The sequence below is a fragment of the Loxodonta africana genome, chromosome 17, assembly GCF_030014295.1.
Source record: "Loxodonta africana isolate mLoxAfr1 chromosome 17, mLoxAfr1.hap2, whole genome shotgun sequence".
Classification (NCBI taxonomy): Eukaryota; Metazoa; Chordata; class Mammalia; order Proboscidea; family Elephantidae; genus Loxodonta; species Loxodonta africana.
This window is the reverse complement of record NC_087358.1, coordinates 65,384,211-65,528,389: the sequence shown is the minus strand read 5'-3', so window position 1 is coordinate 65,528,389 and position 144,179 is coordinate 65,384,211. Positions and strand designations below refer to the sequence as shown.

At 42.8% G+C, this 144,179-nt stretch overlaps 1 protein-coding gene across 1 annotated transcript; it reads left to right on the top strand.

Moving 5' to 3' along the window:
* Window positions 1-69,099: 69,099 nt before the first annotated feature.
* On the top strand, window positions 69,100-70,439 carry SIAH3 (siah E3 ubiquitin protein ligase family member 3). The gene is made up of 2 exons (XM_064269912.1): window positions 69,100-69,204; window positions 69,771-70,439. The coding sequence occupies exons 1-2, from the start codon at window positions 69,100-69,102 to the stop codon at window positions 70,437-70,439; spliced, it is 774 nt and encodes a 257-aa protein (XP_064125982.1).
* Window positions 70,440-144,179: the final 73,740 nt, after the last annotated feature.

The following is a 144,179-nucleotide window of genomic DNA, read 5'->3' as shown; positions in this document are numbered from 1 at the left end:
TGGATCTCTTCCAGTCAGTTGGCCAGGAAGCTGTCTTCCATATTTCTTGGCATAGACGAATGAGCACCTCCAGCGCTGCATCTGTTTGTTGAAACATCTCAGTTGATATTCCATCAATTCCTGGAGCCTTGTTTTTCACCAATGCCTTCAGAGCAGCTTGGACTTCTTCCTTCAGTACCATCGGTTCCTGATCATATGCCACCTCTTGAAATGGTTGAATATTGACTAATTCTTTTTGGCTTAATGACTCTGTGTATTTCTTCCAACTTCTTTTGATGCTTCCTGGATCGTTTAATATTTTCCCCATAGAATCCTTCACTATTGCAACTCAAGGCTTGAAGTTTTTCTTCAGTTCTTTCAGCTTGAGAAATGCCGAGTGTGTTCTTCCCTTTTGGTTTTCCATCTCCAGCTCTTTGCACATGTCATTATAATACTTTGTCTTCTCGAGAGGCTGTTAGAAATATTCAGTTCAGTTCTTTTACTTCATCAATTCTTCATTTTTTTTTAGCTGCTCGATGCTGAAGAGCAAATTTCAGAGAGTCCTCTGACATCCATCTTGGTCTTTTCTTTCTTTCCTGTCCTTTCAGTGACCTCTTGCTTTCTTCACGTATGATGTCCTTGATGTCATTCCACAACTCATCTGGTCTGCAGTCACTAGTGTTCAATGCATCAAATCTATTCTTCAGATGGTCTCTGAATTCAGGTGGGATATACTGAAGGTCATATTTTGGCTCTCGTGGACTTGCTCTGATTTTCTTCAGTTTCAGCTTGAACTTGCATATGAGCAATTGATGGTCTGTTCTACAGTTAGCCCCTGGCCTTATTCTGACTGATGATATTGAGCTTTTCCATCGTCTCTTTCCACAGATGTAATTCATTTGATTTCTATGTTCCATCTGGCGTGGTCCATGTGTATGGTCGCCGTTTATGTTGGTGAAAGAAGGTATTTGCAATGAAGAAGTCGTTGGTCTTGCAAAATTCTATCATTTGTTCTCCGGCATTGTTTCTATCACCAAGGCCATATTTTCTAACTATAGATCCTTCTTCTTTGTTTCCAACTTTCGCATTCCAATCGCCAGTAATTATCAATGCATCTTGATTGCATGTTCCATCAATTTCAGACTGTAGCAGCTGATAAAAATTTTCTATTTCTTCATCTTTGGCCCATGTGATTGGTGGGTAAATTTGAATAATAGTCGTATTAACTGATCTTCCTTGTAGGCGTATGGATATTATCCTATCACTGACAGCGTGGTATTCAGGATAGATCTTGAAACATTCTTTTTGACGATGATTGCAGCACCATTCCTCTTCAAGTTGTCATTCCCAGCATAGTAGACTATATGATTGTCAGATTCAAAATGGTCAATACTATCCATTTCAGCTCACTAATGCCTAGGATATCAATGTTTGTGCGTTCCACTTCATTTTTGATTATTTCCAATTTTCCTAGATTCATACTTCGTACATTCCAGGTTCCGATTATCAATGAGTGTTTGCAGCTGTTTCTTCTCATTTTGAGTTGTGCCACATCAGCAAATGAAGGTCCTGAAAGCTGTACTCCATCCACGTCATTAAGGTCGACTCTACTTTGAGGAGGCAGCTCTTTCCCAGTCATGTTTTGAGTGCCTTCCAACCTGGGGTGCTCATCTTCCAGCACTATATCAGACAGTGTTCCGCTGCTATTCATAAGGTTTTCACTGGCTAATGCTTTTCAGAAGTAGACTGCGGGGTCCTTCTTCCTATTCTGTCTTAGTCTGGAAGCTCATCTGAAATCTTTCCTCCATGGGTGACCCTGCTGGTATGTGAATACCGGTGGCATAGCTTCCAGCATCACAGCAACATGCAAGCCCCAACAGTAGGACAAAGTGACAGAATATATATATGTACATACATATATTTATATGTGTGTGTGTGTGTGTAGCCCTGGTGGCATAGTGGTTAAGAGCTACAGCTGCAGTTCAAATCCACCAGGTGCTCCTTGGAAACCCTATGGGACAGTTCTACTCTGTTCTATAGGGTCGGTATGAGTTGGAATCAACTCGATGGCAATGGGTGTGTGTGTGTGTGTGTATGTATATATATATATACATAAATGATTACAATAATTCAGACACTATTTTCAGTGCTTTTAATACATCAACTCATGTAACCTTCAGCCATACTAAAAAAAAAAAAAAAAAAAGCAGATGGTATTATTATTTCTGTCTTACCCATGAGGAAATGAATAACTAGCTAGTAAGTAACAGAGGTGGACTCAGGTTTCAGGTTGCCTAGTGCAAATTTCTAACCATTGCTCTTACCTCCTGTTTTCAATGAAATAATATATCTAATTTCTTCATTGGTACTAAGTACTCGCCCTATTATTATTGTTGTTCTCATTATTGTTAACTGCTGTTTTGTACCAGAAAAGAAAGGCCTGGTGATCTGCCTTTGTGAAGATTACAGCCAAAAAAATCCTATGGAGCACAGTTCTATTCTATAATACATGGGGTTGCCATGAGTCAGAATCAACTTGACAGCAACTGGCTTGGGTTTTTTTGGTGTGCTGTTACCCGTAGGCAGGTGTAGTAAACACTTTCTCCCCATGGTCATCGTATCCTGAGCTATCTTCTGGAGCCACACTGGGTAGGCTGTCCCATAGCAGCGCTTTGGTAAGCAGCCCAAAGTGAAGAGAGCCACATGCCAAAGGCATGAGATGCCCTCCCAGAGGAGCCCCCAGCTAGCATCCACCCCCCTACCCCGCTAGCAGCAGGTGACTGTGAGTGATACACTCTCTTCCGGCTCTCCCTAGAGGAAGCAGGATGCCAGGCCGCCCCGAATCAGTGCTGCTTTTGTGAGGCCATACTGAAATTTGCATTCACAGGAATGCCGTTCGTCAAGGATTCTATAACTTAGGCATTGTGCCACTAGGGCTCCTTCTGCCACCTGTATACATCTGGGAAATGCAGCTCAGTTTCTCTGTGCCTCCGTTTCCTCATCTCTAGAACTGGGTTGATGATAATCCCTAACTCCCAGTTTTGCTGTGAGAATTACATGAGATAACGCATGTTGTTGTTAGTCACCGTCCAGTTGACCTTATGTGTGTAAGAGAACGAAATGTTGCCCGGTCCTGTGCCATTTTTGTGATCATTGGTATGTTTAGGCTTATCTTCTAGCACTATATTGGACAATGTTCTGTTGTGATCCACAAGGTTTTCATTGGTCAGTTTTTGGCAGCAGATGGCCAGGCCTTTCTTCTTAGTCTGTTTTAGTCTGGAAGCACTACTGAAACCTGTCCAGCACCGGCAACCCTGCTGGTATTTAAAATACCGGTGGTACAGCTTCCAGCATTACAGCAACACACAAGCCACCACAATATGACAAACTGACAGATGGGTGGTGGAAGATAATGCATATCAGTGCTTAATGCGGAGCCTGGCTCCTGCAGAGCGTCCCATAAATAGTATCTGCTGTCCTTTTTATTATAAGGCTCCCCCACACTGTCACGTTGCCTTAACAGCCTTTGTCAGTTGTGTGACAGATGAAGAAACCAAGTCCTAGGAAGTGAGTCAATTTGTGTAGACTCTAGAGTCTCATTGCAGGCTGGGGCAAGGATGAAGCTAGGGGTTTTTTTTCCTATCAAGGCCTCTTGGATCACAGTGTGACCACCTCTAATACTCAGGAAAAGCCAGAAAGCACCATCTCACCTGGTGGAGAAGATGTAACTCTCTTAAATGCACCAGGCAGCCTAAAGGTGCCTGGCTTTCTCCAGAAGATGAAATGCCTGAGTACTGCCCCAGCAAGCACGTGGGATTGTTGGTCTCTATCTTGGCTGGATCTTTGGGGGCAGGTAAGCCCATGCCTTGCCTGGTAGCCAGGAGGGAGCTGAGCACTGTGGGGCTGCAGAGAGGCTGAGACTCAGGGCTGGTGATGGAATGGAGCCTGCAGGCTGCAGCATCCCCTTTGCTTGTGCTTCTCTCCGATGCGGGGGAGCCCACCCCACTTGTTGCCCTTTGCTCATCCTCCCAGAGGTCACTTCTGGGAAGCCTTCTCTGGTACCCCGAGATGGTGCTGGTATTCCTGTTGAGAACTCCCTGGGACCCAGTGCCCGTCCTGTGTCATATGCTTCTTCCATGTAATGTGACTGCCTGTTTCTCCTACTAAACCATCAGCTCCTGGGGAATCATGCACCAAAAATACTTCTTGAATGGATAGATGAATGAATGAAAGAATAAACAACCCTATAAGGCTAGGCAGAAGGCTTGTCGTCAAGCTGGCCAAGGGGGCTTCAGGGGCAAGACCCCAGGAACGATGTTCTTTAGGTTCCCCAGAACTAAGCCGTAAGCTTTTCCTCTTGCTCCCCATGCCATGGAAGCCAGACAGCTTCTTTCACTCCCTTCCCATCCCCATGTCAGTTGCATGAGAGCATCCCAGGGTGGAAGACCTGAGGGCCAGCAGGCTGCCAGGATGGGGACTCAGCTCTGCAGCAGGCTCGCCGTGCTCACCCTGGGCTCAGCCAATCTTGTTTCTGTGTGGACAGTGCAGACCAAAAAGGCACCTGCTCACCTCCCAGCAACCCTGGTGGAAGACCGGAAGCCTGAGTGGGCTTCAATATGCCGGCTTCCTGCCCTCACCTTTGTTGCCCAGGAGGAGCTCTGCGCCTGTATTAGCTGCCTGCACATGAGCCGTGAAGACCCCAGAGCTTTCTCTAATCACATTGACCCTCTCCCTGTAGCATCTGTAAAGGGTTGTGTGCCCCTAGTGCATCAGAGGAGGCCTGGTGGTGCAGTGGTTAAGAGCTTGACTGCTAACCAAAAGGTCGGCAGTTCAAATCCACCAGCCACTCCTCAGAAACCCTATGAGGCAGGTCCACTCTGTCCTATAGGGTCGTTATGAGTTGAAATCGACTCAATGGCAATGGGTCCGAATGGGTCAGTACATCAGAATATCCTAGGAAACTCCTGCTGACTCATCCAAGCACCTTGTTCTCAACACTCAGCATGAGCTTCTTCACCTGGTTGCTATTTGGTGTCCCTGTGTGTGTGTGTGTTTGTGTGTGTGTGTGCATATCCCTGAGTTGTGAACACAGTTAATGCTCCTGGCTACTAACAGAAAGGCTGGCAGGTTGAGTCCACCCAGAGGTGTCTCAGAAGAAAGACCTGGCAATCTACATCCAAAAAATCCATCACTAAAAACCCTTGAAGCACTGTTCTACCCTGACACACATGAGGTCACTGGGAGTTGAAATCAACTCCATGGCAACTGTATGTATCTATTCACCCTCGTATGCGTCACATAAAAGCATGGTATTAACAAAGCTCTTCTGCAGACTCTAGTGAGTCTGTGTCACGATGATGGTGATTGTAACATTAGCCACCTGCTGCTCTGGAATGAATGTGGGGGTTGATGGGATGCTGGTAATACAGGGCTTTGACTCGTTGGGGGAAAGCTCTTTAGCAGGCACTATAGTATTTGTAACTTCTTTCAGGTGAGAAACACAAGAGGCTAAACTAGGGTGCAGACTGGATCATGGTCACTGCTCTGCCCTCTCCCAGCCAGGGACCTTGGGCCAGTAATGTAACCTCTCTGACTCCATTTTCTCATCCAAAGAATGTGCTCATAGGACTTGTCGGTCCCTTCTCTTGGGGTTTGCGTGAGGATGAAATGAGACCATGTACGTGAAAGCACTATGAAAACTAGAAAGCTCGGGACATGTTGCCAACCTTGGCCCTGTGTTATCAAGCTTCAGGCCAAATTTCTGCATCAAAAAGCTTGGAGACCCCTGGAGGTTCTTCCTCAGAATAACCTGTGTCCAGATCCAAAAATGTCTCACTTGTGTCTTCTCCATCCCCATCCTTTTGGGCTAAGAGGAGTGCTTTGGTGAGAGTCTGGCTTCTGTTTACTGAATGAGTCCTCAGTACCCATGCGATCTGTTTACTGAATGAGTCCTCAGTACCCATGCGTAAGTCTTATGTCCCTCCCCAATCAATAGCTGAGCAATCTCAGAAAGTCCTGATGGAGCCTTCCCACCAGGAGTCCAACTTCAGGGCCACGCTCAGGTCCTGGGCCCGTTTCATAACAGAACCACGTTAAAGGTTCCCTGGATCCCTGGAGATAGGATCACCTTTCTTTTGGAAGACGCTTTCTCCCAAATGACCTCTGATCTCTAGATCTGTAGAATTTCATGCACACGAGAAGACGTTAAACCTGAGATCAGCAAACTCCAGGAGAGGACCGAGGAACACTTTAGAAGAGAAATTGCAGAACGGCAACGAGAGCAGTCTTCTGTCATTCCATCTGATAGCTTCGTGGCACTTGGATCCTGAAGTGGTATCCTGAGAGGACGGGCAAAGAAAATGTCACAGATAAAGTTTCATTTAGAGGGCATTAAAGGTATTTTTCCAGAACATTGTGTTACCTATCAACAAAGCCTAGTTAGAGAATTTTCAAAATCTAATAAGACTGAAAACATCCATTTGGCCAAAGTACCCACCACCACCCCAGCCTTCTCACCCCCACTCACCCTCAGCCTCACCAGCTAGTCCTGCCTAAGTCCGGGAAGAACCACCATTGTCATCACCAACACCATCACCAATTCACAACTACTGTGGTGCAAACAGTTAACGCATGCTTGGATGCTAACCTAAACGTTGGTGGTTCTGATCTACCCGGAGGTATGTTCCAGTGATCTACTTCCAAAATATCAGCCACTGAAAACCCTATGGCGCACAGTTATACTTCACACACATGGGGTCACCATGAGTCGGAGTCAACTTGATGGCAACTGGAATATGGCAGACAATGTACTAAGGTTTTATATGAATTCTCTCTTTTAATTCTTGAAATCATCCTGTGACATAAATTCTATTATTGCTTAATATTACAGATTAAACTCAGAGAGGTTAAGTAACTTTCTGCAGGTCACAGAGCTAAGTGGCTGAACTAACACTCAAACCTAGGTCTCTCTATCTCTCAAGCTCGTGCTCTTACCCTTGTCCCTATTTTGCATATCAGAACAGCTCCTCAAGCATTATCCCCGTGGAAGCCAACCAGTAGGATATGGATACATGAGCTGTGCATTCTTCTTCTTTTTGACCCTGTGCCTGAATTCTAGAAAGTCCATCCCAGGCCCTTTTGGACACTGTGCTTACACACCCTCACTCTCACTAAAAGGCCTGTGAAGACAGTGAGCCAAGGGCCCGGGGAGGTTTGCTGCTTTAGATCGCCAGAACTTCCTGTAACTGAATCAGCACTGGGAATGCACAGGCTCATTTTAGCGATAGAATTTGTTCGAAATAATCATTCTCGTAAAATATCAATCCTAAACGCATGCCAGTCACACTGCGGCAGCAGCCTATTGTTTCTCTTAGGGTTTGCCCATGACTCCAAGCCCACAAGTGGAGGACCCAACTAGCCCCAGGCAAATGCACTGTGCTAAAAATCCAGACCTGCCTCGGCTCCAGCTGCAGAATTTTTCCATTTCCAAAGGATGATTAGCTCTTGACTCTAGGACTCATCGATACCTCCATGTCGAAGCCACCAAACACCAGCTGCTTGCAGCACATTTTGAAAAATGCCTCCTGGATTTTAAGTATCCAGAGTGGTTTGCAGAAGCACTAAATCAGCCAGACAACACCAGCAAGAATCAAGATATATGTGAGCACCTGGTTCTAGCTATTCCTCACTGAGACTCGGTGTGAAAGCTGACTCTGGTGCTAAGCAGGAGTTCATCCATCCATTCAGGTGACTAGCCATCATGGCACGTCCCCAATGCATGAGGACGGGGCCCACTCATCTCTCACCTCCATTGGAAGAGGGAGGTGAGTTGAGTAACCTGAGGACGCTGGCATCTCTTGGGGTAGACCGAGATTGAAGTTCACCAGAGGGTCTGCAGTGTTGTCTACAAGGCTGCTGCAGTCTAAGCTGAAGGCTTTTCAACCACCCTTGTTGGACTGTGCCTTCAGCCTGCTGCCCAGGACTCTGGGCTGGTTTAGGAGCTTTGGGGACTGTGGGTCAGGCCGAGCTCAAATAGGGGCAAAAAATCACAGTCCTGGGCCTGGGCTGCTGATAGAAGTTCTAAGTGGGAGCGTTTTTCATTTCTGCTTTGACTGGTTTGTGTGTGTTTTGTCCCTCCTTCAGCTACATTATTTTAAAAATAACACTTATTTTTCTAATTATAAAAGTGTATACACTTCGTACCGAACACTTGCAAAATATAGAAACTAAAAACAAACAAACAAACAAAAAACAAACCAGTTGTTGTTGACTTGATTCCAACTCACAGCAACTTCGTGTGTTCCAGAGTAGAGCTGTGCTCCATAGGGTTTTCAATGGCTGTGACCTTTAGGAAGTAGATTGTCGAGGCTTTCTTCCAAGGCGCCTCTTGTGGGGAAGGTTTGAACCATCAACTTTTTGGTTAGTAGCTGAGCACTTAGCCATTCGTACCACCCAGAGACTCCTAAAATATAGAAAAGCACCAAGACAAAAATGACCTGTGATCCCACCCAGAGATAACTGCCATTAACATTCTGATGTTTGTGCTTCCAATATTTTTCCTTAATGCAGTATGTTTGATTGTATTTTTAATAAGAATGGTATTAAATAGTATTATGCATATGCCATTTTACTTTGCTTTAAAAATTTTTTTTTTTTAAGGAATACACTGCAAAGATTTTACAAGATCAGTAAGAAGGTAGTTCCTTCTTGGATAAGCGGTCTGAGGACTTTCCAACCCAGGGTTCCCTGATCTGAGTCTCAGCCAGGCCAGGGGAAGAAGCTTCCTAATTATTGGTACTCTTGGCTGGAGCTCCCCTTGCAGTGAAGAAGCAGATGACTGCCCATCACCAGGGCCCTGCCTGGTTATTTCTCCATGGGGCACAGTCAGCCAGTCCCTAGTGGGCATATATGAATTATCTGGTACATGTGATACAATGCCCAACAATTCTGATTCTGTGGGTCTGTAGGCACAAAAAACATGTCTAGTACTTGTAATGATTTCCAAACTATAGTCTATAAATTTCCAGTGTAGCCTTAAGTGTAGAATGAAAATTATAAAAATGGAGTCCATTTAAAGGTCTCGGTTCTATGGAGTCCCTAACATCCCCATTCTCCCCCACCCTGACACCTAGCGGCTCAGCCAATTACCTGAGGGCTAAAAAGTAAAAGGTCATGCAGGGCGGCCTCAGGATTTATGTCCACTTCAAGACTCATTGACCCATATCGACCTCTTTTATGAATCAGGACAGGCAAGGATCATCAATATTGTTACAACAGGGTGTGAAAGCTGCTCCTTCACCATGTGGGACGTATGCCACTAAACACATAAAAGGCATGCTGGGCTTAGAGGCTTCTAACTCAGTTAGGCTCTTTCAGATGCAAAATGGGTACAAATCTTAAGCATATTCACTATTTTATATTTGGAATAAGTGTCATGTTCTTTTCTCCATACCAAACCTCCAGTTGCCATCAAGTCAGTTCAGACTCACAGTGGCCCTCATGTGTGTCAGAGTAGAACGGTGCTCTGTAGGGTTTCTGATGACTGATTTTTTGAAAGTAGATTGCCAGGCCTTTCTTCTGAGGCACCTCTGGGTTTGCAGCCAAGCACATTAACCATCTGCACCACCCAGGGATTCCTTTTTTCTCCATAACTGAATTTAACTTCTGTTTCGAGTTCCCATTCCATCAAGTGGTGGAAAACTTAATCTTAGCCATCTTGGAGCTTCTGTACCTTGCCTAGAGTTGAGTTCAAGTTTTCAGCGGCCTATAAAGTGATGTTCTGGTAGATGTTTAACAATTGGATCTCAAGGGGAAAGCTTATATATATATGTATATATATGTGTGCACGTGTGTATATAAAGTAGCCCTGGTGGAGCAATGGTTAAGTGCTCAGTTGCTAACTGAAAGGTCAGAGGTTCGACTCCACCAGCCACTCGATGGAAAAAAAGACCTGATGATCTGCTCCTGTAAAGATTATAGCCTAGGAAACCCCATGGAGAAGTTCTATTCTGTCCTATATGGTCACTATAAATCGGAATTAACTTGACAGTACACAACAACAACATATGTATATATATATACATAAGTTTATTATAAATTTTATAAAATTATAAATTTTACTGGTATAAAGAATGTGTAACACATAATTTAAAAGTAATATTAAAATATTAAAAATTATTTATTTTAAATTTCATGTAGTCACACAGATTGCTAACATTGGTTTTATTGAACTCTTATTTGGCAAACTGTGGTTGCAATTTAACCACAATTTAACCAAATCAGATTACCGTGACTATTCAATGAGCAAAGTCATCATGTCATTGATGAATGTGTGGAATTTCAATATGAACATTTGTTGATATTTTCTTTTATGTTAATGAGATAAAAGTAAAACAATAAAGATGAATGTCAGAACATCACTCGATCATCAATGACATGAGTGATTTCTTTGCTGTATCAGATAATAGTTTTAGAATACTGGAAAAATATTTCCTCAATTTTTTGATGTTATTTAGCTCAAAGTAACATGGTACACTTTTAAGCTTTATTTGTCTTATTATCAATTTCTCTATCACTTCTTTCAGTCTACTCTAGACAACCAACGAGATAGGAAATCAAGCCCTGATTTGTAGCATTTGCCAATTTCTGTGGTGTAAATACTCCCACCATGGCTAATTTCAAGCTACCAAAGTAACATTACTGTACATAGAGTTAGGAAGAGACGCTTACCATTATTTAGTATTTCCACCATGTAGATACAATAAATGCAAATAACCTGAAGAGCATACTTAACAGTAAAATGGAGAAAAATAATTAGAAGTGATGAGATTTGAGTATTTATTAACTTTGTGTTTCATATAATTTATTTAACTGTAAGTTTATATAATTCAATTTTACTAATAACCACTGGCTCAAAAAATTTCTGTAAATTTAACAATTAGCTCTCATGAGCTGATACACCACTAGGCCTATGTATTATCAATGGTTGGATTCAGTGGACATTCTTTCTATCCAGTTTTATCTATCTATCTATCCATCCATATGACATCTATTGAGAGTCCTTGCTTCCATCTGGTCTGTGATCATTAGTCCAAGTAGATTACTGTTGTGCCCTGAATTTTTCACACACATTAAGTGTCACCAGGTCCCTAAGTTCTGTCTCAGCTAATTTCTATGCACCTCTGGTTAAATGCAACCATTCTGCTGCCTCTTGACCTGCCGGGAAATACTAAACTCTTATGGGGCTAACTCAGGCCCTCTCTGCCTAGACAGGCCTCAAAGGTACTTGTATATCTATATATATGTATATATATCTTACCCAACTGCCCATCCCATCATGCTAGTCATGAAGAACCCTCATCATAGCACCTCCTCTGCTTCTCCCTGGTTTTACCCAGAGATCAAGAAAAAAAAAAAAATTCCCCTTGAGTCAATTCTAACTCATAGAAACCCTATAGGAGAGAGTATAACTGCCCCATAGAGTTTCCAAGGAGCACCTAGTGGATTTGAACCACTGACATTTTGGTAGCAGCCATAGCTCTTAACCACTGTGCCACTCAAAGACAGAGGTAGAGATTCTTGGTCGACAGCTTTTTTTTGTTTGTATTTTCTTTCACCACTTTGAATATACCATCCCACTGCCTCTGGCCTCTGTTGTTTATGATGACAAGTCAGCTGTTAATCTTGTCAGAGTTCCTTTGCATGTGATGAGTAGTTTTTCTCTTGCTGCTTTCAAGATTTTCTGTTTGTCTTTGGCCTTCAACATATTGACTATGATGTGTCTGGGTGTGAATTGCTTTGTATTTATCCTACCTGGAGTTTGTTGAGCCCTTTGAATGTGTATGTTAACATTTTTCATGAGATTTGGAAATTTTCCGCCATTATTTCTTATAATAATTTTTCTACTCCCTTCTCCTCTTCTGATGTTACTCCCATTATTTATATGTTGGTGTGCTTAATGGTGCTCCACATTTCCTCTAAGGCTCTGTTAATTTTTCTTTGTTCTTCAGATCCCATAATCTTTATCAGTTTGGCTTCAAGTTTTCCAATTTTTTTCTTCTGCCAGCTCAAATCTACTGTTGAGCCCCTCTAGTGAATTTTTCATTTCAATTATTGTATTTTTCAACTCCAGAATTTCTATTTCTTTCATTTTTATAATTTATATGTGTCTTGATTTTCTCTAGTTGATAATGCATTGCTACAACACCTTCCTTAATTATTTAAATACGATTACCTTTCATTCTTTGAATATATTAATAATAGCTGCTTTGAAGTCTTTGTTTGCCAACTCTGACATTTGGACCATCTCACAGGCAGTTTCTATTGCTTCCCTTTTTTCCCTGTGTATGAGTCATGTTTTCCTGATTTTTTTTTAATGTCTTGTAATTTTTTCTTGAAAACTAGCATTTTGGATAATACATTGTAGCAACTCTGGAGACTGATTACCTCCTGCTTCACCAGGCAGTCCTTGGTAACCCTATGGGGAAGTTCTACTCTGTCCTATAGGGTCGCTAAGAGTCAGAATGGACTCGACAGCAATGGTTTTTTTTTCCCCCTTCTCCAGGGCCTACTGTTTTTTGCCTGTTCATTTGTTTAGTGACTTGACTTAAGTAGTTCATTGAAGTCTGCTTCTTTCACAGTGTGTTGGCTCTGATGTTGTTCCTTAGAGAATGCAGACTTGGCATGTGCACAGACACCCTGAGCATCTGCACTGGTCTGCCTCCATTGGTATCACACCCAACTATTGGCCTCCACTTATTGCCATTTCATTACTCCATTGTTTTTGACAAAGCCATGGGGCACAAATTGGTCCACAGTTTTAATTCAATTAAAGTAGGACTCCTTTGCATGAGCAGGATGTCACAAGTATTTGAGGCTACTTTAGCAACAGAGTACTCTTCTTAGCTCTGATTCCTTCTGTTAAACTTTGAGCTGGTTGACTGTTTTGCTTTTTGCTGTATTATGGAGTTACCACACTCCTCTTAATTGCTCACTGCCAAGATCGCGGTTGTTTTCAACATCTTTAGGTATGAATTTCCCTATGCTGTGTTCCAAATAAAGCCAGTTCCCTTACGCCTGCTTCTCCTCCCTGGGCAGAAACTTTTATACCAAAAGTTGTTGCTCTTCTTAACCTTTTGTATGTAGCCTGATTTTCCTCTTTGAAAACATTCAGGATCTTCTCCTTCTCCCACTGTTACGACATTTCATGATGTTTGGCTTTGCTGTGGGTCTGTTTCATCTCTGGTGCTGGGCACTTGATGGACTCTTACAGTCTGGAAAGTAATGTTCTTCAGTCTGAAGAATTCTCTTGAATTAATTCTTTCAAAATTTCTCTTTCCATTTTTTCTATGCTCTCCTCTTAAAATGTCTGTTAGTTTGATGTTAGATCTCCTGAACTAATTCTAAAAAAAGATTTTATCTTTCCTGTTTTTTTCATCTCTGTTATGTTGTTCTAGTTTGGGAGCTATTTCCCAAATTTTATCTCCCAACCCTGCTATGGGATTTTAAAGCTTGCAGTGCAGTGGTTAAAGAGCTTGGCTGTTAACTAGAAGGTTGGCAGTTTGAATCCACCAGCTATTCCTTGGAAACCCTATGCTTCAGTTCTACTCTGTCCAGTAGAATCACTATGAGTCAGAATTGACTCAAAGACAATGGGTTTGGCTTTTTTTTTTTTAAATCATATTTTTAAGTTCCCTGGGCTCTTTCTTATCTCCTAGATATTTAATTTTTGTAGCTCCTTACTATTACTCTTACTAGGACACATGTCCTTAGTTTGTACAACAGAATTTTCCAAATCTTTAAGTAATGTTTCCATTTTGCACAGCTAATTTTAAGTCCATCTCTTTCCTCTCACATTTTACTAAGTGCAGCAAGGAGAAACCACATAGTTGCTTTAAGATAATGCTTAGAAATCTTCTCAGCCAGATATCCAAGTTCATCAATTATAAGTTCTACTTTCCGCCAAACATTTGAACACAATTCCGTTAAGTTCTTTGCCAATGCATAAAAAGCATCACCCTTCCTCATTGTCCAGTCACATATTCGTCATTTTCTTTTAAAGCCTTACCAGAAGCACATTTAACATCCCCATTTCTAGCAAAATTCTGTTGTGTACACCATATGTATTCTCTAAGTCAGTAGAGACTTTCCCTATAGCTTTCCTCACTTCCTTCTGAGCCCTCATCAGAATTGCATTTGATGCCCATTATTCTACCAGCAATCTAGGGTTTTACTATTAAAAAAAAAAAAAATTTTTTTTTAAGGCACCCTAAAACTCTTCCAGCCTCTACTCATTACCTGTCATGGATTGAATTATGTCCCCCCAAAAATGTGTGTATCAATTGGCTTGGGCCATGATTCCTGGTATTGTGTGATTTTCTTCTATGTTGTAAATCCTCCCTCTATGATGTTAATGAGGGAGGATGGGCAGCAGGTGTGTTAGTGAGGCAGGACTCAACCTACAAAATTGGATTGTGTCTTGAGGCAAACTCTTGAGATACAAAAGATAGAAGTGAGCAGGGACACATGGGGACCTCATACACTGAGAAAGAAGCACCAAGAGCAGAACGCATCCTTTAGACCCAGGGTTCCTGCGAAGAGAAGCTCCTAGTCCATGGGAGACTGACAAGAAAGACCTTCCTCCAGAGCTGACAGAGAAAGCCTTTCCCTGGGGCTGACATCCTGAATTTGAACTTTTAGCCTACTTTACTATGAGAAAATAAACTCTTTGTTAAAGCCATCCACTTGTGGTATTTCTGTTATAGCAGCACTAGATGACTAAGACATTGCCCAATTCCAAAACTGCTTCCATGTTTTAGGTATCTATTTGAATAGCACCCCACTTTTCTGGTACCAAATTCAGTTTTACTTATCTAGTGCTGCTGTAACAGAAATACCACCAGTGAGTGGCTTTAACAAACAAGTTTATTTTCTCACAGTTTAGGAGGCTAGAGTACTAATTTAGGGTGCCAGCTCCAGGGGAAAGCTTTCTTTTTTCTGTTGGCTCTGGGGGAAGTTCTTTGTTTGTTCAGCTTGCTTCTTGGTTCCTTGGAGATCTCCATGTGTCTTGGCATCTATCTTTCCTCATCTATCTTACCGAATGTGTGGATCATAAATCACGGATAACATTGCAAAGAATGGGAATTCCAGGACACTTAATTGTGCCCACGTGGAACCTGTACAATAGACTAAGAGGCAGTTGTTTGAACAGAACAAGAGGACACTGCGTGGTTCAAAATCAGGAAATATGTGCATCAGGATTGTGTCCTTTCACCATACTTATTCAATCTGTATGCTGAGCAAATAATCCAAGAAGCTGGATTATGTGAAGAAGTACACAGCATCGGCATTGGAGGAAGACTCATTAACAACCTGCGATATGCAAATGACACAGCCTTGCTTGCTGAAAGTGAAGAGGTTTGAAACACTTACCGATGAAGATCAAAGGCTACAACTTGCAGTATGGATTACACCTCAACATAAAGAAAACAAATATTCTCTCAACTGGACCAACAAGCAACACCATGAAAAATGGAGAAAATGTTGAAGCTGTCAAGGATTTCATTTTACTTGGATCCACAATCAATGCCCATGGAAGCAGCAGGCTAGAAATCAAACCATGTATTGCACTGGACAAATCTGTGCAAAAGACAACTTTAAAGTGTTAAAAAGTAAAGATATCACCTTGAGGACTAAGGTGCTCCTGAGTCAAGCCGTGGTATTTTTAATCACCTCGTAAGCACGCAAAAGCTGCACAAAGAATGTGGAAGGCTGAAGAATTGATGCATTTAAATTATGGTGTTGGTGGAGAATATTGAATATACCATGGAATGTCAGAAGAATGAAGAAATCTATCTTGGAAGAAGCACAGCCAGAATGCTCATTAGAAGCAAGGATGGCGAGAATTTGCCTCACATACATTGGACATATTATCAGGTGGGACCAGTTACTGGAGAAGGACGTCATGCTTGGAAAAGTAGAGGGTCAGCAAAAAATGGGAAGTCCCTCAGTGAGGTGGATTGACACACTGGCTGCAACAGTGGGCTCAAATATAGCAATGATTGTGAGGATGATACAAGACTGGGCAGTGTTTTGTTCTGTTGTACACAGACTCACTATGAGTCAGAGCTGACAGCACCTAAGAACAACAACTCTTAGTTCATGGATACAGCATATTATCATTTCTCTGTGAGGATATTAATTACAGTTTTTTAAAAATTTTATTCTGCTTCCTTCTTTCTTCTTGTTCCTACTGAGTTCCTTTATCCTACTTGGGTTTTTCCTTTGGGCTCTGCCTTTTATGCTAGAGATTTAATCAAATGTGTGCTGATCCTTTACTTGTATTCAGGAGTAAAGCAATAACAAGTGTGTGGAAGCTTTGTGTGCATTGAGCCTCCCCCTAGGAAGATAGGGTGGAGACCCAACCAGCATGTTGGAGGACCCTGAAATATCACATAACTGTGGGTCCTTTATTTTAGGGAAATCTACTGATATTGTACTTGGGGATCAAAGGTTTGGTATCAAATTTCCAGTGGCCGAGAAGAGAAAAAAGATTGAAGGGTCTCATAGCCATAACTTGGTTAATTCCCCTGTTTTCTAATCTGGGTGGGTTAATCTGTGCCTGACTTCATAGCCTTCCCAAGGAAAAAATCTGGAACAGAATTTCCAGAGAATAAATCTGGTTAAACAGGTTTTCAGCCAGTCCTTTTATTTTTAGACACCTGTATCACTGCCTTTAGTGGTACCTGGTGCCTCTAATTCTTGAGCCTCATCTGGGCTGTACAATGTGAATCAACTGGCTTCTTGTTGCGGTACCTCCATCCCACCAAGCCGTTGCAGGTAGTTCCAGCTTTTCCTTTTCCTCTATCTTTTACAACTCAGACATCTCCTTTCCATCTTCCAAAATTTTCTTAAGAAGTAATACAGCATCGTGATGGGCTCATGGGCTTTGAAGCCAGTCTACCTGGGTTTGAAGCCTGGCTTTGCAGCTAACAAGCTGTGTAAACCTTGGTTAAATAACTTAATCTCCCTTGCCCAAGTTACTTCATTTCTAAAACAAGGGTAATAACAGAGGGTTGCTGAACGGTTTCGATGGGTCAGTGCATGTGAAACTCTTAGAATGTTACCCAGCACCTTAGCTCTGTGAATTTTAGCTGCTACTATCTTTCTGCTCACTAATGTTCAATGTGTCAAATGTATTCTTGAGATGGTCTCTAAATTCAGGTGGGCTATGCTCAAGGTCATATTTTGGCTCTCATGGACTTGCTCTGATTTTCTTCAGTTTCAGCTTGAACTTGCATATAAATAATTGATGGTCTGTTCCACAGTTGGCCCCTGGCCTTGTTCTGACTGGTGATACTGAGCTTTTCCATCATCTCTTTCCACAGATGTAGTCAATTTGATTCCTGTGTGTTCTGTTTGGTGAGGTCCATATGTATAGTCGCTGTTTATGTTGGTGAAAGAAGGTATTTGCAATGAAGAAGTCATTGGTCTTGTAAAATTCTATCATTTGATATCTGGCATTGTTCCTGTCACCAAGGCCATATTTTCCAACTACTGATCCTTCTTTGTTTCCAACTATTGCATTCCAATTACCAGTAATTATCAATGCATCCTGATTGCATGTTCGATCAATTTCAGACTGCAGCAGCTGATTAAAATCTTCTATTTATTCGTCTTTGGCCTTAGTGGTTGGTGTGTAAATTTGAATAATAGTCGTATTAACTGGTCTTCCTTGTAGGCATATGGATATTATCCTATCACTGATAGTGTTGTACTTCAGCATAGATCTTGAAACGTTCTTTTTGACGATGAATGCGACACCATTCCTCTTTGAGTTGTCATTCCCAGCATAGTAGACTATATGATAGTCTGATTCAAAATGGCCAATACCAGTCCATTTCAGCTCACTAATGCCTAGGATATCGATGTTTATGCATTCTATTTCATTTTTGATGATTTCCAGTTTTCCTAGATTCATACTTCGAACGTTCCAGGTTCTGATTATTAATGGATGTTTGCAGCTGTTTCTTCTCATTTTGAGTTGTGCCACATCAGCAAATGAAGGTCCTGAAAGCTTTACTCCATCCATGTCATTAAGGTTGACTCTACTTTGAGGAGGCAACTCTTCCCCAGTCATCTTTTGAGTGCCTTACAACCTGGGGGGCTCAGCTTCCGGCACTATATCAGACTGTGTTCTGCTGCTATTCATAAGGTTTTCACTGGCTATTGCTTTTCAGAAGTAGACTGCTCTTTCTTCCTAGTCTCTCTTAATCTGGAAGCTCAGCTGAAACCTGTCCTTCATGGGTGACCCTGCTGGTATCTGAATACCAGTGACATAGGTTCCAGCATCACAGCAACACACATGCCCCCACAGTACAGCAAACTGACAGAATATGCCTATTCTCAAGAAAGATGACCCAACCGAATGTGGAAAATATAGAACAATACCATTAATATCACACACAAACAAAACTTTGCTGAAGATCATTCAAAAATGGCTGCAGCAGTACATCGACAGGGAACTGCCAGAAATTCAGGCTGGTTTCAGAAGAGGATGTGGAACCAGGGATATCATTGCTGATGTCAGATAGATCCTGGCTGAAAGCAGAGAATACCAGAAGGATGTTTACTTGTGTTTTATCAACTTCGCAAAGGCATTCGACTCCGTGGATCATAACAAATTATGCATAACATTGTGAAGAATGGGGACTCCAGAACACTTAATTGTGCTCATGAGGAAACTTTACATAGATTAAGAGGCAATCGTTTGGACAGAACAAGGGGATACTGATTGGTTTAAAGTCAGGAAAGGTGTGTGTCAGAGTTGTATTCTTTCACCATACCTATTCAATCTATATGCTGAGCTAATAATCTGAGAAGCTGGACTATATGAAGAAGAACCGGGCATCAGGATTGGAGGAAGACTCATTAACAACCCATGTTACACAGATGACACAACCTCGCTTGCTGAAAGTGAAGAGGACTTTGAAGCACTTAGTAATGAAGATCAGAGACCACAGCCTTCAGTATGGATTGCACCTCAACATAAAGAAAACAAAAATCCTCACAGCAACATCATGATAATGGAGAAAAAATTGAAATTTTCAAGGATTTCATTTTATTTGGATCCATAATCAACAGCCATGGAAGCAGCAGTCAAAAAATCAAACGACGCATTGCATTGAGTGAATATGCAGCAAAGGGCCTCTTTAAAGTGTACAAAAGGAAAGATGTCACCTTGAAGACTGAGGTGCGCCTGACCCAAGCCATGGTATTTTCAATCGCATCATATGCATGTGAAAGCTGGACAACGAATAAGGAAGACTGAAGAAGAATTGACGCCTTTGAATTGTGGCGTTGGTGAAGGATATTTCTTTAGGATATGTTCCAAGGAGTGGGATTGCTGGATCATATGGTAGTCCTATTTCTAGCTTTTTAAGGAAGTGCCAAATAGATTTCCACAGTGGTTGTACCATTTTACTTTCCCACCAGCAGTGTATAACTGTTCCAGTCTCTCCACAACCTCTCCAGCATTTATTATTTTGTGTTTTCTGGATTAATGCCAGCCTTGTTGGGGTGAGATGGAATCTCATTGTAGTTCTGATTTGCATTTCTCTAATGTGAGCATTTCATCATGTTATCTGTTAGCTACCTGAATGTCTTCTTCAGTGAAGTGCCTGTTCATATCCTTTGTCCATTTTTTAATTGGGTTATTTGTCTTGTTGTTGTTGAGTTTTTGCAGCATCCTGTAGATTTTAGAGATCAGACACTGATGGAAAATGTCATAGCTAAAAACTTTTGCCCAGCCTGTAGGTTACCTTTTTACTCTTTTGGTGAAGTCTTTGGATGAGCAAAGGTGTTTGATTTCTAGGAGCTCCCAGTTACCTAGTTTCTTTTCTGGTGTCTGTGCATTCTTAGTAATGTTTTGTGTACTGTTTATGCCATGTACTAGGGCTTCTGGTGTTGTCCCTATTTTTCTTCCATGATTTTTATCATTTTAGATTTTATATTTAGGTCTTTGATCCATTTTGAGTTTGTTTTTGTGCAGGGTGTGAGGAATGGGTCTTCTTTCACTTTTTTGCGGATGGGTATCCAGTTATGCCAGCACCATTTGTTAAAGAGACTGCCTTTTCCCCCTTGTAACTGACTGTGGGCCTTTGTCAAATATCAGCTGCTCGTATGTGACAGATTTATGTCTGGATTCTCAATCCTGTTCCACTGGCCTATGTATCTGTCGTTGTACCAGCATCAGGCTGTTTTGACTACTGTGGCGGTATAATTGGTTCTAAAATCAGGTAGTGTGAGGCCTTCCACTTTGTTGTTCTTTTTCAGTAATGCTTTACTCATCTGCAGCCTCTTTCCCTTCCATATGAGATTGGTGATTTGTTTCTCCATCTCATTAAAAAATGTCATTGGAATTTGGATCAGAATTGCATTGTGTCTATAGGTTGCTTTTGGTGGAATAGATATTTTTATAATGTTGAGTCTTCCTATTCCATGAGCAAGGTATGTTTTTTCATTTATGTAGATCTCTTTTGGTTTCTTGTAGTAGTGTCTTGTAGTTTTCTTTGTATAGGTCTTTTACGTCTCTGGTTAGATTTATTCCTAAGTATTTTATCTTCTTGGGGGCTACTGCAAATGGTAGTAATTTGGTGATTTTCTCTTCGATGTTCTTTTTGTTGGTGTAGAGGAATGCAACTGATTTTTGTATGTTTCTCATGTATCCTGATACTGTGCTGCATTCTTCTATTATTTTCAGTAGTTTTCTTGAGGATTCTTTCGGGTTTTCTGTGTATAAGATCATGTCATCTGCAAATAGAGATACTTTTACTTCTTCCTTGCCAATCTAAAAAAAAAAAAATTTTTTTTTTTTTTTTTAATCTAGATGCCCTTTATTTCTTTATGTAGCCTAATTGCTCTGGCTAGGACCTCCAGCACAATGTTGAATAAGAGTGATGATAAAAGGCATCCTTGTCTGGTTCCTGTTCTCAAGGGGAACACTTTTAGACCCTCTCCATTTAGGATGATGTTGGCTGTTGCCTTTGTATAAACGCCCTTTTTATGTTGAGGAATTTTCCTTCTATTCCTATTTACCTTAGAGTTTTTATCATGAATGGGTTTTGGAATTTGTCAAATGCCTTTTCTGCATCAATGGATAAGATCATGTGGTTCTTGCCCTTTGTTTTATTTATATAATGGATTACACTAATTATTTTTCTAATGTTGAACCATCCCTGCATACCTGGTATGAATCCCACTTGGTCATGGTGAATTATTTTTTTGATATGTTATTGAATTCTATTGGCTAGAATTTTGTTGAGGATTTTTGCATCTAAGTTCACGTGGGATATAGGTCTGTAATTTTCTTTTTTTGTGGTATCTTTACCTGGTTTTGGTATCAGGGATATGCTGGCTTCATAGAATAAGTTTGGGAGTATTCCTTCCTTTTCTATGCTCTGAAATACATTTAGTGGTAGTGGTGTTAACTCTTCTCTGAAAGTTTGGTAGAACTCTCCAGTGTAGCTGTCTGGTCCGGGAATTGTTTTCGTTGGGTGTTTTTTAATTACCTTTTCAATCTCTTCTTTTGTTATGGGTATATTTAGTTATTCTACCTCTGTTTGTGTTAGTTTAGGTAGGTAGTGTGTTTCTAAAAATTCATCCATATCTTCTAGGTTTTCAAATTTGTTAGAGTACAATTTTTTGCTGTAATCTGATATGATTATTTTAATTTCAGTTGGATCTGTTGTGATATCACCCATCTCATTTCTTATTCTGGTTATTTGCTTCCTCTCCTGTTTTTCTTTCGTCACTTTGGCCAGTGGTTTATCAATTTTGTTAATTTTTTCAAGGAACCAGCTTCTGGTCTTGTTAACTCTTTCAGTTGTTTTTCTGTTCTCTAATTCATTTAATTCCGCTCTAATTTTTATTATTTGTTTTCTTCTGGTGCCTGAGGGTTTCTTTTGTTGCTTTCTTTCTATTTGTTCAAGTTGTAGGGATAATTCTTTGATTTTGGCCCTTTCTTTTGTGTGTGTGTGTGTGTGTGTGTGCATTTATTGATATAAGTTGGCCTCTGAGCACTGCTTTAGCTGTGTCCTAAAGGTTCTGATAGGAAATGTTTTCATTTTAATTGGATCCTATGAATTTCTTTATTCCATCATTAATGTCTTCTATAACCCAGTCATTTTTGAGCAGGGTATTGTTCAGTTTCCAAGTGTTTGATTTCTTTTCCCTGCTTTTTCTGTTATTGATTTCTACTTTTATAGCCTTATGGTCAGAGAAGATGCTTTGTAATATTTCAATATTTTGGATTCTGTTAAGGCTTGCTTTATGACCTAATATGTGGTGTATTCTAGAGAATGTTCCATGTGCATTGGAAAAGAAAGTATACTTGGGTGCTGTTGGATGGAGTGTTCTGCATATGTCTATAAGGTCAAGTTGATTGATTGTGGCATTTAGATCTCCCATGTCTTTATTGAGCTTCTTTCTGGATGTTCTGTCCTTCAGCGAAAGTGGTATATTGAAGCCTCCTACTATTATTGTGGAGCTGTCTATCTCACTTTTCAATGCTGTTAAAGTTTGTTTTATGTATCTTGCAGACCTGTCATTGGGTGCATAAATATTTAATATGGTTACATCCTCCCGGTGTATTGTCCATTTAATCATTTTATAGTTTCCTTCCTTATCTTTTGTGGTAGATTTAACTTTAAAGTCTATTTTGTCAGAAATTAATATTGCTACTCCTGATCTTTTTTGATTGTTGTTTGCTTGATATATTTTTTTCCATCCTTTGAGTTCTAGGTTGTTTGTGCCTCTCAATCTAAGATGTGTCTCTTATAGGCAGCATATAGACAGGTTTTTTTTTTTTTTTTTTTTAACTATTCTGGCACTCTAGCTCTTTATTGGTGCATTTAGTTCATTTACATTCAGCATAATTGTGGATAGGTTTGAGTTTAGTGCTGTCATTTTGATGGCTTTTTTCCCCTCATTCTTTATGTTCGTGTATTTTTTTTTTTTTTTAAAGGATTTTAGTTAGAAAGGAACAAGAGGTGATTGAAGATGTTCAGTTAGGCAACCTGAAACTTAACCTCCAAGATCTTTTTCTGTGTACATACAATCATATAGATCATAGATCGGCAAAGTGTGCCCCAAGGGCCGAATCTGGCCTGTTGTGTATTTTTGTAAAGAAAGTTTTATGGAACATTGTCACACCTATTCATATATATGGTCTATCTATGGTTGTTCTCATCCTAACACAGCAGTTAAGTAGTTTCTATGGAGAACATATGGCCCACAAAGACTAAATATTTACTATCTGGCCTATTAAAATAGGAAAACTTTACAAATGCCTTATATAGATACTTGGAAAGGGAATAAAGTATGAACATATGTTGTTTGGCTAACATTTCTATCTTTTGTGAACCACCTCTCCCCATTCATCTGCTTTCTGTTTCTCATCTTAGAAAAGTCTCTATCCATTATTGTCTTCTCTTTTAGTCCTTTCAGAAACCCTGGTGGAATAGTGGTTAAGCGCTATGGCTGTTAACCAAAAGTTCAGCAGTTCAAATCCACCAGGAAACTCAATGAAGCAGTTCTACTATGTCCTGTAGGGTCACTGTGAGTCTGAATCAACTCAACAGCAAAGGTTTTTTTTTTTTTTTTTCCTAGTCCTTTCATCTTTTTAGGTTTATACGTATTCATTACTTAAGGATCATCTTGTTGAGGCTTGGGAAGGGACAAAGATAAGGCATATATTCAATTCACCACATTTAACGAAAAGTTTTTATTGTTATAATTTTAATTTGCTTTGCTATTTTTATGCAAGGGTGAGGATTTCATTTTTCATTTGTTTGAAACTCATCTGAACTTTCTTCTCTGGGAATTGTCTGTATTTGTCCTTTGCCTATTTTACTGTTAGGATGATATTTTTCATGTGATTTTAAGCTCATCGTGAAATGTGGGGTAAAATTTTTTGTCATATGTCTCTTGACTTTATTTATGAGTATTTTTTCATGAAAGAAAATATTTGTATTTCTATGTAGTCAAATGTATAAATCTCTTCTTTTATATTTTCTGAGTTTTATGCCATAATCTCAAAAGCCTTCTCCATTTAGGGATTATAAAAATTTCTTCCATGTTTGCTTCTAGTAATTTCATGTTTCCATTTTTAACATTTAAACGACTGATCCATCTGGCGTTTACTCTGATATGAGAAATAAGTTCAGGAGTCTGCTTCATTTGGTTTTCTTTTTCCAAGACAGCTGCTCAGTTATCCCAATTCAATTTGTTAAAATAATTCTTTTCTTTACTGATTTGCAATGTGAACTTTCTCCTCTACTAAATTTCCATGTGTATTTGGGTCTATTTTTGGACTTCCTGTGCTGTTCATTGATCTGCCTGCATTTTACGGACCAAAATCACAGTGACTTAAATACTGCAGCTTTATTCTGTGTCTTACAGTTTGATAGGCTAGTCTCCTTTACTACCCTTCTTATTCAGTACATTTGTTATTTCACATAAACATTTAAGTTTAAAAATTTATTAATATATTTATGATCCTGTTAAATTTAGAGAATGCTGAAACATTTAAAATATTGAGCCATCCTACCATGAATAGATTATACTTTTTATTTATCCATTGCCTTCTTTGTGTCCCTCCATAGCATTTTAATCTTTTTTCCTAGGGCTTTTAAATGTTTCTGTAAAGTTTATTCCCAGATATTTTACTTATTTTAGTGGGTGTAACTAGCTCTTGTCTAAATATATGAAAACTGGTGATCTTTGTTTATTAAATTTATGCTCTACTGAATTATTTTAATATTTTTCAGTTGATTCTCTTCTTTCCAAATTTTTATGCCTTTTATTTCTTTCTCCTACTGGATTGCATTGGCTTGTTCCTTGGAATGCTGATAGGAGTCCTGGAATAGTAATAGTAAACTCTCTTGATTTGTTCCAGATTTTGGTAATGCTGCCAGAATTTGCCCATTAAAAATGATGCCAGCCTATTTGTTAAGAAAATGTCCCTCTAAGTCCTATTTTTATAACACCTTTATTGAGGTATAATTCACATACCATAAAATTTACCCTCTAAAAGTGTGTTATTTTGTGGTTTTAGTACATTTGCAGAGTTGTGCAACCATCACCACAATTAACTGTAGAGCATTTTCATCACCCCAAAAAGAAACCCTTTATCAGTGCCCATTTTCCTCCACCCCCCCCACCCCCGCCCCAAGCCTCTGGCAACCACCAATCTACTTTTTGTCTCAAGGGGTTTACCTCTTCTGGACATTTCAGATAAATGGAATCATACAACATGTGGACTTTTATAACTAGATTCTTTCACTTAGCATAATCTTTTCAGTTCATCTGTAGTATTTCATTCCTTTTAATTGTCAAATAATATTCCATTGTACAGATTTACCACAATTTGTTGATCCATTTATCGGTTGATGGACATTTGAGTTGTTTCCACTTTTTGGCTATTATGAATAATACAGCCATGTACAAATTTTTGTGTGGACGTAAGTTTTCATTTCTCTTGGGTAGATACCTAGGAATGGAATTGCTGGCATATATGGTATCTTAGTTATCTAGTGGAAAGCCTGGTGGCATAATGGTTAAGAGTTTGGCTGCTAACCAAAAAGTCAGCAGTTGGAATCCACCAAGGCACTCCTTCGAAACCCTATAAAGCAGTTCTACTCTGTCTTATAGGGTCACTATGAGTTGGAATGAACTCGACAGCAAAGGGCATGGTAACCAGAAATACCACAAGTGGCTGGCTTTAACAAACAGAGATTTGTTCTCTCACAGTCTAAGAGGCTAGAAGTCCAAATTCAGGGTGCCAGCTCCAGTGGAAGGCTTTCTCTGTTAGCTCTGGGGGAAGGACCTGGTCATCAATCTTCCCCTGGTCTAGGAGCTTCTCAGTGCAGGGACCCCAGGTTCAAAGCACATACTCTGCTTCCAGCTCTCTTTCTTGGTGGCAGGAGTTCCCCCCAACTCTCTGCTTGCTTCACCCTCCTTTTATCCCTAGTAAGATAAGAGGTGATGCAGGCCACAGCCCAGGAAAACTCCCCCTACATTGCATCAAAGATTTGACCTGAGTAAGGGTGCTGCATCCCACCCTAACCTTTTTTAACATAACCTAATCTTGCTTCATTAACCACAGGCAGAGATTAGGATTTACAACACAGGAAAATTATATAAGGTCACAGAATGGAGGACAACCACTCAATACTGGGAATCAAGGCCTAGCCAAGTTGACACATATTTTTGGGAGACACAATTCAATCCATAACATATGATGACTCTATGTTTACCTTTTGAGAAACTGCCAGGCTGTCTTACAAAGCAGCTGCAACATTTTACATTCTCCCCGGAAGTATATGAGGATTCCATTTTCTCCACATCCTCTCCAGCACTTGCTTTTGTTGTCTTTTTGATTGTAGCCATTCTACAGTGTGAAGTGGTGTCTCATTGTGGCTGTGATTTGCATTTCTCTAATGACAAATTACTCTGTCCTATAGGGTTGCTATGAGTCCAAATCGACTCGACGGCACTGGGTTTGGTTTTTGGTTTAATGACAAATTATGTTGAGCATCTTTTCATTTGCTTAGTGGCCAATTGTATATCTTTTCTGGAGAAGTGTATACTCAAATCCTTTGCCCATTTTTTTCATTGGGCTGTTTGTTTTTTTTTTGTTGTTGAATTTTAAGAGTTCATATATTCTAGATATAAGTCCTTTATTGGGCACATTACTTGCAAATATTTTTTTTCCCATTCTGTGGCTTGTCTTTTCACTTTCTTGATGGTTTCCTTTCAAGCAGTATTTAGTCTTATTTTCTTAATAATTATGTCAAATTTTATTAAATGTCTTTTCAATATCAAGAAAGACAATTATGTAATTCTTTTTTATTTTCATCTATTTAAATGGTAAATCATATTAACAGCTTTCAAAATACTGAATCATCCTTGCATTCCTGATATAAATATTTCCTACCATTTGCTATTGGGTCAGTTTTGACTTTGGGCAATTCCATGTGTGTCAGAGTAGAATTGTGCTCCATAGGGTTTTTAATGGCTCATTTTTCAGAATCAGGTTGCCGGGCCTTTCTTTTGAGGTGCCTCTGGGTGGACTCAAACCTCCAGCCTTTGGTCAGCAGTCAAGTGCTTTAACTATTTGCACCACCCAGGGATTCTTCTGGGCCGATGGAGCCAGACAAGCATTGACTCCTAATCCCTAAAGTGCTTAACAACCAGTAGTCTTAGTTTTGTCACCAGATATCTGGGAGATGGACGTTATTGGAAGAGTGTTCCCAAATTCAGTGACTGGCTGAAAGGAGATAAGCCTGATCACCCAGGAGCATGAGGTAGCCAAAGGACACTGAAATGCTTCCTGTTATTTTCAGTTGCCATCAGTTGATCCTGACTCATGATGACTCCATATGTGCAGAGTAGAACTGCTCCAAAGGGTTTCATGGCTGTGATCTTTTGGAAGCAGATTGCCAGACTTGTCTTCTGAGGTGCTCCTGGGTGGGTTCGAACTGCCAGCCTTTCAGTTTGTAGTCAAATGCTTAACTGTCTGCCCCAGCCAGGGGCCTAAATGTTTCCTAGCCAAGGAATATCATCCTTTCAATATGTTGCTGCTGCTGTTGTACTCTGTTTGATGCCATTTTATTTAGAATTTTATGTTAATATTTGTAAGGTCACTGGGTGTGGCACAAATGGTTTATGCTTGACTGCTAACCTAATCAATAGCCATTGTTCCTGTTGTTTTTCTCACATTGCCTTTGAAAGATTCCCTAACAAACATACAGTAATCAAGAATTGGTAAGTTACTGAAAAAAGTCTCTAATTAGCTAAAAGTATTGTACCAGTTCCACCATGTGTCTGTCAATTTGTCGTACGGTGGCGATTGCCCTTTGCTGTGATACTGGAAGATTTGCCACTGGTATTTCAAATACCAGCAGGCTCACCCATGAAGGACAGGTTTCCGCCGAGCTGCCAGGATAAGAAAGACTAGGAAGAAGGACCTGGCAGTCTACTTCTGAAAAAACCTTACAAGTAGCAGCAGACCATTGTCTGATATAGTGCTGAAAGATGAGCCCCTCAGGTTGGAAGGCACTTAAAATACAACTGGGAAATTGCTGCCTGCTCAAAGTTGAGTCCATCTTAATGACGTGGATGGAATAAAGCTTTCAGGACCTTCATTTGCTGAGATGCATAACTCAAAATAAGGAGAAATAGCTACAAACATCCATTAATAATTAGAACATGGACTATACAAAGTATGAATCTAGGAATATTGGAAGTTGTCAAAAATGAAATGGAACACATAAACATTGATATCCTAGGCATTAGTGAGCTGAAATGGACTGGTATTGACCATTGTGAATCAGACAATCATATGGCCTACTATGCTGAGAATGACAAGTTTAAGAGAAATGGTGTTGCATTCATTATCAAAACAGAACATTTCAAGATCTATCCTGAAGTACAACACTGTCAGTGATAGGATAATATCCATATGCATATAAGGAAGACCAGTTAATACGACTATTATTCAAATTTACACACCAACCACTAAGGCCAAAGATAAAGCAACTGAAGATTTTTACCAGCTTCTGCAGTATGAAATGGATCAAAAATACAATCAAGATGCATTGAAAATTAATCACTGGCAACTGGAATGTGAAAGTTGGAAACAAAGAAGAAGGAGTCATAGTTAGAAAATATGGCCTTGGTGATAGAAATGATGCTGGAGATTGCATGACAGAATTTTTGCAAGACCAACAACTTCCTCATTGCAAATACATTTTTTCAACAATATGAACAGTGACTACACATGTGGACCTCACCAGATGGAAAGCCCAGGAATAAAATTGACTACATCTGCGGAAAGAGACAATGGAGAAGCTCAATAACATCAGTCAGAACAAGGCCAGGGGCCAACCATGAAACGGACCACCAATTGCTCATATGTAAGTTCAGGTTGAAGCTGAAGAAAATTCGAGTAAGTACATGAGGGTCAAAGTACGACCATGAGTATATCCCATCTGAATTTGCAGACCATCTCAAGAATTGATTTGCTGCACTGAACTCAAATGATTGAAGACAAGATGAATTGTGGAATGACATCAAGGTCATCATACATGAAGAAACAAAAGAGGCCATTAAAAAGGAAAGAAAGAAAAGACCAAAACGGGTGTCAGAAGTGACTCTGAAACTTGCTCTTGAACATAGAGTAGCTAAAGCAAAAGGAAGAAATAATGAAGTAAAAGAGCTGAACAGAAGATTTCAAAGGGAGGCTTGAGAAGACAAAGTAAAGTATTATAATGAAATACGCAAAGACCTGGAGATAGAAAACCAAGTGGGAAGAACGCACTCGTTATTTCTCAAGCTGAAAGAACTGAAGAGAAAATTCAAGTCTTGAGCTGAAATACTAAAGGATTCTATGGGGAAAATCTTAAACAACACAGGAATCATCAAAAGATGATGGAAAGAATACACAGAGTCACTGTACCAGAAAGAATTGGTCGATATTCAACCATATTGAGAGGTAGCATATGCTCAAGAACCGGTGGTGCTGAAGGAAGAGGTCCAAGGTGCACTGAAGACATTGGTGAAAAACAAGGTTCCAGGAATTGATAGAATATCAATTGAGATGTTTCAACAAACAAATGTGGCACTGGGAGCACTCACTCGTCTATGCTAAGAAATTTGGAAGACAGCTACTTGGCCAAGTGACTGGAAGAGATCTATTTTTGTACCCATTCCAAAGAAAGGAGATCCTACAGAAAGTGGAAATTATCAAACAATATCATTAATACCACACACAAGTAAAATTTTGCTGAAGATCATTCAAAAGTGGTACATCCACAGGGAACTACCAAAAGTTCAAGCCGGATTCAGAAGAGGATGTGGAACCAGGGATATTATTGCTGATGTCAGATGGATTCTGGCTGAAAGCAGAGAATACCAGAAAGATGTGTACCTGTGTTTTACTGACTATGCAAAGACATTCTACTGTGTGCATCATAACAAATTAGGGATAACATTGTGAAGAATGGGAATTTCAGAACACTTAGTTGTGCTCATTAGGAAACTGTACTTAGACCAAGAAGCAATCATTCAAACAGAACTGTTGTTGTTGTTATTAGGTGCCGTTGAGTCGGTTCTGACTCATAGTGACCTTATACACAGCAGAACGAAACACTCCCCGGTCTTGCGCCATCCTTACAATCCTTGTTATACTTGAGCTCATTGTTGCAGCCACTGTGTCAATCCACCTCGTTGAGGGTCTTCATCTCTTCCACTGACCCTGTACTCTGCCAAGCATGATGTCCTTCTCCAGGGACTGATCCCTCCTGACAACATGTCCAAAGTATGTAAGATGCAGTCTCGCCATCCTTGCCTCTAAGGAGCATTCTGGTTGTACTTCTTCTAAGACAGATTTGTTCGTTCTTCTGGCAGTCCATGGTATAGTCAATATTCTTCACCAATACCACAATTCAAAGGCGTCAATTCTTCTTCGGTCTTCCTTATTCGTTGTCCAGCTTTCACATGAACATGATGTGATTGAAAATACCATGGCTTGGGTCAGGCGCACCTTAGTCTTCAAGGTGACATCTTTACTCTTCAATACTATAAAGAGGTCCGTTGCAGGAGATTTACCCAGTGCAACGCGTCTTTTGATTTCTTGACTGCTGCTTCCACGGCTGTTGATTGTGGATCCAAGTAAAATGAAATCCTTGACAACTTCAATCTTTTCTCCGTTTATCATGATGTTGCTCATTGGTCCAGTTGTGAGGATTTTTTTTTTTTTTATGTTGAGGTGCAATCCATACTGAAGGCTGTGGTCTTTGATCTTCGTTAGTAAGTACTTCAAGTCCTCTTCACTTTCAGCAAGCAAGGCTGTGTCATCTGCATAATGCAGGTTGTTAATGAATCTTGCTCCAATCCTGATGCTCCATTCTTCTTCATATAGTCCAGCTTCTCGGATTTTTTGCTCAACATATAAATTGAATAGGTGTGGTGAAAGAATACAACTCTGACGCACACCTTTCCTAACTTTAAACCAATCAGTATCCCCTTGTTTTTGTCCAATGAACTGCCTCTTGATCTATGTAAATGTTCCTCATGAGCACAATTAAGTGTTCTGGAATTCCCATTTTTCACAATATTATCCATAATTTGTTATGATCCACACAGTCAAATGCCTTTTCATAGTCAATAAAACAGGTAAACATCCTTCTGGTGTTCTCTGGTTTCAGCCAGGATCCACCTGACATCAGCAATGTTATCCCTGGTTCCACGTCCTCTTCTGAAACCAGCCTGAATTTCTGGCAGTTCCTTGTCAATATACTGCTGTAGCCGTTTTTGAATGATCTTCAGCAAAATTTTGCTTGTGCATGATATTTTTCTATAATTTCTACATTCGGTTGGATCATCTTTTCTTGGGAATAGGCATAAATATGGATCTCTTCTGGTCAGTTGGCCAGGAAGCTGTCTTCCATATTTCTTGGCATAGACAAGTGAGCACCTCCAGCGCTGTGTCTCTTTGTTGGAACATCTCAATTGGTATTCCATCAATTCCTGGAGCCTTGTTTTTCGCCAATGCCTTCAGAGCAGCTTGGACTTCTTCCTTCAGTACCATTGGTTCCTGAACATACGCCATCTCTTGAAATGGTTGAACATCAACTAATTCTTTTTGGTATAATGACTCTGTGTATTCCTTCCATGTTCTTTTGATGCTTCCTGTGTCGTTTAATATTTTCCCCATGGAATCCTTCACTATTGCAACTCGAGGCTTGAATTTTTTCTTCAGTTCTTTCAGCTTGAGAAATGCTGAGCGTGTTTTTCCCTTTTGGTTTTCCATCTCCAGCCCTTTGCACATGTCATTATAATACTTTGTCTTCTCGAGATGCCCTTTGAATCTTCTGTTCAGTTCTCTTACTTCATCAATTCTTCCTTTTGTTTTAGCTGCTCGACGTTCGAGAGCAAGTTTCAGGGTCTCCTCTGACATCCATCTTGGTCTTTTCTTTCTTCCCTCTGTTTTCAAGGACCTCTTGCTTTCTTCACGTATGATGTCCTTACCGTTCCACAGCTCGTCTGGTCTTTGATCACTAGTGTTCAATGCGTCAAATCTATTCTTCAGATGGTCTCTAAATTCAGGTGGGATATACTCAAGGTCATATTTTGGCTCTTGTGGACTTGCCCTGATTTTCTTCAGCTTCAGCTTGAACTTGCATATGAGCAATTGATGGTCTGTTCAACAGTCGGCCCCTGGCCTTGTTCTGACTGTTGATATTGAGCTTTTCCATCGTCTCTTTCCACAGATGTATTCAATTTGATTTCTGTGAGCTTTATCTGATGAGGTTCATGTGTATGGTCACCATTTATGTTGGTGAAAGAAGATATTTGCAACGAAGAAGTCGTTGGTCTTGCAAAATTCTATCATTCGTTCTCCGGCATTGTTTCTATCACCAAGGCCATATTTTCCAACTACCGATCCTTCTTTGTTTTCAACTTTCACGTTCCAATCGCAAGTAATTATCAATGCACCTTGATTGGATGTTTAATCAATTTCAGACTGTAGCAGCTGATAAAAATCTTCTATTTCTTCATCTTTGGTGTGTAAATTTGAATAATAGTCGTGTTAGCTGGTCTTCCTTGTAGGCGTATGGATATTATCCTATCACTGACAGCGTTGTACTTTAGTATAGATCTCGAAACGTTCTTTTTGATGATGAACGCAACACCATTTCTCTTCGAGTTGTCATTCCCAGCATAGTAGGCTATATGATTGTCCGATTCAAACGGGCTAATACCAGTCCATTTCAGCTCAGTAATGCCTAGGATATCGATGTTTATGTGTGCCATTTCATTTTTGATGATTTCCAATTTTCCTTGATTCATACTTCGTACATTCCAGGTTCTGATTATTAATGGATGTTTGCAGCTGTTTCTTCTCATTTTGAGTTGTGCCACATCAGCAAATGAAGGTCCTGAAAACTTCACTCCATCCATGTCATTAAGATCGACTCTACTTGAGGAGGCAGCTCTTTCCCAGTCATCTTTTGAGTGCCTCCCTACCTGGGGGAGGGGGGGCTCATCTTCCAGCACTATATCAGACAGTGTTCTGCTATTCATAAGGTTTTCACTGGCTAATGCTTTTCAGAAGTCGACTGCCAGGTCCTTCTTCCTAGTCTGTCTTAATCTGAAAGCTCAGCTGAAACCTGTCCTCCATGGGTGACCCTGCTGGTATCTGAACACCAGTGGCATAGGTTCCAGTATCACAGCAACATGCAAGCCCCCACAGTATGACAAACTGACAGGTATGTGGGGGAAGGGGATATTACGTGGTTTAAAGTCAGGAAAGCTGTGCATCAGGGTTGTATCATTTTAGCATACTTATTCAATCTGTATGCTGAGCAAATAATCTGAGAAGCTGGACTATATGAAGAAGAACACGGCACCAGGAATGGAGCAAGACTCATTAACAACCTCTGTCATGCAGATGACACAACCTTGCTTGCTGAAAGTGAAGAGGACTTGAAGCACTTACTGATGAAGATCAAAGACCGCAGCCTTCAGTATGAACTACACTTCAACATATAGAAAACAAAAATCCTCACAATGGGACGAATAAGCAACATCATGATAAATGGAGAAAATATTGAAGTTGTCAAGGATTTCCTTTTACTTGGATCCACAATCAATGCCCATGGAAGCAGCAGATACCATTAAGAAATCAAATGATTCATTGCCCTGAACAAATCTGTGCAAAGGATCTCTTTAAAATGTTAAAAAGCAAAGATGTCACGTTAAGGACTAATTTGCACCTGACTCAAGCCATGGTGTTTTCAATCGCCTCATATGAATGTGAAAGCTGGGCAATGAGTAAAGAGGACTGAAGAAGAATCGATGCCTTTGAATTATGGTGTTGATGAAGAATATTTAATATACCATGGACTGCCAGAAGAACGAACAAATCTGTCTTGGAAGAAGTACAGCCAGAAAGTTCATTAGAAGTGAGGATGGTGAGACTTTGTTTCACATACTTAGGACATGTTGTCAGGAGGAACCAGTCCTTGGAGAAGGACATCATGCTTGGTAAAGTAGAGGGTCAGCAAAAAAGAGGAAGACCCTCAACGAGATGGATTGGCACAGTGGTGCAACAATGGGCTCAAACAGTACAAGATTGCGAAGATGGCACAGGACCAGGCAGTTTCTCTGTTGTACACAGAGTTGCTATGGGTCAGAACTGACTCAACGGCACCTAACAACAATAGCAATAAATTGTACCAATATCAGTTTCCTGATTTTGATAATTGCACCGTGGTTATACAAGATGTTAACGTTAGGGGAGGCTGGATTAAGGGTACGCAGAAAATCTCTGTACTATTTTTACAATGCTTTTGTAAGCCTAAAATTAGTTAAAAAAAAAATAGTTTAAAGAATACCTAGTATATGTATACTATACAGCTTGAATGTAAAACTAAATAGCTTAAGAGAGTATTTGCAATGTAAAAGAATTTTTTTGCTTTTTAAAATAGAAACTTTTTTAATATTTATTCACAGCAATATTAGTACATATTAATTGTATTAATATTAGTTGCAATAGCAAATTCACCTGAATAAAAATGAAGTCATTCTATTTTTAAAATGAAACATGAAAATCATTCTATTTGTAGAAGTTTCAACCACAATTTACTTTTTAGGAATCAATCCATTTTACATCTCTACAAAGTGGTCTAAACATGTATTTTGTAACTGCTACTAAAGGTGCAAATGGTTTGCATACTAACCGAAAGGTTGGAGGTTTGAGTCCACCTAGAGGCACCTTAGAAGAAAGGCCTGGTGATCCGCTTTTGAAAAATCAGCCATTAAAAACTCTATGGGACACCAAAGACACAAGGTAATTATAAGCCCAAGAGACAGAAAAGACCACATAAACCAGAGACTACATCGGCCTGAGACCAGAAGAACTAGATGGTGCCCTGCTACAACCAATGACTGCCCTGACAGGGAACACAAGAGAGAACCCCTGAGGGAGCAGGAAAGCAGTGGGATGCAGACCCCAAATTCTCGTAAAAAGACCAGACTTAATGGTCTGGCTGAGACTAGAAGGACCCCAGTGGTCATGGTCCCCAGACCTTCTGTTAGCCCAAGACAGGAACCATTCCCAAAGCCAACTCTTCAGACAGGGATTGGACTGGACAATGGGATAGAAAATGATACTGGTGAAGAATGAGCTTCTTTGATCAAGTAAACACATGAGACTATGATGGCATCTCCTGTCTGGAGGGGAGATGAAAGGGTAGAGGGGGTCAGAAGGTGCCCAAATGGACACGAAAAGAGAAAGTGGAGGCAAGGAGTATGCTATCTCGTTAGGGGGAGAGCAATTAGGAGTATATAATGAAGTGTATATAAATTTTTGTATGATTTGCAAACTTTCACTTAAAGCACAATGAAAAAAAAAAACTCTAGGGAGCACAGTTCTACTCTGACATACATAGGGTCACCATGTGTCAGAATTGACTTGATAGCAACTGTTTTATTATTATTTTTTTTACTAACCATATAACCTTAGATTCCTTTTCAAGGTTGCACCCAGCTGCTTCCTGAAAGGTCGGCAGTTTGAACCCACCAGCCACTCCATGGTAGAAAAGACCTGGAGATCTGCTCCCGTAAAGATTACAGCCTAGGAAACCCTATGGGGCAGTTCTACTCTTTTCTATAGGGTCACTATGAGTTGGAATCAGCTTGACAGCACACAACACCGCCAACAACAACATAATCCTTTTTCACATTCCAACCCACCTACCTGACAATTTTTTATAGGAAAATTTTTCATGTCAATCCCTGACCCCTTAAAATCTTTTAGTGGCCCACCAATACCTTTAGGTCAAGACCTAACCCTTTCAAGACCTCCAGGACCTACCATATCCCACCTACTTTTTATGCCTCTGGAGTTCTTTGGAAAAGGGGTAGCCCAATTTTAACACATTTAGCTCAAGGTGGGAGCCTTTTGAAATGTGTGAAACTCAAAAATTCTGAGTTGGAGCCTCATTTTGTGTAGATTGAGCGTTTCCTTAGGTGATGCCTCTTGGATGTGTGTATTTTCCAAACTTTTGACAGGTTTGCCTTTATTTCTGTGAGATAAGCCTCCTCACTATGTTTCCCAGTTACTATGTTCTTGTGAGGATGTACTTATCATGAGAATAAGCTATTGCCAGTCTTCATGCGGTCACAGTGGCTGTTTTCTCCTTTATGCCATTCATTGTTCCCAGGTGTTACTGGCTCTCTTCTTTCCTAGCTTCAAAAGAGTAAATAACGCCTTTCCAATAAGGAATAATGCATTGCAATGGTACTTTTCGAGAGATTGGAACTCCTATAAGTTATTCTTACCCTGCATTCAATCTTAGGACCCAATCACTGCTTCCACGTGTAGCAGGCAGAATGCACCCCTGTGAGCAGTTCTGCAGTACTCCAGGGCAGCTGTTTCTGCTTCTTAGCTGTTAGTACTGCTTTTGTTACAATGAAGAATACATAGTAGTGGTAATTTTCCTGAGACTCAAATTCCTTTAATTTTATTTGTTTTGCCTTTAAGTACTGCTTTTACAGTAATGAAGAAAGCATTGTAGTGGTAATTTTCTGGAGATAAAAAAATCCCTTGGCTTTATTTGGGCTGTAAGTACTGCTTTTGCAGTAAGGAAGAATGCATCATGCCACATTCTGAAAAGTTTCATGAAAAATAGTAAAAAGGTTAAGAAGAAGGAGACTAGAATAAAATGTACGTGCAGTCATTTCCAGGTACCTTCATGTTTTACCTCATGTTTTCCAATTTTTCAAGAAATAAAATAAAACCTGATTTTATCATTGAGGATTTATGTCATCCAGAGACCACTGGGACATATGGGATCCCTGATAATGGGCATCAGAATCCATAACTCATAATAAAAATTCTAAATTGGTCCTTTAATCAGCATGCTTTCGTTAGTGAAAACGCTTGGTATCAACAAAAAATTCAAAGGAGCAAATAATTGGGTCTTGAAAGGTTTTAACAGGCATCTGTATCCCAGTGGCCTCTTCTGTGTCATTTCTCATCATTCCCACCCACCTCTACCTCCCAGGGTTGCTGAACTATTTGTAGCTTTCAATGCTGGTGACCTCACATCTCCTTGTTTTTAAGCATGCTGCTCCCTTAAGCTACCTGTGTGCCCCTTCTCTTGCCCCACACCTGTGCTTTGCTGGGTAATCCCCACTCATCCTTCAGGGCTCAGCTTAACCGTCACCTCCTCCATGAGACTTCCTCTGGCTGAGTTTCTTTTGTTGTCTCCCCTCCTCTGTGCTCCCAGAGCAAAAAAGAAAAAAAAAATTGCTATTAAGTCAATTCCGACTCATAGTGACCCCATGTGTGCGGAGTAGAACTGTGCTCCACAGGGTTTTCATAGCTGTGACCTTTTAGAAGCAGATTGCCTGGCCTGTCTTCCTAGGTGCCTGTGGGAGGGTTTGAACCATCAACCTTTGGATTAGTAGCTGTGCACCTAACCATTGGCACCACTGGCGCCACTCAGGGCCTCCTGCTCCCACAAAACCCCACACTTATTTCTATCATATCACTTACCGCACATGTTGTTATCAATCTCTCCTCCCCTCCCCCACAATTGGACTACACCTGCTTTAGGGGGCAGGGATTGAGTCTTATTTATTATTATTTTGCCAGCATCTATCACAGTTTCTGGCACATGGAAGATGTTTGACAAAGTTTGATGAATGAATGAATGAAAGAAGTTTGTACAGCCTAGTTTTAGGCATATCAACAGATACTACTTGATCATTTGCCATGTACCTACCAGTGATCTGAGTTCTCTGAGAGAGACAAAAAGCCTTATAAAATGCAGCCCCACTTTCAGACTATTTAGAAGATTAAGTCACTCCTGCCCACGCTCTACTGAGCTGGCTTTATGGTCCGTGTCTGCTTCAATTGAAAACTCCTTGTTTTGCCTTTTTTAGCTTGCTTAAAGCATCTTAATTTGGTATGGCAACCTGCTGAATGTTGATCTGGAGCCAGCTGGATGCTTTCGTGAGGCTCCCAGAACCTCTGATCTCTGTTCTAGAATATTCAATTACCTCAGCATATCCCCATGTCATAATTTCCTAGTGCTGCCACTAAATACCACAAGTGGTGAGTGGCTTTGAAGAACAGGATTTTACTGTCTCACAGTTTTGGAGGCTAGGTGTCTGAATTCGGGGTGTTGGTAGGCCTGGCCTCTTTCTCTCTTTCTTTTTCTCTCTCTCTCGGCCTTAGGGGAAGATCCTTATCTCATTCAGCTTCTAGTTGTTGTTGTTGTTGTTGTTGTTGTTAGATGCCAGTGAGTTGGTTTTGACTCATAGCGACCCCATGTACAACAGAACAAAACACTACCTGGTCCTGCACCATCCTCATAATCATTGTTATGCTTGAGCCCATTATGATAGCCACTGTGTCAATCCATCTTGTTGAGGGTCTTCCTCTTTTTTGCTGACCCTCTACTATACCAAGCATGGTGTCCTTCTGTAGAGACTGGTCCCTTCTTATAACATCTCCAAAGTATGTGAGATGAAGTCTTGCCATCTTTGCTTCTAAGGAGCATTCTGACTATACTTCTTCTAAGACAGATCTGATCTTTCTTCTGGCAGTCCATGATATATTCAATATTCTGTGCCAGCACCATAATTCAAAGACATCAATTCTGCTTCAGTCTTCCTTATTCATTGTCTAGCTTTCACATGCATATAAGGCAACTGAAAATATCATGGCTTGGGTCAGGTGTACCCTAGTCCTCAAAGTGACATCTTTGCTTTTTAACAGCTCTAGTTTTTTTTTTTTTTTTTTTTCAGTTACCTGCAGGCAATCCTTGATGTTCCTGGGCTTGTAGATTGATCTGTCTCCATCATGACATAATGTCTGTCTTCCCCCTGTGTGTGTCTGTCCCTGTGTCTACTCTGCTCTTTTTTATAAAACACCACTCAGAAGTGATTAGGTTTAGAACCCACCCACTCTGGTATGTCCTCATTAACATAACAAAAGAAAACCCCTGTTTCCAAACAGGGTCATATTTACAGGTGCAGGAGTTAGGACTTCCACATTTCTTTTGGGGGACGCGATTCAACCCATAACACCCCAAGGGAAGTGGTGGCTCTCAGTGACAGCAAAGGTAGCTCCCAGGCTAGTGCAAAGAATACCTTTGCTGAGAATTATCCTAATAATCTGGAAGCTTTCCTGGCTCTCCTTTCTGCCCAGGACTGTACCCCAAGACCTGAAATAAGAGCTAATTCAATCGTTCCTTCCCTGTCTCACCCTACCTCACTTCATAGCTTACCACTCCGTCATTAGAAAAGGGCCCAGTGGCTGGAAAAAAATGGACTCCTTTCAACCAGCCGTTTTACTGGATTTTCTTTGTAATGATTTTCGGTTTGATTCTCTTGCATAATGCTGTCTCCTTCCTGCTACTTTCGTGACTCAGCACCAACAGGCGGAATTCCCATCCTCCATCTGTTGCCCTAGACCAATGCCTGGAATGTAGAGAATGTTAGTCAGGAGATGTTATTGACGGGTAACAAATGCACTCTACCTTACCTGTATTCATGATTACTTGAGATACTGGGTATGAAATCACTTAAAAAAATCCTAAAGTGATCGTTCAAGCTAATAGTTCTTGACTAGAGAGATGGCATAAGAATGAATAATGTAACACGTTATTACATATCTGTCAAGCCCCTGCTGTGTGAAAGGTTCTATGTACACACATTGTCCTGTAGATTTTAGTCACTAACGTTGCAGGGCATGTCATCTTCACTAGGGCTCATCCACCACCCATCTGTCAGTTTGTCCTACTGTGGTGGCTTGTGTGTTGCTGTGATGCTGGAAGCTATGCCACCAGTATTTCAAATACCAGCAGGGTTGCCCGTGGTGGACAAGTTTCAGTGGAGTTTCCAGACTAACACAGACTAGGAAAAAAGGCCCGGCAATCTACTGCTAAAAATTAGCCAGTGAAAACCCTACGGAGCACAACAGAACCTTGTCTGATATTGTCTTAGTTATCTAGTGCTGCTGTGACAGAAATACTACAAGCAGGTGGCTTTAAAAAACAAAAATTTATTTTCTCACAGTTAGGAGTCTAAAGTACGAATTCAGGGCACCGGCTCTAGGGGAAGGCTTTCTCTCTCTGTTAGCTCTGGGAGAAGGTCCTTTTTCTTTGATTCCTTGGTGATCTTCAAGTGGCTTAGCACCTATCTTTCCCTATCTCTGCTTGTTTAATCTCCTCCTTTTTCTAAATCTCAAGAGTTTACTCAAGACACACTCTACACTACACCTCATTAACATAACAAAATCTTACCTCATTAACATAACAAAACCCGTTGCCACTGAGTAGAGTCTGATTCATAGTGACCCTATAGGATAGTAGAACTGCCCCACAGGGTTTCCAGGGAGTAGCTGGTGGATTCAAACTGCTGACCTTTTTTTTTGGTCAGCTGACGAGCTTTTAACCATACCACATAACAAAAATAACACATTCCCAAATGAGATTATAACCAAAGGTACAGAGATTAGGATTTACAACACATACTTTTGGGGGATATAATGCAATCCATCACAGATATAATGCTGGAAGATGAGCACCCTGGGTTGAAAGGTGCTCAAGATGCACAGTGGCCGCCACAATGGACTCAAGCATTCCAAGGACAGTGAAGATGGTGCAGGACCAGGCAACGTTTCATTCTGTTGAACAGAAACTGCTGCAAAGGCACCTAATAACAACACTGCCTCCATAGCCATATATCCAGGAAAGAGAACGGCCAAACGTGTTTTAAAATGCCCTTCCACCCCTCCCAGCCTTATCTTGTTTCAAGGCTCTTAGTAACCTGCTTGTACCATTCCTACCCAGCCTTATTTCTTGTTGCTCCGCAGAGGACTCAGTAGTCCATGAGATGACCCCCTCTTGCCTGCACTCAAGATGTACCTGGCCCCTCCTGGACTGCTCCCCTTCTGTCTCCTACCTCCCAGATCTCATTCATTGTTCCTGGCCCCTCCTGGAGTGCTCCTCTTCTGTCCCCCACCTCCCAGATCTCACTCATTGTTCCTGGACCCTCCTGGAGTGCTCCTCTTCTGTCCCCCACCTCCCAGATCTCACTCATTGTTCCTGGCCCCTCCTGGAGTGCTCCCCATCTGTCCCCCACCTCCCAGATCTCATTCATTGTTCCTGGACCCTCCTGGAGTGCTCCTCTTCTGTCCCCCACCTCCCAGATCTCATTCATTGTTCCTGGCCCCTTTCTTGTGTCTCTGCCAGCGCAAGCCTCAGGCCACTTGATACTGAAGGGAGCCTGCACCCTTTGAAGCACTCTATTTCTTTTTTTTTTTCGCAATTCAGTTTTCTTTTTTATTGTGGCAAAGTATATATAATAAAACTTGCCGTTTTAACCGTTTTAAGTGTACAATTCAGTGGCATTTATTATATTCTCAATGTCATGCAACCATCGCCACTATTTGTTTCCAAAACATTTTCATCTCCCCCAAATGGAAACCCAGCACCCCTTTAGCATTGCCCCCCATTCCCGCCTCCCTACAGCACATGGTCACCAATCTACCTCCTTCCTCTATGCATTTGCCTAATCTGGATATTTCATAGACGTGAGACCATAAAGCATTTGTCTTTTTGTGCTTGGCTCGTTTCCCCCAGCGTAACATTTTCAAGGTGCATCCATGTCGATGCGTTCTTACATTGCAGAAACATATGGCTTCACGTACATCAGGTGCTTCCTAACTTAGGCTGGGAGCTGCCTGGTGGCCAAAATAGCAACATCGGTGACCAAGTGCCCCTCAGCACTCAGCACAGTGTCCAGCACATTCTCACTGCCTTACAGGCAGAGGCTGATTGATAAAGACCTGGCGGAAGAATGGTCCTGAGCCCACAGTCAAAAGCGAACGTAGGCAGAGCCCTGGCCTCTCGTGGGATGGCCGTGGAGCTGCAGCCTCCGCCCTCTCTCCCCACACGCGGCCCCAAGAGAGGTCACCCACCAAGATGATGCTCGGTCTTATTGCCAATTCCGTCCCGTGGAAGCCCTTGCAGGGCCTTTAATTTCTTGTGTTAAAACAACAGACGAGGTGACCCCAGCACAATCTCTAATAGGTAGCAGGGGTCAACAATTATTCATTTGTACTAGTGCTTCTTGCATGACGGGCTGAGATGAAAATTTGTCCTCTTCCTGGCAAGAGCTATAAATTAGTTTTATGCTACTGCTAAACCCAGAGGCAAGAAAGGAAGGGACTGGACGTGGGGGAGGGCCAGTGAATGAGGCCTGGACTGCGCCCAGCAACAAAGCAAGCTACTTCTTGGACCACGTAGAAAAGGGGGCTGATGAACAGGAAAATGAGATCAGGCCAAAGAATAAACAGACACAGAGTCTTCCAGAAAAGATAGTGAACTCCTTGAGACTAAGAACTAAATCTTATTTTTCTTTTTATTCCCAATATCTGGCAGTCCTGCTGTATTAGAGTCATAGGTTTGCAGTAACAAAGTTCCACAAAGTGGGTAGATTTAAACAACAGAATACTGTCTCACAGCTCTGGAGGCTAGTAGTCTGGATTCCGGGTGTTATGCTCCCTTTGAAGGCTCTAGGGGAAGATCCTTTCCTGGCTCAGTTTCTGGTAGCCCAGGTGCTCCTTGGCTTGCAGCTGCAGCATAGCTTCCGTTGCCACATGACCATCCCACCTCTGTCTCTCTGTCTCTTCTCCTTTTATAAGGACACCACTCAGTCTGGTTTAGAACCCACCCTACTCCAGTATGACCTCATGCTGACTTAATTGATAACATCTTCATAGAACCCTATTCCCAAACAAGGTCACGTTCACAGTTTCCAGGGGTTAGAATGTCAATGTATCTTTTTGGCCAACACATTTCAATTCGTAACACTTGCTGGATGAATGTATGGATGAATGAATGATTGGCTGCATGCAGCAATCGTGTCTCTCCTAACCAGATGTTGAATGAAACCAGTTATGCCACACCTGTGTAAGTTCTCCTTGAGTTCTCCAAGACCGACGGAGCGAATAAAAATGATGACGTTAGTCTGTATTTTTTTGACACATATTGTTCCACAAGATATTAAGTAGAAAAGACAGCTTACAAGACTATACATAAAATATTTAGGCATTACATAAAACGAATTAAAAAACTACACACCAAAATGTTAACAGTATTACTATTTAGATGGTGGCATTCCCAATGTTTTCTATTCTCTTTTTATACTAGGCGGAATTTGTCATGAAAATATATTATCTTCTAATCAGAAAAAAAAAAAAAAAAAACAACTAAGGATTTGGAAAGAAATATCCATCATCAGCCCGTAGTCATCTGTACCAGGAATAGAGAACAGTAGTGTAGATGATCTAGAAGATGAGAAAAATCACCCATGCTTGACTTTGGGATATGTTACATACATTTTTCCCCCCAGAAGATTTATCTTCCTAATTATGCTTTGCTCTTTACTTAATATTAGGATTAGTCCTAATTCCCTGAGTTCCCCTACCAGCTAATGAGCTAAGCTGTACAGCAGGCAAAGCCAGCCTGGAATGAAACATTTGCTGCAGGCCATCCACTCCTGGCTCACTGGTCTTTGGCTGCGCAGAGAGGGCAGGGTGCACTCAGGCTGCATGCGTGCTCTGCAGCCAGATTCCCCAGGTGCAAATCTCAGCCCAACGACCCTGAACCCTGAGGTCTTGACCAAGCCATTATCATCTTGGGGCTGTGGTTGCCTGTCTGCAAACTGCTGGTGATAATGTTCCCACCTCCTAGGGATGACTTGTGGATTAAATGCATGTGACAGGCTTAGAATGGTCAGGACAGGGCTGGGCACTCAGGAGGAGTCATCCAGGACAAGTATGTGTTTCAGGTGTGCCCTTCCGCGATTTATATTCATATAATATTTTCTTCCAAATGGAGCTCATCATTTAAAGCACATTTTAACAAACCCTTCATATCATCTAAGGTTCCTGGGTGGTGCAGGTGGTTTACGATTGGCTGCTACCCTAAAGGTTGGCAGTTTGAGCCCACCTAGTAGTGCCATGGAACAAAGGCCTGGTGATCTGCTTCCATAAAGATCACAGCCATAATCTGTAATACATGAGGCTGCAATGAGTTGGAATTGACTAGACTGCGATGGGTTTGATTTGGTTTCGGTTAGTTTCATACCATCCTAAAGGGAGGCAGGTATCATCAGCCTCGTTGTACAATCAGGGAAACTTCGGCCTGAAATAGGAAAAGAAGTTGTACTTGGTTATACAAAAGTGGAAGAATGGGGGTCACATCTCAGTTCTCCATGAGTCTTCATTACCATGTGTCTCTGTCCTCCACCTACCAGATACTGTTGGGTTCAGTGCTCTCTGCCTCCGTTTCCTTTCTTAGCCAACACAAGAAAATTTAAGGCTTATCCTGGAGCCTATCCATAAAGACTCTTAAAAATTAATCAGGGAATCACCGTTAAGTGCTTTGCCAAGTTCAATGAAAACCAGTTGTCGTCGGGTCAATTCCAACTCCTGGCAATACCATGTGTGTCAGATGGAACTGTGCTCTGTAGGGTTTTCGATGGCTGATTTTTTAGAAGTAGATCACCAAGCCTTTCTTCCAAGGCACCTCTGAGTGGACTCAAACCTCCAACCTTTCAGTTAACAGCCGAGTGCCGTAGCCATTTGCACCATCCAGGGACTCCCTTGCCAAGATCAAGTTCTATGGAAATACAGAGTTCTAGAAACAGAGAGAAACTGAAGAGCCTCTGGCCCATTTTGACTCCTTGCTGTGAGGCTGGTACATTAGCAGGGCTGGGGTAGAGGACTTGTCATTCCGTGTTTTGTGGAGGAGGGATTTAGTGACATCAGCTTATCTTCCTTTCTGTGCGAGGGGGATTGTTGTGACCCGTAGGGTTTTCGTTGGCTGATTTTCAGAAGTAGATCACCAGGCCTTTCTTCCTAGTCCATCTTAGTCTAGAAGTTCTGCTGAAGCCTGGTTAGCATCATAGCAACACGTAAGCCCCCACTGACAGATGGCTGGTGGCTGTGCACGACGTGCGTTGACCAGGAAACGAACCTGGGTCTCCCACATAGAAGGCAGTAAGTCTACCGCTGAACCACCAGCGCCTCAACACTGTCAGGACTACTTAGAGGAAATTCTGGCTCAAAAAAAAAAAATTTTTTTTTTCTTTTTTCCTCATTTGCCACCCAAGGCAACTGGTCCAAGTTCCACCCTCCCTTCCCCATTTTACTTTCCTCTCCGGATTTGATCTTAAGTGAGGAGAAAACAGAAAAGATGGAGCAATTTGCCCTCAGACTTCCGTGAGAAACTGGACGGCATACCACCCTGACCATTCTCCTACAAATGCCTGAGAGCGTTTTCTCCCTCTTCTAGAAAAATAAGCTCATTGAGGACAGGGACCATGTTTGCTTTGTTCGCCATTTAATCCCTAATCTCCTCCCACATTTCCTAGCACATAGTAGATGCTCAGTACATATTTGTGGAATGAATGAATGAATTCGCTATGCAACAGCAGAATGGTATTGAAATCAATGGATGCTGCAGAACAGCGTGATATTTGTGTATTACTATGTTTTTTTTTTTATGTAAAACTCAAAGGAGGAAGCTGCTTCTAAATTCTGAGCATGAAAACCCAATTAGGCTAAATAGAAGGAAATTACGGGCAGCCATAAAAATGGAGAATTTATTAATTAAAGCTAAACTTCTTCCTAAAAATAATGAATTTAAGTACTGTGAAAAGAAAGAAGATAAACCAACTTCCCATTTTCTGCTTAAAAATTCCTTCCGAGCTCTGCTTCCCCCTAGCCCTCTGTGAAGATGTTCAATGTTGCCAAGCTCTCTGCCTCAGCACAGGGATTGTATGAGAGATGAACCAAGTAGTTGATTCTGCAGAATATGAGAGCCTATTGCCACCATTTCAAAGGTGACCATGGACACTGCAAAGATTTTTAAGTTGTTACAGAGTCAGAGGTCATTTTTTTCCCAGTTGCCAATAAGTTGGCTCTGACTTATGGCGACACCATGTGTGTCAGAATAGAACTCCATAGGGTTTTCAATGACCAATTTTTCAGAAGTAGATTGCCAGGCCTTTCTTGGGAAGTGCCTCTAGGTAGATTCGAACCACCAACCTTTCAGTTAGCAGCTGAGCATGTTAACCATTTGTACCACCCAGGGACTCTCTGAGGTCATTAAGAGCCTTCTATTTGATTCCTAAAGGAATTTTAGGGCTTTTGAGAAGGGGAAAGGGATGCCCACCATGATGTATGCAAGTGGGCAAGGAAGAGCTGGTCTACTCCCTCTCTGCTCAAAGTGTGGTCTGTGACCCAGCAGCTTTGGGATCCCTGGGGAGCTGGTTGGAATTTCAGCCCCAGCCCAGGCCAGCTGAATCAGAATCTGCATATTAACAAGATGCCCAGGAGATTTGTGCGCACAGTACAGTGTTTGAGGAATGCTGGCCTAGTCCCCTCTCAGCGGAGTAATGAAAGGAGAGCTTGTGAAACTGCAAAGGAAGTTATGAGAGATTTATAGAAGTGCAGGGCATAACATCAGAGCTTTGGATCAGCCGAAGCTTTGTGTGTGCCATGCCTTCAACTACATCCCCCTAGAGCATGTGGATAGGCACGAGAATGGGCAATGATCACGAAGACAGTGTAGGACCCGACAACGCTTCCTTCTATTTTACATAAGGTCTCCACGAGTCGGAGCTGGCTTGATGGCAACTAACAACAACAGAGCATGGAAGTGACAGAGGAAAAAGAAGCAAGCCCAGTCCCCAGGAGGATCCAGAGATGACCTAAGCTTTAGGAATCCTGCGGGCTGGAGAAACCCTAGCCTGGAGATGGCTGAGCTAGAGTCTGGGGACTTACTCTCCTTCCTCTGGGCCAGTCTGAGCTCTTGCAGAAAGTGATCAGCCTCCAAAGGGAGAATGTGACAAAATAGGACAAATGCTGAAATATAGTCATGGTGAATTCCAGAAAGGACAGTTATGGGGACAATCTGAATTCCCTTGAAGTGGATTTGGCTAATTATCTTGGGGTGCACTAATAAACGTATTCCTTGGTGACTGTAATAACTCAGAAATGAATATTGGACGAATGAGTTATTAGGAACTGGCCAGACCTCTAACCTCCCAAGCCCAGGAGGGAGCAATTCTCCCTTCAACCTTCCCTTGTCTTCCCCGCAAGCCTAAGGATTTATTAAATATGCACCTGGCTACTGGCAAAGATTTAGAGGCAATAAAACACCTGCCCCCACCTCGCTTATGGAGATTTACTTGGAGGTGTCAGCAGCTTTTTATGGCTGTGCTGTCCCTTAAATTTGGGTGAGGAAAACCATGTTGGAGAAAGAGACTGGTGTTGTTAGCTGCCTTCCAGTCAGCCCGCAACTCATGGTGACCCCATGCACAAGGGAACAAAACACTGCCTAGTTCTGCACCATCCCCGTAATTGGTGTGGTTTGGATAATGTTTCATTGTGATCCATAGGGTTTTCATAGGCTGATGTTTGAATGTAGACTGCCAGGCCTTTCTTCCGTGTCTGACTTAGTCTGGAAGTGACACTGAAACCTGTTCAGCATCACTGCAGCAGAAAGGCCTTTACTGACAGACGGGTGGTGACTGTGCATGACATGTGTTGGCCAGGAATCAAACCTAGGTCTTCTGCAGGAAAGACAAGAATTCTACCACTGAACCACCAATGCCCCCAAGAGAAACAAGAAACAAAAAAGCCAAACTCATTCTTTTTGAGCCAATTTCCACTCATGGTGACTCATGGGACAGAGTCCAACTTCCCCATAGAGTTTTCTTGGCTGTAATTTTTACAGAAGCAGATTACCAGGCCTTTCTTCAGAGGAGCTGCTGGGTGGGTCTGAACAGCCAATCTTTAGGTTAGCAGCTGATGGCAAAACACTTGCACCATCGATGTTCCTTCTGCCCTACTGGCCTCTGTTGTATGAACGTGAGCACTGTTGCCCACATTTTGAGATTGTCCAAACTGGCTTGGGGTTGGCCTCCCAGCATGCTCAGCACCACTGCCAACCGAATCACCGCTGCAGTCCTTAAGTCATCCTGCAGAGATGCTCATATTTAATGGGGTTTCAGGTTATTAGGATTTAAACTTTAAACTGCTCACCTAGGTCCCGGGTTTCTCTTGCCAGTTGCAGATCTAAAAGCAACTACACAAAACATTGCTTTAAACAAGTCATTCAGCTATAAGATTCCTCAAATTCATTAGCATGCTCAGAACCTCGCAGATGAAAAGTAGAACCCAAGAGTAAATGGAGATGGAGCTGCATTTCTCTGCTATGTGGTTTACCTGTAGGCCAGCCCCCAACATTGATGAGGCTCAAGGCAGAAGTACAAAGGGCGGCTCACACACTATGTGTCTAAATACTTACAAGTATAAGTCAAGGTAAAGACTCTTAAAATACATTCTCTCCTCCTGCCTTAATAATTATACCTTCCTAAGGACCTGGATGGCCACAGCTCCCAGGTGTGACCTGTCTCACTTTCTTCCTAACCTGCCTGCATCCTGCATTTGTTGGGTGCCATACAAAGATAAGTGGGTGCCCTAGCCCACGCATCCAAGCTCTGCCCAAACCCCTCAAAAATAGTCACCCTACAAGGATGCCCTTTATCACCGCTCTTGTTCAACATTGTGTTGGAGGTCCTAGCCAGAGCAATTAGGCTAGATAAAGAAATAAAGGGCATCCAGATTGGCAAGGAAGAAGTAAAAGTATCTCTATTTGCAGAAGGCATAATCTTATACACAGAAAAGTCTAAGGAATCCTCAAGAACACTACTGAAACTCATAGAAGAGTTCAGCAGAGTATCGGGATACAAGATAGACATAAAAAAATCAGTTGGATTCCTCTACACCAACAAAAAGAACATTGAAGAGGAAATCACCAAATGAATGCCATTTACAGTAGCCCCCAAGAAGATAAAATACTCAGGAATAAATCTTACCAGAGAAGTAAAAGACTTATATAAAGAAAACTACAGTACACTTCTGCAAGAAACCAAAAGAGACTTACATAAGTGGAAAAACATACCTTGCTCGTGGATAGGAAGACTTGACATTATAAAAATGTCTATTCTACCATAAGGCATCTATACATTTAATGCAATTCCAATCCAAATCCCAACAACATTCTTTAAGGAGATGGAGAAACAAATCACCAACTTCATATGGAAGGGAAAGAGGCCCTGGATAAGTAAGGCATTCCTGAAAAAGAACAAAGTGGGAGGCCTTACTTTACCTGATTTTAGAGCCTATTATACGGCCACAGTAGTCAAAACAGCCTGATACTGGTACAACGACAGATACATAGGCCAATGGAACAGAATTGAGAATCCAGACATAAATCCATCCACCTAAGAGCAGCAGATATTTGACAAAGGCCCCAAACAGTTAAATGGGGAAAAGACAGTCTTTTTAACAAACAGTGCTGGCATAACTGGATATCCACCAGCAAAAAAATGAAACAAGACCCATATCTGACACCATGCACAAAAACTAACTCAAAATGGATCAAAGACCTAAATATAAAATCTAAAACAATAAAGATCATGGAAGAAAAAATAGGGATATTAGAAGCCATAACACCTGGCATAAACAGTATAAAAAATATTATTAAGAATGCAGGAGAAAAACTAGATAACTGGGAGCTCCTAAAAATCAAACACCTATGCTCATCCAAAGACTTCACCAAAAGAGTAAAAAGGCTACGTACAGACTGGGAAAAAATTTTTAGCTATGACATTTCTGATCAGCACTTAATCTCTAAAATCTGCATGATACTGCAAAAACTGAACGACAAAAAGACAGATAACCCAATTAAAAAATGGGCAAAAGATATGAATACACACTTCACTAAAGAAGACATTCAGGAAGCTAACAGATACATGAGGAAATGTTCACGATCATTAGCCATTAGAGAAATGCAGATCAAAACTACAATGAGATTTCATCTCACTCCAACAAGACTGGCATTAATCCAAAAAACACAAAATAATAAATGTAGCAGAGGCTGTGGAGAGATTGGAACACTTATACACTGCTGGTGGGGATGTCAAATGGTACAACCACTTTGGAAATCAATTTGGCACTTCCTTAAAAAGCTAGAACTAGAACTACCATACGATCCAGCAATCCCACTCCTTGGAATATATCCTAGAGACATAAGAGCCTTTACACGAACAGATATATGCACACCCATGTTTATTGCAGCACTGTTTACAATAGCAAAAACATGGAAGCAACCAAGGTGCCCATCAACAGATGAATGGATAAATAAATTATGGTATATTCACCCAATGGAATACTACGCCTTGATAAAGAACAGTGAGGAATCCGTGAAACATTTTGTAACGTGGAGGAACCTGGAAGGCATCATGCTGAGTGAAATTAGTCAGTTGCAAAAGGACAAATATTGTATAAGACCACTATTATAAGAGCTTGAGAAACAGTTTAAACTGAGAAGAAAACATTCTTTTGTGGTTACGAGAGAGGGGAGGGAGCGAGGGTGGGAGAAGGGCATTCACTAATTAGATAGTAGATAAGAACTACTTTAGGTGAAGGGAAAGACAACACACAATACAGGCAAAGTCAGCACAACTGGACTAAACCAAAAGCAAAGAAGTTTCCTGAATAAACTGAATGCTTCGAAGGCCAGTATAGCAGGGGCAGGGGTCTGGGGACCATGGTTTCAGGGGACATCTAAGTCAATTGGCATAATAAAATCTATTAAGAAAACATTCTGCATCCCACTTTGAAGAGTGGTGTCTGGGGTCTTAAATGCTAGCAAGCAGCCATCTAAGATGCGTCAATTGGTCTCAACCCACCTGGATCAAAGAAGGATGAAGAACACCAAGGACACAAGGTAATTACGAGCCCAAGAGACAGAAAGGGCCACATGAACCAGAGACTACATCATCCTGAGACCAGAAGAACTAGATGGTGCCCGGCTACAACTGATGACTGCCCTTACAGGGAACACAACAGAAAACCCCTGAGGGAGCAGGAGAGCAGTGGGATGCAGACTCTAAATTCTCATAAGACCAGACTTAATGGTCTGACTGAGACTAGAAGGACCTCAGTGGTCATGGCCCCCAGACCTTCTGTTGGCCCAGGACAGGAACCATTCCCGAAGCCAACGCTTCAGACATGGATTAGACTGGACAATGGGATGGAGAGGGATGCTGGTGAGGAGTGAGCTTCTTGGATCAGGTGGACACTTGAGACTATGTTGGCATCTCCTGCCTGGATGGGAGATGAGAGGGTAGTGGGGGTTAGAAGCTGGTGAAATGGACACAAAACAGAGAGTGGAGGGAGAGAGCGGGCTGTCTCATTAAGGGCAGAGTAATTGGGAGTGTGTTAAAAAAAAAAAAAAATTGGGAGTGTGTAGTAAGGTGTATATGAGTTTTTGTGTGAGAGACTGACTTGATTTGTAAACTTTCACTTAAAGCACAATAAAAACTATTTTAAAAAGTCACTCTTTGGCCACACTTTAGTGGTCCGCCTTCTGGAAAGTTGTTGCTGCTGTACTTGCTATTGAATCGGCCCCTGACTCCTGGCTACCCCATCCATGGACAAATGCTACCCGGTCCTGAGCCATTCCTATGATCCGTGGAAGATTTGGCCCTTGTGACCATATGGTTTTCATTGGCTAATTTTTGGAAGTAGATCCTCATGCCTTTCTTCCTAGTCCATCTTAGTCTGGAAGCTCCTCTGAAACCTGTTCAGCATGATAGCAACACGCAAGCCTCCACTGACGGGTGGTGGCTGCACATGAGGTGCACTGGCCAGGCATTGAACCTGGGTCTCCCACATGGAAGTTGAGAATTCTACCACTGAACCACCACTGTCCCCATTTCTGGAAAGCAGATCCTGGAAATAGCCTGTGCAGGCCCTGGAAGCACACTCAGAGCTATTTGGGTAAAGAATTCCAGGACCTGCTAAACTGAAAACCCAGAGTTTGAAAAATACTGAATATAGAAGTCAAATCAAATCAAATCATACTCTTTCTGAGCTATTCTCTAATTTGGGAGGCCCAAATGGCCCTCCTTCTCAACTCTGTAGAGTTAGAAAAGGTGTCGTTAAGGTGTTGTTGTTAGCTGCCAGTGAATCACCTCCACCCTTATTCACAGCTGACAACGCTGCCCATGTAACAGGCTTTCTTCCTAGCCTGTCTTGGTCTGGAAGCACCGCTGAACTCTCCAGCATCATAGCAACACACAAGCCTCCACTGACAGCCTGCTGGGAATCAAACCCAAGTCTTCACGTGAAAGGTGAATATCTTACCACTGAACCACTAACGTTCACAGTTACAGCCTGAGTATAGGTTATTACTAAAATCACACCCTTGGGCAAAACAGTTGAGTTTTCTGAGACTCAGTTTTGTCATCACTAAAGTAGGAAAAATCATATCCACTTGAGAGACGCAAATGAGAGTGCCAGAGAGGACACTGAAGACTGGTGTCGGCCGTGTGGCTATTGTTAATGTGATGTACTTGCCAGAGCACTGGATTCAGGTCAGGTGAGCTGAGCTTGAGTTCAGCTCTGCCAGGAGTCACCTCACATAGTGTCCGAGTCACCTCACATAGCATCCGAGTCACCTCACATAGCATCTGTTTTCCCCCCCGTCCCTCTGTGTGTGCCTTTTTGTCATTCTGGTCTTTTATCAACCCAGAAGTAATTAGGTTTAGGACCCACCCTATGCTGATGTGACCTCATCAGTATAACAAAAGGAAAACCCTAAACAGAACAACCATAATGGAAATAATGAGAATGTTCATGCCTTGTGAAGAACGTAACCAAGGTCACTGAACAACTTGTATAGAAATTGTCGAATGGGAACCTAAACTGCAGTGTAAACCTTCACCCAAAACACAATAAAATATTATTTTAAAAAAGGAAAACCCTATTTCCTAAAAGGATGATATTTACGGGTACTGGGGTTAGGATTTCACACATAATGTGGGGGAACACAATTTAATCCATAACACTAATACATCAATTAATTTATTACTAAATAATAATTAATGCTACAACTATGGATTGGGCACCCATTGCATGTCGGGCACTGTCCTTGGCAGTGAGGACATATGAAGGATGAGTCCCTGTCCTGCAGTCTTCAATAGGCAGATACATTCATGTATCAATCACCTCTAACGCTGTAGGCAAGGTTTAGGACCTGGTACTAAAGAAGGGCCCTGGGACTCGAGCCTGTGGACTCAGAGATGTATTTTTTGTTTTCACAGTGTCATCCACATCTTCCCTCCAAGCCCTTCACATGCCCAAGGACTGTATTTATGAGAGGACAGCTTGTCAGGAGGCTTTGAGACCACAGGATGGATGTCTGTACAGACATCTGTATGGACTCCTTTTGTTATTTTGTACCCACGGACCTTGCTTTTAGAAAGTTTTGTCCACCAAAGTTGTCATTTTCCTCTATTCAAAATAATAACTCATTTGCCTCTTTTCTAATTAATCAGTTAATCAATGAATTATATATCCATCCCAAGACTCAAGGCTTCTGTGATGTGTGTGCTAACCAGTGCCTCCATGGTGAATTTGTATAATTTTGATCACCAATAAAGGTCACATTCCGGAACCTAGTGTATCAGCTGTTGTGGGTGAATGTATGATTTCCATTTTTTTTTTTTAAATACTGGGAATATTTAAGTTGGGAACGACTAGAACAGAGAATAAATAGCCGACCTATGTAGGAATTACTTTCCAATTTTGGCCTCCTCAGCAACATTTCTAACTAACTAAGCTAACCTCCCCTGACATCAGTGAATAAAGTAATGTGCAGGACAGAGGGGAACAAGGGGGTTTGTATGTGTAAGTGGTCATTAGTGAAGCCCCTCTGTGCCACCACTCATTGGATTTAAAAATTTCCCTACCAATTCCTGCCCTCCTGGGTACCTGCCCTCTTCCTTTATTTCCCATCCCCTGTAGCCTATCTCCAAGGAATCTGCCCAATCCCAAATGTCCCATCACCAGCTCCTTCCTTCGGCTGGAGGTATTGCATCATCTACTACAGCCTTCCCCTCCCCTTACCCACCAAACACAAAACAAAACAATTGCTCTCAAGTTGAGTCCGATTCATGGTGACCCCCTGCATGTCAGATTAGAACTGTGCTCCATAGTATTTTCAATGGCTGATTTTTCAGAAGTAGATCACCAGGCCTTTCTTCTGAGGCACTCCTGGGTGGACTTGACCTCCAACCCCAGTTAATAGCCAAGCACTTTAACTGTTTGCACCACCCAGGGACTACCCTCTTCCTCACAGACAATACAAAACCACCAATGGGGATGACTTCAGCAACCAAAACATGAGACCTTGTCATCCTTTTGAAAAGCGGGACCTTTGTCAGCAAACTAACCTTCAGGGTAGAGAATGGCCAATGATGTGCTGATAAATATTTAACGAGCACGTCTCCAGGGGAAATGCCCTGATTTGCAGTGCTTGCCAGTCTCTACGTGTAAATACTCCCAACGTGGCGGATTTCAAGCTTCCAACATGATGTCAGTGAAGACAGAGCGGGAAGAAGTGGGCACGGTCAGCTTGTGTGAGTCATCTCTAGCACCCCACTGAACAACTTGGATGTAGTTGTCTCCACTTAAATCTCAAAACAGAAACAATAAGGTAGGTATGTCCGTACCCCTCAAAAACAGACCTTTGTCAAGAATTACTTCAAGTGTTTTCAAAGCCCCTAATAAAACTTCTGACTTGTTCCTACTAATTTTAATTTGCCAGGTTAAAACCTCCTTTGGCGCAAGATAAAATCACAGGGTCAAAGGGATTGTAGAAAGTCAAATTTAGACAGAACCTTAGAGATCACCTAGCTTGACCTCCTCACTTCATAGCTGAGGAGAGAGGATCTGAGGTGATACGGAGACGACTAGCAGCAGATGTGAACCAAAGCTCAGATCACCTGGCCTGAATCCAGTGCTCTTTCAAGTGCAGCTAGTCCTTGGGTTACAAATGTCCACTTTAGGGACAACTCATACTTGCCTTTTAATATCATGTAAATTTGCCCACCCTCTGAAACAACTGAACCAACCCTTACTTGCAACAGATTCTTCATCACGCTTGCTCTCACTAGCTGCAGGTGCAGCTTTTAAATCGTTGAAAAGGCGTTATGCCTTTTCTTGCACTAAAAAAAAAAAAAGTCAGGCTAAATAAAGAAAAGAAAAAAAAAATTTTTTTTTCAGGCTAAATAAGAACCACAAATTCAGCTTAAAAACAAGTTAAGACCGGATCTCGTTCGTAACCTGAGGACTGCCTGTATATCAAATAACAACTGCTGTTATCTCCTACATCAGTCTCCAGTGTGTTCTCTCGCATGCTCTCTCATTTGTTCCTCTCGAGTGGGTATGCTTTTTCCTACTTTGGTTATAACAAAACTGAGTCTCAGAAAACTCAAAGTGTTTTGCTCAAAGATGCGATTTCGGTAATAATTTGCACTCAGGCTGTAACTGAGGATGTTGGTGGTCGAGTGGTAGAATTCTCATCTTCCATGAGGGAGACCCAGCTCGACCTTCAGCCAATCTACCTCACGCACGGCCACCGCCTGTTTTCGGTGGAGGTTCGCATGCTGCTATGATGCTGAACAGGTTTCAGCGGAGTTTTTAGACTAAGACTGACTAGGAAGAAAAGGCCTGGGAATCTATTTCCAAAAATCAACCACTGAAAAGCCTATGGATCAAAATAGTCCAGTCTGTGACCAATCATGAGGATGCCACAGGGCCAGGTACTGTTTCGTGCCCTTGTACATGGGGTTGCCAAGAGCCGGGAGCCAACTGGACAGCAGCTATAACAACAGTAGCAGACTATAACTAGGTTAACTATACACTTAATCATACAGACAGGGACACCTTTGAGAGTGCATGGAGCGCTATCGATAATTCTGCCAGGAATCCCTTGTGAAAGTAGCTAAGAACAGGGGCTCTGGAGCCATACTACTGGGGTTCGCACTGCAGCTCCCCTCTTACTATCTCTCCTAGCCTCAGTTTCCATATTGGTAAAATGATAATGATCATTATTTATGTAGAATTATATGTTTAAAATTTATAAATAATAATAACTTACCTCACGGAGTGATTATGAGAGAGCATAGAATGCTAAGCACAGGGCTGGTCTTAGAGTAAATCCAGCTTCTGGTGACTCAGCTCCAACTCGTGTCAGCCCCATGTGTATCAGAGTAGAACTGTGCTCCATAGGATTTCCAGTGGCTCAGTTTTCAGTGGCTAAGCCTTCCTTCCAAGGCACCTCTGGGTAGACTTGAACCTCCAACCTTTTGGTTTCCAGCTGAGTGTGTTGTCATTTGCACCATTAAACAAAACCAAAAACCAAACCCAGTGCCATTGAGTCAATTCCTACTCATAGTGACCCTATAGGACAGAGTAGAACTGCCCCATAGAGTTTCCAAGGAGTGCCTGGTGGATTCAAACTGCCGACCCTTTAGTTAGCAGCCATAGCGCTTAACCACTACACCCTTGTTGTTGATGTTAGGTGCCGTCGAGTCAGTTCCGACTCATAGCAATCCTATGCACAACAGAACAAAACACTGCCCTGTCCTGAGCCATCCTTACAATTGTTGTTATGGTTGAGCTCATTGTTGCAGACACTGTGTCAATCCAACTTGTTGAGGGTCTTCCTCTCTTCCACTGACCCTGTACTCTGCCAAGCATGATGTCCTTCTCCGGGGACTGATCCCTCCCGACAACATGTCCAAAGTATATAAGACACAGCCTCGCCATCCTTGCCTCTAAGGAGCATTCTGGTTGTACTTCTTCTAAGACAGATTTGTTTGTTCTTTTGGCAGTCCATGGTATATTCAATATTCTTCGCCAACACCACAATTCGAAGGCGTCAATTCTTCTTCAGTCTTCCTTATTCATTGTCCAGCTTTCACATGCATATGATGCGATTGAAAATACCATGGCTTGGGTCAAGTGCACCTTAGTCTTCAAGGTGACGTCTTTGCTCTTCAATACTTTAAAGAGGGCCTTTGCAGCAGATTTACCCAGTGCAATGCGTCTTTTGATTTCTTGACTGCTGCTTCCACGGCTGTTGATTGTGGATCCAAGTAAAACGAGGTCCTTGACAACTTCAATCTTTTCTCCTTTTATCATGGTGTTGCTCACTGGTCCAGTTGTGAGGATTTTTTTTTTTTTTTTATGTTGAAGTGCAATCCATACTGAAGGCTGTGGTCTTTAATCTTCATTAGTAAGTACTTCAAGTCCTCTTCACTTTCAACAAGCAAGGTCGTGTCATCTGCATAACGCAGGTTTTTAACGAGTCTTCCTCCAATCCTGATGCCCCATTCTCCTTCATATAGCCCAGCTTCTCGGATTATTTGCTCAGCATACAGATTAAATAGGTATGGTGAAAGAATACAACCCTGATGCACAACTTTCCTGGCTTTAAACCAATCAGTATCCTCTTGTTCTGTCTGAACAACTGCCTCTTGATCTATGTAAAGTTTCTTCATGAGCACAATTAAGTGTTCTGGAATTCCTGTTCTTCACAATGTTATCCATAATTGGTTATGATCCACACAGTCAAATGCCTTTGCATAGTCAATAAAACACAGGTAAACATCCTTCTTGTATTCTCTGCTTTCAGCCAGGATCCATCTGACATCAGCAATGATATCCCTGGTTCCACATCCTCTTCTGAAACCAGCCTGAATTTCTGGCAGTTCCCTGTCGATATACTGCTGCAGCCACTTTTGAATGATCTTCAGCAAAATTTTGCTTGCGTGTGATATTAATGATATTGTTCTATAATTTCCACATTCGGTTGGATCACCTTTCTTGGGAATAGGCATAAATATGGATCTCTTCCAGTCAGTTGGCCAGGAAGCTGTCTTCCATATTTCTTGGCATAGATGAATGAGCACCTCCAGCACTGCATCTGTTTGTTGAAACATCTCAATTGATATTCCTTCAATCCCTGGAGCCTTATTTTTCGCCAATGCCTTCAGAGCAGCTTGGACTTCTTCCTTCAATACCATCAGTTCCTGATCATATGCCACTTCTTGAAATGGTTGAACATCCACTAATCCTTTCTGGTATAATAAATCCGTGTATTCCTTCCATCTTCTTTTGATGTTTCCTGTGCCGTTTAATCTTTTCCCCATGGAATTCTTCACTATTGCAACTCAAGGCTTGAAGTTTTTCTTCAGTTCTTTCAGCTTGAGAAATGCCGAGCGTGTTCTTCCCTTTTGGTTTTCCATCTCCAGCTCTTTGCACATGTCATTATGATACTTTACTTTGTCTTCTCGAGAGGCCCTTTGAAATCTTCTGTTCAGTTCTTTTACTTCATCAATTATTCCTTTTGCTTTAGCTGCTCGACACTCAAGAGCAAGTTTCAGAGTCTCCTCTGACATCCATCTTGGTCTCTTCTTTCTTTCCTGTCTTCTCAATGACCTCTTGCTTTCTTTATGTATGATGTCCTTGATGTCATTCCACAACTCATCTGGCCTTCGGTTGCTAGTGTTCAATGCGTCAAATCTATTCTTCAGATGGTCTCTAAATTCAGGTGGGATATACTCAAGGTCATATTTTGGCTCTCGTGGACTTGCTCTGATTTTCTTCAGCTTCAGCTTGAACTTGCATATGAGCAATGGATGGTCTGTTCCACAGTCGGCCCCTGGCCTTATTCTGACTGATGATATTGAGCTTTTCCATCGTCTCTTTCCACAGATGTAGTCAATTTGATTTCTGTGTGTTCCATCTGGCGAGGTCCATGTGTATAGTCGCCATTTATGTTGGTGAAAGAAGGTATTTGCAATGAAGAAGTCATTGGTCTTGCAAAATTCTATCATTCAATCTCCGGCATTGTTTCTATCACCAAGGCCATATTTTCCAACAACCAATCCCTCTTCATTTCTAACTTTCGCATTCCAATCGCCAATAATTATCAATGCATCTTGATTGCATGTTCGATCAATTTCAGACTGTAGCAGCTGATAAAAATCTTCTATTTCTTCATCTTTGGCCCTAGTGGTTGGTGCGTAAATTTGAATAATAGTCATTACTAACTGGTCTTCCTTTTTGGCATATGGATATTATCCTATCACTGACAGCGTTGTACTTCAGGATAGATCTTGAAATGTTCTTTTTAATGAATGAATGCAACACCATTCCTCTCTGAGTTGTCATTCCCAGCATAGCAGACTATATGATTGTCCAATTCAAAATGGCCAATACCAGTCCATTTCAGCTCACTAATGCCCAGGATATGGATGTTTATGCATTCCCTTTCATTTTTGACAATTTCCAATTTTCCTAGATTCATACTTCATACATTTCAGGTTCTGATTATTAATGGGTGTTTGCAGCTGTTTCTTCTTATTTTGAGTCATGCCACATCAGCAAATGAAGGTCCCGAAAGCTTGACTCCATCCACGTCATTAAGGTGGACTCTACTTTGAGGAGGCAGCTCTTTCCCAGTCATCCTTTGAGTGCCTTCCAACCTCGGAAGCTCATCTTCCAGCACTATATCAGACAGTGTTCCGCTGCTATTCATAAGGTTTTCACTGGCTAATGCTTTTCAGAAGTAGACTGCGGGGTCCTTCTTCCTAGTCTGTCTTAGTCTGGAAGCTCATCTGAAATCTTTCCTCCATGGGTGACCCTGCTGGTATGTGAATACCGGTGGCATAGCTTCCAGCATCACAGCAACACATAAGCCCCCATAGTACGACAAACTGACAGACACATGGGAGACTACGCCATTAAAAAAAAAAAAAGGGACTCCTAAAATACTGTTTTTCCAAGTCATCCCTTGTTGTTGTTGTTAGGTGTCATTGAGTCTATTTCAACTCATAGCAACACCATGTGACAGAGCAGAACCACCCCATAGGGTTTTCTTGACTGTAATCTTTATGGAAGCAGGTCACCAGGTCTTTCTCCTATAGAGCCTCTGGGTAGGTTCGAACCCTTAACCATTTGGTTAATAGCCCAGCACTTAACTATTTGTACCACCCAGGAGCATTGGTAAATAATGGTAGCCCACAAAATGTTTGAGATAAGTAAGGATTACCTTCCCCCTTAGTGCTATAACAGAAATACCATAAGTGAATGGCTTTAACAAGCAGAAATTTATTCTCTCATAGTCTAGAAGGCTAGAAGTCCAAATTTAGGGTGCCAGCTCCAGGGGAAGGCTTTCTCTCTTTGTCAGCTCTGGGGGAAGGTCCTTGTCATCAATCTTCCCCTGGTCTAGGAGCTTCTCAGCACAGGGACCCTGGTCCAAAGGACTCGCTCTGCTCCCAGTGTTGCTTTCTTGGTGGTAGTAGGTCCACCTGTCGCTCTGCTCGCTTCTTTTATACCCCAAAAGGGATCGATTTGAGATACAACCTAATCTTTTAGATTGAGTCCTGCCTCATTAACATAACTGCCTCTAATCCTGCCTCATTAACATCACAGAGGTGGGATTTACAACACAAAGGGTAATCATCAGATCACAAAATAGTGGACAACCACACAATACTGGGAATCATGGCCTAGCGAAGTTGACACATATTTTTTGGGAACACGATTCAATCCATAATACCCCCACAACATCCCTACCCAATTCTGCCAGACTTACAGGCATTGCTTAAGCATAAACCATTCCATAAGTCCGATAAAGTCCCAGCTTTTTGTCCTTTCAGGTGCTCTGAAATCATCTTGTATGAAGGATTTCCTCAGGTCCTATGCAATGATATTTCAGAGGCAAGATTTCATGACGCTTACAGATGGCATCAGACGACTAGAAGCCCTTGACTCGGTGGCGGGATACAAAAATATTTAGGGAACAAGCTTCAGGAGCCAAACTTAAAGTTAGGAATCTCTCTGAAATATCTTAACCAATTTTCTTATCTTGAAAACCACTAACGTCGTCAATGAAAGTTCATTTCTAATGTCTACGATGCTGATTATTAAGCCACTAATTTCACCAATGAATACCCATGTGGAAATGTTAATTGGCAATATCTGATGTGGATCAGGAATACAGATAATAATTGAGGCAATCGTAGTCATTCTCTCTGGAGTGAAGCCTTTCTGATAAAACATTAGGTGATTACCGTGAAGTATGCATTCCTGATTAGAGAACTGATAGCCCCTTGAGCATAGTTTATAAATATCATATAGGCTTCTATCACAGTGGCTGTATTAAAGTATTTTAAAGAAAATTGCAGACATTATCATGCTGGCTACATGAAGCTCTTATCCATCCATGTACCAAGTATAGCTAAGTACTGAATCTGGTGGGGGTGAGGGGAAGGATCATGAGATACCTGTTCTAATTACCCGTTCTATCCCAGGTGATAGAAGCCTCATTATTGATTTCCATCTCAGTTTGACTTATTTCTTAACTGTCTGGAAGCATGCCAGAGTCCTGAGTTTTGTGTTCATGTATATTGTCATTCCAAGGTTTTGAGAAAGAAAATAGAGAGCCAAGCCATCCCGGGAAAACAGCATGGAGAAGAGTTAGCCTTCAGCCTTGACTGTCTCTTCCAAAAACAAGACAGAATTGTTAAACACTGCAGACTGGATATGACAGCAGCTGTAATCATTCTCCCTTCTTAGCAGGCTTGTTTCCCAACTTGCTTCAAGCCTTGACTTTGTCCCAATACCCTGATGTTGTTATTGTTAGCTGCCACCACGACCCCATTCAGAACAGAATGAAATGCTATACTGTCCTGTGTCATCCGTGTGATCAGTTTCGGATCAGACCATTGTGATCCATAGGGTTTTCACTGGCTGATTTTTGGAGCAGATTGCCAGGCCTTTCTTCCTAGCCTAAGCCTGGAAGCCCTGCAGAAACCCACTCAGCATCATAGCAAGATGCAAGCCTCCAATGACAGGTAGGTTGTGGCTTCACACTCAGTGCATTAGCCAGGAACTGAACCCAGGTCCACCAGCATGAAAGTCTAGAATTCTACCACTGGACCACCAATATCAATCTCCCATTGAACCTCCAAGGCCCCAATACCCTGATGTTGTTGTTGTGTGCTGCCTTTGAGTCGATTCTGACTCATAGCGACCCTATAGGACAGAGTAGAACTGCCCATAGGGTTTCCAAGGAGCAGCTGGTGGATTCCCAACTGCCGGCCTTTTGGTTAGCAGCCATAGCTCTTAACCACTGCGCCACCAGGGCTCCAATGATACCCTGATAGCTGCCCTGAGATGCTAACGCCCCCAACCTCCACCTGCTCCTTCTCCTTTGTGAAAAATGCTTTGATAGCATCTCTGCCTTTTCTTCCCCTTCACCTGGTACTGAAAACCTCAGTCAGTTAATATTCACAAAGGAAGCCATGAGCCAACTCAAAGCAAATGCTCGGGATTTAGAATTGGGTGCAAACTCCTCCTTCGGTTGAAGGGTGTTGGCCTGGTAATGTTCCTGGAAGCCAGCGGAAAGGAAAAGCAACCCTCCAAGTGACCTTGCTGACCAGAGGGAGCAGTTACTGGAGAAGGGGTCCTGTGATACTTCCAGGGGTAGGTTTCCCCTTCGGAGGCCAGGATTTGGAGGGTATAGCTATTACCAACCACGGGAGTGTGGCTGATCAAATTAAGGAATGCGCTTTTAAATTCAATTAACCCTCCGTGGAAATGGCTTGGGGAAAGAATTATACCCAGTCTATAAAGCCTTACATTTCTAAACCCAATTTTGCGCTTTATTCTAGAGGTTAATTCAAGATCTCTCTTCCAAATGGGAAGTGAAATACAGCCAATGGAAGAAAGGCATCCGCTGACTGACGGGAAGGTTTATCAGTCTGTAAGAGTTCATTAGTTTTAATTAGTGTAATCGCTAATGTTGCATTAACAATTTAGTGAAGGAAAGTAATTACTCCCACATCCACTGTATTAGATGGGAAGATTAGAATTCATTTTCCAAAACGATTAGCATTTTGTCAATTAAAAAAACCCTTTCTCTCTGCCAGCAGCCCTGTGACCTCACTCACCCCAGGATCCTTTAAATGAAACATATTTTGCATGAGAAGAAGAAGCTGGAAGAAATGAAGAATTAAGGCTGTGTTTATTCTTAGCTCCTTCTCAGGGCATATCGTGTACAGGTCTTGATGAGTTTATCACGTCCCGCTCTATTTGCATAGCCATTCACTTCTGTCTCTTTGGATTATACCCCTGGCCGCTTTGTTACCCAGCAGCAATTAAAAAGCAAAATGGCCAGTGGAAGATGCAGCCACAAGGAAACAGCAGGAGAGTCTAGGTGAAATGAACATTGCTTAGGTCTCATGGTTTGACAAGCGTTGGGCTGGCTGCTCACCCTGTCCTATGTGCCAGCTTAGGACAGACTGCCAGGGAGCTGTGAGGCATCCTGCTGCCCACGGAACTCACCAAGACTTGAAGCTGAGGCTGTTGTTGTTAGTTGCCGTGAGTCGCCTCTGACACATGACAACCTGCTGTGTAACCGGGGATGGAGTACCCGCCCAGTCGGCAAGGTACTTACGGGTTGACTGCGACTGCTTACTAGTCTGTAGTGCCAAATCAAAGACGTGGTGAAAGCCATGTGGAATTGTGCACCACAGATTAGGCAGTAAACCCTGTTAGGCCCCTGGGGACCTTTGGTTAATCCGCCCCTGGTTTGTAACGGAATGAAATGTTGCCTGGGTCTGCGCCATCTTCACGGTCATTTGTGTGTTTGAGTCCATTGTTACAACTGTTGTGTCAATCCATCTTGTTGAAGGTTTCCCTAACTTTCACTGGCTCTCTGTTTTTCCAAACATGGCCTCCTTTTCTAGCGATTGCTATTTCCTGATGATGTGTTCGAAGTTAACAAGCCAGAGTCTCTCCATCCTTGCTTCTAAGGAGCATTCTGGTTGTATTCTGAAACTGGTTTGTTCTTCTGGCAATCCATGGTATATTCAGCGTTCTTTGCCAACAACACAGTTTAAATGCATCAATTCTTCTGTCTTCCCTTATCATTGTCCAGTTTTTGCACGCACATGAGGCGATTGAAAAGATCATGACTTGAGTCAGGTGTACCTTAGTCATCAAAGTGACTAAACCTTGATTCAAATTTACACACAGATCACGAATGCCAAAGGTGAAGACATTGAGGCTGAGTTTCTTGGTCCTTGCTTAAAAAGTCTTGATAATGTTCACTGAGCACTGTGTACTATTGCAACGCCGCCGCCTGACTTACAGGACCTTCACAGCATGGGCCGATGACGACCCCATCCCACTGCCACCCCCCCCCCGCCAGTTTCTCTGTCTACCAGCCACTTGGGACTTTGTCATTTCTTGAACATCCCGTGTTCTTTCACACCCAGTTCTTTTGAGCCTTGAGCTCTCCCTGGGCAAGCCCTTTGCCTGTTTTGTTAACCTAGAAAATTCACCCTTCATGCTCCGACTCTTGGCGACCCCACGTGCTATACACAGAGGAAGCTCCCTAGGTTTTTTTTTTTTTTTTTTTTGGCTAAGGAAGCAGATCACCAGGACATTCTTCTGTGGAGCTGTGGGGTGGATTCAAGCCAGCAACTTTTAGGTTAGCAGTCAGTCACAAACTGCCAACCAGGCTCCTTCTCCATGCTCTACCCGGAGCAAATGTCACTTCTTGCTGACTAGAATAGCTACCTCCCCTACTTTGGACTCTCAGAGCCCCTAGTACTTTGTGTTATAAAATTATATGTGATTATACTGAGTCACTGAGGCAGGACCAAGATCCTTTTCTTTTCTTTTTTTATGCAGGTATATCAAACCCAAAAGAACCAAGCCCATTGCAATCTAGTTGATTCCGACTCATGGCGACCCTATAGGACAGGGTAGAACTGCGTATTAGGGTTTCCAAGGCTGTAAATCTTTTTTTTGTACTTTAGATGAAGGTTTACAGAACAAACTAGCTTCTCATTAAACAGTCCACATGTTGTTTTATAACATTGGTTAACAACCCCACAACATGTCAGCACTCTCCCTTCTCAACCCTGAGTTCTCCATTACCAGCTTTTCTGTTCCACCCGCCTTCTAGTCCTTGCCCCGGGCCGGTGTGCCCCCTTAGTCTCGTTTTGTTTTATGAACCTGTCTAATCTTTGGCTGAAGGGTGAACCTCAGGAGTGACTTCATTACTGAGCTAAAAGGGTGTCCGGTGGCCATACTCTCATGGTTTCTTCAGTCTCTGTTAGGCCAGTAAGTCTGGTCTTTTTTTTTTTTTTTTTGGCAAGAGCCTTATTCTATTCTGTATTGCCAGCTCCTTGCACATGTTAGGCAGTGTATACATTTTTTATCTAATGGTTTAATGAGCGGGGGCCCTGGAATAGATCTAGGCTGCCAGTTCCTTCTCTTCTTTCCCTCCTCCCCTCAGCCCCATCAAAACTCAGCCTGGGATGCCCAGTCTATTCAGAGAACAGACATCACACAGGAGAGAAATGAGATATTTGCCTATAGGTGGACTGTCTTAGTTTTCTAGGGCTGCCAAAACAAAATACCACAAGTGGGTGGCTTTAAGGAACAGAAATTTATTTTCTCCCAGTTCTGGAGGTTAAAGGTCCAAATCAGGGTATCGGCCCTGTTAACTCCTTCTATGGGCTTTGAGAGAGGAAGTGTTCTATGGTTCTGTCCTAGTCTCTGGTGGCGGCTGGCAGCCCTTGGCATTCATTTGCTGCTTACGGCTGCATCTGCCTCCATTGTCTCATGGCACTCTCCTCCTTCTGGGTGTCACTCAGGGAAATCAGGACTAAGAAATACACCACTCAGAAGGAATTATGACTAAGACTCACCCTACTCCAATGTGACGTCATTTGACCCAACTGACAACAAAAGAAAAATTCTGTTTCCCAGAACAAGGTCACATTTGCAGGTACAAGGATTAGGATTTCTAATATATCTTTGGGGGGACATAATTCGATCCACAGTATGGACATTCTGTCTTCATCTGTCCTCCTCACCCAGTACCATTTGACAGTATCTCCTGGCTCCCTGGCTGGCAGGGCTCTGGTTGGGTGCAGCCCATGGGAGGTGCTGGCAGCAGACTGGATGGAGGGAGGAAAGACAGGTCAAGGTGCTTCTTCCTGCTCCTTCCCTTCTTCCCTGCTCCTTCCCTTCTTCCCTGCTCCTTCCCTTCCTCCCTGCTCCTTCCCTTCCTCCCTGCTCCTTCACTACTTTGGCTTCCCATCTCTGACATTAGCTTCACAAAGCAGGGTGGAAAAGATGGAAAATGGATCCATGCGTAGAGTAGCTCAGAGCCTATTTCTAAGATAGGAATTTCAGGATGTTCTAATGCCAAGATCCAGTGTTGAGACAGGAGGCCCCAGGCCAAGTGCAGCGTTGAGGTCTCCAGGCTTTCATGGTGGCTGAGCTCAGTCAGAATGTTGCCTGTGTGTGAAGGTCAGTTGACCAGGGACAGACAGGGAGGCTGTCAGAACTCTTCAACCTAAACCACATCTTAATGGAAATGCCATATTGTTATAACACTTCATGCAGTTATTAAAGCCATTGTTCAGGGTCATTTCATTCGATCCCCTAGCAACCCTTTGAGATAAATATTTTGCCAATGAGGAACCTGATTTAATCAAGGCTGCTGGACAAGTAAACGATGAAACAGACCAGCGTCTGGTGGCATCCAGGCTGTGATCTTCCCAGTCTATGATCCGTGTCACCTTGGAACTGGTCTGGGCACCTGTCCCAGCTGCAATCCTTGTGAACTGTGTGACCTTGGACAAGTGACTCAACCTCTCTGTGGTTCAGTTCCTTCATCTATAAGACAAGCATAACATGTTCTACTCATGGGTGTTGTAAAGACTCAGTGAGAGAGAAGGGGCTCCTTAGAGATGGGAAGAAGGGACAGCACTTGGAGCTTTCCATAAGAGGCCAAGACCAGGCCCTCTAGAGTACAGCACATGAGGCTGACCACTAGAAGAACCATCGGAGGGGTCCTTGGACCCGGCTGATGCAGCAAGTGAGCCCTGGGAAGACCTCCCCCCTTACACAGTAACTAAATTGTATATGCCATCAGCAGGCAGGTGTGGGTCGAAGCCGATTGAATTTGATTTTTTAACAGTAAGGAAATTGATCTTTTGTGTGAAAAATTATGAGATAATTATGTGAAAAACGTCTGCTTCCCACAGTGTCTAACACTGGGTGGATCTACTTCCCTCGCCCGTATTGAACATTAAAGGACAAGTCAGACTTGTCTCTGGAAAGATTCTGGAACGCAGCACTTTCCTCCAGAGCAGAAGACAGCCAGTCTCCTTTGGGGCAGGTGGGCCTGAGGGGGTGCAGGACAGGGCACAGCAGGCTGCCCAGCAGTAGCTGCCATTGAGGGGCAGGGCAGGAGCTACTGGGAGGGTCCCTGTCTACCACACTGGGGTGAGGGTGGGGAGGGGGATGCATAAACAGGCAGCTGTGCCCAACAGCCCTCAGAGAAGAGCCGGCCTGGCCCCCACCAGACTCCCAGGTTCCCTCCAGCACCGGTGGTGCACACTGTGTGAGGTGTGTGTATGTATATGTACGTGTGGTGTGTGTGTGTATGTGTGAGGCGTGTGTGTGAGAGGGATGTGTGTGTGTGTGAGAAGTGTGTATGTGAGGGGTGTATGTGTGTGTATGTGTGAGAAAGGGAAGACACAGACCTTCCTCCCCATCTACACTGTGGAAAGGAACTGAAGGAAGGTGAGGACGAGGTGCCCAAAGGCACCTGGAATACAGAAGGGTTTCCCTGAATGGCTCAAGTAGTTTGCGATCAGCTGGTAACCTAAAGGTTGGGGGTTCGAACCTACCCAGCAGGGACATGGAAGAAAGGCCTGGTGATCTGCTTCTGAAATGTCACAGCCAAGAAAACCCTATTGAGCACAGTTCCACTCTGACACACATGGGGTTGCCATGAGTTAGAACCAACTTGATGGCAACGGCTTGGTTTTGTTTGGGTGTTTGGAGATCCCAGGCAGAACCGGTACCTGTCTACCTGAGGGAAGCCCAGAAGATGACCACCTGGTGAGGGCTTCATGCCCAGAGCACCAGGCAGAGTTGCCACCTCCACAGCATGGCTTCGATGACATGCGCTAATTACAGAAAAGGAGAACTTGGGGCAATGGGGAGGGAGCTGAAGACAGATAACTGTGGGGGGCGGGGCAGGGGGAGGGCTGAGGGAGAACCACTGTGTTTAGAGTCAGGAAGCTTGAAAACAAACCTTGATGGTTCACTTATCGGCTTTGTAACCTCCAGCGAGTTACTACTGAGGCCTGTTTCCTCACCTGAGAAATGTGAATAATAGACATCTCGTCACAGGGAGGACCCTTGTCAAAGCTGTAGTTAATTGTATGTGTATTGGTGTCTGTACCACCCACACCAAGAACTGCGTGTGCACCCCAAGCACCTATAATGCCTGGCGGTGGCTCGTAATCAGTGACTGCTTATTGATACCTGATCAGAAGGTGCCTGCCTCAGTTTGCTAGTGCTGCCATAACAGAAATATACCACAAGTGGGTGGCTTTAAAGAAGAGAAGTTTGTTTTCTCACAGTTCGGGAGGCCAGAAGTCCAGATTCCATAGGTAGCTCTAGGGGGAGACCTTTCTTTGTCTATTTCAGCTTCTAGTAGCAAGCAATCCTTGGCATTCCTGGGCTTGTAGACTCATGTCTCCATTGTCTTTAGCTAGCATCTGTCTTCTCCCTGTAGGTGCCTAATCGGCTCTTTTTATAACTCTGAAGTGGTTAAATTTAGGACACCCGCTACACTGATTTGGCCTCATTAACATAACAAAAACTCTTTTGCCATCAAGTCATGGCGACCCCATGTGACAGAGCAGAACTGCCCCTTAGGGTTTTCTAGGCTGTAATCTTTGCAGAAGCAGATCACCATCATTTTCTTCCAGGGCACCACTGGGTGGGTTTGAACCTCCAACCTTTAGGCTACCAGCCAAGAGCAAACGTTTGCACACCCAGGGACAATATAACAAAGAAAACCTTACTTCCAAACAGGATTGTATGCATAGGTATAAGGGACAGAACTCAAGCACATATTTTGGGGGCAAAGAGCTCAACCCACAGGAGCGCCCATCACAGCACCTGGTATTCTTGGGGTTATGTATGGGCACGCGGCCATGAGGAACAAAACGGTGGAGGATCCCCACTGTGGAGGCCACCTGGTGGCGAGACTGGGAAGCGCCTGCAGAGCTGAGAGCCTGAAGCAGGGTGCAAAGGAGCTGGTGGGCAAGGCCTCAGGGGGCACAGGGGAGGCTTCCTCCCGGGGGATGTGGTCTGACTGCACCTAATCACCTCCCTGTCCACCAGGTGCCTTAGGACCCAGGACATGGGCACCTGAGACAACACAACCCCGGGCAGCACTGGAAGGACACATAGGCGCTGCCTGAAATTTTATTCACGAAATAATAGTAATAATAATGATAAAATAGAAAGACACCCCCCCCCCCGGCCTCTATTGTCTGCCCCCAAAATCATGAATACCAAAAAAAAAAAAAAAAAAGGATTTTTGTTCCCAATGAGTGATGACCATCATAATGCACGCTATTTGAGGGGGAAATTGCCCATTTGCTTGCGTATCTTATTAAAAAATCAGAAAGGCATAGATACTGCATTTTCTTGGACTGGAATCTTAACTCCCCAAGCCGCCCAACATGTCCCTCATTTCTTAGGAAAACGTCCTCTCCCTGCCCTGGAGAGCCTCCTGTTGCCACTTCCAACACCAGGGCATCCCCGCCAAGGAGGCCAGAGCACCTCAGATCCCACTGACGTTCTCCTCTTTCCCTTGCAGTATGTATCCAACCGCCGAGCCGTGGCTCAGAGCACGCCCGAGCAAGCCAGCTTCCATCCTCATCACCTCAGCCATCACCACCGCCACCACCGCCATCACCGCCACCTGCGCCACCACGCCCACCCCCACCGCCTCCACCACCAGGAGGCAGGCCTGCACGGTGCCCAGGTGACGCCCTGCACGTGCCCCTTGTTCTCCTGCCAGTGGGAAGGCCACCTGGAGGTGGTGGTGCCCCACCTGAGGCAGACCCACAGGGTCGACATCCTCCAGGGAGCAGAGATTGTCTTCCTGGCCACGGACATGCACCTGCCGGCGCCGGCCGACTGGATCATCGTGCACTCCTGCCTGGGCCACCACTTTCTGCTGGTGCTCCGGAAACAGGAGAGGCATGAAGGGCACCCGCAGTTTTTTGCCACCATGATGCTGATCGGGACCCCCACGCAGGCCGACTGCTTCACCTATCGCCTGGAACTCAACAGAAACCATCGGAGGCTCAAGTGGGAGGCCACACCCCGCTCGGTCCTGGAGTGCGTGGACTCTGTGATCACCGACGGGGACTGCCTGGTCCTGAACACCTCGCTGGCCCAGCTCTTCTCTGACAACGGCAGCCTCGCCATTGGGATCGCCATCACCGCGACCAAGGTCCACGCCACCGAAATCGAGATATGAAACACAACCACCCCAACTCAAGATGCTTGGCCTGTGCTCCTTGGAGCTTCCAAGCCAGGACTCCAGACTCCTTTTTATTGTCTTCTTTTCCTTCCTTTCTTTCTCTCTTTCTTTTTGTCTCAGGTATTAGGTGGTATTTAGTTTTGTCTGCCGTGGGCAGTATACTATGTAAACATCCTGTGGTTCAAGATCTTGATGCGATGTTTGTCCTGTTTTGTTGATACAGTTTTACAGAACTCTTTGAGAATTCGATCAGAATAGTTCTTTCCTGTCCCCACCAATTCCCTTCTGAAAAACCAAAAACCAAACCAGTTGTGATCGAGTTGATTCTGACTCATGGAGACCCTGTGTGTGTCAGAGTAGAACTGTGCTCCATAGGGCTTTCAAAGATGTGGCCTTTTGGAAGCAGATCACCAGGCCTTTCTTCCAAGGGACCTCTGGGTGGGTTCGAACCACCAACCTTTTGGTTAGTAGCCCAGCACTTAACCATTTGCGGCACCCGGGGATTCGTTCCCTTTGCCCACTGCTTCCCAAATAAGCAAAAGCCACCAAGACCAGGAAGCACCGTTAGGGTCCAAAGGAGACATGTGTGCAAACCAGCTTCCTCCTCTTTTCTGCCGTGTTTCAGAGTGAGCCAGATCTGCAATGTGTAAAGATGGGGTTTGGGAAGGGGGCCTGGCCAGCTCAAAGAAGTATCAGATTTCAGACCAACAGACACAGCTCTGACAACTTCCCAGGAACCTCAGGGTCAAAGCTGAGCTGCACAGAAATGAGAAGACGAGTCTCCTGGCCAGGGCAGGAGCTGGACTGGAGGAGCCACCATGCGGCCAGGCCTTCGTGTGGATCCCAGGGCCCCGGAAGTGGTCAGATGCTGACGCTCCTTCTGGCGGCCCGCATGGGGTTGTTCCAGCCAGTGCCATCTTTCCCTTGCTCCAGAATCAAAGCCCTCCATTTGTTGTGCTTTCTTGAAAACCCCTTTGCCCTGTGGTGAACAAGCAGCAGAAAGAGATGGGCAAGATGTGGGGGAGAAGCAGCGAAAAATGAAAGCATAAAATTAATCTACCCCTGAGAGGGCATTCTCTCCTCAGAGAGTTTTATGATGAAGTTATTAAAATCCATCAGTCTTTTCACTGGGGTGGAGCACTTTTATATCATGCGAAAAACCCAATTTGTTCCTAATCCTTCCTAAACCAGCACCACAACTTGGCAGGAAACGCAATGAACTCAGAAGGCCTCACCCCAAACCTCTGACGTGCAGGTTACTCGTATACCTGGGAGGGCCTCCTTTCCCTTATTTACTTTCTAGAAGGCTCTGAGGGCCCCACTCAGCACATAAAGGTTATCATTGGTCAAGTGTGTACTCAGCACGCTGTTGCAGCTTGAGTGAAAAGGCAACAACAGTTCTCACTGCTTCTACTTGGGCTGATTTTTCTTGTTTGATTGTCAAAACAATTGCCAGCACCTTCTCTGTAAAAATCTCTTGTAAGTTTGAGGGAAGTAAGCGTGTTTTGCCGACTCTGTCTTTTCTCTGTTGAATAACCTCAGGCCTTCCTAGGAGGATCCCTTATCACTCCGCTTGGTCATTTTTGTCCCTCCACTCTGGCTGCTCTCCAGACACTGTGGAAGCACGGCACCTGAGCCATTAGAACTGAAAGGGCCTGTCGCCAACTAGACATTGCTCTCTGTACCCCATTCACTCCCCGCAGCCCTTGCCGCTGGGTCCTGGCAGGCCACCAAGTGAGTACTTAATTTCAGGCAGACTGCCCTGGCTGGTCATCAGCAATCTTTCCTCCACCAAAAAGAATTGATCCTGGAACACCCCTCCCCCAAGAACTGGATAATTCTCCAGCCACCTTTACTGCCAACCCATACCCCAGCACCAGAAGGCCTGTGACAGCTGGTCAAAAACAAAAATAAAGCATAGTTGCCATTGAGTCAACTCCAACCAATGTGTGTCAGGGTAGGACTGTGCGCCAGAGGATTGTCAATGGCTGATTTTTCAAAATTAGATCACCAGGCTTTTCTTCCAAGGTACCCTGGGTGGACTTAAACCTCCAACCTTGCAGGTAGCAGCTAAGCACATTAACTGTCTGCACCACCCAGGGACTCTGTGCCAGATGATAGACGATTTACTAACGCAAGCCCTTTTAATCACATAGTAAGCCAGAGACCCTGGGACAGAGGCTTTGTTCTGCTAAAGCCCTGAGTGTCTAGATAAACATTGTGCAACAGATGCAGGCTAAAGTCAGACTCAGAAGTCCCAAGGAAAGGGTTGTAGACTGCTTGCTCTTAGAGCCACCCAAGCACCCTACCAGGGTACCAACTATCCCCTTCAAACCACACGGATGGCTCAAGAACAGCCTGAGGCTGGATGGCTAACTCTGACAGAGGCTGGCTTGACTCCTGACTTTATCCCCAGGCCCTTTCCCAGAGCCTAAGACCTTCTGGACTCTAAGTCTAATACCTCTGAAAGCCCCAGTTCCTTTGGTAATTTCTGATGCTCAACCACTTGGAGAAGATTTATGTATTATCACAGGTGCCCCAGATAAACAAACAAAACCTCAAGAAGAGTATAATTAACTAACTCTCACAGGGCCTTAGGGGTCCTACAGCCCTCCCCTTTGTCTTCTTATCCTGAGCCTAAAATAACTTCAGGTTATTGTTACTGCACGCAGGACTGTATTATGAATAAGTGATTCCAGATAGGAACTTGCATTTTTCGTTCCTCAAAGCAAAAGAGGTTTTAGAGGATAGGAAATGGGTTATTTTCTTCTACCTCTGGTGCTCCCAAAAAGGCCTTTCACTCTGTATCTACATGTGAAGATTTGAAGAGAAAGAAGTGAACCAGAAACAATGAACAGGGAATAGAAAATGATAATGACAATGAAGTGTGCTGCATTTAGCTTCGTAGTTCACAACCAATATCAGTTGCTACCAAGTCAATTCCAACTCCTGGTGACCCCAGGTGTGTTACAGTAGAATTGTGCTTCGTAAGGGTTTAAATGGCTGATTTTTTGGAAGTAGATAGCCAGGACTTCCTTCCAAGGTGCCTCTAGGTGGACTTAAACTGCCAATCTTCTGGTTAGCAGCCAAGTGTGTTAGCTGTTTACACCACCCAGGGACTCCATAGTTCACAAAGGCTCTCATATTTGAGTCTCAGGTTAATCCTCATTGCTTCCTCAATATAATAAAAAATAGATGTTCAGAGACCCTCAATGACTTTTCCAAGGTCACGCATCGAATGGTTGGGACTAGTCCTAGAACCTGGGTGACTGACTGCACACTTGGTGTTCTTGAAATAGGAAGATGTTGTTGGGTGCTGTCAAGTCGATTCTGGCCCACAGCAACTTCATAGGATGGAGTAGAACTGCCCCACAGGGTTTCCTAGATTGGAATCTTTACAGAAGCAGATCACCAGGTCTTTTCTCCCATGGAGCCACTTGGTAGGTTTGATCTGTCAAACTTCATAAGAAGAAACTAAAACAAAAAACACCTACTGCCTTGAGTCAATTCTGACTCATAGCGGCCCTATAGGACAGAGTAGAACTGCCCATAGCGTTTCCAAGGCTGTACTCTTTACAGAAGCAGACCGCTGACCTTTTAGTTAGCAGCCAAACACTTAACCACGGTGCCAACAGGGCTACTCGTAGGAAGAATAAAACTCAAAAAAACCCAAACCCATTGCTGTCAATTCTGACTCATACAGACCCTATAGGACAGGGCAGAACTGCTCCATAGGGTTTCCAAGGAGTGGCTGGTGGATTCGAACTGCCAATCTTTTGGTTGGCAGCCAAGCTCTTAACTACTGCACAACCAGGGCTCCATAGGAAGAAGGGCGATCCAAAATTCCAAATATTGAGCGAAGTTTTCGTCTCACCAGTAGACTGAGGGCCTGAGAATCCACTAACTCTTGGTCCTGGAATAGTTGGGGATGCAGAGACACTGAAATAGATGGATTTGTTTTTAGAGGCGTCTCTGCTTGAAAAACTGGTCAACCTGGAAGCAGGCTAGGCCTCAGAGGGAGTGGCAGTAGGCACCTGGAGTCTTCAGTGCCCTGACGGTCCTCTGCTATGCTATTCTCTCACCCAGTCCCAGGTTTCTTCAGAGCCCCGAGGCCCTGAGACCTTGTTGCCTCATTCATGCCAAGGTGCTAGACTTAATGACACCCCTTCTAAGAAGTATTTATATTTTAAAAGAAGTCCTGGACAGCCAGCAGTACTTAACAACAAGAAATGAGTTGCCAGTATTTAAACTTCTGGCCTCCATGAGAAAGATTTTTTCAGCCCCCTTGAAATTGAGCTTCTAGAAGTGGCTGATGCTGAAATGGAGATCAGGCCACACAAGAAGATTGTCTTTAACAGTCTGACTCTGCATGAACTTGTACCAGGGATATGCCCCATCACTACCTGTGGCTGCTGTACACATTTTAGAAATGGATGAGGATACCACTAATAATAGTACTCATAGTTACCACTTATGAATGGTTTACTGTGTGACCCAGTGGGCTAAATTGTTTGAATGTTTTATCTCATCTAATTCCCATAACGACCTAATGAAGAAGGTACTATTATTGTACCTTTGCCGCAGATGAGAAATTTAGGCTAAAAGAGACTAGATGACTCTCTTAAAATCACAGAGCTAGCCAGTGGCCGAACTGGCCTTAGAACCCAGCATACCTGGCTATCAGCTATGTCATCGCTATGAATTTATAGACCCAAGTCTCAAAAGGACCCAGTCATACAGTCTGAATGGCATAAAGGCCTTTTAGTACCAATTGTGGGGGCCTATCTTTTGCCCTTTCATTTTTCTTATTTCTCCCTCTTTTTCAAGCCCAAGCACAGTGGTGTGCTGGAGCTGACTTGTATGCCAGTTGTTAAACGTTTAGGAATTTGGTAAACTGATCGTTAAACACAGCCACTATTAAAATTTAAATTAAATAAATTTTATACAACTAAATTTGAGTTTAAATTATATAAACTTATATTTAATTATATTATAATTATTAAATTATATTAAAAACAAAAGGAATAAGTACTCAAAATTCATTGTTTCCTAATTATTTTACTACTTTTCTTATTTTTGATGCTTTTGAGTTATTTACACCTATCATATCTGGGAACACACTGTATGATGGTGTGCGCGCTATAGCACCTCTCCCAATTCCACGTTTAGTGACATCAGTGATAGCGAAATCAACCATGGTGGGAATATTTACACCATGGGAATTGGCAAATGCTTCAAGCCATGGCTTTTTTTTTCCCCCCAAAAGGAGTCAGTTCTTAAGCATTAATCGGCACACCACCGCCTGCAGTTGGCTGAAACACACAGCAGGGAGAGAAATGAGACTTTGGAAGGAGAAGCAAGACCCTGAGGAACACACTGATGGGGTACAGATGAGAGGCAGGCCAGCCAAATAGCCAAATTATTACGAAAGCACAAACTGTCATGGAGAAGGCACTCTGAGGTTCCTAAGCAGCTTCAAGGGCACTCCCTGCCGAAGGGCACCTTCGCCCTCCCCACTCAACTCTCCGTTGTGGTGGAAAATTCCATCAGATGGCTTTTGAGGAAATATCATGGTTCCACAGAGCCAGCCTGTTGGTAACCCCAACCCCAAAAGCATAACCAAGCTGTACAAAACTGAGACCTTCTGTTACTTGTTCTTATAAGCGTCACCCTCCCTGCCTCGTTCTTACCTCCACATGTAGGCCAACATCTAATATGATGAGTTTGTTTGACTTTGAAAGCAGAGATCGGAAATATCCAACATCTGAGCAGTAGCTTCAACAATAGCACAGAAGTGGGACCTTTCAGAGCAGGATGCTGCGAGGCAGGAAAGATAAGGCGTGCAGGCTAGTCACAGAAAGAACTGAGCCCAGAGCATCCACTTCCTGCTCAGGCTACTTCAGGCAGCCAAACAGCGATCCTGTTCACGATCACAAAGTGGCCTACCCGGACCTAAGCTTTCCCTCTTTCTACATCAAGGGCAGCGTTCCCGTGAGGTAAACATCAGGAGAAACTCCAAGCTGAGTTCCTTGAAGCCGGCAGAATTTCCAAGGCCAATGGCGAAGCCGTTATTTGGAACCTAGTGGCAGGGGATAGAACAGGAATGGAAGAGTGAGGCTTGCTGAAGCTTCTCCTTGATCCAGTCCCTGGTGGAATGGGAAGGACTCATGGAAATGATTTGATTAAAGTTCAATTACAAACTGCATCAAGAGTGGAGTCTCCTAGTCAGATCGTTACCAATAACCAGTCGCTGTCAAGCCAGTTCCAACTCTTTGCGACCCCGTGTGTGTCAGAGTGAAATTGAGTTTTCAGTGGCTGATTTTTTGGAAGTAAATCACTAGGACTTTCTTCCAAAGTGCCTCTGGGTAGACTTGAACCTCTAATCTTTTGGTTAGCAGCCAAGCGTGTCAAGCATTTGCACCACCCAGGAACTCCAGTCAGATTGTTGGATCTTCAGATTATTTTTTCTACACATTTCCTTCAAGAGTTGGAGAACACTCCATTGTGTTAGCCTGGAGAATGGCCAGCTCAGAGAAACTTCACTGAAAGAAATTTGTTGTAGGTCAGTCTTGAGTTTCCCCCAAATCAAGTTATCACATGAGTTACCTATGTGGGTTAGAGTTTCTCTCCTCCAACATTGTATAAAAAATATTTCACCTTGAGTACTATGCTATAAATACTTCCTTCCCTTTTTTAACCTTGCTTTGGGGTATTTAGATAAGAAAGAAAAAGAAAATTGGGAGGCATTTTACTTTGAGTGGTGTATATATAATTTTCTAAGCTTTCCTATGATGTTTAAAGGTAAAGAAAAGAGGAGCTTAGAATGCTACTTCATCCCTCTACTCTGTCTCCCGTGGAAAATGTCATTAAACTGCCTTTGATATTCTTTTCTTGAACCCTTTGGAGCTCTTTTTTGTTGCTGTCCCCCCCCCCCCCCCGGGCTACTGTGCAACAAGGGGGAATAGAAATGAAATGCTACAAGGGAAAGTACAATTACCAGAAATTCACCAGCTGCCACATTTGGCTTATGTTTCATTATCTTCCTTTCCTTTTCGTTTTTGCCTCCATTTTAAAGTCATAATTGGATGTAAGGAAGAAAGTGATACTGGAGGTGAATAAAAAGTGTAGCATCTAATTTGCCCCCAGTACTTTTTCAGCATAGGGTGCTGCCCCAAGAAGAGGGAAGGAAGTTGCTCTCCGTGGATTGCCAAGAAAGGGACAGTGAACGCCTCTCCTCCCCCAACGCCCTGTGTTCCTCCTTGTTTTAGCTCTCCCCTGCCCCTGCCTGACGGCAGTGTCCCTGAAATTTACTTCTGGGCCTATCAGATCAGTTGTCAAGAAACTTCATGGTTTAATTCTTTAATTCCAGGCCATTGTTAGTTACTGGCAAGATCAGGATTGAGCAAGAGTTCTAATCCTATTGCCTGTCAATTCATTTTAACCTCAATCTTCTTCCCTACTCTTTATTCCCAGAACTGTTTCCTGCTCTCACAAAGGCTTATAGAAAACCCCTTGAATTGATCTGAGTGATCAAAACTGACCGCACGGCCAGCATGAATATTCATGAACAAGGTGACTCTTCAGGCCATTTCCCATCTTGGGATTCTGTACCCCACAATGTCCCAGATGATCAACCTTTCCCTTAATAGACTCTCAAAGACCAGCAGTAAGGTTGCTCAGTGCTGGCGAGGGGGCGCACTGAAAGAGGGAGAAATCACCCACCCAATTCAGGCCAGGGAAGGGAGCCCAGCTCCAACCCCATCCTGGGATCTAGAATTTGGGTTCTCAAATTTTAACATGTTTAAGAATTACCTGGAGAACTTGATTTCTGGACCTCAGAAGCAGACATTGTGATTCAGAGGGACAGGAGTGGAGCCCAGGGTTCTGGTTATTAAACATTCCCTCCCATGGATTCAGCTGGTTTCGGATAGTTGACTGATTGTCAGGTTTTCAAATCCAGAGCCAAGCACTTTAGGAGCCTGGTGAGAAAGAGGCCCCAGGAAAGGAGCAGGTAAAGTTACCTGAGGGGGCAGTGGTGGTTCAGTGGTAGAATTCTCATCTTCTGTGCAGGAAACCAGGGCTCAACTCCTGACCAACGCGCCTCATGTACAGTCACCACCCAGCTTTCAGTGAAGGCTTAGGTATTGCTATGATGCTGAACAGGTTTAGGTGGAGCATCCAGATTAAAATGGACTAGGAAGAAAGGCCTGGCAATCTCCTTCTGAAAATCAGCCAATAAAAACCCCATAGATCACAATGGTCCGATCCCATTGTGTATGCAGTCATCAGGAGTTGAGGCCTGATTCAACAGCAACGAACAACAAAGTCACCTGAAGAAGAGAGCTAGTGCTTCTGAAAGAGGGAGGAAGCCAGGAAAGGGAGTGATACGAACCATCGCAGTTACGTTCTGAGGGAGAAACAAGAAAAACTTAGAGTCCAAAAAGTATATTGTTGCTTGCCGTCCAGTCAATTCCAACTCACAGCAACCATATACGACAGACTAAATCTGCCCCATAGGGTTTCCTAGGCTGTAATCTTTAGGGGAGCAGATTGCCAGGCCTTCTGCAACACAACAGCTGGTGGGTTCCAATCATCAGCCTTTTGGTTAGCAGCCAAGCACTTAACCATTGTACCACCAGGGCTCCTTCCAAAAGTATACCCATTGCCATCAAGTTAACTCCAACTCATAGTGACCCTTTAGGCCAGGGTAGAACTGCCCCCTAGTGTTTCCTAGGCTGTAATCTTTACGGGAGCAGATACCCAGATCTTTCTCCTGTGAAATACCTGATAGGTTTAAGCCTCTGACCTTTAGGTTAGCAGCTGAGCACTTAACCACTGCACCACCAGGGCTCCTTTCCAAAAAGTATAGCAGAGGGGCATTAGGTAGGAGATCCCCGGAAGCTAGCGTTTAGAGGGAACCCTAATGTTCTGACATGCTTGGAGGGGGCAGAGAAGCGAAAGAAGGCTGCTGGACAGGCAGATCCAGCTGGGGAGCTTGTCCGTCATGACAGATGTTCTGGGCTGACCGCGTGGACGGGTCCCCAGTGCTGAGGTCACTTAGTGGCAATCCCCGCAGCCTGGGGCCGATGAAGCAACTGTAAATCTTCCCAGTGAGCACACAAGGGGCTCCTCCTGTAAACCCCTGCCTAGTCTGGATGGTAATTCATATTTAAATCTCTGTCCCCAGTCCTGACAGGGAGTTACCTAGCAAATCCCCGGGGAGGCATTTCCTCATCCTGCAAATCTCCCCTGGCTGCCTGCACCGGGGTCACTATCTCAGGGCCCTCTATGGCAGATGTGAATTATCAGGCCACTTTCCCTGGCAGCTCAGAGCTAAGCCCCACGTAAGCTGTGGGGTGAGAGAGAAGGAAATCACTGATCTCATTCCTTCTCAGCCTAGAGGTAGATGAGATATACCCCACACACCCTCTGCAAGGCGCTGATGGAAAAAGCATCTATTAAATATCAAGGTGGAGGGCTTTGATAACCATCCACCTAAGAGGTAATTGAATCTGTCACTTCCTGGGTTCCAATTCAACTTTCCTTAATACACAGGAGATGGGCATTTCTTGATTTTAGATCCAATGTTACAGACAATTCTGATTTTAAAAAGTAAAACACAATCGAGCAAACAGAAAATCAAGCACCTGGACACACTGAAAGGCTTCTAGATCCTGAAAAGGTGGGTGCACTCCCCACCTCATGGTCCTGCTTCCTGCAAACAATGACCAAAGGTCTAGGCCAATCAGCAAAACTCAAGGAAGTTCTCCTGAATGGCTATGTCCACTCCCAAAAAGTCCATCTCTGCATCTTCATTGGCCCAGGAAAGGTGCTCTATAGAAAAGGAGAATACAAAACCCATTCTCCCTGGGAGTTTAAAAAAACAAAAAGAAAGAAAATCACCGTTCAGTCTATTGGAAACTCATGGCTACCACATGTGTTACAGAGTAGTACTGCCCCGTAGGGTTTTCTTGGCTGTAACTTTTGTGGAAGCAGATCACCAGGCCTTTCTTCCATAGAGCTGTTGGGAGGGTTCTAACCACCAACTTTTACGTTAGCAAGTGAGTGCAAACTGCCACCAAAGACCTCCCTGGGTGTAGTTGAGAGAAAAGGCTACACCTTGGGGTTGAGGCTCAGTGTGGGGTGTGCTGGGGAGGGGAGAAGCCTGGGAAAGACTTGTCTAATAAAGTACAGGACGTCCAGTTAAATTCAATTTCAGATACACGACAAAAGGATTCTTAGTATAAGTACACCCTGTGCAATATTTGGGACATACTTATACTAAAAGAATATTCATTGTCTGACTGAAATTCAAATTTAAGTGGTGTTCTATATTTTTATAAATCTGACAAATCTACCAGGGAAGAGGTCATAAAGCACATTTGTTTTTTGGGGGTGCAGGTTGCTTTCCACCATGTGCACTCAGGAGGGAGGGTCCACCTTGCTAACCATGCCCCTACTCAGGACAGCCAAATGTGTGGCCGATTCTCTCCCATCACAGGGCGCTGAAGTGACTTTCCCTGGACCCACCACAGCACACGTGGTGGATCTGTTTTCTGGGTGGACACGAATGGGTGGAACTTGTCTCTGCTTCTTAAGGAGACCAGGGTGGCTTTAGAGCCCAATCTCAGATAACATGTGTACTTGGGCAGAGGGCTGTTATGTCAGCTGCTGTTGAGTCAGATTCATGGTGACCCACGTACAATGGAATAAAATGCTGCTTAGTCCTGTGCCATCCTCCTGATAGTCATGGATCAGACCACTGTGATCCATAGGGTTTTCACTGGCTGATATTCAGAAGTAGATTTCCAGGCCTTTCTTCCTAGTCCATCTTAGTCTGAGGGGGGCCAGTGAAACCTGTTCAGCATCATAGCAACATGTACGCCTCCACTGACAGACGGCTGGTAGCTGTACCTGAGGTGTATTGGCCAGGAATCAAACTCAGGTCTCTGGTATAGAAGGCAAAAACTCTGCCACTGAAAAAGGGAAGCCATGGCAATTTAGAAAGCAGTCCCAAGTCTTTGTGTGCCATTAAGAAGAGCATTTCATGGCACACACTTCCAACGGAATGTTACTCAGCCAGCAGGAGAAACGAAGTCTTGATGCATGCTACAGTATGGATGGAGCTTGAGGACAGTATGCTGAACCAAATAAGCCAATCACAAAAGGACAAATACTGTAGGACCTCACTTATATAAAAAGACAAGAAAAGGCAAATTAACGAAGAACAAAGTTTATTGTCGGTTACCAAGGGTGGGAGGGAGGGGAAAAGGGGGGTGGTTAACGGTGATGGAAATATCAAGATGATTGAGGGTAGGGTTGCACAGCTGATTATTGTAATTGCTGACAACAGGTTGTACGCCTGTAAAAAGCTGAATTGGCGAAAGTCGTGTGATAGATACATTTACAACAGTGACAAAAAAAAAAAAAGAGTAGCTACTGAGGCTGCTTATGTAAAACCAAAACTCTCATGGAATTGGAGTTCTTTGTTTGGAGGTTTAAGGTTATGATTTCATGGGACATCCCAGTAAATTGGCCTAATAGCATGTTTAGTGCTTCTGTTCTCAGAGGCATAGGGAGGGTAAAGACTTCCCAGGGGCAATCTCTAAGTTGCGCCCCACTCCACACCACCAATTTCAAGATGAATAGACATTGATAGCTACAATGCCTCAGCAGAAAAGCCTTCCCCTCTCTGTCCAGCTGCCTTAGTCAGACCCCTTTCATATTTGTGGAGCCTCAGAATATCATTCTGCCCTTCATCTGGCGCCCCCCTGGACTCACACCCAGGAGCAGTGGTCCCTCCACCCTATTCTGTCTACACCTCTGTCTGTGCTACCTCCCAGATCTATGCATGGTGCTCAGGTTTTTAAAAGCTTGCAAGTGGCCGTTCAAGACACAGCAATTGGTCCCTATTTGCCTGGAACAACAGAGGAAGAAGGAGAGTCAGGAATAGAGGAGGATACGGAATGTGTGGCTAATTGCCTCCACGAACAACTGCCTCCTTTGCCTTGAGACCAGAAGAACTAGATGATACTCGGCTACCATTACTGAACAGTTTGATCAAAGATTCTATAGAAGAATCCTGATCAAAAGGGGAAAAATGCAGAACAGAATTTCAAATTTTCATGGACTCCAGGCTTCCTGGAGCCAGGGAGGGTGGCTAAGCCCCTGAAACTATTGCCCTGAAATAATCTTTAAACCTCAAACCAAAATCACCTCCTGAAGTCTTCTTAAAACCAAACAATAGTTTAGTTTAACTAGTAAAAAATGTCTGCCTTGAGCATTATGCTCTTTTAATAACTGTCTATGTAGAATCAAATTGAATCAGCAACTAGAAAAATTAGATAGGAATCTTAAGGGGCAGTGATTTATGTTAATGGGGGAGCAACAACTCAGAAAAGGAGGGTAAGAGTTGCTACACAACGTTAAAGATGTAATCAGTGTCACTAAATGGTACCTGTAGAAACTATTGAATTCTTGTATGTTTTGCTGTGTATATTCTCAACAACAACAAAATAAAATAAAATAAAATAAAATAAAATAAAATAGGAAAAGGGCATTTCAAGACAGAATATATGGGTGTCTTTAGCTTGAGAAACAAAACACTATTTAACGCCTACTGTGTATTGGGCATGCTGGAGGGTGCAAAGGGAAGACAAGAACTGGCCTCCACCTTCAAGGAACCTTTTGATGTACTTGAGGAGACAAAACAAATCCACCTAAACTAACATCAAGCATCTGGCAAGTGGTCAAGCAGTTCCTAAACAGCAATCTGGTGGCAGCGATTGGTTGGCTTGCCGCACTTCCATAGATTCTGCCAGCAAGGAGACCATGATCCCCAGGGAATTAGACAGGTTACTATTTACAGCAGCACAATATCTTGGTGCAAGTTCCTGTATCCAAATCCACATAGGACAACTCGATGATGCCTTGGTGTTGCCCGCCCACGTTACAGGAGACGGCCCGAGATTGGGAGACTCTGATCTTCTATGGGGCTGCTAGCAAACTTGCCCGTCCTGTCTAGAGAGGTATATTATTTATTTTTATTTCTCTGGAATGTAAGCACGTCTCTCTGAGGACGGGAATGTCTCTTTCTTTACTATCCAAAAATGCAAATTAATTTGCTCCAGAAGGAGTCACTGTCCCCAGGCTTATATAAACATTCACGAAAAGATAGTCCTGGAGCAAACTGGCTCTTCGTGCCTAGGTGTATAGAAACATGATACATTCTTGCAGAATTGTCTCCCAACAGCAACATGTAGTCTTAAATAATGAAGTATTAATGGAATGATTAAGGCTTTACCCGGTATGGTTTGAGGAGGAGCTTGGTGGCAGCTATCATGAAGACTGCTTCATAGAAAAAGAATTTGAGGTTGTCCCTGGACAACTGATAATGTCTATGACTATCAGCCTACTTCATCCACTACACCAGGCATCAGCAAACTTTTTCTGTAAAGGGCCAGATAATAAATATCTCGGGTTTTGCAGACCATATGGCCTCCATCGCAATGACCCAATTCTGTCACTGTAGTGTGTCTATAAGGTCGCTATGAGTGGCAGCGAACTCAATGGCAATGGGTTTGTTTTTCTGGTTTTTATTGTGTCTTAGTTCCGCAGTGCTGCAGTAACAGAAATATCACAAGTGGATGGCTTTGAATAACAGAAATTTATTTTCTCATAGTTCTGGAGGACAAAAGTCCAAATCAGAGTCTCAACCATGTCAGTTTCTTCTGCGGGCCTCTCTTTTATCTAGTTTCTGGTGTCTGCCAGCAACCTTGGCCTTCCTTGGCTTTCCTTGGTATCTTCTTCCCCTGGGTGTGTCTCTGTGTCTATTCTGTGCTTGTTATAACTCAGAAGTGATTAGGTTTAGCATCCACCTTACACTGGTATGACCAAATAATCATAACAAAAGAGAAATCCTATTTCCAAACAGGATCACATTCAAAAGTACAAGGGCCAGGAATACAACACATATTTGGGAGGGACACAGTTCAATCCATAACATAGTATGAAAGTAACTACAGACAATATGTAAATGAATGGGCAGTGCTCCAATAAAACTTTATTTATGAAAACAGGCAGAGGATCAGAGTTGTCCCATGAGCTATATAGTTCGTCAGCTCCTGCACTAGAACATACAACAATTAACATTCAAACAGATGTAACAGGATAAGCAATTGTTGGAGATTGTTGGAGATAGTAGAAGGAAATTATTCAAGGTGAAGAGTGTTGAATGGACAAGCACCAAGTAATGAAAAGAGTAATAGAATGGGAAAATACCTGGATTCTAGTTCCAACTCTTCCCCCTAAACAAGTTGGGTGGCTTTGAGCAACTCGTTTGATTTCTTTGGGCTTTGACTAAATACATGAGGGGCTGGACTAGGTGATTCCTAGGGTCCTTTATCACTCTGAAATTCCATAATTGTGTAGGAACTTGGTAGAGTAGCTAGAAACTACACAAGCTTTTCTAGATTTCTCCCAAATATAAGAATGAAGTCAGAGTTCTGCTGGAAAGTTAATCTACATATCTAGATTAAATTATATATTCCCCTCCAAAACACTAGAATATTTGAACTGACCATAGAGAGTCTTACTCCTATGGAGGAGTTGATTCCAACTCATAACGACCCCATAAGGCAGAATACAACTGCGCCATAGGGTTTAAAAACATAGCTGGTGGATTGGAAGTGCCGATCTTTTGTTAGCAGCTAAGCTTTTAACCACTGCACCACCAGGGCTCCACTGATAGCTGCTAAAAAAAACCATTGCCATCAAGTCCATTCTGACTCATAGCAACCCTGTAGGACAGAGTAGAGCTGTCCCATAGGGTTTCCAAGGGCAGCTGGTGGATTTGAACTGCCGACCTTTTGGTTGCAGCCAAGCTCTTAACCGCTGCACCACCAGGGTTCTGCTGGTAGCTCTTAGGCTCCCTGAAATAAATGATGAAGGAGACTTTGACTCTGATGGTCAACGACCAGTCCTTAACACCAGGATCAAGGCTTCTTTATAATAATGAGGGGGAGCTCATTGACACGAAGACCTGCAAGTAACTTACTCTGAGGCAGGAGACAGTCAGAACGTAAAGGCTCTGTCTTGGAAACCCAGTTAATAATAAGAAAGGAAAACATCAGAGTATGGTACTGGATGATGCTGCTCAAATACTTTCCTGCCCAGCTGCTGGAAAATTTTATTGTTAAGTTTTTAGACGTAGAAAACTGTAGCATAAAAGAGTTTCAATCTCTTGGAGACACACCACGTGGGCTGAAAGCATTATAATCTTTGGAGAAAATTCTCCCTTCACACCTGAGTGGCAACAGGGCGCAGGCTGTGGAAGGAGGCCCAAGCTGAAGCAGTAGGAGCAGCCGAGCTTAGAGACTGACAGCAATCTTTAGGAGGGTAGCAATTGTTAAGGAAAAGTCGTTCAGTCTATCTGAATGGTGCCCCCTGGAGCTGTACAGTGTACAATCTGCACAGCTGTGCACAGTAGCCCTGAGCATGAGCCACTCAGGGTGTACAGCAAAGAGAAGTTTTCAGGTGCAGACAACACAATCTAATTTAGCTAGCTTAAGCAGAAAGTATATTAGGCAGTTCACAGGAAGGCCAGAAAGCCACACGGCCAGGGACAGAGCAGCCAGAGAAAATTGCCAGCTCTAAGACAAAACTCTTCTGGCAGAAATGTCACTGCTGCTGCCTTCTGCTCCTTAGCTCCTGTGACAGGAGAGACTGGATGTCAGAAACTCTGCCACAGCTGCCCCAGAAAGCCATATGTCCCCACCATCACGCCTGCTAGAAGCTCACATCCCTAAATCACAGGAGGAGCCCTAAATGCAATGGAATCTGGGAAACAGGATCTTAACTATTTAACCCCTATAGTTCCGGAAGGCAAACTACAAGAGGACTGGAATTAATGCTAAGTCAGTCACCTTCCATTATCTGCCACAGTCAAGAACGTGGCCCCATGTATGCAGAGTAAAATTGCTCCATAGAGTTTTCAAGGCTGTGACTTTTCAGAAGCAGATTTCCAGGACAGTCTTCTGAGGTGACTTCGGGTGGGTTTGAACCACCAATCTTTTGGCTAGTAGTCGAGTGCTTAACTGAGCCACCCAGGGACCAAAATCCTTTAAGTAGACAGCATATTGCCCATAAGCATATTCCTGAAACGGTGAACAAAATCACGAGATAAGTGCCGCATATAATATTTATGACAGAAAGAATTCCTTTGTGAATCCTTTATCAAGTGACTAACCATCTTTCTATATTTCTTTTATGTAAAACTGGATTTAATAGATGGTGCTTTTTTAAATCAAAGTATACCATCCCCTGGAGCCTTCTAAAAGAACCGAACATCACAAACCTAATTAAAGGGGGCACTAAAAAGGCACAGTTTTGACATAATAGGCATGACATAATGACAAATGGAAACTGGTAACTGTCAAAGTCATTGTTAAATTCTCTACCTCCCCAAGGACGAGCTGGGAGCCATCCCCTTGGACATGGAAGGGGAGACCTGTGTGGTCCTAATACTGGCCTGCCTGTGGACGCTTCCTAGCAAAGGTCCTTGAAATATCATCTTGAACTTAGATCACGGTCCCCACCTCCACATGTATGCTATAAATACTCACCAAGGTGCTGGATGGGAGGAATCGTGTTTAATGCTCTCATAAAAAATAGCACGAAGATGGTAATTAACGCCTCACACCATCCCCAACCTGCAAGGCAGGGCAGCTACAGCAGTAACAGCAAGGATCTGAGTGCTGGCCTTTCTGTCCAAGCTCTCGCTCTTATTTTTTTATTTATTATTGTTATTGTTTTTTATATTTTTGCCTAGAGAGATCGACGCCAAAAGCTGCACATTATGAAAGATTTCTCTGCCTGCTCCCTCCAATCTCAGCTCATAGTGGAGATTGATTGTTGTTAATAGATTCATGTACGCCTTCCCTGGTGCCTTGTCAAATAATAGCACCACCAAAGCAATGGGAGGAGTCTACACTCAGGTCTCTAAGTCCAAAAGGGGGAGGGTGCTTGTTTATTGCACTGTGTGGAGCAGAATCAAATTATTTATGGACCATTTAGATGCAAATGTGTCATTCATTTAGCAAACACGCCGCATATGCAGACAATTTCGGCAAACAACGGATCTCTAGTCTTCCAATATCAACTGTGCCTTTTCAAAGGGGATTTGGATTTTCTCTGAATTGATCAAACTTGACAAGTAATTTCTACCTAATGTTCAGGCTAGTAGCCTCTTCTCTCTTCCCCATCTGTAGGCAAGAAATCTTATTTTCTGCCAGTGACGAGGTAACGCGAGGCTTCAGACACAGGTTAAGGAAGGAGAGATCTGGTGCCCACGACTCTGTAGCCACATTCTGAAGGACCTGTTTTGTTTGTCTGCTTTGGAATTACATAGCACTTCCATACGCCACACTCCCCATCCCCCAATCCATTTATGCTCCCTTTGCTGTTGCAGGAGAGGAAACTGTGAAGAAATCTAAGCCGTCTTTGTACACGAAGAGAGAATGTTTTCACACACAAGCACTCACAAAAATGTCAGAGTTCCTGCCTGGGAATTGTCAAAGAGCTGTTGCTGTTCTAATAACTCTCGAAATCAATGATAATCATATTAGGGAAAAAGACACCAAATTCAAAAACTCAGTTTGTCCTAGAGTTTATTATCAAAATGTCAGCTTGATTCAGTTGTGCTAAACAATTGGGTGAATGGAAGAAAGGCAACATAATAAGCACAGCAGGTCAGAGACTTAGGGTGGAATTAGATGATTCTATTATTGAAGGCTGGGAGGGAGGGGTGAGGGTCTGTGTTGCCTTTGACGAGCGCTAAAGGTCAGTCTCTAAGTATTCTAATCTCCTGATGAAAACCTACATGGATTCCTATCCTGATGCCATGAGGGTGACCTTTCTTTATAAAAATCACAATTTGTTTTTTCCCCATCCAAGTGGAGAAATGGTGTTTGTAAGCTCCTGTTGATTACCTCCTCAAGGAACCTTAGCCCGACAGAAGTCTCTGCCTCCTGCCCGGTGCCCACACCACAGGAGCATTCAGTCTGGTCATCAAACCCACAGTTGTTGAGTCGATTCTGACTCATAGCGACCCTATAGGACAGAGTAGAACTGCCCCATAGCCCCCAAGGAGCGCCTGGAGGATTTGAACTGCCAACCTCTTCTTTAACAGCCGTAGCACTTAACCACGACACCACCAGGGTTTCCATCATGGAATGGAGTGTGATCGTTAGGAAACAATAATCAATTGCCAACGCATTCTTTAACGAGGTTACCTCCCATTCTACTGGAGGCCAATCAAGGCCTAAATTCAACTGACGGTAATAAGGTGCTAATGATGTGTTCCAGAAACACTGGGCTAGGGGCTTTTTAAACTTGGATTATTATTATTCATTCAATAAAGTTTAAAAAACGTTAGGTAGGGTAGAATTCTTGAAGTTCTAAGTAGAACTCATGTCAGATGAATTGCGACTCACCTTCACCCAACACTACTTCTATTTCCCTATCCCACCTTTACGTACACATGTGTACACACACATGCACACGCGTACATACACACTGTATCCACATGTCTGCCCCACTTCCCACTCCTGGCAAAAACCCAGACTCTTAAAACCTGCTACTTCTACTTCTTGATCCTCTAATGTCTTCCTTTCCTGTGTAACAGCTTCATCCCTCACAACTCTACTACCACCAAAAAAGAAAAAAATACCAAACCCAGTGCTGTCGAGTCGATTCCGACTCATAGTCGATTCCGACTCATAGCGACCCTATAGGACAGAGTAGAACTGCTCCATAGAGTTTCCAAGGAGCACCTGGTGGATTTGAACTGCCGACCCTTTGGTTCGCAGCTGTAGCACTTAACCACTACACCACCAGGGTTTTTTCTACTGCCACAGCTCTCCCCAAATCACAAGCTACTGCCTTTTTGCCAAATTTACTTGAACTCTCTGTCGCATTAGTTGTTGTGCACAATCATAGAATTCCAGGTGACTCCCATAGAATTCCAGTTGGCCCCCAACTCATGGCAACTCCATGCACAAAGGAAGGAAATGCTGCCCAGTCCTGTGCCACCCCTGTAATGGGTAGGGAATTAGAGTCTTGCAATGAATCCGTAGGGTTCCCATTGGCTGATTTTCAGAAGTGGATTGCCAGGCCTTTCTTCCAAGTCCATTTTAGTCTGGGAGCTCTGCTAAAATCTGTTCAGTGTCATAGCAACACACAAGCCTCTACTGACAGATATGTAGTGGCTGCACTTGAGGTGCATTGGCTGGAATCAAACCCAGGTCTCCCACATTAAAAGCGAGAATTCTACCACTGAACCACCAATGTCCCCAGAGATCCAATAAGCACCTCAAAGTCAACTTACCCCAAGTCAGCATTAACCTGTGTCAGGGAACCCCACCGAACCTTCCGTTCCTTTTGAGTCCCTTGCCTCCGTAAGGCACCACTCTTCTCTCAGTCACCTGGACTATTTACACCGGAGGCACCTTAAACCCTTCCCTTCTCTCTTCACTTTTCCAGTCACTTCTGTACCCTCTTGATTCTTCCTCTACACCACTGGTTCTCAAAGACTTGTCCTGAATTTCAGAAAATCAACTTACAAATGGCAGCTTCACTCAAGGTATTTGAATTGCCACATCAAATACCCCACATTACATCATTTGGTATCTGCAGTTGCCACTTTTTTTAGTTGTTATCGTTGTGTGCCATCTAGTCAATGCCGACTCATAGCTACCAGTTTGACAGAGTAGAACTGTCCCCATATGGTTTTCTAGGCTCTAATTTTTACGGGAGCAGATCACCAGGCCTTTTCTCCCGTGGAACAGCTGGTGGGTTCTAACAGCCAACTTTTCCATCAGCAGCTGAATGCTTAACTATTGTGCTGCCAGGGCCCCTATAATAACTTTAGCACAAGTGAAAATATCTGGCTACTTCATACTGAAGTACATATTATTTTATCGTAAATTACTTTTTCCGTGTTTTGCCACTGTATTACGCTGTATTATAGTACATTATTATTGTTGTAAGTTGCTGTATGTCAGAGTAGAACTGTGCTCATTAGGGTTTTCAAGGCTTAATTTCTGAAATTATGAGAGTAGGTATAAGGTTCATTTCAGATGTGATTGAAAAATACTCTCTCTTATAAACCTGTTGCCATGGGGTCAATTCCAATTCATAGCAACTGCATAGTAGCTTATATTTAATCTTTCCTTTAGGTCCATGACTTTCCAAAATCTTACCTAGACACTATAATTATCCCCCCTGGAAGCCCTGGTGGCAAACCAGTTAAGAGCTACGGCGAGCTATGGCTGCTAACCGAAATGTCAACAGTTTGAATCCACCAGCTGCTCCTTGGAAAAACAATGGGGTAGTTCAATTCACTATGAGTCACTATGAGTTGGAATCAACTCAGTGGTAATGGGTCTGGTTTCTTTTTGCACCTGTATCTCTAGCTTCTTGTCTGTCCACTCTTTGGACTGCCAGATATATGATCATTATATAGCACACATCAGATCATGTCGCTCCCCTCCTCAAAGACTTCAGTGGCTCCCCACTGCCTCATGAGGCAATTCTAACTTGAGCATGGTAATGTAAAGCCACCGCAATGGAGTCCCAGCTACCTTTCAAGCACAATCATTCCATGTGCTCTCTCATCTCCCCTCCAGATAGGAGATGCCAACATAGTCTCAGGTATCTACTTGATCCAAGAAGCTCATTCTTCACCAGCATCTTTTTCTATCCCATTGTTCAGTCGAATCCCTGTCTGAAGAGTTGGCTTTGGGAATGGCTTCTGACTTGGGCTAACGAGGGTCTGGGAGCCATGACCACCATGGTCCTTCTAGTCTCATTCAAACCATTAAGGCTGGTCTTTTTACAAGAATTTGGGGTCTGCATCCCACTGCTCTCCTGCTCCCTCAAGGGTTCTCTGTTGTGTTCCCTGTAAGGGCAGTCATTGGTTGTAGCTGGGTACCATCTAGTTCTTCTGGTCTCAGGCTGATGTAGTCTCTGGTTTATGTGGCCCTTTCTGTCTCTTGGGCTCATAATTACCTTGTGTTCTTGGTGTTCTTCATTCTCCTTTGCTCCAGGTGGGTTGAGACCAATTGATGCACCTTAGATGGCTGCTTGCTAGCATTTAAGACCCCAGACTCCACTCTCCAAAGTGGGATGCAGAATGTTTTCTTAATAGATTTTATTATGCCAGCTGACTTAGATGTCCCCTGAACCATGGTCCCCAAACCCCCGCCCCTGCTACCCTGGCCTTTGAAACATTCAGTTTATTCAGGAAACTTCTTTGCTTTTGGTTTAATCTAGTTGTGCTGACTGCTCATGTATTGCGTGTTGTCATTCCCTTCACCTATTTAAACTATTTCTCTAGTTCTTGTAATAGTGGTCTTATATAATATTTGTCCTTTTGCAGCAGACTAATTTCACTCAGCATAATGCCTTCCAGATTCCTCCATGTTATGAAATGTTTCACAGATTCATCGCTGTTCTTTATTGATGTGTACTATTCCATTGTGTGAATATACCATAATTTATTTATCCATTCATCCATTGATGGGCACCTTGGTTGCTTCCACCTTTTTGCTATTGTAAACAGTGCTGCAATGAACATGGGTGTGCATGTATCTGTTCATGTAAAGGTTCTTATTTCTCTAGGATATATTCCAAGGAGTGGGATTGCTGGATCATATGGTAGTTCTAGTTCTAGCTTTTTAAGGAAGCACCAAATCGATTTCCAAAGTGGTTGTACCATTTTACATTCCCATCAGCAGTGCGTAAGTGTTCCAGTCTCTCCACAACCTCTCCAACATTACTTTGAGCTTTTGGATTAATGCCAGCCTTGTTGGAATGAGATGGAATCTCATTGTAGTTTTGATCTGCATTTCTCTAATGGCTAATGATCTTGAACATTTCCTCATGTATCTATTAGCTACCTGAATGTCTTCTTTAGTGAAGTGTCTGTTCACATCTTTTGCCCATTTCTTAATTGGGTTATTTGTCTTTTTGTAGTTGAGTTTTTGCAGTAGCATGTAGATTATGAGTTGGAATTGACTCGATGGCAGTGGGTTTGGTTTGGGAGATTTTAGAGATCAGGCACTAATCAGAAATGTCATAGCTAAAAACTTTTTCCCAGTCTATAGGTAATCTTTTTACTCTTTTGGTGAAGTCTTTGGATGAGCATAAGTGTTTGATTTTTAGGAGTTCCCGGTTATATAGTTTTTCTTCTGCATTTTTAGTAATGTTTTGTATACTCTTTATGCCATGTATTAGGGCTCCTAACATTGTCCCTATTTTTTCTTCCATGATCTTTATTGCTTTAGATTTTATATTTAGGTCTTTGATCCATTTTGAGTTCATTTTTGTGCATGGTGTGAGGTGTGGGTCTTGTTTCCTTTTTTTGCCAATAGATATCTAGTTATACCAGCACCATTTGTTAAAAAGACTGTCTTTTCCCCCATTTAACTGATTTGGGGCCTTTGTCAAATATCATCTGCTGGATTCTCAATTCTTCCATTGGTCTATATATCTGCTGTTGTACCAGTACCAGGCAGTTTTGACTACTGTGGCAATAGAATAGTTTCTAAAATCAGGTAGAGTGAGGCCTCCCACTTCATTCTTCTTTTTCAGTAATGCTTTACTTATCTGGGGCCTCTTGCCCTCCGTATGAAGTTGGTGATTTGTTTCTCCACCTCATTAAAGAATGTCGTTGGAATTTGAATCAGAATTGCATTAAATCTATAGATCGCTTTTGGTGGAATAGACATTTTTACAATGTTAAGCCTTCCTATCCATGAGCAAGTTATGTTTTTTCCAGTTACATAGGTCTCTTTTGGTTTCTTGCAGAAGCGTTTTGTAGTTTTCTTTGTATAAGTCTTTTACATCTCTGGTAAGATTTATTCCTAAGTATTTTATCTTCTTGGGGGCTACTGTAAATGATATTGATTTGGTGATTTCCTTTTCGATTTTTTTTTTGCTGGTGTAGAGGAACCCAACTGATTTTTGTGTGTTTACCTTGTATCCTGATACCCTGCTGAACTCTTCTATTAGTTTCAGTAGTTTTCTTGAGGATTCCTTAGGGTTTTCTGTCAACCACCAACCTTTTGGTTAACCGCCAAGCATGTTAACTATTTGTGCCACCCAGGGATGTCTTCCTTACTAAGGTGCAAGTTCCCTGAGACAGGACTATCTCATTTACTTTTGTACCTGCCTGGGTACCTAGCACTTTGACACAATGTGTGCTTAAGAAATGCTTAAGGAGGCAGAGCCAACATGGCACTACAGAGAGAAGTACCACACCGTCCCTCCATAGCAAAGACCCAAAAAGCTAAGTAAAACAGAGACAAATGTCAATCCTGGAACCCTAAGTGTCAAACGAAGAGATAAAGAACTCAACCAAGCTCCGAAAGGAATAAGAAACTGACAGAGAACAGACTGCAAGAAGAGGTACTGAGTGGAAGTTCCCTATCAGCTAAGGTGGCTCAGATTTGCCATCTTGGACTCCTCGGGAACTGAATTGGTGGGCAGAAAGTAAGGGAAGGCAGCTTCACAAAGCTCTCATCAGGAGACAGAGCACCCGGTAACCAGTGATACATGCTTTCCCACCCCTCCGCCCTTATTCCCCCTGCTTAGCATCCACCACTTACTGGCAGGCTGTAATCACTGTGCTGGGAAGGCACTGGCTCTATGTTGTTTGCATTTGCTCCAGCCACACTGGCCAGCCCTCCACACACCACAACCTCTCCCCTCCCTCCTGCCTATCTGCACCATGCATTGAACATCACACCCCCAAGCAGCACAGCCATGGTCTACCAGAACCTGCACTGACTCACAGCCCCCGCCCCCGTCGGCCCCACTACATGCAACAAACAATCTATCCCAGCCTTTCCCCTCCCCTTCCACTGGATCTGCCCTGGTGCATCACAGCAGGATGAAACAAACAAATCCACAATCAATAAACAAAGAAAATAACTACTGAATGTCCTGAAGACAACAGGCAATGTAAAAACATTAAAAATAAATAAATAAAGGACGTGATGATTCTAGTAGGAGTCCAAAATAAAACAACATATGACCTTCCAGCAGAGGAAAAGTCACTGAAACTACCTGATAGGGAATTCAAATCTCTAATAGTCAGAGCTAAAGTAAAAAGCAGACAAAACTGAGGAAAAAATAGACAAAATCATGGAAATGACAGACAAAAAAAACAGAAGAATTCGGGAAAATAATACAGGAAAAAAATGTCAAAATAAATTCATAACTAGAAATCATACAAAAACAGCAATTAGAAATTCAAAACATAAACAACAATATTTCAGAAATGGACAGTATCATAGATCTGAGAAGCAGGTTTGAAGCAATGGAAGACATGATCAGGGAAATTGAAGACAAATACTTGGATACCACTTCATTTGAGGAAAAACCAGAGAAAAGAAAGAAGAAAAATGAAGAAACCCTGAGAATTATATGGGATACAATCAAAAGCAAAAATTTGAGAGTGATGGAAGTTCCAGAACAGGGGGAGAACATGGGAGACACAGAAAGGATGACTGAAGAATTGCTGACAGTAAACTTCCCTAATATCATGAAGGATGAAAAGCTGACCACCCAAGAAATTCAATGAACCCCATATACGATAGACCCCAAAAGAAAATCACCAAGGCTTATTATAATCATACTCGCTAAAACCAAAGACAAAGAAATAATCCCAAGAGCAGCTTGAGAAAAACAAAAAGTCACATACAGAGGGGAAACAATAAGACTAAGTTCTGTTTACTTGGCAGAAACCATGCAGGCAAGAAGGCAATGGGATGACATATATAAAACCTTGAAAGAAAAAAATTGCCAGGCAAGAATAAAATATCCTGCAAAACTGTCATTCAAATATGATGGTGATATTAGGACATTCCAGATAAATAGAAATTAAGAGAATATGTAAAAGCCAAACCAAACTTACAAGAATTATTAAAAGCAGTACTTTGGTTTGAGAACAAACAAAATCAGATGACAGCCTGAATCTAGAATGCAAGACTGCATCAGCCAGATTCCAACCTAGGTAATGAACTCTCAAGGATTAATCAAAACTAAAAGATTTACAACAGGGAACCAGAGAGGTTAATCTGTAAATGACAATAACATTAGAACAATAAAAGAGGGAATAAATGGTGTAGATATAGAACTTTCAAATGGACAGGAAGGCAAGAAGATACCAAGTAAAAAAAGACTGGTTCAAACTTAGGAAGATAAGGGTAAATTTCAAGGTAACCACAGAGAAAATTAACAAACATACTCATTGAAATAAAGAAGAACATGAAGTCTCAATAAACACAAAATCTGCAAAAACAAAAGAAATGAAAAAAAGAGATCCACAAACAGAAGGAATTCAGCACAGGAGAGTAAGAGGAACAACAACAAAAAAGCACCACAAAAAAAGCACTACAAAATGACAGCAATAAACTCATACCTATCAAAAATTATACTCAAAATAAGTGGCCTAAATGCACCCATAAAGAGACAGAGAGTGACAGAATGGATTAAAAAACAAGATCCATCAACATGCTGTCTACAAGAAACAACCTTAGAAGCAAAGACATAAACTTATTAAAAATCAAAGGATGGAAAAAAATATGTCAAGCAAACAGCTACCAAAAAAGAGCAGGAGTGGCAATACTAATCTCAGATAAAACAGACTTTAAAACAAAATCCTCCATAAAAGACAAAGAAGGGCATTATATAATGATTAAAGAGATGATCCATCATGAAGACATAACCATAAAAAATATCTATACACCCAATGACAGAACTCCAAAATACATAAAACAAAGTCTAACAGCACTGAAAAGAGAAATTGACAGTTCCACGATAACAGTAGGAGACTTCAACACACCACTCTCAGTAAAGGACAGAACATCTAGAAAGAAACTCAACAGAAGAGCTAAAGGGCACAATCAACCAACTTGACCTCATAGACATATATAGAACACTCCATCCAACAGCTGCAAAGTACACATTCTTTTCCAAAGCACATGGAACACTCTTCAGATTAGACCACATCTTAGGCCACAAAGCAACCATCAATAAAATCCAGAACATTGAGACAGTAGAAGGTATCTTCTCTAGTCACAACACCATCAAAGTAGAAATTAATAACAGGAAGAGCAAGGAAAAAAAAAATCAATTACATGGAAACTGAATAACACTCTGCTTAGAAACCACAAAGAAAATTAACAACCATACTCATCAAAATAAAGAAGAAGAACTTAGAAGAAATCAAAGATGGAATTAAAAAAATTCCTAGAATCAACAAGAATGAAAACATCATACCAAAACCTTTGGGAGGCAACAAAGGCAGTGCTCAGAGGTCAGTTTATAGCCAGAGATGCACACATCAAAAAAAGAAGGGACAAAATCAAAACATTAGCTATGCAACTCAAACAAATAGAAAGAAGCCCACAGCCACCAGAAGAAAGGAAATAATGAAGATCAAAGCAGAAATAAATGAAACAGAGACTGTAAAAACAATAGAAAGAATCAATAAAACCAAAAGTTGGTTCTTTGAAAGGAAAAAACAAAATTGACAAACCACTCGCCAAACTGACAAAAGAAAAACAGGACAGGACACAAATAACCCAAATAAGAAATGAAATGGGTGACATTACAACAGACTCAACTGAAATAAAAAGGATCATAACAGAGTATTATGAAAAACTATACTCCAACAAATTTGAAAACCTAGAGGAAATGGACAAATTTCTAGAAACACACTGTCTACACATTCTAACAAAATGGTATTGAAAATCTTAACAGACCCATAACAAGAGAAGAGATTGAAAAGGTAATAATAATAATAATTAAAAAACAACAACAACAACAACAAAGCCCTGGCCCAGATGATTTCACTGGAGAATTCTACCAAATATTCAGAGGAGTTGACACCAGTACTACTCAAACTATTTCAGAACATAGGAAAGGAAGAGATACTTCCAAATTCATTTTATGAATCCAGCAAAACCCTGATACCAAAATCAAGTAAAGACACCACAAAAAAAGAAAATTATAGACAAATATCTCTCATGAGTATAGACGAAAAATTCTCAACCAAATCCTAGCCAATAGAATTTCAGCATCATATATATATATATAAAAATAACACAGCACAAACAAGTGGAATTCATACCGGGTTCAACAATAGAAAATCAATCAACATAATCCAGCACATAAATAAAAGGATCATATGATCATCTCAATTGATGCAGAAAAGGCATTCGACAAAGTCCAACAGCCATTCCTGATAAAAACTCTCAAGAAAATGGGTATAGAAGGGAAATTCCTAAACATAATAAAGGGCATCTACACAAAACCAACAGGGAAAGTTATTCTCAATGGAGAAAGGCTGGAAACATTCCCCTTGAGGACAGGAACAAGACAAGGGTGCCCTTTATCACCACTCCTATTTAACATTGTGCTAGAAGTCCTAGTTAGAGCCACAAGGCAAGAAAAAGAAATAAAGGGCATCTAAATTGGTAATGAAGAAGTAAAACTGTCCCTATTTGCAGATGATATCATACTATACATAAAAAACTCAAAAGACCCCCACGAGAAAACTACTGGAACTAATAGAATGATTCAGCAGACTACCAGGATACAAGATAAACATACAAAAATCAGTTGGACTCCTATACAGCAATAAAGAGAATGATGAAAAGGAAATCAGGAAAACAATGCTATTTATAACAGCCCCTAAAAAACAAAACAAAACCTTAGGAATAAATCTAACCAAGGATATAAAAGACCTATACAAAGAAAACTTCAAAACACTACTGCAAGAAACAAAAAGAGATCTACATAAATGGAAAAACATACCATGATCATGGATAAGTAGCTCAACATCGTGAAAATGTCAACTCTACTCAAAGCAATCTACAAATACAGCGCAATCCTGATCCAAATACCAACAGTATTCTTTAAAGAGATGGAAAAACTAATCATTAACTTTATATGGAAAGGAAAGAAGCTCTGGATAAATAAAGTACTATTGAGAGAGACGAATAAAGTAGGAAGACTCACACTACCTCACCTCAGAACCTACTATACACTTACAGTAGTCTAAACAGCCCGCTGTGTGTACAACGACAGATACATTGACCAATGGAACAGAATTGAGAACCCAGATGTAAATCCATCCACCTATGGTCACCTGATCTTCAACAGGGGCCCAAAGTCCATCGAATGGGGAAAGGACTGTCCTTTTAACAAATGGTGCTGGCAAAAAAGGATGTCCATCTGCAAAAAAAATGAAACAGGACTCATACCTCACATCATACACAAAAACTAATTTAAACTGGATCAAAGACCTAAATATAAAACCAAAAACTATAAAGATCATAGAAAAAAAATAGGATCAACACTAGAGACCTTAATACATAACATTAATAAGATACAAACCATAACCAACAACACATAAACTCCAGAAGATAAACTAGATAACTGGTGTCTTCTAAAACTTAAACACTTATGCTTATCAAAAGACTTCACTGAAAGAGTAAAAAGTGAATCTACAGATTGGAAAAAAATTTTGGCTATTACGATTCAGACAAAGGTCTAATCTCTAAAATCTACGGGAAAATGCAATACCTCTACAATAAAAAAACAAATAATCCCATTTAAAAATGGGCAAAGGAAATAAACAGACACTCGCCAAAGAAGACATTCAAGTGGCTAACAGACACACATGAGGAAATGCTTCCGATCACTAGCCATTGAAGAAATGCAAATCAAAACCACAATGGGATACCATCTCACTCCAACATTACTAGCAAGAAACAAACAAAAAACCCAGAAAATAAGAAATGTTGAAGAGGCTGAAGGGAGATTGGAACTCTTATGCACTGCTGGTGGGAGTGCAAAATGGTACAACCATTCTGGAAAACGATATGGTGCTTCCTTAGAAAGTTAGAAATACCGTATGATCCAGCAATCCCACTCCTAGGAATACATCCTAGACAAATAAGAGCCATCACAGGAAGAGACATATGCACACCCATGTTCACTGCAGCATTGTTCACAATAGCAAAAAGATGGAAACAACCTAGATGCCCATCAACAGATGAACAGGTAAATAAGCTATGGTACATACACACAATGGAGTACTACGCAACGATAAAGAAAAATGATGAATCTGTGAAGCATCTCACAGCATGGATGCATCTGGAGGGCATTATGCTCAGTGAAATAAGTCAAGCACAAAAGGACAAATATTGTATGAAATCACTACTGTAAAAACTCATTAAAAGGTTTATACATAAACAGAAACAATCTTTGATGGTTATGAGGGAGGGAAGGGGTGGGGATGGAGAAACGTTCAGTAGACAATAGATAAGTGGTAACTTTGGTGAAGGGTAAGACAATACACAAATACTGGGGAAGCCAGCACAACTTCTGCAAGACAAGGTCATGGAAGATCCATAGACACTTCTAAACTTGCTGAGCGACAGAATTACTGGGCTGAGGGCTGTGGGGACCATGGTCCCAGGGAACATCTGGCTCAACTGGCATAACATAGTTTATAAAGAAAATGTACATTCTACTTTGGTAGTGGCATCTGGGATCTTATAAGCTTATGAGTGGCCATCTAAGATAATCCACTGGTCTTACCCCCTTGGGAGCAAGGGAGAATGAAGAAAACCAAAGACGCAAGGGAAAGATTAGTCGAAAGGCCTAATGAACTACAACTACTACAGCCTCCACCAGACTGAGTCCAGCACAACTAGATGGTGCCCAGCTACCACCACTGACTGCTCTGACAGGAATCACAATGGAGGGTGCCAGACAGAGCTGGAGAAAAATGTAGAACAAAATTCTGACTCACAAAAAAAGACCAGACTTACTGGTATGACAGAGCCTGGAAAAATCCCAGTATATGGCCGCCAGAGACCCTTTTAGCTCAGTAATGAAGTCACTCCTAAGGTTCACCCTTCAGCCAAAGATTAGACAGTTCCATAAAACAAAACAAGACTAAAGGGGCACACTAGCCCTGAGGCAAGGATGAGAAGGCAGGAGGGGACAAGAAAGCTGGTAACAGGGAACCCAAGGTTGAGAAGGGAGAGAGTTGACATGTCGGGGGTTGGTAACCAATGTCACAAAACAGTACTTGTACTGTTTAATGAGAAGCTAGTTTATTCTGTAAACCTCCTGCTAAAGTACAATAATAAAAAGAAATGCTTATTGAGTTGGCTTGAAATAGTAAATGCTGCTAAAGCTCGAAATAATTCTGGAGAAGGATTGGTAGGGCAAGACAGGGCAGGGAAGACAGAGCTGCTGTCTCCACAGCCCTATTAGCGAGCTAAATTCAGGGCTTAGCGCTCCCACAGGAAAGGCCTCAGACATTTCCACCCTATTATTTTAATTGAAATTAAAAGAGCACATCAATAAAACAATGAGAAATAAATGCAACACTTTCTTAAAAAGCCATACTGCAAGGCCAAATGTCCAGGCCTCTTCCATAGCAAACTTCCCACCTTCACGTCCTGTCTTAGTCACTTAGTGCAGCTATAACAACAAAAAACATCACAGAGGGAGTGGCTTTAAAGAACAGAAATTTATTGCTTCACAGTTCTGGCAACTGAAGGTCCCCATCAGAGTCTGGGCTGCGTTGACTCCTTCTGTGGGCCTCTCTCCTGATTTCTGGTGTCCGCGGCAATCCTTGACATTCCTTTGCTGCTAGAAGATCCTCACATGTTGCCTGTCTTCCCCTGTGTGTGTCTCTGTGTCTGCTCTGCTCTTTTTATAAGACACTTCTTAACAGTGATTAGGTTTAGGACCCACGCTACTCTGGCAAGGTAACATAACAAGAGAAAATCCTTTTTCCAGTAGGGTCATATTTACAAGTACAGGGCCAGGTCTTTGTTCCTCATCTGTCTTCATCTAGAAGCTCTCATTAACATAACAAAAGAAAACCCAATTCCCAAATAAGATCATATTTACAAGTACCGAGGTTAGGACCTCAAAGTATATTTTGGAGGTATACAATTCAATCTATGTTGTTGTTAGGTACCACAGTGTCGATTTCCAACTCATAGTGATCTCATGTGACAAAGTAGGACTGCCCCATAGGGTCTCCGAGGCTGTAATCTTTACCGGAGTAGATTGCCAGGTCTTTCTCTTGCAGAGCCACTGGGTGGATTCCAACACATGTTGTTGTTGTTATGAGCCATTGAGTCTATTCTGACTTATAGCAACCCTACATCAACCCTACAGCGATCCTGTAGGACAGAGTAGAATTGCCCCATAAGGTTTCCTAGAATGTAATCTTTACAGAAGGAGCCCTGGCAGCACAGTGGTTAGGTGCTCAGCTGCTAACTGAAAGGTTGGAAGTTCAAACCCACCAGCCGCTCTGCAGGAGAAAGATGTGGCAATCTCTTTCTGTAAAGATTACTGCTTTGGAAACCCTATGGGGCAGTTCCATTCTGTCCTATAGGGTCACTATGTGTTGAAATTGACTCAACAGCAACAGGTTTGGTTTTTTTTGATCTTTATGGGAGCAGATTGCTAGGTCTTTTCTCCTGTGGAGCAGCTGGTGGGTTGGAACCTCTAACCTTTCCGTTAGCAGCTGAGCACTTTAACCATTGTGTCACCAGGGCTCCTTTCAAACCCATAGCACCCCTAATCTCTTCCCTGGAAGGCCTTCCCTGTGACACAGTTGAAGTCAGGGCAACTCTACCGCCTACATTCTTCCACCTAAGAGTGGGACCTGCACTACATATTAGGGGGTGGCTCTGGCCCCAGGGCACCCATGGAGGAAACACTCCCACATTGGGTCTAACCAATAATAATGCCCCAGCATCTGCAGTGTCCAGCGCTCAGACTGCCACTTGTCCCTTTGTGCAGCCCCTGATCACCTGACCCCGATCAAATGCTCTCTAGTGCACATCCCACCCACTTTCCCTTTTTTCAGCTCCGTCCACTCACTCCCACTTCCTCCGACACCCTCATTTCACCCACACCCCCTCGCCCTCTATCTCTGCTTCTCTGACTTGCCCTGTGCCCTCTGCCTGTGGGGTCTTCACTCCTGCTGTTTCTTATGTTGGGGATTTTCTTCTTCCTGCCCACCCCCCACCCACCTCCACTATCTGAATAATTCCTGCTCTTCCCTCAGGTCTCAGCTTTCACTAAGTTAAGCCCCTCTGCTGTGTGCTCCCTGTATCCTGTCACCCTCGTAACACTCGTCACCCCTGTAATGGCTTGTTATGTGTTTGGCTTCCCGGATCTGTTTCTACTTGCCGTAGTATTCCCAGGGCCCCACACGGGGTCTGGCACACAACAGAAAATCAATAACTATTTGCTTAATTGAAATGAGTTGCCTGGTTCAGTGTCTGCATATTTCATGTGAACGTCTACCATGTGCCAGGCATGGTTCCAGAATTGTTGAGGAAGCAACTCTGAACCAGACAGGCTGAATCCCTGTTGTGCAGGGGCTGTCATTCCAGTGAGAGAAGATGGGTGGAAAAAAGACGTTGCTGTTTTTGCTGTTAGTGGCCGTCGAATCAGCTCCTACTCATGGCCACCCCTGACCCTGTGCCGTCTTCACAATCTTTGGTGTGTTTGAGTTCATTGATGTTGCCATTGTGTCAATCCATCTCACTAGGATTTCCCTCACCTTCGGGAAGGCTCCACTTTACCAAACTTGATGTACTTCTCCAGTGCTCGTCCCTCCTCATGACGTGTCCAAAGTAAAGGAGTTGGACAATGTCCTGTTGCTATCCATAAGGCTTTCATTGGCTGACCTTCAGAAGTAGATCACCAGGTCTTTCTTCCTAGTCTGTCTGAGTCTGGAAGCTCCACTGAAACCTGTCCAGCACGGGTGACCCTGTTGGTATTTGAAATACCAGTGGCATGGCTTCCAGCATCATAACAACACATGAGCCACCACAGTACTGCAAACTGACAGATGGGTGGTAGAAAAAGAAATTAACAGATGGAAAAGGAATGTAATCCCTTCCAACAATTGTTTTTGAAAAAGATGAAACCCTCACTTTCTTCATTCACCTGCTCAGATTGCCAAAGTTACAGAAGATCCAGCTCCCTTGAAGGCCATGATCACACTACACCTAAACAAAATTAGGCTTATACTAGCAAGGAAGAAGCAAGACCAACAAACAGGCTTTGGGTTGACAGCAGAGCGTCTGCCACCTCCTCCCATGCCGGATCCAGCTTTCCTGTGACCGCTGTCTCTGCATCACAGCTCCATCTTGTGTCCCCTTCAATTCCAGTTATTAGCAAATGTCCCCACCTCCATTTGAGCAGGGAAGGCCGGTATCATCACTTCTTCTACCCTGTATCCCACTCAACTCCAGCACACAGCCCAGCATATAGCTGTTGTTAGCTGCTGTCTAGTCAGCTCCTGCTCATGGCAATCCTATGTACAACAGAATGAAACATTGCCTGGTCCTATGCCATCTTCGTGATCGTTGGTATGTTCAAGTCCATTGTTGTGGCCACTGTGCATTTTGAGTGGCTTCCAATCCAGGGGGCTTATCCTCTAGCAATATATCAAACAACATTCTGTTATGATCCATAGGATTTTCACTGGCTAATTTTCAAAAGTAGATCACCAGGCCTTTGTACCTAGCCTGCCTTAGTCTGTGTCATGGATTGAATTGTGTCTCCCCCAAAAAATGTGTCAACTTAGCTGGGCCATGAGTCCCATTATTGTGTGATTGTCCACCATTTTATGTGGTTTCCCTATGTGATGTAAACTCTATCACTATGATGAAATGAGATGGATTAGTGGCAGTTATATTGATAAGATATACAAAATTAGATAATGTCTTAAACCAAACTCTTTGAGACATAAAAGAAAGAAGTGAGCAGAGAGGCAGGGGGACCTTATACCACCAAGAAAGCTGTGGTGGGAGCAGAACGCATCCTTTGGACCTGAGGTTCCCACGCTGAGATGCTTCCAGACCAAAGGAAGACTGATGACAAGGACCTTCCTCCAGAACCAACAGAGAGAGGAAGTCTTCCCCTGGAGCCAGTGCTCTGAATTTGGACTTCTAGCTACTGGACTGTGAGATAATAAACTTCTCTTTGTTAAAGCCATCTACTTGTGGTATTTCTGTTATAGCAGCACTAGATGACTAAGACAGTCTGGAAGCTCCACTGAAACCTGTCAACTATGGGTGATCCTGCTAGTATTTGAAATGCTGGTAATATAGCTTCCAGCATTATAGCAACAAGCAAGCCACCGTAGGGTGACAAACTGACATATGGGTGGTGGTAGCCATATAGCAGGAACTCAATATTTGCTACTTTTGATAAAGCTGAATCTTCAAACCAGTGTGCAAAAGGTTAAATACAGAGAAGTAGCGTGAGGAGTAACTTGACTTCTGCAAACTTTGAAAATATAATTCCACATGATTCACCTCTTAGCCTTTCTCAGAGTATCCACTGGGTCCCCGTTAGTGAACTTTAGGTTGGGGTGGTGGGGCATTGGCTCCAGGTCCCATCCTGTTGTCACTCAGCTACCCTTGCTCTGTGGTTCACTGTGCCTGTCTCTGAGCATAACCCCCAACGTATCACCTATGAGGAGAGTCACCTCATCTGAGGCTTACCAAGGACATGGCTCCTATACTTGCAGGTTTGGAAATGCTGCAGCCACTGCAGACACTGGCAAAGATGGTTGCACACAAGTTGTCCCCATCTTTTGTAAAATGAGTTCCTTTATGTGGCCTTATGCCTTGGTTCTTTGGAAAAACAGCTTGAGAGATTTTTCCCCTAAGCCCTGAGGAGTTACCTTTGCCCTAGTTTTCTACCCCAGAGAGTCTGTTATTTTACCAGGTTGATTGACATTTCCTGGGTAAGTTCCAAACAACTTGGTTTTGATACTTTTTGTCTGGTCCTGGGCCTCAGCCTGCCCTGTGACTGATATGCATCTTGAAGGAATTGGTCAATAGATTTTGCAAATAAGGTGAGTTGTAGCCCAACCATGCCTAGAATGCAAATTAAGTGCCTGTGGCCTACCAAGAGGGGTTGGTCAGTTCTGGCCCTGGTGGAAGGGCCATGCCTTGAAATTGACAGGGAGTTGTGTATTTAAGCAGCCAGCCCCACAGAGGTTTTACAGACAGAAAGAAACAAGGAGAGAAGCAGCAGGAAGAAGCAGAGAGAAATAAAAAGAGAGAAGCAGAGAGAGAGAGAGAGGAGGCAAGCAACCTCCTAAAAGAGCTGTCAACACAGTTACAGGTGTAACACTGAAGACAGCGAGAGGCTCAGAAAAGGCCCAGCAGCAGAACCAGCAGGGACAGACAGCAGAGCCAAGAGGAGCCCGTCCTCCCTCCGTGGACTGAGAGGAAGCCTGCACAGTCAAGAGGAGCAGAGCCGCCCTGCACTGAAGAAGGGAGACTTTGCTTACATGCTTCCTGATCCTGAGTTGTGGACTGTTGATCCTGAACCCAAGTTGTACCCTGTTACCTCCTTAATAAACCACTTAACTGCAAGTATGGTCTGTGAATTCTGTGTGGCCATTGCAATGGATTATCAAACCCAGAAGAGAAGTAGAGAGTGTGGTGGGAGGGACAGCTGGTGTGAGAAGTGGTAAAAAGTGTTGGAGGGTGAAGATATGCCTGACCTCCACCTCATGAAAGTTGGCTTTGGGCTGATCCCAGTCATTATTTCCCTGAAGTTCGACAGGGTTTGACACTACTACTATTACCACTACTAGTCCCATTTTACACCATCCATGCACAAGGCAGAGTCGAGCCTGGTACACTGCGCACATCCAAAAGGCGGGAGCATTTTGAAAACTTAGATTTGAGGGCAAGCACCTTTTTAAATGCGTGGTGTCAAGTTGCCCTATTCTTCTGCCCCTATAGGTGGGACAGGGTATCAGGGAGAAAGAATGCATGCTGTTAACACTCCAAGGAGGCAGGGTGCAATAGAAGAGGTGGTGAGCTCGGGAGGAGGTAGAGGAAGAACTTAGACTAGATGAGGCTTGTCAAGTTTTAGGGTTCCCAGGAATCATCTGGGGGTCTTGTTGATGTATGTTCTGATTTAGTAGGGCTAGGTGGAGTCCGAATTTCTAACATGCCAACATGCTTCCAGGTGACACCTATGCTGTTGGGCCACAGACCACACACTGTGTAACAAAGAACAAGATAAGCCTGGAAAACCCTATGGAGCGCAGCTCTGCTCTGCAACACATGGGTGCATCAGTCAGAATCGACTTGACAGAAAATGGTCTGGTCAGGCCACTTTGACACCAAGATTGAGCCTCTGGTTCTCTGAAGGGTTGGAACTAGGTCGGCCACACTGACAAGGAAATTTATTTAGAATTATGGTTTTATATTATTTTCACCTTAATTGACTGTAGATTTTTTTTTTAATCCATCAGTAGCCATGCTATCCATTGTATACATGGAAATCACTAGCAATTGCAAAATATGATAGAGTGAACAGATTTCTGGAATCACAGTTTACAACAGCATTTGGTATCGGGCCAACTGCCATTTTCCAAGAGCAGTTTCCTCCCAACATGCAGCCAGCTACAGGAGAGGAGTTGAAATTGACTGCTCTGGTATCTTTAGGAATAAAGAAGAACCTACTCTTTGTAGTGTCTCTGTGTTTCAGGAAAATCATGTTAAATTTTTCTGGTTACTAGCCAGGCCTAAAAAGGATTGTGTAGAACCCAGAAAAGAGAAATCCCAGCCCCAAGATGGAGGAGATATTATTTTGTCTAGATAGGAAGAAAAATAAAAACCAGGACACCCTTTTAACTCAGTGCCAAAGTCACTCCTGAGGTTTATCCTTCAACCAAAGATTAGACGGGCCCATACAACAAATAAAACACATCATTATAAGAGAATCCATTGGCACACTAGCCCAGGGACAAGGACGAGAAAGCTGGGTGAATGGAAACAGGAAACCCAGTGTGGAGAAAGAGAGAGTGTTAACACGATGCGGGGTTGACAATCAAAGTTACAAAACAATATGTGTATTAATTGTTTAGTGAGAAACTAATTTGATCTGTAAACTTTCTCCTAAAGCACAATAAAAAAATAAAATAAAAAAGCACTATGGCGTTATGACAGTTGCTTGGATAGTGGAAAATAACGCCACGGCAACACACACACACACACACACTCTCATACTCACACACTCACACATGTACACTTATACTCACACACTTACACTCGCACGCACACACACTAACGCACTCACACTCCTCTGGCTGCCTTCTCTCTGAGGCACCTAACTAGAAAAGCTAGGTAACATTTCAGAAGAGCTTGGAAAATGCTTTCTTTGCCAGGCCAGTGGTGAAAGGCAGAAAAAGGGCCAGGTTGGAGTTTCTGGTACTTGAGGCCTAAAGTGGTGTGTTGAATGCCCTCGGATCAGTCCATAGCTCTAAATCTTGGGATTATTCACATTATTTGGGACAGAAAGGTCAATATAACTAAGGGTAACCATTATCATTAGACTCAGCTGTGAGTGAGAAAAATCCTAAATACAGTGGTTCAAACAAGATAGAAGTTTGTCTCTCGTGTAGACATCAGCAATCCAGGCCCGGTGTGGTGGTTTATGATCACTAGAACCCTGCACTTGCACAACCCTGAGAGTGAGTTCCTCGCTCTCCTTGCCCTAGTCCCAGCCCTGATTAGCTGGGCATCGACAAGCAACTTAATCCCTGCTACTACATATAAAGACAGAGAGAGGAGGTGTGGTCCCTGTACTTCAGGAACTTGAGGGTTCATCCTACTGAAGTTAGAGCAGGGTTGTAAGAATGCAATGGCTTGCTGGGACAAAGGAAGTTGGAGCAATATTTGTGGAGGGCTAAATGGTATTACCGTCCAAAACCTTTCAAAATATACCAGGGGTGGGAGGAGGGGGAACCGGGAGTCATTGCTTAGAGGGCACCTAGTTTCTGTTCACAGTGTGGAATAATTTTGGAAAAGGATAGTAGTAATGGCTGCACAACACAATGAATGCGATCAATGTCACTGAATTATACATGTAAAAGTTGTTGAACTGACAAATGTTTTGTGATACGTAGTTTTATCACAGTGTTCCGCTGCTATTCATAAGGTTTTCACTGGCTAATTCTTTTCAGAAGTAGACTGCTGGGTCCTTCTTCCACCATACATATTCAATCTGTATGCTGAGCAAATAATCCGAGAAGCTGGACTATATGAAGAAGAACAGGGCATCAGGATTGGAGGAAGACTCATTAACAACCTGTATTATACAGATGACACAACATTGATTGCTGAAAGTGAAAAGGACTTGAAGCACTTACTGAGGAAGATCAAAGACTGCAGCCTTCAGTACGGATTGCACCTCAACATAAAGAAAATAAAAATCCTTACAACTGGTTCAATGAGCAACATCATGATAAGCTGAGAAAAGACTGAAGTTGTCAAGGATTTCAATGTACTTGGATCCACAATCAACAGCCATGGAAGCAGCAGTCAGGAAATCAAACGATGCATTGTATTGGGTAAATCTGCTGCAAAAGACCTCTTTAAAGAATTGAAAAGTAAAGATGTCACCTTGAAGACTAGGTGCACCTGACCCAAGCCATGGTATTTTCAATCGCATCATAAGCATGTGAAAGCTGGACAACGAATAAGGAAGACTGAAGAAGAATTGACAGCTTTGAATTGTGTTGTTGGCAAAGAATATTGAATATACCATGGACTGCCAAAAGAACAAACAAATCTATCTTGGAAGAAGTACAACCAGAATGCTTCATAGAAGCAAAGATGGCAAGACTGCATCTTACATACTTTGGACATGTTGTCAGGAGGGATCAGTCCTTGGAGAGGGACATCATGCTTGGCAAGGTACAAGGTCAGCAGAAAAGAGGCAGACCCTCAACGAGGTGGATTGACACAGTGGCTGCAACAATGAGCTCAAGCATTACAACGACTGTGAGGATGGTGCGGGACAGGCAGTGTTTCATTCTGTTGTGCATAGGGTTGTTATGAGTTGGAACCAACTTGAAGGCACCTAACAACAACAACAGTTTTATCACAATAGAAAAAAACCATAAAATTAAAGAATAATTATTTAGGAAAAAAAAAAAACACTTTTCAAAATATGCATTCTCTTTAACTCAGCATTCCTAGGAATTTATCTTAAGAAAATAATAATAGATATGTTTAAAGACATTCATCACTGTGCAGTTAGAAGCCATTTAAATGGCTGAAAACAAGGAATTGGTTTTAAAACAATAACAAAGTATCTATTTTGCCATTTAAAACTATGCTGTAGAAAAATTGCTAATGACATGAGAAAAGGCTCATGGCACATTTTCAAGTGAAGAAAGTAAGCGAAAAGGTAAGAAAACCATTGCTAAAGAGCTAAAAATGATTACGTTTGGGGGCAGCAGGATTAGGGTGGTTTATATTAAACTGTTTTACTAACATTTTCTAAAATGAATCGCTCTTATATCTTAACATGCTTTTTTTTTTTTTTAGGAAGCAAATGCCTATTTACAGACCACTCACACTCTGGGGACTGGGTATTTGTAGAATGTGGCCATCAGGAGTAGAAGAGCTGGCCAGGTGCAGTAGCCAACAAGGGAGGTGAGGAGAACATTCCAGGGAAGTCGATGGGCACAGGCAGAGGCCAGGATCGAGGGCAGGTGGGGTGACCCCCAGGATGGCTGGAACAGAGGGAGGTACCAGGTCTAGAAGTAAGTCATCCACGCCTGGGAGGAGGCTTCTAAGTCTTGCAACCTCCACCTCCTGCTCGGTTAAGCAGGGTGTCTTCTCCCACACTCGAGGCTGAGGGACAGGAGCAGAGCAAAGCTTTACTGTGCTGACAGCAGCAAACAGCTGACCACACCACTGTTTCTTCCAGAAAGCCCTGATGATCCTGCATGAGAAGGAGCTGGTGACCACTCCATCAGGGGATGGAAGGAGCCACGGGCATAATTCAGAGGTCGTGATGACAGTTCTAGCAGCTTCTCTGATTAAAACCACAAATCCATGACTGTTCCACTCAGTGACAAAGGAAGATCAGCAGAAGTCCCAGCCTTGAAAACTCCTTCTATCTCTTTAAGTAGCATGTAAAATTTCAGGCATCTCCCTGGGGACCCCACGCTAGGTTATTGCTATTGCTCTCTCACAAATTGGAAAACTGTAATAAGAAAGTCAACATTGCTGATTCCGTAATAACCGGAATAACAGAGCAGCCCGCTTTGCGCTCCCTGATTACTCTGTTTGTTTACTAACACTTGCAGGTCTCGAAGGCATGAATGATGGGGGCTATTTTAAGCCTTTGATGTCACTGCATTTTTTATAATATTAAAACTGTAGTATCTGCGTTGGGGGAAATCATTCAGTCTAGGAAACCTTTGGGCTCCTGTGGGCTGGGATGGAGGCCCTGCAGATTTAAACACCTCCCTTCAGGGCCATAAAGGCATCCAGCTTTCTTTGCCCACAATTGAATCATTAAGCCACAGCAGGAGGAAGCAGCATGAACACAGGTGCCTTGGTGAGGCTGTCACCTCTTCCTCCTTTTTGTTCCAAATGGTTTCACATCTGGCATCTTCAGTGTCTTAGGAGGCAATTGCTGTGAAGCAGAGGAGGTAAGAAGGGATCCATGGAGGGAAGTGTTGAAGTGGCCAGGGAGGAGAAGGTGTGGAGCCCAGCTCCGTCACTGCCTTAGGAAGTACCTCCTGGGTGCCCAACCTGGTCACGAGGTCCAGACAGCCCTGATGCTGTAGCCTGTCTGCTGCACCTGGGGAAGAGCCCAGCCACCCAACACCACGTCACTGAAGAAACTGCAAAAAGGAAAGAGATGCAGTATGTTCCCAACCCTAGTTGGTGGTTCAGCGGTAAAATTCTCACCTTCCAGTGGGAGCCCCAGGTTCGATTCCCAGCCAATGCACCCCTCAGGCACAGCCACCACCTGTCTGTCACTGGAGGCTTGTGTGTTGCTATGATGCTGAACAGGTTTCAGCAGAGCCTCCAGACTGAGATGGACTAGGAAGAAAGACCTGGCAATCTACTTCTGAAAATCAGCCAGCAAAAACCCTATGAATTACAACCAATCCTGATGATGGCACAGAACCGTGGAGCACTTCATTCAGTTGCATATGGGGTCACCATAAGTCCATCCCAACTCCAAGGTAACTAACAAGAAGTTGTCCTAATTGGTCAAATGACAGCATGCACCATGGGGGACCCAAGGAACCCTAATGCAGAATCCATTGACTTCCAAAGGAATGTCTCCCAGGAATTTCCTCTATGTCTCTTCTTTTAGTGCTGATTTCTGTAGACTTAGTGAGGCATGGGAACAGGAGAGGGACATGCAAAATACCATGTCGGGATGTTTACTTTAGTTCAGTCATACTGCACGCCTTTTTCTTTCCTTAATTGCACAAAGGTGTTAGAACATTCTGGAGCTATTAAAATAGTGGACACTAATGGAAATTAATGCTGCGATACGCTTTCAGAGGTATCAGATTTAACACACTCAGGAAAGGCATTATTGAATTTTTAACGAGAAGTCAGCTTTCAGTAATTTTGTAAGTATAATGATTATCTTCATTCCAAAAACCGTTTGAATAACTTTGCCACCACAGTGACAGACACAGTTAGCAGAGGCATTTATTACTAAGAAAACAGTCCACGTAGGCTATGATGGTAATTTTTCCATACGAGTGGCAGAGTTGTTAACGGACAGAGCCGTCTAAGGCTCTACACACACACAAATGCATTTTTAAAAACAGGTTTCTAGTTTGGGATAAACTTACAGGTGCACTTACAGGTGTTGCAAAGGAAGATGCATCTGACAACTGCAAAGCAACTTTCCACGGCACAGGATACTGCAGTTGACACCATTTCCCTTTACCTGGAATAAGTACGGGGCAAAGAACAACACTTGAGCTGCAGAGAGAGTTCAGGCCTTAGGAACAAGCCCGGAGCCACTTGGCAAGTTGTGAGTTGGCCTCCAAACCAGAGAAAGAGGAGATGCTAAAGGGTGGAGGACGGGGGGAGGAGGAGGAGGATGCTGGATGTGTATGGCGGTCTTGGCCACTGTCCTTCGTTTGCCCTAATTCCCAATGCCATCCCATCCTGTAAAATTTTATGGGGCTGTATAGAATTTTTAGGAATATGTTTTTCCAAACGTTTGACAATTCTTTCCCACACCATAACAATCCAAGACCAAAACAAACCTGTTCACCTTGATTCCAACTCATGACAACCCTATGTGTTGCAGAGTAGACTTTCTCACAACGTTTTCTTGGCTGTACCATGTTTTTACACAGATAACCTGTGCATTACACTTTTTGCCAACTGTGCCTTCCCCTAGAGAGGTATTTTCTCAGGTTGGGCATAGCACACTTACAAAAATAACCTCCTTGGGAGAGGACACAATTGGCAAAAAAAAGTATAGTGTGCACGTTATTTGCATGAAAATATGGTAATCTTTATGGAAGCAGATTGCCAGGCCTTTCTTCCATGGTGCTACTGTTGAGTTCAAACTGTCATGCATTAGGTTAGTAGTCGAGAACAAACCATTTACACCACCCAGGGACCTGCCATAACAATAGCTAAGGCTCATTAGAGCAGTTTCTCAAGTCTTAATAGAATACAAATCACGTGCAGTTCATGTTAAAATGCAGGTGCTGAGTTGGCAGGTCTGGGCTAGGACCTGAGACTCCCGCATTTGTAACAAGCTCCTAGGGGATTCTGATGCTGCTGCTCCATGGACCGTGCTTTGAGGAACAAAGTTACATGGTGTTACTCTGTGTCAGGCTCTGTTACAGGTGCTTTATACGTATTTTTTGTTTACCCATCACAGCAAACCTCTTAGGTTGTTGTTAGGTGTTGTCGAGTTGGTTCCAATTCATAGCGACCCCATGTACAACAGAATGAAACACTGCCTGGTCCTGTGCCATCCTCACAATCGTTGCTATATTTGAGCCCATTGTTGCAGCCACTATGTCAATCCATCTCATTGAGGGTCTTCCTCTTTTTTGATGACCCTCTACTAAAAATGATGTCCTTCTCCAGGGACTGATCCCTCCTGATAACACGTCCAAAGCACATAAGACAAGGTCTCACCATCCTTGCTTCTAAGGAACATTCTGACTGTACATCTCCTGAGACAGATTTGTTCCTTCTTCTGGCAGTCCATGGAATATTCAGTATTCTTCGCCAACACCATAATTCAAAGGCCTCAATTCTTTGGTCTTCCTTAGTCATTGCTCTGCTTTCACATGCATATGAAGAAATTGAAAATACCATGGCTTGGGTCAGGTGCACGTTGGTTCTCAAAGCGATATCTTTGCTTTTTCATACTTTAAAGAGGTCTTTTGCAGCAAATTTGCCCAGTGCAATATGTCCTTTGATTTCTTGACTGCTGCTTCCATGGGTTTGAGTGTGGATCCAAGCAAACTGAAATCCTTGACAACTTAAACCTTTTCTCCATTTATTATGATGTTGCTCATTGGTGCATTTGTGAGGATTTTCGTTTTCTTTATGTTAAGGTATAATCTATACTGGAGGCTATCGTCTTTGATCCTCATCAGTACGTGCTTCAAGTCCTCTTCACTTTCAGCAAGGTTGTGGCATCTGTATATTGCAGCTCGTGAATGAGTCCTGCTCCAATCCTGATGCCCCGTTCGTCTTCATATAGTCCAGCTTCTCAGATTACTTGCTTAGCACACAGATTGAATAAGTATGGTGAAAAGATACAGCCCTGACACACACCTTTCCTGGCTTTAAACCACGCAGTATCTCCTTGTTCTGTTCCAATGACTGCCTCTTGATCTATGTATAGGTTCCTCATGAGCACAATTAAGTGTTTTGGAATTCCCATTCTTTGCAATGTTATCCGTAATTTGTTATGATCCACATAGTCAAATGCCTTTGCATAGTCAGTAAAACACAGGTAAAGATCTTTCTGGTATTCTCTGCCTTCAGCCAAGATCCATCTGACATCAGCAATGATGTCCTTGGTTCCACGTCCTCTTCTGAACCTGGCTTGAACTTCTGGCAGTTCCCTGTTGATATACTGCTGTAATTGCTTTTGAGTGGCCTTCTCAAAATTTTACTTGTGTGTGATATTAATGATCTTGTTCAATAATTTCCACGTTCTGTTGGATCACCTTTCTTTGGAATGGGCACAAATATGGATCCCTTCCAATCTCTTGGCCAGGTAGCTGGCTTCCAAATTTCTTGACATAGATGAGTGAGCACCTCCAGCGCTGCATCCATTTGTTAAAACATCTCAATTGACATTCCATCAATTCCTAGAGCCTTGTTTTTCACCAATGTCTTCAGGGCAGTTTGGACTTCTTCTTTCAGTAATATCGGATCTTGATCACATGCTACCTCATGAAATGGTTGAATATTGACCAATTCTTTATGGTACAGTGACTCCTTCCATCTTCTTTTTTGCTTCCTGCATCGTTCAATATTTTCTCCCTACAATCCTTCAATATCACAACTCGAGGCTTGAATTTTTTCTTCAGTTCTTTCAGCTTTAGAAATGCCATGTGTGTTCTTCTCTTTTGGTTTTGTAACTCCAGGTAACCACAGTATAACAGACTGACAGAAGCATGGGATTTATGTATATTTATGGTTTACTCATCACTACAAACCTCTTAAAAAAAACCTCTTAGGTAGGCACAATTATTTTTTTCTATTTTACAGAGAAACGTAAGCACAGGGAGGTTATGTATCTTGCCTAAGGTACGGAGTCAACGAAATAGGAGAACTTTGTTGGACACTAACTGAAATGATAACCCTGACCATAAAAATCAGCACCAAGCTAATTCCGATGATGTAGAGGTTAAATATACCTCCCTTCTCCAACTTCATCCTTTCTGACACTAGCTGCTCCCCCCACAACATTCTTTCTCTATTATGTTTGATAATTCATTTGAATGGTCACAGAGAACTCACAAAAACACCACAACCGCAGCAACAACTTTAACAACAGAGAAGGATATAAACAAAGCCTATAAACAGAAACAAAATATGCATAGAGTGAGGTTTGAGCAGGGTCCCAGCATGAGGCCTCAATCTGTCAAGGGAACCAGCTTATCCTTCCTGAAAACTGGTGTTCGTTCTCACCAATCAGAGAACTTTCAAACATGAAACTCAATGACGTCACTCAGTCAGCTCCACTGTTGGCCGCTCCTCTCATCTGGCTCTGGTCTCCTCCTGGCCAGCTCTCTAATTGTCCCTGCTCTGTGGGTGGCCCCCTACTCCAGGGTGCCCCAGCTCTCAGAGTGTTACGGTTCTCAGCCAGGGTTCAGACTCTATACTCTGCTGCCACCATCCTGGTCTGCTCCTTGTCTCCATCTCTTCAGGTACCTCATTGTCTCTGCCTCTTCTGGTATAGCTGCCTCCATTGCCAGTTGCCATTACAGGTCTACCTCATCTAGGAGGGTCTCAGCACAAGGCCCCATGTCCGAAGGATGTCCTCCTCTCCTGGCTCTCATTGATTAAAAGACCACTTGTTCTAGAGGTTTTTTTTATCAGTCACTAGGCAGGGATCCCAGCCAATCCACGAAAAGGTCAACTGGGGGGATGTGCAGCCTACACAGGTAAAGATTCGGCCCCAGCCAATTTGCCTAAAGGTCACACTGAGTGGAGCACCCCAGCCAACTACCTGTTTTTAATAATAGTGTTTTAAATATTCAGTTCTTATTTAGATTATCCACAATTCTTTAGATTACTTTTTTATATCTCAGCGATTTCCCTGCTATGATAGTTTTTCTTCTTTTTAAAATATGACCTCTTGATTTTCCATTAGATCATATATTTTTACACTAGTGTAAAGGTCAGTTACTGGGCAGGGCTCCCCAGCCAGTGCAGATAAAGGTTAGTTATTGGGTAGAACAGGATCAAAAGCTTTTTTAGTAAGGTGATTCCACACCAAGTAGTCAATAAGGAATAGAGCCAGGATTTGACTCCAGGCAGCTGGTGCCAAAGGCTGGATCTCTTTGATAGCTGACTTTAAAAAATCAGGTTTAACCCTTACAATTCTTGTACTTCCCTATGAAGCCACACATATAGGCTTGGTTTTCTGATTGTAGGCATTTCATTTATTTAATGATATTTATCAAGCAATTACTTTGAGCCAGGCTCTGTTCTAAGCCCTAAGCTGGTAGACAGCAGTTCCAGCCTAAAGGCACTCATGGTCTGGAGCAGGCAGGCAGGGAAGAGGAAGACGAGAAAACCAACAGCTGTAATGCAGGTGACACACCCCGGGATTATGATAGGCATGGGATATACTCATGGTTCCAACACAGACATAGTCAGGCTGTTTTTTTCTTCTTCCTGAGGTGGAAGGGAAGGGAAGAAAAAGGAAATCCAAGATTTTTTTCAAATGCCTACTACATGTTAGGCCTTGTACGTGTATAACCTCATTTAACCCTCACAATAACCTGAAATATGGGTAAGATTTTCCCCGCTTTAAAGTTGTATCAGATTCTGTCCAAGGTTACAGAGCTGGCTAAGTAGGAGTTGGAATTTGAACTCATGCCTGACTCCAAACCTGGTATTTTCCATCCATCATTGCTCCAGTTATCTATTGATGTATTGGTTTCCTAGGGCTGCTGTAACAAAGTACCACAAAGTGGGTGGCTTAAAACAACACAAATGTATTGTCTCATGGTTCTGGAGGCCAGAAGTCCAAATACAAAGTGTAGCAGAGCCACGTTCCCTCTGAAGGCTTTAGGGGAAGATTCTGTCTTGTCTTTTTCAGCTTCTGGTAGCCTTAGCCATTCCTTGGCTCGTGGTTGCATCATAATCTGTACCTCTACACAGCTGTCTTTCCTCTGCGTCTATCTCGCTGTATCTTTTCTCCTCTTTTATAAGGACACAACTCATGTTGGATTAGGGAGCACCCTACTCCAATAAGACCTCATGCTAACTTAACTGATAACTTCTTCAAAGACCCTATTTCCTAACAAGGTCACATTTGCAGATAGAAGAGGTTAGGACTTCAACATATCTTTTTGGGGAACACAATTCAATCCATAACACTACCCTAAAACTTAGTGATATAAAACCAATCATTTTATTAGGATTTTATGGATCAGAGCACAGTGGGGAAGGTTCTCTCCTCCACGGTGTCTGGGGTCTCAGCTGGGATGACTCCATTGGCTGGGTGAGGCTTGAATAGTGGAGGATGGAGGATTCACTTCGAAGGTGGCTTCTTCACTCATAGGTCTGGTGCCTGATTGGAAAGGCTTAAGGGCATATTCAGCTGAGACTGTTACTGGAGTACCTACATGTGGCCCCTCCAGTCTCTGGATAGCCAACTTACATGGTGGCTCAGAACTCCAAGAGTGAGTGTTCCCACAAACAAGGTGGAAACTTCATGACATTTAATGACCTAACATTGGACGTTACATAGTATGACTCACTCTATTTGTCCACAGCCTTACTATATATCCTCGCTTCTCAGTGGGAGATGTGCCAAAGAAATTATGACCACATCTTAAAACCACTACAATCACTTTCACCCAGAGTAACACCCTCATATGTAGCCTTGTAACCTGACACTACTAATGCCAGTAGATTTCCATTAGTTCTTAAACTAGGCAAGTCAGATATGGCCCATCCCTTATGCACAGAAGGGCCAGCAATGACTGCTAATTGACCTGAACAGAGGACACAGCAACAGGAGGCATGAACCAGAAGGAAAATCATCACTCAGACCCTATTCTGAAGCAAGAGGTCTGACAGAACCATGTCACCCCCTGTTTCCTGGCCGCCTTCTAGAATTTTCCTTCCCCAGTACACCTTTGTGGCCACCATCTTGCTGCCCAAATCACATATAAGCCCTGCTTCCCCACAGCTCAGTGAGTCGGATCTGAGGAACTTCCTCCCAGTTCCTTGCTCTGTACATTGCAATAAAGTTACTTTCTATTTCTCAAAGACCAGCATCTAGATAATTGGAAAGTTTGAGCGCATCGGACAAGCACCTACCTTCTAGGATTTGGTAACAGCCTTTACCTCTTGGAATCACACAGAAACCTTTTAATACCTCAGCCCATAATGACATAAAACAGTACCCCATCCAACAGGGTGAGTTACTGAGCAACTGGAAGATCTCTCTATGGTGACCTCACCTCATATCCATCCCTGTGGTAGCTCTGAGGATGGAGTCTACAATGGCTCTGACACCAGATTCTTCTCTACCAACACCCATTGTTGCCATATGTTAATGAGGAGGATATCATCAAGGAACAGAAACAGCTTCCCACCTATCCACACCTTCCTTGGACTCACCTCCTCACCACAGGTAACAGCTGCTCCTAGATCAGGATACACAAAAAGTACTCCCAAGAAGGCCATGGTTTCCAGGGCACTATTTTAGTGGGAACTCTTGGCCTCCAATAAAGGAACTCACTCTTGTATTTAGGTTAGGTTAGGTGTCCTTCCACCCTCACTGGAACTTCATGTCACAAACCACATAGCTTTTAAAGCCTGACAAGAACCAGAGGCAGCCATTCACATTCAATATGGCTGACAGATGAAGACATAGGTAATAACTGATATAGAGTTGACTAGGCAGGAAGCCGTTTAATCAATCTGAGCAGGGGCTACAGACCACTCATATAAAGCTCAGTCAGAGGCAATCAGCGGTGAGCAATGCCTCCTCTGCTCATTCTTAAAAATTTGATGCTCTTCCTCCCACTCAGTGTGGATTTGTGCTTTTTGGCTTAGGAACCTTGGTTCTAATATCTAGGGCTTCCAACAAAACAGGATCTTTCCTTATTTATTTCTGCCTTCCACAGTATTTACTTTATAGTCTAGGTACCAGGGAAACATCAGTGAGCAAAACAGTCTATAATCACTGCCCAACTTTCATACTGGCTGAGAAAAGACAGGTTCTGACCAATAAGCATAATAAACAGGCAAATTACATAATATATCAAAATGTGTTAAATGCTGTAAGAAAAACAGAGCTGGGTATGATGACCAGGGATTCCCTGGGTGAGGAAAATGGTTAATGCACTCGGCTGTTAACCAAAAGGTTGGAGGTTCAAGTCCATGCAGAGGCAACTTGGAAGAAAGATCTGGCAACCTACTTTTGAAAAATCAGCCACTGAAAACCCTGTGGAGAACAATTCCACATTGACACACACGGAGTCACCATGAGTCGGATTTGACTCAATGGCAACTTGTTTAAGAGGATCAGAAGTGCTGGTGGGATGTTCCAGCTTCAAATCGAAAGGTGAGGCAGGGCATCACTGAGAAGGTGTTTGAGCAAAGAAATGAAAGAGCAAGGAAGTTATCCATGTGACTATTTAATAAAAAAGCAACCCAGGCTGAGAGAACAGCCACCTGAGTTGAAGTGTGGTGTAGGGAGCTGGGGATCCCTGGCAAGACTGTGGAACAGCAAGGAGGCCAATGTCACTGGGGGCAAATTGAGCAAGAAGAGTAGTTGATGAGGTCACAGAAGTATGGATGGGCCCAATTACGGATTTGGGCTTTTACTTTGGGAGAAATTGTGGGAATGGGAATTGTAGAGTTTTTAGCAGAGGAGTGTCGTAATCTAAGTTTCCAAAGGATTATGTGGCTGCTAAATTGAGAATGAACTACAGAAGGACAAGGGTGGAATCAAGGGGGCCACTTATGAGGCTATTGCAATAATGCAGAAGAGAGATGAGGATGATGGACAAGGCCCAGGTGGCATCAGTACAGGTGCAGAGATGTGGTCAGACTCTGGAAATGTTTTGAACATGCAATGAACAGAGCTTACTGCAAATTGGATATGGGGTGCATGAGAAAGAGTTACAAAGAAGATGGCTCCAAAGTTTTGGACCTTAGCATCCAAAAGCATGGAGTTGTGGGCAGAGCAGAATTGAGAAGATAAGATGAGGAGTTGAGTTCGGGTGTGTTGAGTTAGAGATATCCACTAGGTATCCAAGTGGACATGTCAAGTAGGTAGTCAGATGTGTTGACATTTTTGGGGAAACCATCTAAGAAGTAGCCATTTCTGGAATAATGCTTGGATGTTCACAGGTTACAGCCAGCAGGAGTGGCTTTCTCTAAGGATTCATCAAAATAAGAGTCTAAGATTAATCAGTCCATCAAAATGCATTTTTTGGTCACCTACCATGGGACATAACTGTTCTAGGCACATGGGGTAGAGCAGAGAACTCAGACACCTTCAAGACATCTTTAAAGCCCCCAGCTGCACGAGCACTCAAGCTGTATTCAAATCAATGAACACCCAGATATCCATAGAGTACCCACTATGTGCTGAGCACTAGAGGAAACACAAAGATGTGCCAAGACACAACCTCTGCCTTCAAAAGACTTACTCTGTAGTTGGAGGGGAAAGACATAAGACTGAAAGTTCCAGGAGAAATCCATGAAAAAGTCATAAGAAAGTCAATAAGATAAAAGTAGCAAAACTCAACAAACCAAACCCCCTGCCATCGAATTGATTCTGACTCATAGAGACCCTGTAGAACAACAAATGATTACTTCAGAGGGATTTGAGCATCAGATGGGGGAATGGGGTGCTGTTTGGATTGAGGAAGATCCCTGCCCACCACCCTGCTCAGGAAGCAGTCAATTCCAGTTTTTTTTTTTTTTTTTTAATTGTTGTAAAAATATACACCTAAGCCTACGAGAGCTGGAACTCAACAAGACTGCCTTATTTTTCCAGATCTTGCAAGTTGTCCACTTTTGACAGGGTGCTCATTTTCTATTGCTCACTTTCATGGAAAATATTTGAGTTTTCCTTCTCTGACAGGTTTCCACCTTACACAGGTTCTGGCTTTCACAGTTTTTACTGTATATATATTTGCCAATTAAACATTTGTCAGGTGTACAATTTAGTGCCATCAATTACATTAATCATATTGAGTCACCTCCAGTTTTCACAAGCTCTTCAAGATGTAATGCTGTTCTTTGCTGATAACGGAGTTTAGGAGTCATTTCATGTGTGGATAAGTCAGTGGTTTCCAAACATGAGTGTTTTGGAAACTTGTAAAATTTCTTTCAGAGTCATAAGCCACATTCCCCCGGGGGATTCTGAGTCATTAGGTGACTTTTAGTCAGGTGATCCCGGGACCGTGTTATGAATTGAATTGTGTCCCCCCAAAATATATGTTGGAATCCTAACCCCTATTCCTGTGAATGCAATTCTCTTTGGAACAGGATTTTCTTTCCTATATTAATTAGGTCAGACCTGTAATGGATTGAGCTGTGCCTCCTAAAAATATGTGTTGTAAATCCTAACCTCTATGCCAGTGGTTATAATCCCATTTGGGAACAGGTTGTCTTTATTTTGCTCATGAGGCAGGATTAGTGCAGGGTGTATCTCTTTTGAGATATGAAAGAGATTAAATGCAAACCAGCAAGCAGAGACAGAGGAAGAGAGATGCCAAGCCACATGAAGATCAGCCAGGAGCAGAAGATTAAAGAGTCAAAGACCTTCCTCCAGAGCCAACACAGAGAGAAAGCCATCCCCCAGAGCCAGCACCCTAAATTTGGACTTTTAGCCTCCTACACTGCAAGAAAACAAATATCTGTTTGTTAAAGCTATCCATTTGTGGTATTTCTGTCATTCAGCATTACATAACTAAGACTATACCCAGGTAGTTCTTGTTGTGGTATGCTGTAGAGTTGATGGTGACTCATAGATACCCTGTATGACAGGGTGCTTTGCCCCATAGGGTTTCCTAGGCAGATCTACTCTGTCCTATAGGGTCTCTATTCATTTATTGATCCCCTGAACATGAACTACATGTTGACATATTTTATATTATGATTCTTTGAGAGGGGTGATTTAATTCATGTAAACATGTGTGTCTTGGGCTCTCCATATTGGACCTAACCAAAGTCCTACAGTTTCATTATCAAAATAATCCTACTACAGTTCCTAAAAGGGCAGAACCAAGGAAAGTTGATGACAGACTAGTGCTTTCCTTCACCACCACCAGTTGCCATCAAGTCGACTCCAACCTCATGGCAACCCCACATGTGTCAGAGTAGAACTGCGTTCTACAGGATTTCCAGTGGCTGATTTTTTTTTAAGTAGATCACCAGGCTGTTCTGAGGAGCCTCTGGGTGGACTTGAACCTCCAGCCTTTCAGTTAGTAGCTGAGGGCATTAGTCATTCGTACCATCTAGGGACTCCTAGTACTTTCCTTATTTCCGTCTGGTTAAAGGAGAACAGCTTCTTGAGCAGTTGCTGATACTGAGCTTTTTAGTTTATAAAGGATGAAGAGACAGACCTGCCCAAGATCACAGGCTAAAAAGTGGTGCTGACAGATTTTGAACCCAGGTCTGTATGACTCCAAGATCAATTCTCTTTCCTCTTTCTCCTTGTGGAGAACGCACCAAGATCAACCACATTTTTCAGTTCACCATTTTCCCAGAATCAGTCAGGCTGAGGAGCAGTGACAGGTCTCTTACCTCCTCTGCTCCAGATCAATTCGGAATTAAATTTGATGAAAAGCCCCTGTTTGATGAAGAGCTGCATCTTAAAAGAGTACAGACAGAACTAAGTGATTCTATGGCCTGAGGAGGAGGCCAGGAGTCCCACGGAGCTCTGTTTTATTAACACATAATCAGCTGATGGTACATAAATGTTTGCAAATATACTCTTGTCCCTCATTCTTTGTAATCATGGTTTCATTCAAGCCTTTAAATCACCATGAATAAAGCTGCCCTGAAGACTTACCCACATGCCAACTTAACAGCATCACTATTACAATACTGGGCAGATGGATGGGCATGAAGGAAGGAGGGGCACAGAGAAAAATGCACGGAGCAGACACTGACATCAGGAAAACAACCAGCTCAATCGAGTGATTTCTACTCTAATGCATTTAAGGCAGACTCAGTAAAGCACGGCACTGATCCCTGTTCACTGTGCTGCGAAGATCTCAGCAGCTTCTGATTACTGTATTGGGCACTTGCTGAAATCCTCTTTCTCATAGTTGTTCGGACTGAGCCACTGATGCTGTTTACCAGCTATGCTTGTTCTTGCCCCCTTCTGGGCACATGTTAGGATTGTATGGCTGGTCCCCTGCAGTCTGGTGGGGCCACATGACCAGTTTTGGTCAATTTGTTATACGTCACTTCCAAGAAGAAATTTTAATTACACTTGGAAGAACTTCCAGAGAATTCTCTCGCTTTGGCGTGGAAGCTACCAACTACAAGATGGTACCCACCCTGTAATTCTGGGCCCTTAAGTGATTGCTATGAGGAGAGCCCCCTTGGCAACCTAGGATAGGCATGTAACATGCATGAAAAATAAACTTTGATTGTTTTAAGCCACCGAGATGGAATTTTTTGCTACTGCAACATAATCTAGCCTGTCCTGATTGATTCAGCAATCACGCTTTTGAACCAGGAACAAACAAGGAAACTGGGTGTTCTGAGTATTCAGGAAGCCTTTGCCAGCATCACCTTTGGGAAATTAGGGATACCTGAGATGCCTGGTGTTCCATGAGAACCTCTATTTCTGGGAAGCTGCAATACGAAAATCACAAAGCCCTTTAGAGTTGAAGAGTCCCTTCATGCTTCTGAGGATATGACTTTTGCACATGGTTATGCTACGACTTCCTGTAGAGATACTCAACGGATATCATTACAGGCTGGAAAGTAAGTACAGTTGATTCTTGTTATTTGTGATAGTGATATCCTATAAGGTCACCACAAACACTAAACTAGCAAAATGTTCCTAAAGGAAACACCATTAGGTTCCTGCGAGCCTCTGGTCACAATATTTTCATCAACCAATCAATACATAACTACGTTTTATGTGTGTTTCTGTTTAAAGACACCTTGATTAATATATATTTCTTACAAATAATGAATTATATGCAGAATTTTTTTTATATAAAGCACTAACCAAGAAGGATTTAACATTTTCAGCATTTTCCTGACCCTTGGTACTTTGGTAGTCAACCTCACAACAATGCTATTCACTGTGCTTTTTTTTATAGGCTGCCATCTTCTGAACTCATAAATTTAGCCACTTTTCCATACATTTATCATGAACTACAAATGTTACTTTAGCACTTTCTAGAAGGGCTTCATGTACAGATGGGCAAATTTCCTTTTCCTTTTTCTGGATGTACCGTATTGTTGAATGATTAACATTGAACTCACAGCCAACAGCACGGTAACTCAAGTCTGGAGGAAGCTCAGCTAACACACGTGCTTTCTCCATAAGGCACATCACAGACTTCTTGAGCTTGGGAACACCAGACAGCATTTCAGCACTACACTTAGGATTCATTTTAAACAGCAAAATCACCAAAAAAAAAAAAAGCACAAAACTGCAAAAAATGGGGCACTAAATAGGCTGCAGAAAGGACGCTTGTTTACAGTGTGAGAGCTGAAACAAGAAGGCAGCTGGAAACATGTGAGTCTGGTGACCCAAATTTTTTGGCACTCTGTTCTCTAATAACTGTGGGAGCATCGCGAGTGGTGACTTTGGAATTACAAGTACATTCAATCAGTAGGCGAATTCACAAATACAGGATGGGCGAATAATGAGGACTGAGTGCAACTAGCTGGGACATAGATAGTGCTGGCCTTTTAACTGTGCCCGCTTCCTTAGCTTGGTGTTGTGATTAAGAGCATGGACTCGAGCTAGAATCCCAACTTCATCATTTACTTGCTTCATGAACTGTTGGCACATTACTGAAGCTCCCTTAGTGTTTTCATGTGTGAGGAGGGAATAATAATAACACCTATCTCACAGGGTTGTTGTAAGGAATATGTGAATCAGTACAATTAAAGGGTTCGGACTCATGCCTGGCACATAGTAAGCACTACATGTTGCTGTTGTTGGGTGCCATCAAGTCTATTCCGACTCGTAGCAACCCCGTGTGACAGAGTAGAACTGCCCCATAGGCTTTCCTGGGCTGTAATCTTTACAGGAACAGGTCACCAGATCTTTCTTCTACACAGCTGCGGGGTGGGTTCGAATCGCCAACCTTTTGGTTAGCAGCCGAGCGCTTAACGATTGCCCCACCAGGTCTTCTTAAGCCCTGTATAAGCATCAGTTAGTAATATTGTTAATGTTAATGTAATCATTAGTCTATTTTTTTCCATTCATCAGTGAATTTTTTTTTCATTAGAAAGATAAATCTGAGTACACAGTCCCATATGAAGGATTTTCACTGATTGGAAAAAATATTTTTGAGTGAAATAAGGATTATTCATCTGTTACTTTTAAGTAAAAATGATTTTAAATATATTTTTATAGTCCTGAAAATTTGATGGGCATTATGTTGCGATCATTCAGGTGACAATGCCTTGGCAGAGCCTCACTGTAAGGCACATGCTGCCACCAGCAGCATGCATACAGCAGACTGTAGTGCTTTATGGTTCAGGAAGCCAATAAAGTGTTATTCTTGGCTTTTGACACCATCATTTTAAAAGGCACCCAACCCTGTAGAACATATTTAGATGTCCAAACCTTTTGAGGCAGAGACTGAATTTTTAGCTTCTAATTGGACTTGGCGCTCCACTTTGTTGAATGGCCCATGGACTTGTAGAGAAACAATAGTTTAATTAGTAAAGAATAGTAAAGTAATTAGTAAAGAATAGCTGAATTAGTAAAGAATGTCTGCCTTGAGCATTGCGCTCTTTTGAAGAACTATCTGTACGTGATCAAATTAACAACAGCAATGGGAAAAGTTAGGGAAGAAACTCAGGGGGCAGCGAGTTCATATTAATGGTAGAGGAATAATTCAGAAAGGAGGGTGAGCCCAAGAGACAGAAAGGGCCACATAAACCAGAGACTACATCATCCTGAGACCAGAAGAGCTAGATGGTGCCCAGCTACAACCAATGACCGCCCTGACAGGGAACACAACAGAGAACCCCTGAGGGAGCAGGAGAGCAATGGGATGCAGACCCCAAATTCTCATAAAAAGACCAGACTTAATGGTCTGACTGAGACTAGAAGGACCCTGGTGGTCATGGGCCCCAGGCCTTCTGTTGGCCCAGGACAGGAACCATTCCCAAAGCCAGCTCTTCAGACGGGGATTGGACTGGACAATGGGATGGAGAGGGATGCTGGTGAGGAGTGAGCTTCTTGGATCAGGTGGACACTTGAGACTATGTTGGCATCTCCTGTCTGGAGGGGAGATGAGAAGATAGAGGGGGTTAGAAGCTGGCGAAATGTATACAAAAAGAGAGAGTGGAGGGAGGGAGCAGGCTGTCTCATTAGGGAGAGAGCAATTGGGAGTATGTAGCAAGGTGTATATAAGTTTTTGTGTGAGACACTGACTTGATTTGTAAACTTTCACTTATGCACAGTAAAAATTAAAAAAAAAAGAAAGGACGGTGAGAATGATTGCACAACATGAAGAATGTAAATCAGGGTCCCTTAATTGTACATGTAGAAATTATTGAATTGGTGTGTGTTTTGCTGTGTACATTTTCAACAACAACAAAAATAAAATAACTGAAAAAAAAGAGTTGTAGGGAAGTTCACGGGACAACCAAATGGGGCATTGATATTTTTCAAGTAACGCTTGATCCCACTGGTCTTTTAAAACATTTGTCTCCAAAGCATCTTTTATACTCGGGAAGAACTCCCAGAGCTAACCAGTGTCCACAAACACCTTGACTCCAACGTGCTCTCCAAGGTGCTAGGGACCCCACCCCATTGCACTGAAAGCACGGAGCCCTGGCAGTCTGACCTAATCCGTGCTAAGAAGTTTGGGCAAGCAATCAACCCTGCATCCTTGGTCTCACTCAGCTCCCCGAGATTTTGTCTTTCGTCCAAATGTGAGTCTGCTCTAAGGGTTAAAGTAAAAAAGGGAGAAAATTAATTCACCATTATTTCATCCCTGGAAAGTTTAAGACAGCTCCGTTGATTTATTTTTTAAGTCAGGTTTATCGAGGACATATATACACAGTAACACTCACCTTTTTTAAGATGCACAGCTCTCTAAGCTTCTTCAAAGTTCATAGTTGCATACCACCACAGCTATTGTTTTTGTTCCAAAGATTCAAAAATTTTACTTCAAGGGTCCTTTAGGAGTTGACAGGGAATCCTCTTAGGACCACAAAACTACTGTTGAACACTTACAAATAGGGAGCGTGTAAGTCCCAGTGTTCTACTAGATTCTGAGAGACTCCACTGGCACCTTTCAACCCAGCAGAGTCATTTATACACATCTAGATGCAATGGACATTTTACAAAGCACAAGTCCAACCAACCAGGTGAAGGGCTCCCACCAGGAAGCATGTAAATGACGACCTAGATGCTCTTTCCTAACACAGGCCAATTCAGACTCTAAGTGACAGTGTCATTAAAAAAGAGAGACATAAAAGAACAGTTTAGGAAATAGTTCTGTGAAAGTTAACGTAAAATTCATTCCTTCAAATGTTTATTGAGCATCTACTATATGAAAAAATATACATACCAAAAAATTGAATCTTGCCAAAGCAAAGGCCTGATGCTGCTGTGACTTGGATTTGAACCGAGGTCACTGTGGCCACAGCACAGAGTACTAACCACTATACAGTCATGGTGCACCACAAGGCTACTGGAAACCCTGGTGGTGTAGTGGTTAAGTGCTACTGCTGCTAACCAAGAGGTCAGCAGTTTGAATCCACCAGGCGCTCCTTGGAAACTATATGGGGCAGTTCTACTCTCTCCTATAGGGTCGCTACCAGTTGGAATCAACTCAACGGCAGTGGGTTTGGTTTTTATATACACACCAGGTAGTATGAGGGATTCAAACGAACTCTGGTGGCACAGTGGCCAAACGCTTGGCTTCTAATCCAAAAGCTGGCAATTTGAACCCACCAGCCACTCCATGGGACAAAGATGCGGCAGTTTGCTTCTGTAAAAGATTACAGCCTTGGAAACTCTGGGGGCAGTTCTACTCTGTCCTATAGGGTCACGATGAGTCAGAATTGGGTTATGAGGAATTCAAGGAAGACTAACTCATGACCCAGCCCTTCAAGAGCATCCAATATAAAAATAATAATACTCGCACATCACCTTCTAGTTTACAGAGTCATTGTGTTCCTGCCCTCCTACCTATGGTGTCATGAGTACTGGGGAGTACTGGGGAATGGGAATGAGAACTCCAACATAAAGTCAATCATAAAAGAAGCTAAAGGTTTAGCAAATGTAAAGAATGAATGAAAAATCCCTCTGTTCCATGAATACCTCCTCTCACTTCTTGAACCTCTAAGTCTTTGGCCTACCCAGTTACCTCAATTTGTTAGCATTTACCTCCCACTTCCAAAATTTTTTAGGTTTTAGAAAAGAACATAGCACTAGTGTTTTCCGTGTCATCTACAGCAAGGTTGGGCATATTTATCACCCAGTCCTCATGGCCAAGAGAGGAACAAAGCCAAGCCAAAGCAGAATGCTGGCCTAGAAGACATTCATAATGGAGGAGGGACCACCCAGTGGGATACCCTGCTTAAGGGCAGTGTTGGCTGATGAGGGCTTGGTGGTTAGTATTTGCTGCTTCCAAATATTCCCTCCTATCTACTTTGAAGCATGTGGTAGGTGTGTCATTGCTGGCTCCCTGTGGTTAGTGGAGCCACATGACCAGTTTTGGCCAATGAGTTGTAAGTGTCAATAGCTCCTAGGCTCAGTATTTCATTGTAGGAGCAAGACCCTAAAGCTGTGCTGCCCAATATGGCAGCCACAGGTGGCTACTGAGCACTCGAACAGTGGTTAGCCCAAACTGAGATGAGCTATAAGTATAAAATACACACTGGATCTCGAAGACTTGGAACCAAAAAAAAAAAGTATATATAGCTCATTAATATTTTTATATTGATTACATGTTGAAATTGTGATATTGAGTTAAATTAAATACATGATTAAAATTGATTGTACCTGTTTCATGTTACTTTTTAAATGTGGCTACTAGAAAATTTAAACTTGTGTATGTGCCTCACATTGTATTTCTATTGGACAGCGCTGCCCTAAAGCTTTTCTCCCTCTGCTACGGACTGGGAATTTGCCAGGTAAGGTCAGTTCTGATGGCTGGGGTCCTGGGGTGAGGGTGACAATGAGATGGAGAGAGCCCCGCAGCTACCCTCAAAGGACATGCAGCAAGAGATAAGCCTTTTATAAGTCTATGCAGCTGAGAGTTGAGGTTTGGTCATTACCGCAGCACAACCCAGTGTATTCTGATGCAAGAAGGAGGAAGCCACTAGAAGCCAGTCTGGGTGAAGATGGGGCAACACATACAGTAGAAAAGGGACCCAGAGGTGTAAGTATTACCTGTGGCATTATTTTGCCAATGATCATTCCTGTGTGCACATGTGTATAGACACATACACACACACATACACACACATCTATTTGTTTCAGATGGAGAAGGAACCAAGACATAAAATTCTCTTCTTCCTCCAGTGACACTTCAGGCCCCACAGAGCTCATGAAGCACTTGACTTGCACAGACACTAGATGCTGGAGCTTTTAGCTTAGCTTACAACCCCCACTCCCACCACCTGTCTGTCAGTTTGTCATCCTGTGTGGCTTGAATGTTGCTGTGATGCTGGAAGCTATGCCAGCAGTATTTCAAATACCAGCAGGGTCACCCATGGTAGACAGGTTTCAGTGAAGCTTTCAGACTAAGACAGAGTAGAAAGATCTGCTTCCTAAAAATTAGCCAGTGAAAGCCTTAGGGATCACAACAGAATATTATCCAACTAGTTTGCTTTTGACATACCATCAAGAGGGATCAATTGCTAGAGGAAGACATCATGTTTGATAGATTGGCACAATAGCCACAGGGATGGCCTTGAACACGCCTCTGATTGTGAGGATGATGCAGGACTGGAGAACGTTTTGTTCTGTTGTACTTGAGGTCGTCATGAGTCAGCGTCAACTCGACAGCAGCTAGCAACTCAGGCTGATGTGTTTTCACCCGATTCCTGCCCATGGAGCCACTTCAGCTATTTTACTTTAGGGCTGACAGCCACCATGATAATTTATTCAGTCTGCATCCTTGATTCATTCAGGACTCCTGGTGTTAGTGTAGAGAAAAATAATCCCGGAAATGAACAACTGAAGGGAATTCTGCAAAAAGGGCACAACACAGGGGCAGACTTAGCCATTTGGTCTTTAATAAACATTGGGACAAGGGGATAATAAAGTCCAATGGTAAAGGAAGTGCGAGGGGTGTTTCTGAGGAAAGGCTTGCCAAGAATCAGAAATCCAGACTCTTCGTGACTCAGCCACTTCCCTTGTTCCCTGTTTCAATTAGAGAATTTTTCTTTCTTTATAGTAAATAATGAAATAATTAACAGTGGTTTAGATAGGAATTTATTATTCTCACCTAAAAAGAAGTTCAAGGGTAGTTAGTGCGGGGCTAGTATAGCAATTCAACAGTGTCATTAAGGACCCGGGCCTCGCCCATCTTTCCATCTACCCTGCTAAGCAGGTTGACATGTTGCCTCATGGTTGTAAGATGGCTGCTTTAGCTCCAGGCATTGCATTCACATTCAGGACAAGAAAAAGAGGGAAAGGGGAGAAACTATTTTCAGGCTGAACCCTACGGTAGAAAAAGTGGGGCAAGTGCCCTGGGCCTCACACTTGGGGAAGGGGCCTACTCTGGGGGGAGGGGCATGAGGGAGATGCTCCTTACATTTCTCCTGAATCCAATCCGTGGATCTTGACTCAGGGTTTTATCAGCTGGGAAGATGGGGCATGCCCAGAGGGTCTCCTTTTTGCAATATACACACAAGCACTGTTTCTGCCAGTGGCATTGAACCTGGTAGCCTTGGCTGAAGAGCTTCTGCTTCACATTCTTCCAGGAACGCCCCTATCCAGCTGTAAAGGACACTTTTATCCTTTTAAATTTTATTTATTTTGTTGTTGGGAGTATATCTAACAAAACATACACCAATTCAACAGTTTCTACATGTACTATTTAGTGACGTTGATTACATTCTTCAAGTTGTACTACCATTATTACCCTCATTTTCTAGTTGTTCCTCCCTCATTAACATAAATTCACTGCCCGCTAAGTTTCCTGTCTAATCTTTTGAGTTGCTGTTGTCAATTTGATCCCATATAGATACTTCTTAAAAGACCATAATGCTCAAGGCAGGCATTTTTTACTAGTTAAGCTAAACTACTGATTGGTTTTAAGATGACTTCAGGGGATATTTTTGATTTAAGGTTGAAAGATTATCTCAGGGCAATAATTTCAGGGGCTTATCCACCCTCCCTGGCTCCAGAAAGCCTGTATTCCATGAGAATTTGAAATTCCATTCTGCATTTTCCCCCTTTTGATCAGGATTATTCTGTGGACTCTCTGATCATCAAGTTCAATAATGGCAGCTGGGCACCATCCAGTTCTTGTCTCATGGCAAAGGAGGCAGTTGTTCATGGGGGCAATTAGCCACACATTCCACATCCTCCTTCTATTCCTGACTCTCCTTTTCTCTGTTACTCCATATGAATAGAGTTCAACTGTTGTGCCTCAGATGGCCACTTGAAAGTTTTTAAGACACCAAGCACTGTGCAACAAACTAGGAGGTAGAACAGAAGCACTAAACGTGTTATTAGGCCAAATAACTGGGATGTCCCATGAAACCATGACCCTGAACTTCCAAACCAAGGAACCAAATCCCTTGAGGTATTTGGTTGTACATAAGCAGCCTCAGCAGCTGCCTTTTTTAATAAATATATCTATTACACGACTTTTGCCAATTCAAATTTTTACAGATCGTGTTGACAGCAAGTACAGTAACCCTCTGTGCAACCAAACCAACTCATTGCCTTTAAGTTGATTCCAACTCATAGCGACCCTACTTGACAGAGTAGAACTACCGCATAGAGTTTCCAAAGAGTGCCTGGTGAATTCGAACTGTCGACCTTTTGTTTAGCAGCCGTAGGTAGCTCTTAACTGCTATGCCACCAGGGTTTAACCATATCCTTAATCAATGCAATTTTTTAAAGGACACTTTTATCAGGAAAAATGAGCAGCAGTTTGGAAAACAGTGCATTAAGTAAGTTTAGAGTGGGGTCCCCCATCACTCCCCAGGGCCCTGCTCATCCCACTCCTCATCTCTTCCCCGTTCCATCACCACCACCAGCAGCACCATCCAAAAAACACAGCAGGTCCTTACTGTCTTCCTGGCAGCTCATTGACAATTCATCCCCACCAATATCTTAGCACATGATGACATAGTATCCTGCTCCAGGGAGCAACTGCCATTGATAGACCAGTGGTGCCACTAGGGCTGGTGTCATCCAGTGCAGTAACTCTTGGTGCTCCCCTTCCCATCCATGGACCTCCTCCCATATCAGAGCATACACAATCCTTAGAATGTTTGTAATCAAATTTAATCACAGAAAAATATGTGATAAATATAGTTGTAAATTGCTTAAATGTAGTATTTCTTAGATTACATGAATAACCAAAAAAACCACCAAACCCGTAGCTGTTGAGTCAATTCCGACTCATAGTGACCCTATAGGACAGAGTAGAACTGCCCCATAGAGTGTCCAAGGAGCATCGGGTGGATTCAAACTGCTGACCTTTTGGTTAGCAGATGCAGCTCTTCCAAAAACAAAATTGTTTCGTAAAATCTTTTTTTTAATTTTACTTTAGATGAAGATTTACAGAGCAAATTAGTTCCTCATTAAATAATTAATACACGTATTGTTTGGTGACATTGGATGCCAGCACCACGACACGTCAACACTCTTCCCTTCTCGATCTTGGGTTCCCCATTAGCAGCTTTTCTGTCCCCTCCTGCCTTCTCTTCCTTGCTTCTGGGCTGCCCTTTTAGTCTCGTTTCCTTTTATGAGCCTGTCTGGGAGCCCTGGTGGCATAGTGGGTAAGAGCTCAGGCTGCTAACTAAAAGATCGGCAGTTCAAATCCACCGGCTGTACTTTGGAATCCCTATGGGGCAGTTCTACTCTGTCCTGTAGGGCTGCGACGAGCCAGAGTTGAATTGACGGCACACAACAACAGCAGTCTTTGGCTGAGGGTGAACTTCAGGAGTGACTTCAGTACTGAGCTAAAAAGGTGTCTGGAGGCCAGAACTTCAGGAGTGACTTCAGTACTGAGCTAAAAAGGTGTCTGGAGGCCATACGCTTGAGGTTTCTCCAGTCTCTATCAGACCAGTAAATCTGGTCTCTTTTTTTGTGTGTGTGTGAGTTAGAATTTTGTTCTACATTTTTAAATCTTTCTACATTGAATTACAACACAACATTATTAGTAACTGTACAGAAGCTTTTTTTTATTTTTTTCCTTTTCCTTTAATTACCACTTCATTCTCAAAAAAAATTGTTGATATAGGTTCACAAATACTAGTTACCACAATACTGTAGCTAAAATAGCAGAAAATTTGACAAAATCAGGGACTATAAGGACACTGACAGCAATGAAAACAACGGCACATGCTTGTAGCATGTACAGACGAAAACACATGATTCGAAGCATCATTGTAATTGGTGATAATGACAGCTCTGACCAGAGTGCATTAGAAAGTTCAGAGAGTAAATTAACATAGAGTTTTGGCCTTGTAGGTATATTATACATGTGAGCTTGGCTTACAAAAAATGTCTTTTTTGTTGTTATAACTAACTACAGTGATATTTTTATTAAAAATAATAAATTTCTGCTGAAGCACTGAACAAAAATTTTATAGACAGTCATTTTGGTGTCACCATTGTGGTCCACACCCCCTGCATCCCCATAGTGATACCACTGTAATAGGCCGCTATGGAATTATCAAAGGAGCCCTGTTGGTACAGTGGTTAAGCCCTTGGCTGCTAACTAGAAGGTCGGTAGTTCGAACCCACCAGCCACTCTACTGGAGAAAGATGTGGCAGCCTGCTTCCATAAAGATTTATAGCCTTGGAAACCCTACGGAGCAGTTCTACTCTGTTCTATAGGGTCGCTATGGGTCAGAATCAACTGTAGGGCAATAGGTTTGTTTTGTTTGTTTTTTATGGAAGTATCAAGCTGCTCTAGTGGTGCAATGTTTAAGCACTCAGTTGCCGCCTGAAAGTTTAATGGTTCAAACCCACCCAGCAGCTCCATGGAAGAAAGGTCTGGCCATCTGCTCCAGTAAAGATTACAGCCTAGAAAACCCTATGGGGCAGCTCTACTCTTATCATATGAGGTTGCTATGAGTTGGGATTAACTCGATGGCACCTAACGGCACTAACAACATGGAATTGTCAGAGTCCCTGGGTGGTGCAAACAGTTAAGGTGCTCACTACTAACTGAAAGATTGGAGGTTCAAGTTCACCCAGAGGCACCTCAGAACAAAAATCAGCTATTGAGGAGTACTACAGAACAATGAAGAACAATGATGAATCTGTGGAGCATCTCACAACATGGATGAATCTGGACAGCATTATGCTGAGTGAAATAAGTCAAGCACGAAAGGACAAACATTGTATGAAATCACTATTATAAAAATTCATGAGAAGGTTTACACACAAAAAGAAACAACCTTTGATAGTTACAAGGGAGAGGAGGGGTGGGGATGGAAAAACACTAAATAGACAATAGATAAGTGGTACCTTTGGTAAAGGGTAAGACAATACACAATACTGGAATACTGGGGAAGCCAGCACAACTTGTACAAGGCAAGGTCATGGAAGCTCCACAGACACATCCAAACTCCCTGAGGGACCAAATTGCTGGGCTGAGGGCTATGGAGACCATGATCTCAAGGAACATTTAACTCAGTTGGCATAACATAGTTTATAAAGAAAATATTCTACGTTCTACTTTGATGAGTAGTGTCTGGGGTCTTAACAGCCGTGAGCAGCCGTCTAAGATACTCCACTGGTCTCACCCTGTTGGGAGTAAGGGAGAATGAAGAAAACCAAAAACACAAGGGAAACATTAGTCCAAAGGACTAATGGACCACAAGTACTACAGCCTCCACCAGATCCAGTACAACTAGATGGTACCCGGCTACCACCACCGACTCTTCTGACAAGGATCACAATACAGGGACCCACACAGAGCTGGAGAAAAATGTAGAACAAAATTCTAACTCACGAAAAACAAAAACAAAAACTCAGACTTTCTGGTCTGGCAGAGACTAGAGAAACCCCAAGAGTATGACTCCGGGGCACCCTTATAGCTCAGTAATGAAGCCACTCCTGAGGTTTACTCTTTTAATCTTTGAATTAGGAAGGCCCATAAAACTAAAGGGGCACACCAGCCCAAGGGCAAGGACTAGAAGGCAGGAGGGGACAGGAAAGCTGGTAATAGGGAACCCAAGATTGAAAAGGGAGAGTGTTGACATGTCATGGAGTTGTTAACCAATGTCATAAAACAGTATGTGTACTAACGGTTTAACGAGAAGCTAGTTTGTTCTGTAAACCTTCGTCTAAAGTACAATTTAAAAAAGAAAGAAAGAAAAATCACCCATTGAAAACTCTGTGGAGCACAGTTCTACTCTGATACACATGGGGTCACCATGAGTCTGAGCTGACTGGGCAGGAACTGGTTTCATTTTATGGAAGTATCAAAAGGCTTTTCCTGGGGCTTGAGAGCCATCTGAATTTCTGGTCCTGAAACAGAAAGGGCAGCTGTCTTGGGGCAGCAAGGCTGTCTGGCTCCCTGCAATCCCACTGCTTGCTCCCAAGGCCTGGTGGGGTTTTCCACCCCTCCTAGCTCTGTGGAGGGAGGCTGAGCCTGTTCAGCAAAGACAACTCTCCCAAGTGGCATTTGTAGCTGGGTAAATTGCCCTGAAACAAAAAAGAGCCAGTGCTAATTTAGAGTTCACTTCTCATCAGCTGAAACGTTTTTATTTTTGGAGGGAATTTGTGAACTATAATTATTATTGATCTCTGTGACAGCAATCAGAGAAAGCTTTCGTGTGCCCTCCAAAGACCAGGGCCAGAAATAAATTCAGTGTCTTTCTCAGCCAATCCTGGCTTCTTCTTGCTCTAAATTGATTTTATAGCTGACTTGCCATTTAAAGAAAAAATAAAGTTCTGCATAGTGGATCGGGGTGTCCTGTTTCCCTGTCCATAGTTATGGAACGTTCACTGGGGCCTTAGCCGTGTAGTCTTAGAGAATGTCTTACCTGACTTTCAACAGATGGAAGTTAATGGGATATTTATTTACAGAATGAAATTAAATTGGAGCTGCATCTTAATGCACAATTTACATAATCAGCTTTGTTCTGAGCCGATGAGCTGTTTTCAATAGCACTTGGGGCCTTGCAGGCGAAGCCGCCTCAAAGCAGCAGCCGCTGCGAATGGAGATTAAACAATTTCCTAAAGCTCGGAGTCTTGATAAGAATCTATCATCCCATCCTGGGGACCTCAAAATTTCTCTAGACGCTGGCATAGGATCAAAGATTCATGTAAGAGTCTCGCCATAGTTTGGGATCAAAAGAAAGATGTTCAATTTACGTTTGGAAACTGTCTCAGTCATGGGTAATTTCCAAGCCCGCCCTTGTGTCCGTAAAATCTGTGGCGTTTCTATTTTCATAATTTCTCAGACTGCAAATAACACACATCATTTTCAGTGTGACACTCCACGTTCTTGGTGAGCCTGGAGATAATCTTTCTAATGATGAACTTAATTGTCATGTTTGGGCACAGCGGGGCTGATCTCCAGGGAGAGCAGGTCAAACAGGACACAGGGTCAGAGCCTTGGAGGGGGAGGGGACAAGGTTAGCAACACTGGGTCCTTAATAAAGGACTGCTTACCCCTGGGTGGTACAAACCATTAATGCACTTGGCTGCTAACCAAAAGGTTGGAGTTTCGAGGTCACCCAGAGTCGCCAAGGAAGAAAGGCCTGGAGATATATTTCTGGAAAATCAGGCATCATAGTTCTCCTCTGACATACATGGGGCTGCCAAGCTGGGATCAAGTAAATGGCAACTGTTTTTTGGTGTGTGTGTGTGTGTTTACTTCCTTACCCCAGAAGCGCACTGAACAAATAGTTTTTACTTCATCCCATCTGATCGCCACCAGCTTGGTGGTAATAGCACTGCTGCTGAGAGATGTTGTAACAGCAAACACTTCCTGAAAATCCAAGCTCTTTAAGTTTGCCTTGTTTAATCCTCCCTACATCCCTAAGGTGTATGGGTTGGGACTCGAATCCAGGTCTCCCAGGTCTCCCATATGGAAGGTGAGATTTTTACCCCTGAACCATTGGGGTCACCATAAGTCAAAGGTGAGTCAAACGCAGCTAACAACAACAACAAACGGCCTTAAGAAATAACAACTGTTATCATCCCACCCTTTCACAGATGTTAAAACTGAGTCCTAGAGACCTTAAGGAATTAGTCCAAAGTCCCCCAGCTAATTAGATGGAATAACCAGGATTTGAACCCTGTATGTCTAACTCCAGAACACACATGCTCACCCATTATGCTATATGTAGTCTCACAGGGCAAACCGCACAAGCAGTTCTATTCGTAGACCTGAGGTTGCCATTTATTAATATAAGAAAGAGGATTCTTAAATGAGACTTCCATTCCTCAGAGCTGTATTTGCCCATCTTGGCTCTTACACCTGTGAACACACAGAATCCTTAAAGGGAAGGCTGACTTAAATTATTCACGCATCCTTTCATTCATTTATTCATTACAAAATAGCTTGTTTCAAAGTCAGCTACGTTTAAGATATAATTGAGGTAAAACCCCTACTCCTTAGGGAGCGAACCATGTACACAATGGGGATCTCTGCAAATTTGGGATTTTGTGACCACAGCTGCTTGTCTAAATAGACTCTAGCCTTAACAGAGTGGTTTGTACACACAAAACATATTTCTAAAATCCTCTGAGATCATTAAAACCAGATGTAATCAGGTCAGCTCTGACTCATGGTGAACGCATGTGTGTCTACACTTCATTGAGTTTTCAATGGCTGTTTTTTCAGAAGTAGATTGCCAGGCCTTTCTTCCAAGGTGCCTCTGGGTGGACTCCAACCTCCAACCAACCTCTCAGCAGCCAAGTGCAATAGCCAGTTGCACCCCCCGGTGACTCCACAGATCACTGTTGTTGTTGTTGGGTGCCATCAAGCTGATTCCAACTCATAGTGACCCCATTTGACAGAGTAGAACTGTCCTAGGATTTCCTAGGCTATAGGAACAGATCATCACATCTTTCTTCTGCAGAGCTGCTGGCTGGGTTCAAACCACCAACATTTCATTTAGCAATTGAGCATTTAATCTCTGTGCCACCAAGTTTCCTTTACTGATATCACTAAAAAAAAAAAAAAAAACTAGAGGCAACTAAATGTAATCCAAGAAACATCGAACTGAGTTAGGGGTCAATGGGCCCCAGCACTCATTAGGCATGCCACACTCAGCCCAAGGACCTATGTTTCATGATGGGATAAATGGCTATTGACGGGCTGTGCATATTTACAAGCCCACCTCAATTCCATCACAGACTCCCACTTTGTTCTGGGACAATCCAGGAAAAAATAGATGAGGACAAGAAGGCGATTCATTTTCCCCATAGAGCCCAGGAAGGGGAGCCCCAGCATAAATATGAGGCACTCTTAGGAACGGGCAAGCTCTATCTCTGCCTTCCTGACTTCTCACTTGGAAGGAGCCCTCTCATGGGTTCAGTCCTCTGGGGGCCCAATGTCTCCAAATGAACACAGTCCAGTCCTTTATCCTATGGTGCCTCAGGTACTAGACCATTTCTGCCTCTTACTGCTTTGCTAAAAGTGGTCTTCTACAGGTCCCCCCCACCCCCCCCCCCCCAGGATCCTGCTCTCTGCCTTATACTTGCTGTTGTTGTTAACTGACTTTAAGTCAGCCCCAACTCATGGTGACCCACGTACAGTGGTCCTGTGCCATCCCCATGATTGGTTGCTGATTGGATTGTTGTGATCCATAGGTTCTCATTGGCTGATGTTCAGAAGTAGATCATCAAGCCTTTCTTCCTAGTCTCTTAGTCTGGAAGCTCCGCTGAAACCTGTTCAGCATCATAGCAACATGTAAGCCTCCACTGACAGATGGCTGCACGGTGGCTGCACACGAGGTACATTGATCAGGAACGGAAGCTGAGTCTCCTGCATGGAAGACAAGAATTCTACCGCTGAGCCACCAATGCCTTGAGCTAACGGACACTGATGTTCAAATGACTTCTCTCAAAGATATTTTACTTTTTAATAGGGACCTTCTAGAGCTACAGTGAGGAGTCCTGACGGCATTCAGCTGCTAACTGAAAGGTCAGTGGTTCGAACTAACCAGCGGCTCTGTGGGAGAAAAGGCATGGCAATCGGCTCCCATAAAGATTCCAGCCTAGGAAACCCTCAGGGGCAGGGTTTTCTAGGCTGTAATCTCTGTCTTACAGGGTCACTGAGTCAGAATCGACTCCACGGCACATAACAAGAAAAGCACAAGCTTAAATTTTGGGTGCGTTTCTGAATGATGGCAATTTCAGGCCAAGGCAGCAAGCTGGGGGAGAGTTGACCACTGTAGCGGGTCCTAACCCCCAGGACCTGTGAGTGAAACCTTATTTGGAAAAGGGCTTTTGCAGGTACAATTAGGTTAAGGGTCTTGAGATGATACAATTCTGGATTATCCAGGCATGACCTAAATCCAATGACAAGTGTCCTTCTCAGAGACAGAAGAGGAGAAGACACAGACACACAGAAATGAAGGCATGTGAAGACAGAGGCAGAGATCAGAGTGAGACGGCCGCAAGCCAAGGAATGCCTGGAGCCAGCAGAAGCTGAACGAGGCCCGGAAGGATTCTCTTCTAGAAGAATGGAGCATGGCTCTGCCACCACCTCCATTTCGGACTTCTGTCCTCCAGAATTGTGAGAGAATAAAACTGCTGTTTTAAGCCACCCAGTGTGGTAACAGGTTATGGAAGTCCCAGGAAACTAAGACAACCACTTTGGGGAGAAAAGCCTTCTACCCCACACACCAAGGTGGAGAAGCAGTCTGAGCTGGTCCCCCCAGAGGGTTTCTCAGAAGAGGGACAAGTGACCTTATGAACCAATGAAGATTGGATTTTATTGAGCTCTCGAGAGCTGTCTGTCTCCCCAGTTACAGCCCGTTGCTACTGGTACATAGCCCCCCACCCCCCGCCATCACCAGCCCCAGGTGCCTCAATTAAAGAAAGTGGAGAGCAAGGCCAGCCTTCCCACGGCCCCAGACTGGGAGAGCGGATCAGGAGGAAAACTCAAAGGAACATAATCCACAGCACCAGAACATGCTTGAGAGGGAACTCCACAATTTCCTAAAATATTGGAGGAAGGCAACTTAACAAAGGGGCATAACAGAATAAACAAACAATGGAAGTAAAAGGAGAAAAGAAATGCTTAGATGAATACGTGACTGCAAGAACTGAAATTAGACTATGGGATGACTTCTATAGGTAGATGATGGAAGACTTGTCACTCAGAGCATTTAAAGCTAAATCAGTTCACAGAATACACACAGGAGAAGTAAAATGCAACACCCAGGCCATTATTCAAATAATTCTTGGGGGGTGGGGACTACTGTTTTGGGTAAAATAGTTCTCTCATCTGAAAAAACATGCATTTGATCTTTGTGTGGATCTAATTTATCTTCAGTTGTTGTTAGCTGCCATCAATCCACCCCAGACTCATAGTGACCCCATGCACAATAGAATGAAATGCTTTCCGGTCCTCTGCCATCCCCCTGCTTGGTTCTGGATCAGATCACTGTGTTCCAGAATGTTTTCACTGAGCTTTGGGGGTAGATTGCCAGGCCTTTCTTCCTAGCCTGTCTTAGTCTGGAAGCTCCACTGAAGCCGGTTCAGAATCATAGCAACCTGCAAGCCTCCGCGAACAGAGTGATAGCGGCTGTGCGTGAGGTACATTGGTCAGCAGTTGAACCCGGGTCTCGGGCACAGAAGGTGAGAGTTCTACCACTGACCCACCAATGCCTCATCTAATTTATCTTGTTGTTGTTGTTAGGTGCCGTCGAGTCGGTTCCGACTCATAGCGACCCTATGCACAACAGAACGAAACACTGCCCGGTCCTGCACCATCCTTACGATCGTTGTTATGCTTGAACTCATTGTTGCAGCCACTGCGTCAATCCACCTCGTTGAGGGTCTTCCTCTTTTCCGCTGACCCTGTACTCTGCCAAGCATGATGTCCTTCTCCAGGGACTCATCCCTCCTGACAACATGTCCATAGCATGTAAGACGCAGTCTTGCCATCCTTGCCTCTAATGAGCATTCTGGCCACACTTCTTCCAAGACAGATTTGTTTGCTCTTTTGGCAGTTCATGGTATATTCAATATTCTTCGCCAACACCACAATTCAAAGGCGTCAACTCTTCTTCAGTCTTCCTTATTCATTGTCCAGCTTTCACATACTTATGATGTGATTGAAAATACCATGGCTTGGGTCAGGCGCAGCTTAGTCTTCAGGGTGACATTTTTGCTCTTCAACACTTTGAAGAGGTCCTTTGCAGCAGATTTACCCAATGCATTGCGTCCTTTGATTTCTTGACTGCTGCTTCCACGGCTGTTGATTGTGGATCCAAGTAAAACGAAATCCTTGACAACTTCAATCTTTTGTCCGTTTATCATGATGTTGCTCATTGGTCCAGTTGTGAGGATTTTTGTTTTCTTTATGTTGAGGTGTAATCCATACTGAAGGCTGTGGTCTTTGATCTTCATTAGTAAGTGCTTCAAGTCCTCTTCACTTGCAGCAAGCGAGGTTGTGTCATCTGCATAACGCAGGTTGTTAATGAGTCTTCCTCCAGTCCTGATGCCCCGTTCTTCTCCATATAGTCCAGCTTCTCGGATTATTTGTTCAGCATACAGATTAAATAGGTATGGTGAAAGAATACAACCCTAATGCACACCTTTCCTGACTTTAAACCAATCAGTTTCCCCTTGTTCTCTCCAAAAAACTGCCTCTTGATCTATGTAAAGGTTCCTCATGAGCACAATTAAGTGTTCTGGAATTCCCATTCTTCACAATGTTATCCATAGTTTGTTATGATCCACACAGTCAAATGCCTTTGCATAGTCAATAAAACACAGGTAAACATCCTTCTGGTATTCTCTGCTTTCAGCCAGGATCCATCTGACATCAGCAACAATATCCCAACAATACCCCACGTCCTCTTCTGAAACCGGCCTGAATTTCTGGCAGTTCCCTGTCAATATACTGCTGCAGCCATTTTTGAATGATCTTCAGCAAAATTTTGCATGTGTGTCATATTAATAATATTGTTCTATAATTTCCACATTCGGTTGGATCACCTTTCTTGGGAATAAGCATAAATATGGATCTCTTCTGGTCAGTTGGCCAGGAAGCTGTCTTCCGTATCTCTTGGCATAGACGAATGAGCACCTCCAGCGCTGCATCTGTTTGTTGAAACACCTCAATTGATATCCCATCAATTCCTGGAACCTTGTTTTTCGCCAATGCCTTCAGAGCAGCTTGGACTTCTTCCTTCAGTACCATCGGTTCCTGATCATATGCCACCTCTTGAAATGGTTGAATATCAACTAATTCTTTTTGGTAATGACTCTGTGTATTCCTTCCATCTTCTTTTGATGCTTCCTGCATTGTTTAATATTTTCCCCATGGAATCCTTCACTATTGCAACTCAAGGCTTGAATTTTTTCTTCAGTTCTTTCAGCTTGAGAAATGCCGAGCGTGTTCTTCCCTTTTGGTTTTCCATCTCCAGCTCTTTGCACATGTCATTATAATACTTTGTCTTCTCGAGAGGCCCTTTGAAATCTTCTGTTCAGTTCTTTTACTTTATCAATTCTTCCTTTTGTTTTAGCTGCTCAACGCTCAAGAGCAAGTTTCAGTCTCCTCTGACATCCATCTTGGTCTTTTCTTTCTTTCCTGTCTTTTCAGTGACCTCTTGCTTTCTTCATGGATGATGTCCTCGATGTCATTCCACAACTCGTCTGGTGTTCAATGCGTCATATCTATTCTTCAGATGGTCTCTAAATTCAGGTGAGATATACTCAAGGTCATATTTTGGCTCTCGTGGACTTGCTCTGATTTTCTTCAGTTGCAGCTTGAACTTGCATATGAGCAATTAATGGTCTGTTACACAGTCAGCCCCTGGCCTTGTTCTGACAGATGATATTGAGCTTTTCCATCATCTCTTTCCACACATGCAGTCAATTTGATTTCTGTGTGTTCCATCTGGCAAGGTCCATGTGTATAGTTGCCGTTTATGTTGGTGAAGGAAGGTATTTGCAATGAAGAAGTCGTTGGTCTTGCAAAATTCTATCATTCGATCTCCGACATTGTTTCTATCACCAAGGCCATATTTTCCAACTACTGGTCCTTCTTACATGTTTGATCAATTTCAGACTGCAGCAGCTGATAAAAATCTTCTATTTCTTCACCTTTGGCCCTAGTGGTTGGTGCATAAATTTGAATAACAGTCATATTAACTGGTCTTCCTTCTAGGTGTATGGATATTATTCTATCAATGACAGCGTTGTACTTCAGGATAGATCTTGAAACGTTCTTTTTGATGAAGAATGCAACACCATTCCTCTTTGAGTTGTCATTCCCAGTATAGTAGGCTATATGATTGTCCGATTCAAAATGGCCAATACCAGTCCATTTCAGCTCACTAATGCCTAGGATATCTATGTTTATGTGTTCCATTTCATTTTTGACAATTTCCAATTTTCCTAGATTCATACTTCGTACATTCCAGGTTCTGATTATTAATGGATGTTTGCAGCTGTTTCTTCTCATTTTGAGTCCTGCCACATCAGCAAATGAAGGTCCCGAAAGCTTTACTCCATCCATGTCATTAAGATTGACTCAACTTTGAGGAGGCAGCTCTTCCCCGGTCATCT

Excerpts from the sequence above, each read along its gene's own strand:
- SIAH3 (XM_064269912.1), top strand. The coding sequence starts at position 69,100 with ATGAGGAACAAAACGGTGGAGGATCCCCACTGTGGAGGCCACCTGGTG. Across the intron at positions 69,205-69,770 it reads AGCAGGGTGCAAAGGAGCTG|TATGTATCCAACCGCCGAGC; the intron begins GTGGGCAAGGCC and ends TTTCCCTTGCAG.